The sequence below is a fragment of the Cajanus cajan genome, chromosome 8 (assembly GCF_000230855.2).
Source record: "Cajanus cajan strain Asha chromosome 8, NIPB_CcT2T_4, whole genome shotgun sequence".
Taxonomy (NCBI): domain Eukaryota; kingdom Viridiplantae; phylum Streptophyta; class Magnoliopsida; order Fabales; family Fabaceae; genus Cajanus; species Cajanus cajan.
Window position 1 is genome coordinate 9,602,838 of NC_138524.1, and position 144,179 is coordinate 9,747,016.

General features: G+C 30.8%; 11 protein-coding genes across 27 annotated transcripts; 4 read left to right on the plus strand and 7 right to left on the minus strand.

The window, feature by feature from the left end:
* Window positions 1-14,571: 14,571 nt before the first annotated feature.
* IPT2 (tRNAisopentenyltransferase 2) lies at window positions 14,572-18,825 on the minus strand. Of its 3 annotated transcripts, none has more exons than XM_020358505.3 (10): window positions 18,540-18,824; window positions 18,377-18,456; window positions 18,187-18,255; window positions 17,965-18,037; window positions 17,695-17,876; window positions 17,132-17,206; window positions 16,425-16,835; window positions 15,869-15,941; window positions 15,606-15,769; window positions 14,572-14,874 (listed from the first exon to the last, which is right to left on the minus strand). In XM_020358505.3, the coding sequence occupies exons 1-10, from the start codon at window positions 18,748-18,750 to the stop codon at window positions 14,719-14,721; spliced, it is 1,494 nt and encodes a 497-aa protein (XP_020214094.1). In that variant the 5' UTR covers window positions 18,751-18,824; the 3' UTR covers window positions 14,572-14,718. The 3 variants fall into 3 exon arrangements, 2 of the variants coding, with proteins under 2 accessions (XP_020214094.1, XP_020214093.1); XM_020358504.3 differs by having other exon boundaries at window positions 15,869-15,944; window positions 18,540-18,823; XR_002239774.3 differs by having other exon boundaries at window positions 14,665-14,874; window positions 15,869-15,944; window positions 16,414-16,835; window positions 18,540-18,825.
* A 1,888-nt stretch (window positions 18,826-20,713) lies between these two features.
* On the minus strand, window positions 20,714-24,163 carry LOC109798987 (RAB6-interacting golgin (DUF662)). Its single transcript, XM_020359449.3, has 4 exons — window positions 23,266-24,163; window positions 22,780-22,890; window positions 21,052-21,132; window positions 20,714-20,952 (listed from the first exon to the last, which is right to left on the minus strand). Exons 1-4 carry the CDS (start codon window positions 23,533-23,535, stop codon window positions 20,878-20,880), a joined length of 537 nt encoding a protein of 178 aa, XP_020215038.1. The 5' UTR covers window positions 23,536-24,163; the 3' UTR covers window positions 20,714-20,877.
* A 2,205-nt stretch (window positions 24,164-26,368) lies between these two features.
* On the minus strand, window positions 26,369-28,409 carry LOC109798802 (uncharacterized). Of its 2 annotated transcripts, none has more exons than XM_020359200.3 (3): window positions 28,252-28,409; window positions 26,768-26,927; window positions 26,369-26,633 (listed from the first exon to the last, which is right to left on the minus strand). In XM_020359200.3, exons 2-3 carry the CDS (start codon window positions 26,924-26,926, stop codon window positions 26,586-26,588), a joined length of 207 nt encoding a protein of 68 aa, XP_020214789.1. In that variant the 5' UTR covers window position 26,927; window positions 28,252-28,409; the 3' UTR covers window positions 26,369-26,585. The 2 variants fall into 2 exon arrangements, with proteins under 2 accessions (XP_020214789.1, XP_082917882.1); XM_083061756.1 differs by lacking the exon at window positions 28,252-28,409 and adding an exon at window positions 27,272-27,293.
* A 5,031-nt stretch (window positions 28,410-33,440) lies between these two features.
* HDA9 (histone deacetylase 9) lies at window positions 33,441-41,069 on the plus strand. Its single transcript, XM_020359211.3, has 14 exons — window positions 33,441-33,681; window positions 34,895-35,007; window positions 35,126-35,243; window positions 35,995-36,069; window positions 36,154-36,373; window positions 37,363-37,426; window positions 37,660-37,752; window positions 37,887-37,995; window positions 38,186-38,235; window positions 38,315-38,405; window positions 39,367-39,437; window positions 39,624-39,722; window positions 40,296-40,362; window positions 40,757-41,069. The coding sequence occupies exons 1-14, from the start codon at window positions 33,645-33,647 to the stop codon at window positions 40,837-40,839; spliced, it is 1,290 nt and encodes a 429-aa protein (XP_020214800.1). The 5' UTR covers window positions 33,441-33,644; the 3' UTR covers window positions 40,840-41,069.
* Window positions 41,070-42,731: 1,662 nt separating this feature from the next.
* LOC109798831 (uncharacterized) lies at window positions 42,732-45,455 on the minus strand. Its single transcript, XM_020359231.3, has 5 exons — window positions 45,041-45,455; window positions 44,178-44,313; window positions 44,001-44,068; window positions 43,824-43,910; window positions 42,732-42,991 (listed from the first exon to the last, which is right to left on the minus strand). Exons 1-5 carry the CDS (start codon window positions 45,380-45,382, stop codon window positions 42,911-42,913), a joined length of 714 nt encoding a protein of 237 aa, XP_020214820.1. The 5' UTR covers window positions 45,383-45,455; the 3' UTR covers window positions 42,732-42,910.
* A 3,910-nt stretch (window positions 45,456-49,365) lies between these two features.
* On the plus strand, window positions 49,366-52,226 carry LOC109798741 (serine/threonine-protein kinase D6PK). The gene is made up of 2 exons (XM_020359120.3): window positions 49,366-50,037; window positions 51,397-52,226. The coding sequence occupies exons 1-2, from the start codon at window positions 49,505-49,507 to the stop codon at window positions 52,199-52,201; spliced, it is 1,338 nt and encodes a 445-aa protein (XP_020214709.1). The 5' UTR covers window positions 49,366-49,504; the 3' UTR covers window positions 52,202-52,226.
* Window positions 52,227-56,723: 4,497 nt separating this feature from the next.
* Window positions 56,724-79,222, plus strand: LOC109798448 (DNA polymerase epsilon catalytic subunit A). 5 transcript variants are annotated; one of them, XM_083061259.1, is made up of 51 exons: window positions 56,724-57,031; window positions 57,217-57,282; window positions 57,383-57,442; window positions 57,626-57,721; window positions 58,073-58,233; window positions 58,399-58,490; window positions 58,607-58,824; window positions 59,311-59,397; window positions 59,529-59,663; window positions 60,026-60,148; window positions 62,048-62,131; window positions 62,854-63,018; window positions 63,123-63,299; window positions 63,494-63,613; window positions 63,845-63,949; window positions 64,909-65,027; window positions 65,141-65,318; window positions 65,388-65,482; window positions 65,689-65,794; window positions 65,909-65,988; window positions 66,094-66,270; window positions 66,693-66,777; window positions 66,917-66,997; window positions 67,157-67,300; window positions 67,822-67,917; window positions 68,526-68,726; window positions 68,855-68,909; window positions 69,003-69,145; window positions 69,231-69,564; window positions 69,634-69,703; window positions 70,180-70,315; window positions 70,403-70,600; window positions 70,704-70,778; window positions 71,409-71,599; window positions 71,764-71,944; window positions 72,113-72,177; window positions 73,218-73,356; window positions 73,440-73,541; window positions 73,800-73,883; window positions 74,107-74,181; window positions 74,703-74,762; window positions 74,853-75,115; window positions 75,261-75,309; window positions 75,553-75,713; window positions 75,989-76,055; window positions 76,141-76,212; window positions 76,797-76,907; window positions 77,079-77,249; window positions 77,337-77,549; window positions 77,942-78,048; window positions 78,592-79,222. In XM_083061259.1, exons 1-51 carry the CDS (start codon window positions 56,873-56,875, stop codon window positions 78,950-78,952), a joined length of 6,693 nt encoding a protein of 2,230 aa, XP_082917385.1. In that variant the 5' UTR covers window positions 56,724-56,872; the 3' UTR covers window positions 78,953-79,222. The 5 variants fall into 5 exon arrangements, with proteins under 5 accessions (XP_082917385.1, XP_082917383.1, XP_082917384.1 ...); XM_083061257.1 differs by having other exon boundaries at window positions 56,725-57,031; window positions 69,231-69,703; XM_083061258.1 differs by having other exon boundaries at window positions 56,725-57,031; window positions 58,402-58,490; window positions 69,231-69,703.
* A 966-nt stretch (window positions 79,223-80,188) lies between these two features.
* Window positions 80,189-83,080, plus strand: LOC109798883 (Pentatricopeptide repeat (PPR) superfamily protein). Its single transcript, XM_020359311.3, has one exon. It carries the CDS (start codon window positions 80,592-80,594, stop codon window positions 82,923-82,925), a length of 2,334 nt encoding a protein of 777 aa, XP_020214900.1. The 5' UTR covers window positions 80,189-80,591; the 3' UTR covers window positions 82,926-83,080.
* Window positions 83,081-84,359: 1,279 nt separating this feature from the next.
* On the minus strand, window positions 84,360-88,234 carry MFP1 (MAR binding filament-like protein 1). Of its 5 annotated transcripts, none has more exons than XM_020359165.3 (4): window positions 87,847-88,234; window positions 86,835-86,878; window positions 86,585-86,725; window positions 84,360-86,329 (listed from the first exon to the last, which is right to left on the minus strand). In XM_020359165.3, the coding sequence occupies exons 1-4, from the start codon at window positions 88,058-88,060 to the stop codon at window positions 84,494-84,496; spliced, it is 2,235 nt and encodes a 744-aa protein (XP_020214754.1). In that variant the 5' UTR covers window positions 88,061-88,234; the 3' UTR covers window positions 84,360-84,493. The 5 variants fall into 5 exon arrangements, with proteins under 5 accessions (XP_020214754.1, XP_020214753.1, XP_029127193.1 ...); XM_020359164.3 differs by having other exon boundaries at window positions 86,835-86,881; XM_029271360.2 differs by having other exon boundaries at window positions 86,585-86,738; window positions 87,847-87,988.
* A 2,354-nt stretch (window positions 88,235-90,588) lies between these two features.
* LOC109798638 (histidine-containing phosphotransfer protein 2) lies at window positions 90,589-103,745 on the minus strand. Of its 6 annotated transcripts, XR_003804164.2 has the most exons (9): window positions 103,393-103,745; window positions 103,182-103,315; window positions 102,990-103,058; window positions 102,257-102,328; window positions 101,459-101,531; window positions 100,359-100,479; window positions 99,170-99,278; window positions 94,828-94,955; window positions 94,732-94,743 (listed from the first exon to the last, which is right to left on the minus strand). XR_003804164.2 is itself a non-coding variant. In XM_020358975.3 (8 exons), exons 1-8 carry the CDS (start codon window positions 103,450-103,452, stop codon window positions 91,553-91,555), a joined length of 777 nt encoding a protein of 258 aa, XP_020214564.1. In that variant the 5' UTR covers window positions 103,453-103,741; the 3' UTR covers window positions 90,589-91,552. The 6 variants fall into 6 exon arrangements, 3 of the variants coding, with proteins under 3 accessions (XP_020214564.1, XP_020214567.1, XP_082917387.1); XM_020358975.3 differs by lacking the exons at window positions 99,170-99,278; window positions 100,359-100,479 and adding an exon at window positions 90,589-91,724 and having other exon boundaries at window positions 94,675-94,743; window positions 103,393-103,741; XM_020358978.3 differs by lacking the exons at window positions 99,170-99,278; window positions 100,359-100,479 and adding an exon at window positions 92,564-94,484 and having other exon boundaries at window positions 94,675-94,743.
* Window positions 103,746-127,320: 23,575 nt separating this feature from the next.
* Window positions 127,321-129,013, minus strand: LOC109799306 (cytochrome P450 94C1). Its single transcript, XM_020359854.3, has one exon. It carries the CDS (start codon window positions 128,946-128,948, stop codon window positions 127,437-127,439), a length of 1,512 nt encoding a protein of 503 aa, XP_020215443.1. The 5' UTR covers window positions 128,949-129,013; the 3' UTR covers window positions 127,321-127,436.
* Between the last annotated feature and the right edge of the window lie 15,166 nt (window positions 129,014-144,179).

The following is a 144,179-nucleotide window of genomic DNA, read 5'->3' on the forward strand; positions in this document are numbered from 1 at the left end:
TTAATTTTAGAAAAATATTTAATTAAAAACATAAATTTCTATCATTTAGCAATTAACATAATTTATTATATATATATTTTATGAACTTATTTTATTGGTTATTCATTAGAAAATATAGCATAATGGTATATATATTCACTGCAGTTGCGTATTTATATATTATTTTTACACTTTATTTGAGAAAATTTTATTAATTAATTTTGTTAATAATTAACTTCTATGAAAAAAAATAATCTAGTTGTGGTTGGTATATCTTTAATAAAATTTTCTTTATCAAATACATTTTTTCCATTGGAAAAACTCAAAACATAACACTATTTAAAAGATCTAAAATTAATTTTATTTCGATCAATGTAATTGCTCCCCCCACACATACATTTTTCTTTTCTTTAGTAATTAACCCATTAAAAGAAATAACTAATTTACATTAAAAGTATTTTTATTCAACATAATCTATTTCATGTATTACAATTGGAATTTTGAATAATTTAGATAAGAGACATTAATCGTATTCACTTATAGAAATCAATGTTGATGGATGTTCTACCTCAACACATAACTTTTCTTGTACCTACAGACTTTATGTGATGTGTAGCTTTCAGCCCACGTTGCATATGTCTGCCCATTTAGTGTATGTTTGGGTTTCAACGCAAACGTGAATTTTCACGTTTAGTTGAAGCAAAAAAATTTTGCTTCCACGTAAAATTCATCTTCAACGTGGAGAGAGTGTAAAATCAAGTTTCAAAAATTCAATCCAAACATGCACTTAGACAATCAAGTATGAACAATAAATGAAAACAAAAAGATAAAGCAAGAAACGCAACTCTAATGGGAGTTGCTTGTCCCATGAAGCAACTTAAATCCTGATTTTTTATTATTAGAGGACTCTGACGTGACAACATGAGTTGCTTGAAGAAGAGAGAGAGTTGTTTCCTCAAGTAACCGTTCCTTACCAGATTTTAAACAAATCTTATTGAACATATTTAAAAACGTTATGAAGATAATAATGATGAAAATTAATTTCGTATAATGTTTATGTATTTACTATTGTTTTATTTTATTTTTAATATCTACTTATTGTGTATTTTTTCTCGTAATTTATTTTCTTTCATTGTAGTGCAATTATCCTTTTTAATAAAAATTTAAATTTGGTTCATAAATGGTTAGAAAAAAAAATTCTAAAAGTTGAATTTCTTAAAGTTTCTTACCATTGAAATAAATTTGTGTTTAAGTTGTTTAATGCTGACATAATACACTAAAGACTATTTTTTTCATTTTTTAATGCATGAAACAACGGGCTAATTAACTTTTATTTTCCTACAATTATTATATACGATTATTTTATTTAATGCACCTGATATGCTTATATTAAGGCGACAGAAAATAATTATTGTAATAACTTTTTTGTGATTAATAAAAATATTTTATTTTAAAAAAGAAAATATTTTTTTAAAAAAATTTCACTTATGTATTGTATCATTAAAAAAATTTAAAAAAAATCATCATTTTACGAATTCCATTAAATAAAAAAAGATTAATATATCTTTTGTTCCTTAAAAAAAATTAACGTCCAAATTAATAGATGTAAAATCCTCTTTTTATCATTAGTCTAAGCCCTTGATTTGTCATTAAAAAAATAAATAGATGCACTCATTTTTATTTTCATTTCTCAGTGAATCTATTTATTCTTTTTCTAAAAATATAATTCAGTGTTGGGTTTTTTTTCATTATTTTTATGACATGATTTTTTGCACGACAAATCATTTAACTTTCAGCAACATTTCGGTTATAGGTCGGGAAACCATCAATTTCTCAAATTTTCATCGGGACTAAATTGACATTATAACATTTTAAAGTTAAACGGTTGTATAAAAAAAATTAAAATTAAACGGTGTTTATCCATCATTCGTATCTCTCAAAATAAAATAGAGAATATTGACAAAAAAAAATTAACGATACTGCCTAAAGTTAGATAATTGCATAGAAAAATAGTAGTATTAAAATATTAAATAAAATATATTTTAAAATATTATAAATTTTAATAAAATTAAAAATATACATATAAGATATTTGTAGTAAAAATAATATTATTTCTTTACTATTAGAATTTTTCTTATTACATACAACTTTTCATGCAAATTTTACATAAAAATTCATAGGAAACGTTGTTCTTATAAATTTTTCTGCGAAATTTTATCTCTAGGTAATACTTTCGTGGATAATATGTTCTTGTGAATTTTAAAATTCGCAAGAAAGTTTCCTATTAAGAAAAAAATTTGCAGAAAAGTTTCTTGTGAAATTTCCTGCGAATTTTTTTTACAAGAAATTCTAAAGAAAAATTCCTTACGAAAACAAAATCAAAGAAATTACTATTCGAAAGTAATTTTTTTGTACAATTTCTATTAATAATTCTTCAACTTTCAAATGCTTACAATAAAAGCATCTGAAACATTAAGAAATTTGTTTTCACGCCTCTAACATGTGATAGATAACTTTTTAGACTCTTAAATTGTAAATTACATGTCTAGCACTTAACTATACAAAATGAATTTATAAGGTGAGTGTTACCCCAACTTATATATTCTTTAATTATTTTATTTCTAATCGATGTGAAACTTGAGGAAAATCTTTTAATTTTTAAACTTATAAATTTATGTATATAATTTTTTTTATTTTTCCTGTGAATTAAAATTGGGAGAAAAATCTGCAAGAAAATTTCTATGATCATTAAAATTGTAGCAAAATTTGCAAAAAAAAATATAGATTATTTTTCATAAAAAATTTATAAGAAATATTTGTAAATTATTTTTCACAAATAAATTTGCAAAAAAAATTTGTAAAATTATTATTATAAGAAAATTCACAAAAAAAAATTGTGAATATTTTTTTTAGAAAAATCCGTAAAAAAAATGACATTTTTCTAGTAGTACTTACATAATAATGAGTGTAAAATGTATTTTGACAATAATAATAAAATATATTTTAATTAATTAAATATCTTTTAGAAAATAATATAAAATCTTTTAAATAGTTAAGTGCGAGTTTTTATTTAATTATTAAGGTTTGTGAAAATATATGTTTATGGTATATTATAAAATCTTTAATAAAATTTTCTTTATCAAATACATTTTTTTCATTGGAAAAACTCAAACATAGTATTACTTAAAAGATCTAAAATTAATTTTATTTCGATTAATATAATCGCTTTTACGCATACATTTCTCTCTTCTTCTTTTTTTAATTTACGTTAAAATATTTTTTGTTTAACATAATCTATTTCATAATTTAAAATAATTTAGATAAGAAACACTAATTGTAATCACTTGTAGAAATGAATGTTGGTGGATAGAAATATACCTTGAAAAAAGGATCATCAACCTCAACATAATTTTTCTTTTCTACCTACAGACTTTTTTTTCTCTTTTTTGTAGCTACAGACTTTATATGATGTGTAGCTTTCACCCCACGTTTCATGTGTGCCAAGTTAGACAATGAAGTATGAACAATGAAAACAAAAAGATAAAGCAAGAAACGTAAATAAATTATTAAGGCTAGTTAACTTTTATTTTCCTACAATTATTATATATACGATTATCTTATTTAATGCACCTGATATGCTTATAATAAGGCGACAGAAAAATAATTATTGTAATAATTTTTTGGTGATTAATAAAAATATTTATTTAAAAAAAACTATTTTTTTTATCTTTTAACATATGTATTCGATTAAAAAAAAACTCATCATTTTACGAATTCCATTAAATAACAAAGGACTAATATATCTTTTGTTTCTTAAAAAAAATTAACGTCCAAATTAATAGATGTAAAATCCTTTTTTTATCATTAGTCTCAGCCCTTGATTTGTCATTCAAAAATAAATAAATAGATGCTCTCATTTTTTTTTTCATTTCTCAGTGAATCTATTTTTTTTTTCTAAAAATATTAATTTTTTTGGTTTTTTTATTATTTTTTTACATGATTTTTTATACGACAAATCATTTAATTTTCAGCAACCTTTCGGATATAGTTTGGGAAACCATCAATTTCTCAAATTTTCATAAGAACTAATTTGACATTATAACATTTTATAGTTAAACCGTGGTAAATAAAAATAATTAAAATTAAACGGTGTTTATCTATCATTCGTATCTCTCAAAATAAAATAGAGAATATTGACAAAAAAAAATTATGATACTACCTAGAGTTAGATAATTACGTAGAAAAATAGTAATATTAAAATATTAAATAAAAAGTATTTTTAAAAATTATAAATTTTAATAAATATAATATAATTGTAAAAAAATATCATTATTTCTTACATTGTAATGAGTATAAAATATGTTTTTACAATAATAATATTAACTAGTTAAATGTGTTTTAGAAAATAATATAAAAGTTTTTAAATAATTAAGTGAATTTTTATTTAATTATTATGGTTTGTGAAAATGTATGTTTATGATACAAGTTATTTGGAAGATTTTTTTTATTATTATACAGTTATATTTTATTTATTTATTAAGAAAAGGGGAGTTTTATTTTAAAAGAGAGGTTATTAAAAAACATTAGTTTTACATTCCTCTTCTCATCAACACTTCTTTTCTCTAAAATTCAATACCTTCAGTGAGTAAAACGCAGATGATGAAGGAGCACATCCTGGAGATGCCGTTTCACATCAAGTGTCTATGAAGCTAAGAAGGAATTGAATAAGCTTTTATGGGTAGAGAGATTAACCCTAATCTTGTTTTTGTCATGTATGTCATATGAGAGAAATTCTCATTTCTATTATAAGTTGTGATATGTCATTCTCATGTGCTTTTAATTATATTAATTGATAAGCAGATATGTGTATTTCTATATAATTGCTTGAAATCATGAATTTATGAGTGCATGTGGATTCCTATAGAAACTCTTGGGATAGGAAAAACTAAATTAGTGAGGAATGATGTATTTTGGGATGTAAATTGATTACTTAATTGTATAGTAATAGGCTTTAATTTGAGATCTTATTGATTGCATTTGGATTGAATGTGTTAAGAAATGGTGTATGAAAATGTTAGAAAGCCTATGAATCATATAATATCAGGTTCTGGATTATCATAGCTCCCTCAAGTGACTTTCAACTCACTCAAGCGAATTTAGACTCGCGTAAGGGATCTTAGGCTTGCTCAAGCTAGTCCGTGACAAAGAGTTTTAGGCACCAACTTGCTTAAACGAATTTTTGTTTGCTTTGAGTAAATTAGCTATCGCTTAAGCAAATGATTGGCTCATTTAAGCGAATAGATGCACGAATTTTGTTTTGTGGTCTTCATGAAAGATGTAGTCCTATATGTTAGCTTACAAAATCCGTTGGAATCACCTAAAAGTAAGGTATGAAATTCAAGTTATGATCAAATTAGTGAGCAGATGTCAAATTATCAAATTTAGGATGAAATACTGTGATTTTGTACTTTTTAAAAATAGTAGAAGACAAAATCAACTATTAAGGTCAACATAAGAGTTATATATAATTGTATAAGATTTCTAACAAAATTAAGATCAACTTGATATTATAAGTATAACTTCATATATCGTGTTTAGACTCCACAATGTTGTAAGAGCTTAAGATATATAAGAAGAGACAATTTGATAATTGTAATGGTGAGTTACTTTACCTTTTAAGTGTTTAATCTTAGAATAATTAAATTTATAATAAAATTTAAGAGACTAAAATTGTACGTTTGCAAAATTATAAGAACCAAAAATAAATTTAATAAAAAAAGCACTTCAATTTTTTGTCCCATAAAAATTTGTAATTCTCCTATTTAATCCATTATTATATTTTTCTAATTGAGTTCTTCAGAAAAATATTTTTTTTTGTTATGAAATGATCTTTTTTGTTCCAATTTTTCTGGTTTAATTCCTGTAAAAAATCCACAGCATGGGAATGGAATATTAGTATATTAATGCTTTTATAAATCTAAAGACAATGTTTGGTTCCCATTATAGTGTTGGTTATGAATTGGTCAACGAACATGAAGGCAGTGGATAAAGTCCAATTCACATTCACACTTTCCTTTTCAACAATTAATGGTACGATGATGTTTCGTTTTCGAAGCCATAAAGTGTTACCCGATTCAGCATAGCTTTCACTTTAACCATTATTAATTAACATATTCTAATTAACAGTTTTCTTTCTCTTTATATTTTGTGGATTTAATAGTAACTTTTACATTCCTTTTTTCATTGAAAATGAATAAATAAATCATGTGTTACTTTTCACCAACTTTTGATTTTGTTTTTAAATAATGATTTAAATTAACTTATTTAACTTCTATATATTAAATATAAATGATTATTTTATATGAGAATATTTTTAAGATTTTTTTAATTTTTTATATGTTAATTTTTTATTTATCAAAATTATTTATAAATTAAATTTTAATATTTTTAAGTAAATAAAAAAATATCATGTTATAATATAAAATATTTATTATATATTTAAAAATATTTATTTATACAATTTTTAAATATAATTAATATATTTACACATAGTATTTATTGTATAATTCATTATAAATTTTAGTTATATATAATAAACATTTAGTTTGTATATTACACATGTTAAAATGCTAGTTTAAACATAATAGGCAAGAAGAGTTTTAATTTATAAAATATTAAAATACATTTTTAGTGAAAAATTTATATATAATTTTTTATAAATAGATATATAACGATCTGACACGTCATTACACTTAGTATAGTTCAACTACTACGCAACCAAAAAAATAAAGCACACACAACTAACCTAGGGTTCTCATCCGACAATTATTTATATAATCATGTAATTTGTCCATGTTTAGGGCAAAGACATAATACTAAAATCATAAATACCCTTACAAGATTATATGCATACCCATTAGACATATACAATCTACATCAAATACATAGATGAATACAAAATAAACTTTACTCGTCGATCAAGCATCTACACACAAATATGTTACATCAGAGTAACAGTAACATAAAAGAGTCATCTCCAACATGGTTCGCTACCAATCATCCAAGCAATTTGCTAATTATGTCTTGCTTTCATACCAAGTATAATTATTGCAATTCCAATCACAATAAAAACAAGCAATAATAAGCTTGTGAAAATAATTAGCATGCAACTCACAAGCAAACTGTAACAGCCCAAGCAACCCGCATGAGGATATTGTCCGCTTTGGCCCACGGCCGCACGGTTTTGCTCTTGGCGATGACACGCATGCCACCCCAAAAGGCCTCCTCACAAGGAAGGTATCCACACCCATATATATGGCATGCTTCGTTCGCCTTCCTAACCGATGTGGGACTATATCCACCCCCCCTCAAGGGAGTCCAGCGCCCTCGCTGGCACACCGATCCGGGCCCCGGCTCTGATACCAATGTAACAGCCCAAGCAACCCGCATGAGGATATTGTCCGCTTTGATATAGTCCCACATCGGTTAGGAAGGCGAACGAAGCATGCCATATATATGGGTGTGGATACCTTCCTTGTGAGGAGGCCTTTTGGGGTGGCATGCGTGTCATCGCCAAGAGCAAAACCGTGCGGCCGTGGGCCAAAGCGGACAATATCCTCATGCGGGGGTTGCTTGGGCTGTTACATTGGTATCAGAGCCGGGGCCCGGATCGGTGTGCCAGCGAGGGCGCTGGACTCCCTTGAGGGGGGGTGGATATAGTCCCACATCGGTTAGGAAGGCGAACGAAGCATGCCATATATATGGGTGTGGATACCTTCCTTGTGAGGAGGCCTTTTGGGGTGGCATGCGTGTCATCGCCAAGAGCAAAACCGTGCGGCCGTGGGCCAAAGCGGACAATATCCTCATGCGGGTTGCTTGGGCTGTTACACAAACAACTTACAACAATACAACATAGACAACTTAATTAATACTCATTGCAACTTATCATAACAATTTTCATCTTATCAACAATACAACACACACCTTGCAACATAAGACAATCTTAACAGCTTTATCTCAACATGTTCAACACATCAACAATATACAACTAATATATCGTTACACATGTCAGTTACGGAGATCTCCTACGACAAAGGTAAAAAATTTAAATGGATAGACTCTATTGAACCACATCATTTGACCTATCATAATTAGGTCAAGTATAGACAATTCCAAGCGTCTGAAAGAACCTGTTTAACAATTTAATTTGATTTTTAAGATGTTCACACTTAAATTAGGAAGTTTAGTGCTATTATCAGGGCAGAACAACTTGGATATGAGTCTACCATGACATTAGTTTGCAACACTAAGCTTCCTAAGGGATTAGTCTGCTAACTACCCTCTAAATACTATACTCTTCCAATACTCAGTTACGGACTAAGTCTCCGACCTTGTACTTTATCTAGTTGGTCTCTTTATACACGTATGTCTCGACATTACCTACATACGAATTTCGCATAAAATCTATAGAAGACAACTTAAAACAACTATCTATTTAGAAGTCAGCTTACTTACTGAAGGGTTCTCAACTAGGCTCGTAAAACACCAGACTTATATCTACACAATAAAATATTTTAATTTCTAAAACATTTTTGACTCATCACTAGTTTTTATATATTTTAGCAAGGACATGTATCTATACCACATGCCTAACAACTTAATCAACTTTAGCATCATCCAACTTCACAACTTAATCATCTATCAACTTATAAATTAACAGCAAAATCATCATTACAAAGCATATCAACTTAAAGCATAATAAGTTATCATCATACCATCTTTATCATACAACTTAATCACCATCTTTTAATCGTAAAACAACTTAGAACATCACTTTAAAACCATGCAACTCGTGTCCAGCATGGTTGAGATAAAAAGTCTCCCACTCTCAACTTAAATCAAGTCTACAAATTTTTAATAAATTTAAAAATTATTTAATACTTTATTTCATTAATTCAAATTAATTATAAAATAATTTTATGCTTATTTGTTAATTTGAATTAACAAAACAAAGTATCAAATAATTTTCAATTTTTAAAAAATTTACAGACTTGATCCATGTATTAAAAATTTTAAATTCAACGATTAGTAGTTGAAATTTGATGTAAAATAAGTTATTGAATAAAATAAGTTTAAGTAGACTTACTTATAAAATAAATAAATAAATAAATAAATAATATATATATATATATATATATATATATATATATTATAAAAGTCAAGATCTTTATTATATTAAAATGCCATAATACTATAGTGGATAATATTATTTTTGTATACATACAAACCAAAGTCTGTTTATTGATTTGACAAACCACTGCAAGGAAAAGTAGCACCAAGTTTATATACATTGTGGATTACAATTAACTATCGTTTAAATAACATTGACCTAAGAGTAGGTTGTCATTTACTTATTTCTTTATTAAAACAAGTAAAGTAAGAATTTTTTGAGATACTTCAATTGCATTATAAATTTATATACAAAAATTTATTATTTTAAAATTAATTTATCTACCAAATTCTAAATATTGTAAATCCTTAATTAATAAAAATAATTTTTTATATGACAAATTCAAAAATAAAATCATATGATTAGTTACATTACTTAATAAGTCATGGTCAACATTGAGTTTTAATTATTAAAAAAAAAATCAAAAATATATAATATTTCATAATGTAGATTCAAATTAAGGTATAATATATTTTTTATAAATATACATTCACTTAAATTAATGTAATAAAATATTTTTTAAATTTTTTAAAAATTTGTAGATTCGATCTATTGATTAAGAACTATTAATTTAATAGTTAAAAATTGTTAAAATTAAATATTGATTATAAGTTATTCAGTGAAGTAACTTAATAATGAGTTACTCTTAGAGTAAGTGCATCCATTCTCAATATTATACGTTAATTTGAATCTATATAATAAGAAATCATATACTCACTACAAGAAATGTTATATAAAATAACATACAAAAAATGTCACTATAAGTATAATATATATAAGTATATATCTATTTTACATATAATTACACATAATTTTAGTGTTGATTTTGAATGAGATTTAATAACATATTTTGTTTGTCACTATAGTCTATATTTACTTTTTAACAATATAACAACATATATTGTATTTATTATATGAGTTAAAATAGCTTTTAGTAACACATATTGTATCATTATAAGATGTGTGTCACTATATGAAGATTTTCTTATAATAATTTTTCAAATTCTTTAAAAAGTTGTATAATTAATTTATTCATCAAGAACTATTAAGTGAATCATTGGAATTGATCATAAATTATTGAACGGAGTAACTCAATAATGAGTTACTCTTACAATAAGTGAATCTCTTCCCAATATTATATGTTAATTTGAATCTATATAATGAAGTATTATATACTTTTCAAATTCTTTAAAAAATTGTAGACTTAATTTATTTATTAAAAATTATTAATTTAACAATTAGAAATTATTAAAATTTAATGTTGATCATGAATTATTGAGTGGAGGAGTAACTCAACAATGAGTTAATCAAATTACATAAGTGTAATTTTTACAACTATTACATTATGTAATAAGTTTATTTAAAAAATGAATTTTGTGAATTTAACCGTTGAATTAAAATTTTATATTATCTTGAATATGTATGTCAAATTTTTTTAAAATTAAATAACAATAAAAAAGAAATCATGTTACTCATATTTTAGTATAATTTAAAATGAATATATTAAATCACGTTGTTTATATCTTAGTTTAGTTGAATCAAGACTTTTTATTTTCTAAATCCACAAGTATGACAAATGGAATTTGTTAGTTATATCATAAAAATAAATAAATAAATTTGTTGACACTAAAATAAGTATTACAAACATAGATGTCCAATACATATGATATATAACTCAGTCCTTGTTTGATGCAAAAATATTATGTTTAAAACAAAACATTAAAATAAATTGACTAAGATTTGAACATATATAAAATAATTCTCTTTGATGATATTTATGTTTTCTTACACAAATTCAAATTCATTTGTGGTTCACACTTGACATACAAGTTAACTTCATTGTGATAAAATTCTTTATTCAACATAATTCAAAAGCATTAATTCATTCTTCTTTATTAGATATTGACGAAATAATGATATTAAAAAAACTTGAATAATGAACATGAATAATACTTATAAATCATAAATATACTTATTATTTTTAAAAGATTAGACTTGATTGTTTTTAAGTTTTTATGAATATTTTAGGGGAATAAAATAAAATTTAGAATAGTTAAAGAACAATAATAAATTACAATTTTTTTAAAAATTTATGGATTTCTAGTTTAAGTTCACATAAAATATCATTATTGGATATCAATATCATTATTTTGAAAAGATTATGATGATAGTTTATTAACTAATGATTTGTTGTAGATACAACCTATTAGCTAATGTAGAAATAATATGTTATTATATTATAGTTGCAATTATTAGTTTACAATTATGGTTTAAGGAACACATTATGCACCATAAGAATTACTTATTGAAGCATTTCAAGAATTGTGTTTAAAACATATTTAAATTTACATTCAAGTATATAAATGATAATCATATACTTAGAAAATGAAAATGTCTCGTGCGAATACATGAATATCTTACTAATTATATATTAAAAGTGAATTTCGTCCGTTCAACCTTTTAATTATAATTTTATATCTTATTAAATATTTATGGCAAATTTTATTAAAATTAAACAATAATAAATAATCAAATTATTCATAGCTTAATATATTTAATATATATATATATATATATATATATATATTAATTTTGATCTATATAAATGAAATATAAAATAAATTTATATTAATATAAATTTTGTATATATAATTTAAGTATAAAAAACTCTCGATCTAATATTGAATTTTAAGAAAACATAATTCAAATGAAAGATATAAAACAATAGAATAGTTAGCAAAAAAAAAAAAACTTAATTATGTGCAATTTAATCTTTCCCATTTTAGTTATATAAAATTAAAATCTTTCTTATGTATTATAGAAGCTAAGATACTTATTTAGTTTATGTACGGAAAATTAAGGGACAGTGGAGCCCCACAATTAGATTCATGAGGTGATTTTTCCAAAGACATCAGTGTTCAAGACCATATGTGAAATGATCGAAGGCAAGTCGATGTGGATCATCTATTTCCTTTCATTAATGCATGATTTCCTTTCTTTTCTTTGACTAAATTAAGAGGTAAAGAAGTTGGAATATGTGGTTAAATTTGAGACACGGATTTCATAATACAGTGATGTATAGTTACACCAAGCACAATATAGCACAAATTAATTAGAGGATTTTGAATCAGTGTATCTCATAACTCTTAATTTGAGCACTTTGAGTTCATGATGCACAATTTATTTGTCTTCCTCGTGATGCACTAGACCCATGCGACCCACAAATTAAGTAACAAACTTTGTGTTACAGAAAATAAATATCTAAGTTTTAATGGCATGAACAAGTAGGAGATACTTTGTACATGCATAGGTTGTGAGTGAATGAGTCATGTCTTCTTGTCTTATTGACTTTCCATAATAATTTGCTCGACAATTTCTTGCAAAGCTAGCTAGATGTTTGTCGTGTTACGATCTTCCCAAGTATGTTGCGGTTCAAAATTTGCTTCATCATCCTTTACCACACAAGGGCAAAGTAGGGGCCATCGCCCATCGGTAATGAGAAAACGTTTAATGTATTCATGCTGTGTGTGGATAAGGGAGGAAATTTTCATTATAAAAAACGTGTTAATTAATGGGCCATTTATTTGTCTTCAAAAAGATTAAAAATATCTTACACTATTTTATCATGGTAAAAACTAAAGACACGACACATTAAAGAATTTACCCTCGCATACATATTATTGTTTGACACTCTATCAAGAGTAATCATTGCGGGAGACACATGAATACACAAGAGGTAACAATATTTATTTTAAGGTATATAGTTTATTTTATTAGTTGACTGACACTCTCTTCTTTTATTTTATAATTTAGTTTTTACATATCACTATTTTTCATAATATTAATTTATTTACATGTTAAAATCTATTCTCTTTTACTATTTAAACTTTTTTCCACGGTTAAAAAAGGACACAAGATCATTAATGCATATTTCAACACGAGATCATTAATACATGTTTCAACACGAGATCATTCTGCATTTCTACTAGTGATTTAAAACTCGGATCAAACCGGTCAGGCGGATCGATTGGATCGGGAATCGGTAATTCAGCCGGTCCGAATCTTAAATTGGATAGGTTATGCAGTCGACCAGTTTTTAACTGGATTGAACCGGTCAATTTTCTGGTTCAACTGGTGAATCAGTGGGTCAAACCGGTTCAACCATTTTTTTTTCTTATTTTTTTAAAAAAAAATTTAAGGGACCATAAATCACAAAAATAATAATGAAAATTGAATCTCTTAATGGAAGAGCATCTTATTAAATATAATAATGACTACTTGTTCTAATGTATTTATTTGTAAAATATACAACTTAAATAACTCTTATAGTATATTATTAATTTTAAATTATATATTTAATAATATAATATCTATGTAGATATTACATATATTATTTTGTGATATCAATTGCAAGCATATTATATATGTACATATTATTTATATTTTTAATTTGTATTAATATACAGTTTAACATGTAATTTTTTATGTATTTTTTTTACAAAATAAAAATAAAAATAATTTTAAATAAGATAGAAAAATTGAAATTTAAAATAAAATATAAATTTATTAAAATTTATAAGTATAAAATATATTTAATATAAATATTTTTTTAATATAAATAAATAAAAATCAAGTTATGCAATTCAACTAGTGACCCATCGGTTTAACCTTTGACCCACTTGACCCAGTACCTTAACCGGTTCGATGTCCGATTTTTAAAACTTTGATTTCTAATCTTATTTCATTTTATTGTGACATTATACAAATATAAAAGGGATATCATTTACTAGTGAACTAAATAAAGACACAAGTAATTAATTATTCTCATCTACAAATCTTATTAATAATATTAATCACTTGCAATTAAATTCAAGAAACTTAAATAACTCTAAATATATAAATTAAGAAAATAACTTTGTACTCTTAACAGTATATTCCTCCGTCAAATATCACAATCATCAAAAGAATAATTGTGTAACATTTAAGAAACTACATTTTTATTTACATAAATAAATCTTAAAAAACATAACCTAAAAAAATTACTTAAATTGAAGCACCCAAAAAAATAGTAATGAAGAGACAACTTAATAATGACTGAAAGAAAAAAAAGTCATACATTAAAAATTTATTATTTTTTACCTAAACAACTTTTTAGTTTTATTTATAATTTAAGTTAAATAGAATTAATATTAGGAGAGACCTTTGTTTTTTCAGAAATTATAGTAGTAGTTTGTGTCATTTAAGCACACTTTAGGAGGGATCAATACAATGTTCCCTAATTATTATAAAAATCAACAAAAATAACTTGTAATTACATGGTAGTGTAAAAAAAATTGTAAACATTTTCCTTATCTTCTAATAAATTTGATTTTAAATGCACTAAATCTGGTTTAATGATGTAATAATCTAATCCGTGGAAAAAGATGATAATATCAACAACAACAAAAATCCGCAAATAATTTAAAATCTTGGTTTTAATTTCCACACACATATATTTCATTTCACAAGTCTCAGTGTTCACACTCGGAATACTCCATCTTCTCTTTCACGAAACCAGTAGTATTACGTGCCTTGCTCTTGAGACTAGAAATACGTTTTCGGTGCCCACGACCTCGTTTGTGTTGTTCCCATTCATGTAATCCTCTAAGCACCCGATCTCCGCATGCCTGTAGACAAGAAAATTCATAAGAGAACATGTCTGAAGATGCAGAAGAACCTGTGTGCCATCGCAATTTAAAAGAAAATGATGATCTTCTTTTATAAATCATTTTACTTCTATAAGACATTAATTTTATTTTTCATCTTTTATCTCTATTAAAGATTGTTGTTGGATAATAAGAAGAGAATTTGTTAAATGAATGTTCTCTCTTACCTCTTAAACTCTCTAATTATTATTTGTCAATTTTATTGATATCAATGCATAAACTTTATTATGAAGTAATATCTTCACATCTTATCAAAATTTAATAATAAATAAGAAGGATAAAATTAGTACATTGTAACTTCGTTTTATAAACACAATAAATTAACTAACATAATTATTTCTATTGGTTGGTCCGTATAATTCGGTTAAAGTGTCTTGTAATAAAAACAGGAGAAAATATATATAATATGCAACATTGTTAAGCTGAGTATTTAATACAGTAGAAAATTTGGCATCAAAATATAAATTTTCGGTTAAACTTAATTTGCACTTAATTTTTCTCTAGTAAGTATACGTAGTTGGTGGCACATAATTGCACCAAGACTACAAAAGCAATGTTTCGCAACTTGCAACGCAGAACTGGCCATATGGATCACCTTATTCATCTTTTTCTCAAATAAGGAGGAGTATCGTTGAAGAAAGCAAACAATGCAGATCTATGTCCCATGACACGTGGATTCTAAAACAGCATACCTTGCATGTGTATTGAGTCCAGAGGTCCCTTTGGGTTATTTTCATCCCAGTATCATTTGATGTCCCAAAGGTGGATGGCGAGCTTCCGTTGTCACTCAGGAAAGATTTAACTATCTTCACAGCAGATTCAACCACTTGGCCAGTCCAAACATCTTCTGACTTGCCTAAAACATAAAATAACCAAATGAATGTAATTCAGGATATTTAATAATGATGAACGTAGAAGTTAGAAAATATGCAGGAACAAGATTAAAACAGCTTACTTGATATTGATTCCGTGGAATCAACATAATGTATGTTCCAACCAAACAATGTTTGCAGTCTACTGACCATCCTCTTCTGTCATGAACAAAGCTTCAGTATCAATCTCAGACTTAAGTTTCTGCACTAACTCTAGCCAATTCAACGTAGAAGGGCTTAACAAATGACACGAATGAATATTGACCAATTATATTATTTTTCCCTTCTACTTAACATGGTCCTTAGAGATAATATGTTATATAGCTCACAAGAGACGGCGAAGCACTGAAAAAAACTAACAATAACTCTACGAAGAGTATTGTAGCTAAAACAAAGAAATACTGATATTGTACAGAGTTATGCCCGGTGAATTAAATGCTCTAGAAAAAGAACAAAAGGCATTTCAAGCTTTTATGTCAATATTCAGATGAAGACTGCAGTGGTACCGGTAATTTTCTATTACATGTGAGATTAATCAGAAAAATGACATTTTGAGTTTCCATGCACACCCAGCCAAAGAAATTTTCATTCAAGAATGCTTGTTTAAGGAAGTGACAAAGCAAATTACATTATTTTTACCTGACGGCGAACAAGTCTCCGGGTATTAAGCTTTACTTTTTCAATTGCTTCTTCCAAAAGAATTGTGGATTCAGTATTAGAGGAAGATCTCACCACCTCCATCAAATTACCATTACACAATTTCTCACCCTTTTCTAAGACTGATCCTTCAATCAATTCCCTCTCTTTTTCACAGATGTCTTTGACAGCACAAATTCTAAGAAGAAGCTGAAATTCACGGACACCAATGGCCTGCCGCAAACCTCTACTATAATCTGCATTCAAATTATAAATGTCGTAGACCTCATTGAGTAATCCATCGTCCATCATGCAATCTACTCTCTGCTCTACATATTTGTCCAGTACAGGTAGACAAGCATCCACACATATAAAACAACAATCATATCTTAAGTTATCAACTTGACCCCACTTCTGCCCTGCCACAAGCAAGATCAATATTATTTAAAAGGGGAAACAAGAATCAACAGTCATATTGCAATAAAACATGAGCAACTGAACATCCATCTTCCATTATTAACCCACTTGATGTCCACCAATAGAACAAAATGCTTATAGTAAGGAAGGGTGATTAGTGAATCATGGAAGCAATCAGTTAACAAGACCATAACTTGTGAAAAACATTATTTATAAGAGCATATACGGACAAAGGGAAAAGAAATCATATTGAACTTCTGGTCAATCAATGATTGCCAAAGAAGAAAACAAACCTCTGCTGCCTTTCCTTGAAAAATTTTGCTAGGAAGAACACCAGTGCGAGTGTACAAACTAATATATTGATTTATCTGCAACCCAAAATAACACATGTAGACATGTCATCCCCAGTTAGACATTTCATATAAATTTTAATGTTCAGAAATGAATTGAAAGGGCATATTGCTTCTAGTAGATGTACAGCACGCCAGACCTTTAAAGCCATAAAACTTGCAACAATAAGCATATTTATATATGTTTTATACTGATATATGAATTAATTTAAATAAACTGATAATGTGAATGTTTTCTATAGTTATCCAATATCATAAATTGTCATGTATATAAGATTTTTGACTTTCTAACAATTACTTTAAGGTCAAAATCTAGGGTGATATTTAATTGGATGACAACATCACTTTCTCAAACAATGCATGACATTGAAACTCTTTGCAAACAGAAAGAAAAAAAAAAAAAAAAAAAACTCATGGAATTGTTGCATATGTAACTCTATCACCACAAATAAAAGGACCCTTTGAATATGTATCTAGAAGAATAAATAATCAAATCACACCCCAACCTTTCTGTGGTTATTTGGATGGATTCTATTTGCTGCAACCGGATCAATATCTTTAAGCAGGCCATAACTATTGTTTGAACCATCAATTTCACCAATGAAATTGTTATCATCTTCAAGCAGGTCATAACTATTGTTTGAACCATCAATTTCACCAATGAAATTGTTATCAGACTGCGTGACGCCTAAAAAATTACAAATGCAACAAATACCAAGTAAGTACACATTAATTCAAAAGAACCAAAAAAAAAAGAAAAAAAAAGAGCAACATACTAGGTGGATCACCCAAACAGCTTTCATCCATATCTTCTGCAGAATCATCTAGAAGAAACTGACTCACAAGAGCCTGAAGAGAATAAATTGCAAAAGTGCAAAACAAATAATAAATCAAATGTAGAACTCAGCCATATAGGTACACTACTGACCATTATAAGAAATTAAAATAAAATGAAGAACATAATGAGACACACAAAACGCATGATTCAAAATCCCAACCTGGATATAGTAATTTGTGCCCCCAACTATAACAGGCAAGTGGTTACGAGCCAATATATCATCAATGATCTGAAAATTAAGAAAACAAACAGTAATAAACTAAAACACCAAAAATTAAAATAAATAAATAAATGTTAATTCTCTTCATTCTTCAATCAGAACTAACTTCACAACCAGCGTTGAGACTTACGGGAATCGCGGAATCGCGAAACGCCTTAGCTGTGAATTCCACATTGGGGCTTACAGTGCCCAAGAGATGATGCGGCACTCCTGCAACAAATTCGAAACGATTTCAGAAAGCGAACGAGATAGGGGATGGGGAATAATCGGGTGCGGGGAGAATACGGTGGTACCGTTTTGGTGAGAGAGAGGGAGTTTGTTGGTGAGAACATCGAGGCCACGGTAGACCTGCATGGAATCGGCGTTGATGACTTCGAGAGGGAAGTGAGAGGCCAAATCAACGGCAAGCTTCGACTTCCCGGAAGCGGTGGGGCCCGTTATGACCACTACCTTTGGTCGTTCTCCATTGCTAGGGTTTGAAGTTACTGTTCTCTCTGTCGCCATTGTAACCTTTCTTTCACTCTACGTTTCTCTTCCTAATAGCAGCTTTGTGTATTAAGGTTTCAATGAAAATATTGAACTTTTTTTTTCTAGGGTTTCAATATATTTTGTCATTCTGAGTTAATAAAATATCTATAGTGAAAAGTTCAAAATTTATCTGTTTATGTATCGATATTTATTTAAGATATTAATATTTTCTTAACATATAACTGTGTGGTTTAGTGGTAGGGGTTGATTTTTTTTAAAACTAGATTGGATAAGGCTAGATCGTAAAATAAATAGATTTTTTTTTTAATTTATATTCAGTTCATTATAGATTACGTAGATTTGAAAAAATAAACTTTTAAAAATAAAAATACATAAATTTAGAAGAAAAAATATTATTTTTAAACTAAAATCTATCATATTAAAATTTACTAAGATTTGAAATAATCTTAAAGTATTAAGCCTAAAAATATTATCAATATTTATATAATAATTTTAAACTCTCATTAATAAAAGCATGAAAATGTTTTTGAAATAATTCAAATAATAAATATACATCAATTAAACATAATTTTAATATTTTAATAATTTTAAAATTTAAATACACAACCAAATATTAAAGTTTTCATATCTTAAAAATTAATTAGTGAAATATGCAAACTAATCTGCCTTTTCATGAATTAAGTTTATCAGATCTGTTAGAATTTACGGATCAAACTTAAAAGTTAAATATGAATATAAAAATTAAAAGAAATTGATTTATTATTCGTGAGATTCATAAACTTAACATATTGGTTCACAAATTCAAGTTCATCTGCCTATTCTTATAATTATGGTCGGAAAATGAGGAAAGAAATCAAGATACAAAGTGTTAAAAAGAAGAAAACAAAAATCAAGAGAAAAAATAATACAAATCCTATTAATACATTAAAAGTTTCTTTTACTTAAATTTTCTATATAAAATTTTTTATTAATCTAAAAATATTAGACACTTCATTCACATATATCAAAATTGACATAATATATACTTTTAAAAATATAATAAAATATAAATAATTTAATTATCTTATTATTGTTGTTGTTATTATTTAATTTTAACAAAATTTAAAATAATATTATTGATAATATGAAGTTATGATTTAATAAATGAATTATCAAAATTTACCTTTAATTAATACAATATTTTTTTACACCAAACCTTCAATAAAATTTTATTAACCGTATAGCTGGTAAAAATTATACTGATTCATCATCAAGATTTTCTTTTCTATGCTTTCTAGCTCTCTCTTTTGACTTGCGTTCTAGTGATTGAATTTGATTGAGATGGGAGTCTTGTTGATGATGAGGAATAATCAGAGTAGTGCGAAGAGGTTTACTCGCAATGGCACATGATGATTTGTGTAGTGACGCATGAATCATGATGGTTGCAGCTTGGTGTGGATGGAGGCAATTTGATGAAACAATGTTGTAGTTGAGGGATGACACAGATGATTTCAATGGTAAAATCAGGAATGACATTGATACTTTCATTTCAATGGTTTCAGCGAGTATAGGGACTTCGTTGGTTCAAATTAATAATGGGTGATGTGATGAGGGAAAAATTGCAATTCTGATCGAAAGATGACAAAGGGGTGGTGATGGTTTCGATTTTGCAACGAAGTTGATGGTGGAAAAAAAAATGAGTCAAACATGCATTATGAACAAAAAGATACAGACCAGAAACACACACAGTTCCTTTCTACATAAAATTAATGTACAAATCATTTTTACTGTGTTAGAAATCTGGAAGCGTAGGTGTACATTTGGTATGTGCTGGTGCAAAATATTGAGCAATAGAAAAACTCTTTCAACGTTACTAAAATAGTAAACTTCTGCATTCGTGACATCAATTTGGTAAGTTGAAGTGAAAGCGTGGATTAGTTTAACTAGATCTTTCCGAGTATTCAAGTTGCATTTAATGATAGAATCAGCACATCTCAAATAAAATGACAAAAACTTATGTCATGTTCAGAATTTAGGTGTCTAATGCACATTTCCTATTTAGGTCCCCAAAATACAAAGAAATCACAAATTATGCCACATACAACCACATGATTCTAGTTACATCACACTGAATCCAAAAGTAAGGTTACTTGTATTAGCATTTCAGTGAAGGGTATCTACGTTTTTGCTTAACTCCTCCAGCTTCTTCATCCTCAACCTCTCACTTTCAGTCACCAGCTACCCCAAAGTTCACAAAATATCAAGGGAAAAAGACAAGTTAGAAAACAAAATTAGAAAGTTTTACAAACACTCCAATCATCAAAGACTTTTTCTTACCTCCATTAATTTAGTAACAAGTTGAGCTTTTTCCTTGTTTTTCTCATTGAAAGCTTCAAGGGCTTCCTTGTATTCTCTCTCCTGTGATCCCCCAAAAAAAGAGAAAAAATTAAAGATACTAATCCAACTAAAAAATAATTAAAATATGTTAGTTTATTGTTTTCACTTTTCAAAAACTGTTTTCTGTTTTTTAAAATTTATTGGTCTCCTTAGCCCATTTGAAAGCATAATTCTCATACTAATTGATTTGAGTGTTCATCCGTAAAAAAAAAAAAAAAAAAAGAGAAAATATCTATTTATTGGTTTTTAAAAGAGTTATTTTGGAAACAAATTTTAAAACTTAATAGATTTCGTATGAGAAATTGGATGGTAAATAATGTGTAATTGTTGTAAAGTTTTTAAAACAAGATGAGAAATTTCTGCTTTTTTTTCTGGGCATAATGATGCAAAAGATGTAGGGCCCGATAGTCCACCTGTTCCACCATCATAGTATGATATTGTCCGCTTTGGGCCCAAGCCCGCACGGTTTTGTTTTTGGGCTCCTTCCCAAAAGGCCTCATACTATGTGGAATGGTGGACACTTATAAACTAGCCAATGTTCCTTCATTTTACCGATGTGGGACTTGGGATGAATCCCAACAAACCTCCCCTCAGACCAAGGACCACATGTCTCGTGATCTCCTCCCCTCAAGCGATAATCCGTCACCATCTTGTACCGCCGTTAACTCTACGGGACACGCCGCCTGAACACCACAATATCAGGAAGACTTTCGACACAAGGCACCAAGTTCGAATCTCCATCGCGAGGCACAACACTGAGGGTCTTCCCGCATCAAACCCAGACGAACCGCCGTTAACTCTACGGGACACGCCGCCTGAACACCACAATATCAGGAAGACTTTCGACACAAGGCACCAAGTTCGAATCTCCATCGCGAGGCACAACACTGAGGGTCTGGGTCTTCCCGCATCAAACCCAGACGAACCGCCGTTAACTCTACGGGACACGCCGCCTGAACACCACAATATCAGGAAGACTTTCGACACAAGGCACCAAGTTCGAATCTCCATCGCGAGGCACAACGGGACACGCCGCCTGAACACCACAATATCAGGAAGACTTTCGACACAAGGCACCAAGTTCGAATCTCCATCGCGAGGCACAACACTGAGGGTCTTCCCGCATCAAACCCAGACGAACCGTTGGCTCTGATACCACTTGTAAGGCCCGATAGTCCACCTGTTCCACCATCATAGTATGATATTGTCCGCTTTGGGCCCAAGCCCGCACGGTTTTGTTTTTGGGCTCCTTCCCAAAAGGCCTCATACTATGTGGAATGGTGGACACTTATAAACTAGCCAATGTTCCTTCATTTTACCGATGTGGGACTTGGGATGAATCCCAACAAAAGAAGCCTTGCATGAGGAGTTTGAAATCTCCCATTGAACCAAATGGATCATATTCTACGTGGACATTTAAACACAATTATTAAGAATGATCACCTTAACCACTAAATAATCATGTCCACTTGATGAGACAACATGGGGCCAAGAAAGCATGTATGGTTAATTGATTAAATTCTATGCGGTGCTCAAGTGCTTGTATCAAAAGCTGTGTAAGTAAAACATATGGGGATCACTTTGCCACCTTGAGCAAATCCTATGGCCTAAGTAAAGGTTTTAGTAATGTCAAAAGCAAACAACTGGTAAACAGTTGGAAAACCTCACCTTTCTCTGGCAGGTTTGGCCCAGTGGCTTTAACTCTTTGTTAACACTGTCTATCTTCTTTCGAACTATTGAAACTTCCTTCCTCAACGGATCTGTGAGACCCTCAAGTTCCTAGAACATGATATAAAGTTTTTCAAGAAATCAATTACTATTCAACACTGGTGACATGTGGGTAAGAAAAAGGAAAAATAACCAATAGACTACACATGACACAACAATTGCCTTTGAGTTTCTGATTATCCTCACTTCTTGCTCAAAAAGCTTGAGAGAAAATTAAAAGGAAACATAATTTTCTAATCAGACTAACCTGCTTGATTTACAAATTGAAATAGATTCTATACTTTTTTTCTCCATACCTTAAGTATATATTGATTAATATGTAAAACATATACATGAACCAAGGACTAAAAAGAACAATGAAAGCTTAGGCTAAACCAAAAGCAACATCAAAGGGAAAGAATCAGTATTGTGACTTGTGAGACTTACTTCTCTAATCTCAGCCAAGCGTTTTGTTTCCTCCTCAACTCGACCAAGATAAGCATGGACCTTATCCCTCACCTCCATTTTTCTCCTCTCAATTTCTTCTTCCTTTGCTCTGAACATTGCCAAAGCTGATCTTGACATCTCCTCTTCCTTGTCATCCCTCATTGGACTCTGGTTGCAGTTGATCATCCCTGAGTTCCTCACTCGCTGCACATTTGGTTGTTGTTGTTGTTGCTGCTGCTGCTGCTCATAGGACTGTTTTGGTGTTGCCATTATTGCACCACAAACTACAACACCCTTTTCCTCTCCCAAGCCAGTTTTCTCTCTTCTTTTTCTCTTTTCTTGGAATGATGGCTCTCTTTCTCCTGAGGTGCTTATAAACAGGACTTGCTTTTAGGGAGTGTGAGACTAAGTAGTTTATTTTTGTTAACAAACTATAGAATAAGCCCAAATGACAGATATGCTTGTTAAAAGCTATGAAGTTAACAGTGGAATTATCTTCTCTAAACAAATACTTTCTTGGTGTTTTTCTTTTTCCTGCCGCCTTTACTCACAAGCCAACTTGATTATATGGCACCATCAAAGTTCTACTAGTATTGGATTTGGAAGGTGTTATACGTCGAGAGTATAAATGTTAAATCTTTGACTACACTTCTCCGTTTTATTATTCCATGAAAACTTAGTGAAGAATCTTGATGAGAGTGCTTTGGTTAGGTAGCAATTTTCTTAAGTTGGTATATTGGCAAATTCAGCTAACTACTGCTCCTCACTATGGCATCAATAGTTTATGTATGGACCAGAAATTTTAGAAAGACACATGATGTAAATATAAATATACCAGCCACTCCACCGTAACGCCTAGAATCATGTTCTCCTTTTACCATTTATATGACAATCCCTTAACTAATTACTTAAAATAAAATTGACAGGTAAGTTTTTTTTTTAAGTTTCTAAGGGGTGTTGGTTATTATAAGGTGCTTTCTTTAAGATAGAAAGGTGCTTGGAGCAGAAGTTTTGGTAGGGGAGTGAACAGAAAGGGCTCACCAACTGCTACAAAAAAGCATGAACTTGGGAGTCTTAGGAAGCAAGACAGAGTAGGAGAATTGGCTGTAGCCAGTTGCCTTAATAAAAAAATTATTACCCATATGGCTGACCAGCCCAAAAATGCATTTTGGAGCAGAAAGTGAGATACCCTCACAGCTTGGCGCAATAAGAAAGCTTATGTTCCAAATAATTGATCTCTCACATTACTGGGCCAAGCACTATTGAATTCCACTAATGAGTCTAGGTGTGAAAACACAGCATTATTATAGAATCTTAATCCATTTTTAAGGTAATGTTTTCCTATACGTGACGGCCCTTTTAATCGAGTTAATATAAGGAATGTATCCGAGATTTTTAAAATTTCTTTAACAAACACATAAGAAAAATGATTTTAAGTAGGGACATGTACAACACGAGTAAATACATGAAAGAGTTGATGGTGAATACTTTCCAGGCTGACATACGATTCTTCATTATTATTCGTCATAGGTTTTTTTGGTACATCGTCATTGATTAATTTGTAGATTATCCAATTAGGATCTTTCTTTAAGTTAATCATACACTTATATGGTTCTTAAACCCTTTGAGAGAACCCTACTTTCTGATGTATACTCAGAAGTCAGAAAAGTTTAAAAGCCAATCCAGCTCTGTCAAGTGTGGTGTGTAAATTCAAATATCTGCAAAAATTATGCTGAACTTACTGAGGCATTTGAATGTTATATACCCCACAGTTCACCCACCCAAAAAATTATAGTTTCCAGCTTAGTGGTTGTTGTCCTCTTGGTTGTGGGTGTTGACTGACCGTGAACTGCAAAGTATCTGAGTTTTGATCAACAACATTGAATATCTGTGCTCTATAACTGCTGCGACTAAGAGAGCAGCACCTACTGGTTGACGTACGTAATGTGTCGGACTTTGAATTGCCCAGGCCCACCAGGTCAACGTATCATTTTTCCACTGTAACTGTATTTATGTAGTAATAGTTTTGCTTTTGCCTAATTATAATATGAATTCGTGTGCTGCTTGTGCAGTGCACATTTAGTATATGATGATCAAACAAAACTGCGAAGACAAACTTGCACCCCTAAATTTTTAACTGGGGTAAATTTATGCTTATTTTTTCCGACTGAAGTTCGTGCTTTTATAATTTATCTCCCTCTGAAGCAAACTGATTTCTCCTTTAACAACAAAATTGCTTATTGTCAATTACCAAAGAATTTTCTTTTCCGTTAATGTTTTGTGCTTCTTAGTTCTAACCGAGAATATGTAGTTCTTCCCTGAGAATACTCCAGACAGAACACAACACAATCTTCCAAATCTCAAGTTTCCCATTTTCTTGCATTGTAGGCCAAACACCACACAAAACCAAGAGAAAATTTGGGTCGATTAAAGGACGCAATAAGCCCATATTTTCAAAGAGCTACTTTCAGAAGATAGGTTTTCTAGCTACAATATTTGACTAGAAAAAGTTACAGAATAGCTCAGCTAACTAAATTTTGGAGAATGTGTTTATGTAATTTTTTACTCAAAAGTTTCGTTATAATTTGACGAATTGTGAGTTACACGATTCTAATGATTTTGTTTAGTTCAGTTAGAAATCTCCAAATCATGGACTCATGGTACGGGCAAACCCTACAAGAAAGAATCTTTTATCCAAAAACCATGGTTTGGGGTGGCCTCTCCAATTGAAAACCAAACATGCTTCAAGACTAAACACAAATGCTACGAGATCCAAACCGCACTTTGATCCAACTTCTTTACCCGTTTCACATGTTCCTGTCACCCACCAATAGCTTAAGGCTCTCACCTTTTAAACCCCAAACATGGAAGGACATGCCAGCTTATGTTTGGTTACCTATACGGAAATGGAACCAAAACAAGCGAGCACTACCGGTCAGGCAATTCCACTTGATTATCTACCATGCAAAAAAGCAAACTGAAACGTTTAACAAAGCTTAGAAAACCATTGAGCTTGTCTAGCGCATGCAAAGCAAGGAGAAGTATAACCTAAAAGGAATAGTCAACACACAGCAAGTACTAAACCCGAATCGGAAACCAGCAATTTGAGCTAATTCACTCGATTGATTATATAAAACATACAAAAAAAATAATACACTTTCATTCAAGTTATAAACCCCCAATGATGGTCAAAGTCTGCAACTACGCAATTTTATTAGGAGAAAAAACATAAATGCTAAAAAAACCACTTGTCCATATTAAGAAGGTTCTGCTTGGCTTATGTGGCAAAACACCCACATCCTCAATCCGAAATTCCCATGTCATTCTTTCTTTCCGATTCCATGTGACATATTATAGATCCCTCGTCCCTGTTAAAAAAACACACAAAACAGTGTCCATAAAATATGATTAGAAGCAAATGGAAAGTTGGAGATACACTGATAATTTTAATCTGATGAAGTCAACAGAGACAAGTGAAAATTGATATTACAATTGAACTTACAATCAGATAAAGTGATGATGCAGCCAAAGCCAGTGGTATGGCCACGGACGTAACCTTATCAAGGGGTCCCTTCAAGTAGGTATGCTTGGGGATATTCTGGAAATATTTTTGCTTCTCAATAAGCTTCTCACGTGGTCTGAATGGTGCTTCTTCTGACATCCTGCACACCATGGCCAATGATTATCTCATAATGTTTTTTCCTCAACAATATAAAAGAAGGAAAAAGAAAGCAAACATGGCATGAAATGAATTGAAACAGAACTTGTATCATGCCCACCCCTCCCCCCCCCCCCCTATTTCTTCGTCACAAACACAACAAATTGGAGAAGTGGTTGATGTCGTGAACTAGTGCCAACTCAAATGACTCAATCATGATTTGTATCAGACAAATGAGTGAACAAAAATATGTATAATACAATATTGTACAGTTTAATATTAATCCAGTACAAACAATTTCCAATTTCACAACATAATATCTAACATGACATATTAGAAAAGCTTTACATGTCCAATTAAGCAGGCTTTCACACTCCAGTAAGTACCAAACTAGCTCTTGCTATATTCTCCTCAATCATCACCACTCCAAAGTCTCCAGCCTAAATGCAAATGGGGTTGTATCCTATAAACTCTAGCTAGTGCAAGTGTTAATGATTGTGCACCAAGCACAACGCCTCACATTTGCATATAATGGAAGAATTGGGGTGAGCGAGAGTGCAAAAACCCTAGATGGGACCAGCAGTAATCACATGGGGGGCAAAGTACAAATATGAGGTGATGGAACTGCAAATGGAGGAGGGAGTTAGTTATTTATTATTATTATTAACGATTCTATTGGAAAAAACTTAAATTTCACATTGACTAGAGATAGTGGCTGATAAGAAGAGCTTATTAAGCTTAGGCGCCACTCACCTTGCAATGTTTTATGTGAATGAGTTAAGCCCTCCAAAAATTAAGAGATTTATCAATTATCTAGGCAAAGACTATGTTATGTGCCAAAAGAACATGAACGGAATTAACATAACCAAGTCCTTGCCACTACCTAGGAACAGAGATATGCCTAACCAACCCTAATGTCATTTTACACTCGTTGAATATAACTTCACATTTCATAATTCAACAGAAAAATAAACAAATACACCCCTACCCCAACCCCCCCCCCCCCCCCCAAAAAAAAAAAAAACACACACACACACACATAAAAGAAAACAAAAAATGAAAATTAAATTGAAGCATCAATTTGACTTGCAATGAAAATAGGTAAAACACCAAACCATTCAGATTTAAGCGAAAAGACACAATCGAATACAACACAAAGCTGGCCTATAATAAAACGATCATCACCAATAAAGTACACAATTTGAAAACGCTTCAGACACGGGAATTCGGCAAAAAAATTATTAAAAATATCATTTTTATTACAGAAAACAAATAAATAAATAAAAACGAAACAACGAGATCTGGGAAAAGTGAGTGTGTGAGCTTACTTGGATAAAGGCGATGGGTCAGGTAATGGATTGTGAGATTTGAGGCTTAGAAGAAATGACGAACGAGCTCTCTAGCAATCTAGGGTCTTGAGATTGGGGAAGATGAACCGTTTTTTATAGAGGCTCCGTTTATCTTTCTGTTGACCCGATCCGAACCGGATAACTCGTCGCAACTTCCACGTATTTTCATATTTATTTCTCACAAATCATAATTAATACTACACTTTATATTACAAAAAAAATAATAATTAATGGTAATAAACTTGTATTATTTTTTTACTAATGTTCTAAAATTTTACCTTATTATAATTGAAAATTAAAAAGAAAAAAAACACTGATCTAATATTTGAATTTATTTTGGCATTGAAAAAAACAAAAAAAAAATATTATATTATTAAAAAATTATAAGTGTTTAAATATTATATTAAAAGTAAATCAATAAATTGAAAAGTAAGAATAATATTAAAATTAATAAAAATCAGTATTTATAATATATTAAAAGTTTAAAAATATAAAAGCAAACAATATGTAATTTATTTATTTATATAACATGATAATACGTTACTTAATTAAATTATATACCTAAATAATTTAATCATTTTCATTTAAAATAATTTTTTGTTAATTTAGATATTTTAATATTTTCCATTAAACAAACTATAATTATTGATAGAGATTAAAAATGAACACTGTAAAAATCTCAGGGATTTAAAATTAACAAAACTTTTACTTTGACTAAAAGGAAACAAAATGATATTTACAAAAACTTAAAACATATTTAAACTTGAGGTTTATATTCATATCCAACTAACTAGAATTAATGGTAGAGGAAAAAAAAAAGGAGAAAATGTCAAGAATACAAAACTTTTGCTTAAACTTTTTTTTTTTTTTTACAGGAACTTTGCTTGAACTAAAACAAGACAAAATATATCTGCATAAACTTAAAGTTTATATTCGTATCCAAATAGCAACATTTTTCTTGAGCAAATTAATTATAATAATTAAATGATTTATAATATTATTTAATTTTAGACCTTCTTGAGCAAGTGAAGGGGTTTATTTCATGTTGCTGGAATCCTATATATGAAGTTTGAGAAATTTAGGATTGTAACTTTGTAAAGTTGAGTGTTAAGGTGATAAAACGAGTTTGGGGTGATGTATTCAACCCACCAATTCATTTTGGCCTTCTCCATTTAGGTAAATAATAAAACTAAAAATAGTGTAAAATTGAGTTTCTATTTCATTTTAATTTTATTGTTAGGGTAAAATAAGAAATTAAAAAAAAATAGTGTAAAATAGGTGCCTAAATTATTTTTAAGAATAAAATTTACATTACATAATTACAATTGGAAAATTATATTTTTTTTCAACTCTCTAAACCAGACGTTATCAATGTTATCTATTATTCTTTTTTAATTATATTATTTGGTCAAAGTATTTGTTGATATCTAATTTCTCAAAAAGAAAAAAAAAACTAATTAACTAATTTTAGTAAGGCTTTTTCTCCAATCACGATTAAAATCTTTTTTAAATGTCTAAAATCTTATTACACTGAAACCCAGAACTGATTAGTATCTATTATTTAAATGTGCATTTCAAACATTATTCTCGTAAAAAAATTCTAATCATCTGAAACTCATTTTCTTTTATTTTTATTTTTATATTTAACTTTCTTAATTATTTACACCTTGCAACGAATAGTTTTATATTTATAACTCTAAATAAATTATTTTAATTTAATATTTATTTTAAAAATCAGTGACTTAAAATAAATTTATATAACAACCTAACTATTTATTAAAAAATTTATTATAAATTTAAAAATATAATTTATATATTTAAATTTATTTTATATTATAATTTTTTTAATTAATTATATAAAACTAGTGAGATCAAGACACTTAGTACCTTTGTATTTTAATAAAAGTGTTTAAGAATTAATAATATTTGTTAGATCAATTGTTGTTATGGTTGATCCTTAAATTTAAGGTCTTGAGTTCGAGTTTTATAAATATGTATACCAAATTAGGTTATCGTCTTTATATATACTAGAGGGGTCGAGGCACTTCGTGCCTCTAATAATTATACACAAAAAAATATTAGAAATTGTAGAAGATATAAGAATTTTTTTTTTTACTTCAAGGATATAAAGGTCCACTAAAAAATAGATACCAAAAGGATAGTTACTAAAATGTATCCCCTTTATAATAAGTATAAATTAGTGGAATTAAAACACTTTATGCATCGTGTCTATAAATTATTAATATTTATTAAATCAACTAATGTTGGGCTTGTAACTTCGACTTGGTCCCTACACTGCACGACACAACTATTAGCATCAAAAAAATATTTAACTTAAGACTATAATATGTATTATATTGCGTGTTTATTAAGGAAATCAACTAAATAAATAGGTGCAATATAAATACAATAATCCAATAAATGTAAAGTATACATTCTAAGTTGTCAGTCAAACAATTGTAATTGCTTATACAAATCTACCACCACTGAGTAGTCAACAAAATATCTTCCAACTCCTATGCCACTAGGTAGTCCCCACAACATCTCTCTAGCCTTATCCTTGTCCTGTTTTCATACCACGTACGATCATCGTACATGAAAACACACAAAGATAAGCTAGAGGAAAAAAAATAACACACACACATATATATATATACACACATAAGGCATCACGATATACAACACAAATTAACACAACAACTTCAAAGTTAACACAACAACACATTTCAACATAGCACATGGACAACACAATCAACTCAACACATCATATGTTCAACACAACAACTATATCCATCGTCACGCATTTCAACTAAGACATCCCCTACAACATAGGATGAACAATTTAAGTAGTTTGACCCTATCGAACTAACAACACAGGGTGATTTTTTTTTTGTTTGTTAGATCAACAACAACTTCATTATAAATCCACAACACAACAACTCGATTACTTAGATGTTGTCACTTAAACAATGAAGTATAATACTATTGTCAAGGTAGAACAGTTGGATATGGGTCTACCATGACATTAGCTAACTTAACCAAGTCTCATATGGGATTAACCCATCAACTACCCTCTAAATACAAAAACTTTTCGTACTCAATTAGAACTAAGTTTTTGATTTTATACTTTACTCGATTGGTCACTTCTAATCAGTATAACTCAACCTACCTCTTATATTGTGGTCGCTTAATACATGTGTGTCTCGACATTGCCCATACACAACACTAACAAAGTCCTAAAGGAAAAACAACACAACATCCACTTCAACTCACCAATAAAGGTTTTCAAAAAATTGGACTATCAGAGTACCACAACACAATATCCATACAATGAGATATGTAACTTTTGAAAACCTTTTATCTAGTTCTACGTAGTCAAAACAACTCAACAACACAACAATTCTTCATATATTCAACATACTAACAAAATTAACACACAATTTTACATCTCACAACTCAATCATCACAATTCATATTCAACTTTGTAATCAACTAACATCTCCACAACACATTGTGTATTTAACTAAACTACACAACCAATATACAACATGGTCAACACATATGGTCATCATATTGTCATATAACAACTTAAATAAGCAAGAAATCAACACTTCATCAACCATATCATCATGTTTTTCTTCACACAACTAATGCCTGACGCTCCTCACCTTATGCTCGGTGCCATCCAGGCAATGAGCTCTCAGCCTCATCCATGTCCAACCTACGCAATCCACACCTAGTGTGGCTAAGCTAGAGGCCTTTGAGATCTTACGTAAGGCATTGTAAAACACCATGTACAGCCCCATCTCAAGTAGAGAGTCTTTTCTTAAGTATTGCCCAACGTCATTGCCTCGATGCTTGACAAAACTAAGAGCTTTTGCTTAACCACGTTGGGCACCTCTCAACTTTTGGTTCGGTGTCACCAAGTTAGAGAGCTCCTAAGGCTTCCATACCCAACACCTTTCAACCACACTCGACGTCGTTCCAATATGAGACGAGTCTCTCTCCTTTCACTTGATGCCACCAATTTTTCTTTTAGCTTGATCGAGATAAAGAACTTCAAGTTAGAACAACGCCTAGTGAGTTGAAGGCATGCTCGACGCAACATCAAATTTTTACACATGTAAAACCTAATTTTGAACCACAACTTGAAATCCAACAAGTTTTCAACACATGCAATACAAATCAACAAACATATACATTACAATCAACAAAAAGGATGCACTTAATTTCAACATGCAAACATATTTTGCAAAGAATCCATGAGTTTGTCCAACAACCCAAACACCCCATTTTCAACTTGTTTTTCTTTTTGAATTCATCAACACAACCACACATAATGTGATTCCTTACTACACATGACTTATAAATGGTTTTACCACCCTCAGCTCATCCAAAAACACATGTATTTATAGCTTCCTTTACCTTAGGGTAGCTCGTGTCAAAGGTAGAAGAGAAAAAGATAAAGACTTCACAACTCTACTATGAATCAACCACATGAATCTGGCTACTCCTGTCTTGAATCCGACAACAACACAACTTAAATGAGACTCAAAGGAAGAAAAGGAAAAGATTTGTGAGGAAAAGGAGCTCACAAACCAAAGACATTTTCTCTAAAATCCTCTATTTAGAAAGTTGAGGAAAACGAGATTATGAGACTTTATTCAAAACAGAAATCATATATATTTTTTCCTTCATGGTCAAACTAAGTCTCTACCCTGAAGAATTCCCTCCTCTCAACACTACTGAAGTTCTAAAAGATTTCTTACATCCAAAATCCTTCAACACTGATAACTCAACTTCACAACATAAAACGATTAAGATTAATATGACATTATCACAATTTATGATGTTTAATTTTTAAATTTTAAGATCTTGAATTTGAATCTTAATTTTAACTAATTTTAATATTATTTTTATTATTTAAATTTTTTTAAAATTAATAAAAAACTGTATCACTTTATAATAGGTAAATGTATAAATTTATAACTATTAATAAAAAAAATATTTTTAAATAATTACTTTGATCTTTATTTTTTAAAACTTTTTTGTTCATTCAATTATACAATAATTTCTTATGAATAAGGAATAAAATAAAAAAATATATATTAAAAAAATATAATCTAATATATATTTGTTAGAGATACGAAATGTCTAAACCCTCTACCAATATACTCCGTTAAAATACTAAAAAGAAAAAACGACACCGCTGACGCAACCACACAGTAGTGACAGAGATGCAGAAAAGATGAGAAGCGAAGCGCGAAATGGCACAGCAGGAAAAGCTCTCGCGATTGATACTCTGATACTGCCATGCTAGCTACGCATATTCTCCTTCTTCGCTCATTACTCTTCAACGCTCTCTGCAAAACATGCGCTCCAAGGACAGAATCGCTTACTTCTACGACGGTGCGTTTTCCTTTCCCCCCCCTTTTCTTCACTCTTTAAATCGCGTTCCTCCGATTCCCCTTATGCGGAATTCAACTCATGAAGTTCCCCAACGCTCTTCGTATCGACTCGGTCCTCTAATTCCTAGCTCACTTCGCTCCTCAATATTGAAACCCTAGCTAGCCCTGCCTCTGTGCTCCTTGCGAGAAAATGAACTTGCGTTTAGACTTGTTTTAGGTTTCAGATTCTGCTACCTGCTTAGGTCAATTCGTGTTCTGCAAACGCATAGATTTTTTTTTTTTTTTTTTTTATTGTTGCGCTTTCTAGAATTATGTTATATGGCTGTCACTGCGAAGTATCGTGTTACATTCTTGTTATTAATATTCACGCTGTTGGGTAAAAAATCAGCATCTGTACTAGCACTCGAGTTCTGTGAGGAGCTTTTCAATCTTATTCTCGGTAAACAATAGTTTTTCTTTTTCTTAAGAAAGAAGTTTGAACCTAACTCAATCTTACAAAATTGTTTTTTTTTTTTAAATAAAGGTTGCCCCACTTATATACACTTTATTAGTCTTATTATTAGTCGATGTGGACTGTACTGGATATCTGTAGGTGATCCGATAATGATCGATACCGGTAGCCTTATAAGTCCAACAACAAGAATAGCTAGGATTTAAGCTCTCATATCATCTTAAGAAAATGGTTTGGAGCCTATCTTAATCCTACAAAATTGGCTTTTAAAGTGAGGGTTGTCTCCAATGTATATACACTTTGTTAGCTTTTTTACTGGTCGATATGGGATCTCCAACATCTTTTGTGTCCTAGGTTTTACCTTGTGATCCACAACTTCAATGGAGGCTGCAATACCTAGGTTTTTGTGATTAATGCAACTGCATTGCCACCTCAGCCACGTTTTATCGCGATGTTTGGATTGCATATAACGGCAACTGGATTGCATATAACGACAACTGCTGTTTAAAAAGCCGGCTCTTATGGAGGAGTTCCCTTAAGATATTTGTTAGGAATAAAAAATTGAAATTATTTAATGAAAAGTACAATGTTTAATGCATTTAGAACCTAACAAGATTTATTCTTCAATTTCCATTTAATGTTTTTTATTTTTTAATCTTTAACAGCATTGGATAAAGTTGCTGTAATTTTTTTTTGTATCTGCTAGGGTTTGTTTCTTTGCATGTTTACTGTCTACTCAAGAACTTCAATCTTCATATTTCAGGTGATGTCGGTAGTGTTTACTTTGGGGCGAAGCATCCGATGAAGCCTCACCGGCTTTGCATGACACATCATCTTGTTCTCTCATATGATCTTCATAAGAAGATGGAGATCTATGTTAGTTACATATGTTGGCTGTTTTGTTTTAATTTATATTTTTTTTTTGTTGCCAATTATTGATTATTGGTGGAGTGATTGCATTGTTACAATTGTTTCTCTTTTATGTATGATCCAGCGTCCACACAAGGCTTACCCTGTTGAGCTTGCTCAGTTTCATTCAGCTGATTATGTTGAGTTTTTGCACAGGATTACACCTGACACTCAGCACTTGTTCTCAAATGAACTGGCAAAATGTATGTCTTTCACCATCTTAATTTCATTTAGAAAGGATTTTAAGTTTTTTGTTATGAGGCCCAAATACTTAACATATAACGGGTATGATGTGGTTCAAGGACAAGGGAAATTCTCAAAAGTTCAAAATATGATGCAACCTAGATACATTAACATGAATTTAAAAGAAAACATATTTTACATAAATGCACAATATTTTTCATTGATACATAACCATATCAGTGGATGATGATAACAAGTTATGAAAAGAATAATTGTAATTATAGCAAAAAACCATAGTTACCTATCAGTGGATACGTGATTGAGCTTCCCAAGGCTTCTAAAGTTTTTTGACATAATTTGTCTTAGATGTAATTGTCATTAGGGTTCCACATTAAAACATTGGGAGTTCCACAGAAGATAGCAAATGTTTTAACCCCAAAATTGATGTTACTTTTAATCAGAATGTGAGCTTTTCAGATTGACATTATTCAATCCCAATGTTTATGGCAAATAAGCTTAAGAGAAGAGCGGAAGAGGGGGGGGAGAGTTCTGTGGAAGATAGTAAATGTTTTACCTACAATTGTTGTTACTTTTCATCAAAATATAAGGTTGCCTCCCTGGTCCCTTCTATAAATTATTGATATTGACTTCTGAAATTCACATTATCCAACCCCAATGTTTTTATAATAACTTTTCTTCTATATCATCAATTTATTCTGTAGCTACTAGCTAATAACTAGTTTCTCCTATTTTGTCAATCATTTGTGTCAGATAATCTTGGAGAAGACTGCCCTGTATTTGACAACTTATTTGAATTTTGTCAGATTTATGCTGGTGGAACTATAGGTATAATATTTTCATAATGTTGATTCTCTGGATTTTGGTTATGCCTAATTTGGCATATGTATGCTGATTGACATGTGCCTGCAGATGCTGCACGTCGATTAAACAATCAACTGTGTGATATTGCTATAAACTGGGCTGGTGGACTACATCATGCCAAGAAATGCGAGGCATCTGGATTTTGTTACATCAATGACTTAGTTTTAGGAATCTTGGAGCTTCTTAAATATCATGCCCGTGTTTTGTATATTGATATAGATGTGCACCATGGTGATGGCGTAGAAGAAGCCTTCTACTTCACTGACAGGTCAGTCAGTTTCTTATATGATGTTAGATTTTGTGAAGGTGAAGCTATTGATATTTGAGAATATTGGATGATTTTGCCATGCTGTTTGCAATGTTATCAAATAACCGTTACGGCGCTGCCATAAAGGTATAATGTGGCGGTTTTGAATCCCTCCACAATTTGCTACCCGTTATTTCCTGTTATATAGTGGCGTCCGTCATATCCGCTATGGCCATGGCTTCATGGCGGAAGTCCTCCTCATCCTTTTTTCCCCCCCTCTTGTGAAGCTCCTAAATTGCGAACAAACAACTATTGTGAGCCTTTTTAGGCCACTAGCCTCGCCAGCAACCTGAACCCTAACGGCTTGAACTCCAGAAAGTTTTCTGGCCAACAAATCCGGTGACCCATAAGAGTTCTTTTGTTTTCTGTTTGTTTTTTCATTTCTTTCTTTTTCTTTGTTTTTTTCCATCTATTTTTCATTTCTTCAGATGTTCATCATCTCTTTCTCTCTCTCTCTCTCTTATTTTGTGTGATTGTTCTTGTTCTTCATTTGTTCAATGTTTTTGTTCTTGATTTTTCAAAATTTTGGAATTTAGTTATCTATATTTTGGTATTTCATTATCATGTTCATGTATGCTGTTTTCTATATTAAACCTATAATGTTGTTCCCAATTTTGTTTCACTTATAACACAATGGTAAGCAGTAAGCACCCAACACTAAAGTCATGCATCCTAAAAGTCTGTTTTTTTTATTTTTGGTTTTGTTTTATGTATATATATATATATGTATATATATATATGTGTATATATATATATATGTATATATATATATATGTATATATATATATATATATATATATTATTTTTGTCTGCCATAAGCCGCCACGCCATCCGCCATATGTTTATGGCAGATTTTTGGTTTACCGCCATAGACCGTTATCCATTATTGATAACCTTGGCTGTTTGTGATTTTTCTCTATTTTTTTAAATGATAAACTTTGTCATGGCAGGGTGATGACTGTCAGTTTTCACAAGTATGGAGATATGTTCTTCCCGGGTACCGGTGATGCTAAGGTAATTTTCTTTATTCTGTTTATATTTTTAGTATGTTAACTAGCCTTGAATTAGTTGTACCAATCAGCCTATTTATTAAAACCTTAATATGGAAATAATATAAATATATAATAGATAGGGATTTCATTGTTCCCCTTGTAATTTGCTAAATGGAATGCACTTTTCTGTCTGGAATGTTTATGAAATGCTCGAAATAGATTGGAATGATTTGAACTGATTTTACCATATTAAAGGAAATAGGAGAAAGAGAAGGGAAGTTTTATGCCATAAATGTCCCATTGAAGGATGGAATAGATGACCTTAGCTTCAGTCGACTTTTCAAGACTGTAAGTTCAATTATTTTCTTTTCCTTTTTTGCCAAACTTCGAGCTTAATTCAAAAGCTCCTCATTTTAATATTCATTGCATTATTTCTGCTTGATGCTATTTTGTCTAAACATTTCGAAATTATTATGATATAGATTATTTCCAAAGTAGTTGAAACATATCAACCTGGTGTGATAGTTCTCCAGTGTGGAGCAGATTCGCTTGCTGGAGATCGCTTGGGTTGCTTCAATCTCTCTATTGATGGTGCTTTTCTCCTAGTAAATTTTCTATTCTGACAAAAATATCATTATTCTATGATAGGGATAAGGCTCTGTTGTTCTTGTTGTTTATGCTATTAGTGTCTGTCTCAGTTCTTCTCAAATGTTTGTCTCCATTTAATTAGTGGATAGTTTAGTTTGATTAGAAAATTTATTCTTTGATGTTTCTTTCATAGGTCATGCTGAATGTGTTAGCTTCGTAAAGAGATTCAATTTGCCATTGCTGGTGAGTTTATACCAGTTATGTTTGCCTTCCATTCAATTGTGCTATGGGTGTGATTTACATGAATGGACTTCTGCCACAGGTCACTGGTGGTGGGGGATACACAAAAGAAAATGTTGCTCGATGTTGGACTGTTGAAACTGGAGTTCTCCTAGATACAGAGCTTCCAAATGGTATATTAAGTGTGTTTGGTTTTCCGTTGGAAACTGACAAAACCACGTTTAATGGAAAAGACAAAATGTTACTTCTTGATTTGATGCTTTGGAATGTGTGTTTTTTCCATTCAACGAAACTCAATGATAAAACAAAACATGCCCCTCCTTTCAAGTCTTGAATTGCGACACGTTTTACCTACATTTAATTTTCTTTTGTTAATTTGATTTAATATTTTATCAGGCAAGTTTCTAAGTAATACAGAAACACTGTCATGTCATGTCAATTGTGAAGTGATAGTGATTTGAACTAGGTTTTTTTATTATACAAATAGGGATAAACGCCAACTAAATAGGTCAGAGTTCATACCCAAAACAAGAAAAACAAAGAATAGTGTTGAACTTTGAAGCACTGTAAACCTCCCTGTCCAAAGTCCCCAAAACTCGCTCAATGATTGAATGTCCTCTCCCCTACATTTCCCTCCCTTTTTAACTCTATTACTTCAAATGGTTTCCCCTTCCTTTCCTCCCTCTTTGCCACATTGGCAAGGTTGTTACGTTTTACAACTGAACCTTATTCTTCCCCTTTCTCATAATTCGCACGTGGTCTTGCAAGGATTTCTTAAGTTGCACTCCACACTCGGGAATGATGGAAAAAGCTGTAAATACCAAAATTTTCCTCGGGGAGCATCGGATTAGGAGATGTTACAATACATTAATGTAGTAATTATTATAATCCTTTCTTGCGATATTTGCCCAGACAATAATTTTCCCCCAAATGCTTTCTATCTAGTTTGAAGCTTGTGCTTTGAGGAATTGAGGTTTATGTCCCTATAGAAAATGTAGTCTGCCTTAACACTGCAAGCTCTTAAATAATTTCATAAATGTTTTGTCCAATGAATTGATTCAGCATTCCAGATTTAAATTCTTTTTCTTATTGTTTGCAAAGTGTAAACATTGCTTACCTTTTTCTGTCTTGCAGAGATTCCGGAAAATGATTATATTAAATATTTTGCACCAGAGTTTTCTTTGAAGATTCCAAATGGGCAGATAGTATGTATTCTCTCTGCTATTGAATTTAATTTAATTGGTGATTTGGAAATATTTTGTCATTAAATATTTCCAATTTCATTGGATATGATTAAATACATATTGTTATAATGTTGATGCAGTGTGTAGTGTCTTTACTCAATATGTACCATTGGTTGTACTCATTTTTTTCCCCTTTAAATTGATCAGGAAAATTTAAATAGTAAATCCTATCTTAGCACCATTAAAATGCAAGTCTTGGAAAATCTTCGTTGCATCCAACATGCTCCAAGTGTACAAATGCAGGAGGTGAGTTCATTCTTGAAATAGAAGCACCACGTCTAGTAGTCAGGCTCAACTATTTTATCATAAAATTGTTCTTGTGAATGTTTTGTTTCGACTTTAGAGGCACTATGTTACAAGCTCTTCAACTTTTATTTGTAAGCCTTTTACCAATATGGTCACTAATCAATTATTTGCATTGGAAGGTGGATTTTTAAGCAATTGAGGTGAAAAATATTCCTTTTAGTACTTTTAAATTAAGATGAGAGTCGTTAGAAGATTAGGGAGCGAGAAGGGTTCAAAAGTTGGGTGGAATTTCAGGCTATAAGTGCTTAAGCCGAAGGACAACAGCCATGGAAATTGGGCGTTTGGGCTCTCTTTATTTAAATCTATTATTTAGGTTATTAATGTTAGTAAAATTGGGTTGGAATGTCACAATCGAGATTAATCCTTGATGTCTCTAGCTGCTCTCCATTTTTGTTGAATTGTTTTGGACTTGGTTTCAAACCCCTTTGGTGATGTCATGATCATACCACTTCTAACAATTCGTCAACTGGTAATATATTCCAAAAGCTGTGACTAATGTTTTGTGGTTCACAGGTCCCTCCTGACTTCTACATTCCAGAGTTCGATGAAGATGAGCAGAACCCTGATGAACGCATTGATCGTACGGATTTGATCTCTATATTTTAGTCTGTGATTTTGAAATCTCTAATTTTAATTGCTCACATTTAGTATTCATATTTCTCCAATTGATTTATATAAATTAACAGAAGTCCTTTTTTATTTTATTTTTTACATATACATATACATACATTCACACACACACACACACACACACACATATATATATATATATATATATATTAATTAGTGGATAAAAGTTTAGGGTAATGAACTTAATTGAAAGACTAAATTTGAGTAATTAAAATTAGTAGAATGAAAATTGCATAGACTTTAAAACTAAAAGTGCAATTAAGTGGAAATAAATCCCTTTTTCCTTATTCTCTCTAACTTGGTGCTAGAGCTTAGTTTATTGAATTTGATATTTGTCTTTTCAGAACACACTCAAGACAAACACATCCAACGCGATGATGAATACTATGAAGGAGACAATGACAATGATCAGATGGATGTTTCATGAAGTTAGCCTGAGCCGTTGGAGTGACCATTTTAAGAGAAGGAAAATGGAATTAGAGAAACCCGTAGATGTATCAAGAAAGTGGCAGCGCTAGCCCAAGAAACTTGTATATTTGTTAGGCTTTATATTTTCTCAATTCTTAATATATTTTCTCAAAACTACATTATTAATGATTTGTCTTCCGTATTACCGAATCTCATTTTTTGTGTGGAATGAAAATACAGGGTGTGAAATACTGTGACTAGAGCTGCATAACATTTTTTTGTTCTTTCAAATAAGGTGCCATTTCCTAAAATATACCGTCACTAGAGTTGCACTAGTTTGATATTACAGAAGCAATTGTATCTTGTACAAGGAAGGGCGCTAAACCTGGTTAAATGAACCCAACATTGTACGGAACACAATTGCAGCAAATGAAGAGGTTAAATAAGAACATAAATGATGTAATCAATTGGATTTGGATCCTCTCCTACCTCTTTATCTCTTTCTATTTTTATTCCTTAAGCTTCTCTCTCGTTTACTCTCATCTCCTATATGTGTTTTTCTTGCTGGAGATGGAGGGCAGAAGAGGATCGGCTAATCAAAACCATCATCTCCAGCATAATCCAAAAAGCAAACTGGAAATTGGACCAAAATGGTGTAACTTTTGAAGAAAATTTCTGAAATTTCGCTAAACAAAATGATCCATAGCAAGTGCTCGTTGTGACTTGTGAGCTCCCAACCAACACGAGCCGATGAGATCATTTCTGAAATTAATATCAGCAGTGCTATTCATTACAAAAAGAAATAACATGAAAACACGAATTTAAACGTGGACCAATGCTCTTTTTAAATAAATACTTTTTAATTTGAAAATATATAAATAGTTTTTGACAAAAAAATAACCCGTTTGTGCAATTTGATGATAACCGTTTCAACTTTCATAATACTAAACGCTAGTGTTTTCCAATTAATAATAATATATATTAAGTTTTGTGGAGTTGCACTTCCGAAAATGTTATTTGTGTAAAATAAAGAATTTTAGTCTTCCAAAAATGAATAATCTAGTCAATTTTAGTCCATTATTAGACGACCAAGCATGTTATTCTAGCCTATAAGATGACCAAACTAGTGTAGTCCATTTTAATCTGCCAAAACTGGATCAGGGTGATCTGACCCGTTCAGTGCATATAGCCTGAAAATTGCAACTCGCCCGGCTGACAAACTGACCTACCAAAATAATTATATAAATATAAGTAAAAATCAAACAAAAAAATATATAACTAAAAACATGACCAAAACGAACAATTTTATATTCCTACTACTTATTATCTTTTTCACATATTCACCTAATGATTTTTGACTGCATTACTTTATCTAACTATTTTTTCTTCAATACTAATGATAGCAAAAAATTACTCGGGAAATATATCTACCTTCGTTAATCATCTCCAAACATAAATTTCGAGTCCTAAACATTTTACTTTTACAAGAAAAGGAAATAGAAACTCAAAATGTTACACTAAATTTATTTTATTATATTTTTTACCTAAATAGGGAGGATTAGGACCAAAATGAATTGGTGGGTTGGATTAAGGAGTTACACTTATAAATTTTTCAAACGATCGTATTCCTTGTATCTTGTCATTCGGATGCTACAAACAAAATATATATTGGTTTCAACCAACATACAATAACCTCCACCATTAAAATTTCCTACAGAATTTGGCTCAACTGAAAAATAAATAGATAAAGACGAAACTAATTTAACGAAAAAGAGAGATGAGATGCGTTTTGTTGGCATAATATTTGGCGACGTTTTTATATACATTTTTCAAATTTTATGGCGGTTATTGCTTACCTATCCTATAATATGCCCAATCTCAGTATTGAAGGTGATAAACAGAAGAGCACAAAAAAAAAAAAGAATCAAACTTATGATTCAACTGCTAGATAATAAGTTTGGCAACAAGTTTCCAATATATAGAAATCGTGGATCCAGGATAGTGAACCACAGAAACAAGAAGGAACTTTGACATCTATAAAAACCAATGATTTTACAATTTCACCCCAGGATTGGAATTCTATCTTCAAATTAGGATTCTTGTACGTGTTTGTTTTCTGCCAAAATGGTTTCCAGCAATGATCCGCAAGCATCTTCAAGCAAATCCAACACCTGCCAGTGCCAACATAATGATGATAAACAAGGCATCAAGCCAGAGTAAAAAATTCTTTTTTACAACACAATAATAGCTGGATTTCCTGCATCATTAACAAATTGAGACCAGTCTCATTGAATTCTGATTTCTGGCCAAATTACTAATATGTTAATTTCTTGAATGAGTATAATTTTTGAACTCACTGAGATATCTTGGTTGTTGGTGCCAAAAGATGCAAATACAAAATTGTTTCAATTTAAGATCCCAGAAGCAGAAATTCTTTAAAGGTCTTATTTGAGAGGAAGCTGGAGTTACAACAGGGTAAATCATGACATAAGCTAAAGTGTAATTCAAAGGCCCAACCTAGAAGATTTGATTTCAGTCAGAAGATCTTGTATTGCTTAAATGACATAATTTTCCATTAGAGATGTAATGTATACCCACGTGTGTGTCTTCACCTAACAACTTGAGCTTTTGGAATAGTTGGTTCATGACATGTTATTACAATCTTTATGACCAAGTAGTCAAGTTCATTCTTTGCCACCCAATCTCTAACGAAAAATGTGACTTCCAATGCAAAGTAAGTGAATCTAGACATTCTCCACACTTCATGCTTAATGGCCTATTGCACAAGGGGGTGTATTGGACATATAGTATAAAACCGTTTTGGGATGGTAATTCAATTCCACCTAGACATGTTCATATAAATAATGCTTGATAATTCAATTTAATTGAACCAAATAGTATCATCGTTCAAAACTATAGTAGCACTAGGAAGTAACATTCCACTTCAACCTACAAAATGAACCAAGTGCCAACTGCCAACCCATAACCTAACATGAAGCATACCTTCTCAAACCCTTGCGGACCACCATAATAAGGATCCGGGACTTCACTTTCCTCATGCTTTTTACAATACGAGCACATCAACTTAACCTGCATCATCATCATCAACACCGAACACAGTTACACCAAAAAGTAGACAAAACAAATAAGCCCCTGAGAGGAGCAAAATCTTGCACCAACCTTTTTATGTGCATCACCCGGTAAAGAATGTTTATCTTTCCATCCATTGAAGGCCTCCAATATGTCCTCTAAAGCAAATAACAAAAAAGTCCAGCAAATCAAACACACAAACATCTCATCCAGATTCAAAACAAAACATCACATAACACAAAAACATTTCATCATCTCAGAATCTACCTCTGTTCTGCTTGTCCATGGCAAGAATGAGATCAAAGTCAACAAAATCAGAGGGCCTGATTGGCCTCGAAATAGACGTCATCTGAATCCCACGCCTCTTTGAAGCTGCCCTCATTCTCGGGTCCGCTTGATTCCCCTTCAAAAGTCACCAACATCCCAAAAATAAAAATTACAACTTTTTTAAACAATATAAAAATCCCATAGGACAAAACTTAATGCAGTTCTTTAGTTTCTCTCAACTTTGTTCTCCAATCAGAATTGAAGTTTTGTCTTGATAACCTATATTGATTTCTAATTCAAGCTTTTATTAAACAGACTATTGAGTAAAAGCTCCAACTTTGATAAAAACAACAACACAAACCATGTAAGAAAATACATCCTAGTTCTTGTCTTAAACAATATACACGCCATTCGTATTGTGATTCATGCACAAATTGTAATTGCCATATCTCGTTTAAGGGTTTTGCTTCCCGCACCCATCTTTTTTTATGTTGTACTCATCATATATGTTCCGGAACACCCATTTCAGAACACATGACAGGTGCAGGAAGTAATTCTCCAGTCTAAAATGTAAGTTTCTGACTAATTCAACCTTACACCTTACAAGATAAGGATTTTCTTCACTTATATATACTATTTTAGCCATCTTACTTGTCTATGTGAAATCCCCAACACAATATCCTATAATTTCAAGTGATCACAAAGTCCACAAGTTTTTTTTTTTTTTCTTTTGGTTACTAGAAACTACAAAATCTATACACATTCCTCCTAAACTCAAAAACCCATCACAATTTTCCTCTAAAAAAAGAACCTTTCGGATGAAACGACACGAGGGTGTTTGTGTATAGATTAGATAACCCCACCTCGTGGTAATTGATGGTGCCAGCAGAGTCGATTCTGAAGCTTGAATTGAGGCCCCTTTTGGCGACCAAGTCAGTGAAGACTCCTTCGGCGGCGGGGCTTCTGCAGATGTTGCCGAGGCACACGAAGAGAACGGAAAACGGCTTCGTAGTGGCGTCCGTAACGGAGGCTGAGGCCATGGAGGCGCGAATTGGAGCACAGAAACGGGTTTCGAAGGAAATGGCAAAAGGGTTTCTCTTTCTGAGAGTTAAGTTTGGAGTCTGCGACGAAGGAGGAAGAAGGAAGGGAAAGTTTGGGGACAAGAGTTGGTAAGAGTGGCAAAATCGTAAATTCATTACCTTCATTTTGGTTATTCCTTCGAGGGAAGGGACAGTGTCCTCAACTTTTTCTTTTTTTGGTTTCAGACCAAACCAATTCAGCTTTTTTCTTTTAATTTTTAAATGGGTTACACAATTTTTTTTACATTTTTATGTATTATAAAAAATATATTATAAGTTTAATTTTTAATTTTGAAACACTGATGTGAAATTAAAAAACGTTTTAATTTTTGACCTAACATTACAGTGATACGTGAAATGAGGAACAGGAACACCATCGTTTTCAATTTTGTTATTAACTGTATTCTCACAGTCCCACATTAGTATCAGAGATTTGTGCAGAAAACAAAGATAATATTCAAAGTTTGAGGCCCAGTCGTTACTGTCTCACCATTTATTCCGTACATTATTTCTTTCTCTACCAAGTCAGAAGTAGGACTCTCTCTCGTCCTTCTATGTCCATGAAACCCAAGATTCAAACTAAATAATATTTTTATATAAAATATTTATCATCTTTATCAATAATTAATAATGTTTATAGGACTTTGTTAATAAAGAAATTGTTTTTTTAATATGATTTGTTTAATTTATTTATAAACTGATTATTTCTTTAGTATTTTTTTGATTATTTTTGTTTATCAATTTAGTATTCGATGAATATTTTAATATTAGATACTAATCTGCATTGGATGTGAAATTGAAACGTAATATTATACAAAATACTTTCACAAAAATAATGAGATATATGGTATTTTTACTCTTTTTTTAATGATATTTGAATCAATTATCACACACCATTAATATTGAACTCGTAAATTTGAGCTAAAATTATTTAAATTATTGAGTTTAATCTTAAGCTTGAAATTTTTATTTAATTAAATAAATAAGCTTGATTGAACATTTTAACTTGTAGGTATCTTTATTTTTTTGCACTATCTTTTTCAAGTTATAAGTTAGAATTAAGTATCTTTTTCATTTTTATAAATTTTTATTCTTAGTAATTTTGATTGACTTGTTTGTTTTGGATTAGTTTTAGTTTGATTTTCTTGATTATATCTTATAAATTATTAAAAAAGTTGAATTCTATTTTTTTTCTTGAAATTGTTTATGGGTTGTAATACTCATTGTATATCATTTTAATATATTTTATTTTATCTAAAAAAATTGTTTATTTTTAGTTCTTTTTTAACGTGAACTTTTGGTCCTCTTTTTAAAAAATGTGTCCAAATTATGTTGACATCGCTGTATTAATCCAATATTTAACATTTACTAGTTCTTTAAAAATAAAGGTTCACATGAACTTATAGTATATGATAACGTAATTGTGTCTTTGTTAAATTAGATTAATAAATGATAGATATATTTTTGACTCATTTCAAAGAAAATCATAGATCAAACGATTTAAAGATGAGAGATTAAAAAAAAATAGGACTTTTATAAATATATGAAGATAAAAAAGATGTTTAAGTCTATAAATTATTGTTTTAAAATTTATTCTGTTCAAATAATAATGTGTTTGGTGGGATTCGTAATGAAAATTTAAAAATAATGAAAAATGTGTCAAAGTTTGAAAGTAATAAAGAAAGACTTTACACTGACAAGTGACAACTAATGATATCTTTTAAAATTATTTATTTTATTATTATTTCATTAAATAAGTAACTGACATGACTATTAAAAAATATGATTAATTATTCGTATAAAATTTTTTTACACTGACGGTATATAAGTGATTAATTCATAAAGAATTACTTTACTTTGAACGAGAAAAATAAATGGATTCAAAACTCGTTATACGGCTATTCAAAACAAGCTAAAATGAGTATGCATTTATGTCCTATTGTCTTTGGCCGTAATTTCCCTAAAACAAAAATGATGTAAATGAGAAATTCAACGTGTGATGCAGAGTTTATTTTGGTAAATTAGATAATTTGATATTTAAATAATTATATAATTAAAAATTAACAGCAATAATAAATATATAGAATATAATAATATTAAAGATACCTCCAAAAATTATATAAAAAATAAATATACACTAATTTATTGTTATAAATTGTTGAAAATTTCTTTGTAAATAATATTAAAACACATATTTGAATTTTTATTTTTATTATCAATAACTAAAATTTTTAATTTACTCATTAATGAAATTCTTGAGATTGTTACGTATAGTTAACCATGAAAAAAAATTGGTTTTGGAAGATATACCATATTGTATTTTAAAGATTGACCTTAAAAAAATAATTTTCATTAAAATTTGAATGAAATGCTAGTATCTAAAGGAGTTAATGATAATTTAGTTTTCTTCAACAACATGCAAAACTAATTTTAATTTTTTTATTTAGTAAAAAAAATTAAAAAATAATATTCTTTTTACATAAAATATATATATTTTTTCAATTTTTTCCTTTATTAACATTAAATAATACCATTTTAATTTTATCAATGTTAATCAAATGAATGTAATATAAGGAAAAAATGTGATGTGTATTGTTTTTCGTGTATATGATAGTTTCTTAAATGGAATAAGTGATCGAATAACTATAAATAAAAATGTAAAAGGACTCCTCATAATAAATAAGAGGTAATGTTTATTTTGGTGTAATTATATTACATAAAATCTAAGTATTGTGATTACTCAATGATTAATGAGAATAAAAAAAACGAGAATATAATTTATTATAATTTAATGATAATTAAAATATTAAAATTTGAAATTATATGAAAAGTAATATTTATAATTTAGGGCAAAACTTATAATTAATTAAATATTTTTTAAATATGATTAAAATTTTAAAGTATATATTTATTTTAATCCATTTTTTCGTTGAAATTAATTTAATGATATAAAAAGGAAAATAATTACTGTAAAAAAATAAAAATAACTAGTAAACTGTTAATGAGAATGTAATTTATTATAATAATAATTTAGGATAAATTAAATAATTTTATTATATTTTTTTATAATATACATTATCTAAATTCATAAATGAAAACACTTTAACTCTTTTATTAACGTTAATTAATACTATTTTAATTTTGTCAATATTAATCAAATGCAATAAATTTTTTTCAATTTTGTCAAAATCAAATAATTATTAGTAAATATTAACATATTTTTATCCAATTTTCCTTTTATTTTGATATATATATATATATGTATATATGTATGTGTGTGTGCTTTTGTATATTTTTTGTTTTTAATTATTTTTAATAGTAATTTATTTTAGAATAATATTTATATACAAAAATACTTAGGAGGGAGTTATTGAAGATTTGAAGGGATTGGTGTAATTTTTATAATGTATAATGATTAATTTTTGCAAATATCTAATAATGATTTTTAATTATTATTAAAATATTTTTATCTAATTTTTCCTTTTTATAATATATATTTGTTTGTCTTTAATTATTTTTAATAGCAATTTACTTTATATATGGCAGAATTATATATAGGAAAGAATTATTGGAGAGAAGAAATATTTAAGAAATCTATGAAAAAGAATAAGTTGTTTCCTTTATATGGCAAGTTTATAGATTTGGTTTAATTATATTTTAGCCTTTTAAATTCAGAATATATATTTTATTTCCAAAATTAAAAATTTGTGTTTTTACTTTATAAAACATTAAAAATTTATTATTTTAATATTTCAAATTTAAATTTTTTTTTAATGGCTGTAATTCAAAAAGAACAGTTTTAATCTTGAGACTCACTAATAGTAAAAAAAAAAAAAACATATTGAGACAACTATATGTTATCAAATATAAATTAATTAAAAATAATATTTTACTAATAAGAATAATATTAAGAAAATAATGTGCAATAGAGTAATAGATATGCTTTATTTGACATATTTACTAGTAATATTATTTTTGTGTGTAGTTTTTAAAGACAAATATGATCTTATGTTAGATTTTATTTTATTATGATTAATTTATATTTAAGGATAAAATAGAATATGTATATATATGAAAAGATAGAAAAGAAGGAATATAAGAAGATTGGTTGAAGGAAGGGCAACAGAAGAGAAGGGGAGAGTCCATAGGCATAAAAGAGAGAGAAAGTAAGGCACGTTGACGTGTGTTTAAAAAACACAGATTCATTCACTCGCAGTCAGTGACTCACTCTCTCAATAACTAACAACCATGGACACCGAGGATCTAACCGACGACCTCCACAGCCTCAGCTTCGCCTCCACCGCCGACATCAAGCGCAGCACAAGCTTCAGCTCCTCGGCCACCACCGTCACCCCCTCCACCTCCTCCCACTTCCTCCCCTCCGCCAACCCCCACGCGCCCTCCTCCGACCCCTGCAGAGCCTTCGCCAACCGGATCCGCCCCCTCTCCCTCTCCCACCTCCGCTTCACGCGCCGCCTCGGCTCCGGCGACATGAGCGCCGTCTACCTCGCCCTCCCCAGGGACGAGGAAGCGCCCTCCGCCGCCCTCTTCGCCGCCAAGGTCATGGAGAAGGAGGACCTCGCCCGAAGGAACAAGGAAGGCAGAGCCACCACCGAGAGGGAAATTCTCCAAATGCTCGACCACCCCTTCTTGCCCACGCTCTACGCTTCAATCAACGCGCCCAAGTGCCTCTGCTTCCTCACGCCCTTTTGCCCCGGCGGTGACCTTCACGTCCTCCGCCAGCGCTTCCCCAACAAACGCTTCCTCGAGCCCGCCGTCAGGTACACCCACGCCGTTAAATTCTTTTTTTTTATCCGTCCCAGTTAAATCTAATCACACTATGCAATAATTTCTCTCTCGTGGCGGGAAAATTGCTAAAATTTATATGAGATCTTGTAATCCAACTGCATTCTCCTGTCACTCTTTCCAATGTACACAATCTACCGGGGACTTATGTCATAATGACCACGTTTTTTCCCTAAATAATTGCGGAATGGGGGCACGTGATCATCTCTCTATGCATTACACGTAACATTATTTTCCCTTTTATGTGAGTAGTTGCGTGTGCCATAATAAACTTTGGGGCTTATCAGTTATGACTCTTTAATGGGGTAGATCAGTTTTTTACGAGTGGGATTTCTTTAATCTGTATTTTACTCGTTTGTGGGGACTACCCAGAGTTTTCAACCTGCAAAATGTTTATAGCTTTTCTTACGGGAAAACCTACCCCAAGTCAAGAATATTCTTTCTCTCTCCATATAAAATATTTGAAACTTGATTCCATAAATTTTGCGGAATTTCTGGATTTTTTTTATAAAAAAATTATAAACTAAATGGGAGACAAATCTTGCTGTGGTCCCGGTTTTGGGATTTAAATCCCCTCTCCCACGGGGATATGTGATTTTTCTAAATTAAATTTGTTTCTAGAGTATAATTAAATGAATAGATTCATTTATCTTTCTCTAATGCAATGCGCAATTTGCTTTTTGCTTGTTCCTCTGCTTTATGATCAGATAAAGAAAATGGATGGTCATAGCTTGTCTGTTTGGTGAGCCCTGAAAAGATTCTATGCATGTCAACTAGTTTCTTTCATTTTCTCCCCTCTCCTTTTTCCCTTTTTTTAAATTTTTTTTACGTGATAAAAAACAACATAGAACGATGGAAACAAAAGCTGAATCCTCCAGAGCCATGCTCAAACTACCCCTGATTTAATTTTTTCCTTTAGGTCGGTGAGACACGAAAATAGTTCATATCTTTGCATGAAGAGTCCCTTTACTAGGTGCTTTTGTTTTCTTGTCACTGTTTGTACGTCTCACTCTCTCACATGAAAACATGACTTTTTTAAACTAACTTTTGACATGCATATGCCTGTGTCGTTGACATCTCGTATTTTCTTCTTCCTTCCCTTAGAGATTATCGACGCTGTCTCTTAGATGTCTCGCAACAGATGGCAACTTCAAAAGCAAAAGACAGTTGTTGTCTTGCAAACCAACAAAACTTCTGATTCGTCGTTTCAACTAACACTCTTAGCGCCACTAAAATAATCATATAGATAAGACTTTTTTTTATTAAAAAAGAAAATAATTAAAATTTGTTGTTAATTTTAACATCATTCATTCTTGATGTTGTGGTGGTGATAGATTCTACGCATCAGAAGTGTTGTTAGCACTGGAATACCTGCACATGTTGGGGATAATCTACCGCGACCTGAAGCCGGAAAACGTGTTAATCAGATCCGACGGGCACATCATGCTGACGGACTTCGACCTGTCTTTAAAATGCGACGATTCGACATCAAGGGCCCAGATCATCTCGGAGGAAGCCCCGTCACCGAGCGTGGCACGTGGGAACGAGTGGCACGTGGAGGCAAACCGCGGGAGTTCGTCGTCGTGCATAATCCCAAGCTGCATAGTCCCGACGGCGTCGTGCTTCCAGCCAAAACGCAAGCGCAAGAAGAAGCAAAGGCTGCGTAGTGGGCCTGCCTTCGTGGCGGAGCCGATGAACGTGCGGTCGATGTCGTTCGTGGGGACCCACGAGTACCTGGCGCCGGAGATCGTGTCCGGGGAGGGCCACGGCAGCGGCGTGGACTGGTGGACGCTGGGGATATTCATGTTCGAACTGTTCTACGGCGTGACACCCTTCAAGGGCATGGACCACGAGCTGACCCTGGCCAACGTGGTGGCTCGAGCCCTGGAGTTTCCGAAGGAACCCGCCGCTTCGGCCTCCATGAAGGACCTCATATCGCAGTTGCTCGTTAAGGACCCCTCCAAGAGACTCGGCTCCCTCATGGGGGCTTCTGCCATCAAACAACACTCCTTTTTTAATGGCGTCAATTGGGCGTTGCTCAGGTGTGCAACTCCACCCTTTGTTCCACCCCCTCTTTCCAAAGATCTCTATCATCATGACCATCAAACTTGTCAAGACATTTTCATCGATTATTATTGATTAATGGGACTTTTTTATTCACACACTCAACCCACATATCACATATATATAATCCTACTATCATCAATTCTTTCTTCTAAAATTTTAATGTACGTCTTGTATAAATGCTCGTTCCAATTCCAACGTCAAAATATTAATTAATAATTCATTGTCTATCACTCCCCTTATTATAAACATTTTATTTTCTAATTAAGATTTATTAAAAAAATTAACCCTTCAAGATATTGTCATATTGGTTTCTAAAATTAAGAAATTAAGAAATTGTAAACTGAAAAGTAGTCACTTATATTTTTTTTTTGACAAAAATTAGTCATCGGTGAAATTAAGTAATGAAGTTTAAACATTATTTGATATTTTAAAAATCAAATTTATAATTACTTAATTTCATTTCATGGTTTAATATGAATGTTTTCAAAATTTGGAGATCAAAGTGAATATTTATTTATTTTATTAAAAACTGCGAATTTAAAAAAAAAATCATTAAATATTAAATAACATGCGGAAAAACACACCATTTTATAATTTTGGGTAAATTTTGTATTCAAAAAAGTGTAGTCTTACTTACACTCATCCCTTTTGTTACATTTGAAAAACGAATACAAAATGTAGTCAACCGCGATAATAAGTGTCGAGTGTTGAAAAGTAATTTGGGAAGTGGTTAATATTCTATAGTAACTGCACGTGATATAAGAAGGTAAAAATAAAAAAAGGTTAAATTATCACATTGATTCCTAAAAGTGTAATGCGTTATAATTAATATATGAAAGATGATAAATTAAAAAAATCTTAAAAGTTATTTTTATTATTTAAATTGACGTGTGCAAATAACTTTTGGTTAACTTGACATGTTAAGTATCATACTAATATGGATTATTTATTTAATATAAAATGATTTATCACATCATAATGATCAATTTGAAGTATTTTTTAACATTATTTTTTAAAAACAATTGTTAGGGAATGAATTGATATATTAGAAAAAATGATCAATACATTTGAGATAAATTTTATGGGGTTTCCTCTCGGAAAGTGCGTGGACCATTTTGAACAAGGTAAATAAATTGCTTCATTATCATATATTATTATTATTATTAAATAATTGGAATAAATGTCTAGGTGATGCACTAGTCAAGAATATAATAAAATTATTTAAGGTCGAATCAAATTTAGTCAGCAGACTTCTAAATTGTTGAACTTGAATCTTGATAGTGAACCACAAACTAATCCAATTTTGTTCATTCAATGATACCCTCCAACTCAAGGATGGGTCAAGCATAACTGATGTTGTGATAAAATCCTTTAACCAGTTAGCCAGCAGTGGTTTGATTAGGCAATAAGGTTTAGGTTTCGTGATGGGATGTGTAAAAGGCCTCAATTCTTGTCATGTGATACAATAAACAAGCAAGACAATGTCTTAATTGTAAGCTTGTATGTTAGTGATCTTCTTTTTCGTGAAAAATATGCTTTAATGTTTGCATGGTTAAAAACTCCATGAAGTATGAGTTTGATATCACTATTATTGATTAAATGAATATTTTCTTGGTTTTGAGTCAAGCAAGAATAAGGTGAATTTTTTATTAGTTAGAAGAAATGTGTCTATGAGGTAATATTTTAGAATGAATCAATGTAATTTTGTTCAAACTCCAATTATGCCTAGTTTCAAGCCTTTAATGGATGAAGAAGGAATCAAGGTTGACAAGACTTATTTTAAACAAATTGTGGGAAGTCTCACAGCAATACGTAGAGCTTTCAAAACGGGCCAGTCCGGCCCGTTTGACCCGGCCCACCTCAACCCACTTTTTAAGTGGGTCAACCCGGCCCGGCCCACCAAATATATTATGCAAATTTTTCTAACCCGGCCCGGCCCACCACGGGTTGGTGGGCTAAACGGACCGCCCACCAATCGACCTAATTTAAAATAAATTTCAATATAAAATAATATTTAATCTAAAATAGAAATTATTAAACTAAGTATCATGAATACAACATTAAAATTAAATTAATAAGTGTGCAACTTTAAAAAATTAAAACAAAAAATAAAAAATATTTCATGAGAGTGATTATTAAACAATATTAAACTTTATTAGAGGTTTGAATAGATAAATTTCATATTGTTTAACATTAATTTTATCTTTATCTATAAAAAAATGATATCTTATTAAAATAATGCATATATAATAATAAATAGTTAAGTGAGTTGTTAGTGGGTTTAGGAGATGGGTTGGTAAGTGGGTCAGGTGGGCCGCTCGGCCCACCACGGGTTCAACCTCGGGTGAGCCGGGTCAAAAGTGGGTTGGGTCACATTTTTTTACCCATCATAATTTTTTTTTTCATTTTTTTGGCCCGGCCCGGCCCGCTTTCAAGGTGGGCCGGGTTGACCCATGGGCTGGAGCCCACTTTGACAGCTCTAGCCATACGTGATGTTTGTCGTAAGTATCTTAAGTGGGTATATGGAGAATCATGGCAACTTTCGCTTACAATTAGCAAAAAGGGTGTTGAGGTATTTGAAAGGAATATATGAGTATGGAATTCATTATAAGAAATTGATAAGTGACGAACTCGTTACCTACACTTAAGTGATTATGTTGGAGATTTTGATGATAAAAAAAAAATCATAGGACATGTTTTTATTCTAAGTTAAGGAGTTGTATTATGACCATCTAAAAAACAACCGTGATAAGTTTGTTCACTATTAAGGCATAATTTGTTATTGTAACATCATGTGCGTATCAGATTATTTAGTTGAAAATAGTATTGAAAACACATAATCAAACTCAAGATGAGACAATTACCATCCATTGTGATAGTAGTTTTATGATTAAACTTAAAAAAAATAAACAATGCATAGTCACAATAAGCATATTTATGTTAATTTTCATTTTCTATGAGAATTCACTCAGGACGGTACAATAAAATTGGTTCATTGTCATTCTTTGGAACAATTAACCAATGACAAAACTAGTTAAGTTCAATGATTTATTGAAGTTACAAAACTTGTTAGGTGTTTGTGTTCATACAAGCTAAATGCTTTAAACATCTAGTTTTAAGGAAGGAGATGTTAGGATTTTAGTCAAATCTGTGAAGATTTAGTTTGTATAAGTTGATATTTTTAAACACATAATTATATTTTAGATAAATAATTTGTATCATGATATAAAATTATTTTTAATTATTAATAATTAATTTTAAATTTATTTAAATTTAATCCATACATATTATAAAAGATATATACTATGAGTAATTGTTTTTGTCATTTTTTTAAATTTATCATCATATTTCTTATTTGTTTAAAAAAAATGAAATAATCGTTATATTATATAAGTAACTACCCATAATCATCCATTAATTTTATCTTTCTTCTCTTTTCAATTTATTTGTTTATAGTTTTTAAAATTTAACAACCTCTTTTCTCTACTAGTTCATAACTAATTTTGATAAATAAAAAATTAAATTACATAAAAAATTAGAATAATTTATAAAAAATGATGAAAAATAATCTTAAAAAACACTATCGTGAAAGATAAATATTTGTATTTAATATATAGAAGTTAATTTATAATAAATTACACTTACAAATAAATATTATATTTAATTTTTTTTAATAAATACATGTTTTCAAATATATAAATTTTAAGTTAGATCTATAATAAATAACTTATTTCATGGTAAAAAATTATTTTTACTTATTGATTATTTATTTTAAAATTATTAAATTATATAAGAAGTTAAAAGAATTTATAAGATATATCTTGTCAAATTTATTTTAAAAAACATTAAAATTTAATTAATAAATAAAAATTAAATTAAATTAAAAATTAAAAGAATTATAAAAATATTTTCGTTTAAAAAAATCCTTATAAATACTGTTCTACAAGATAAAAATTTATCTTTAACATATAAAAGTTAATAAATATAAAATTGAATTAAATAAGAAATTATCCCATAAAGAAAACAGTGCTTAGAAATGCTTCAAAAATAAACTTCTCATTTAATATATTGAGGTCGGTAATTTTAATATAATGATTTGACATTTATAGATGAGATCATATTTTGAATTCAGTTATGAGAATCAATGGATCGTTTTTCAAACCGAATCTATACATATATGAATGAGTTTGCGTTAGTTTTTCTTTCATGATTCTTTATCGTTGACACCGTCGTCTTTCCTTGAATTCTTTCATCAACCGTAAAGGCAAAACCTTTTCCAACTCTAACAGTATCTGCCATTAAGTTTCTTCTATAAGAATACTGACCATTATACTGTATTCTTTTTTGAACCCTCGCAGAAAGTCTCATATTCATGGAGTGACTCTGTTAAAACCTGGGTTCATAATTCAAGAAGACAAAAGAAAAAGCAATTCAAAGATTTATCAGTTTCAAATTTTCCACGTGTTATCTTTTGATTGGTTGAATCTAAATCTGACGTGTTAGGTTTGTGTGTACGGAATTTTTTTTAAAATTTGATATCTTAAGTTTGGACCGGGTTCGGTTCTTGGTCCAGCCAAATTTTATTTACTCGGCCGGGAAATAAGCGCGGGAAAAAGCACATTCCAGTGTCTTCATTCCGCCCCCAATCTTCTACTACTCATAGAGGTTCAGAGTGTTTTCCCAAACGCTCATAACTTTCATTCAAAAGCGTCAACGCGAAAACCTTCGATCTCGTTGGCGACGATGAGCGGCGAAGGTCGGAGACGTGACCGGAGAGACACCAGGGCGTCGAAGAAGCGGAAGCTGAACCGCACCCCCGAGGAAGAGCTAGAGGCGAAATTAGGGTTCGATCTTTTCACTGAGGGCGAGAAGCGACTCGGATGGTTACTCACCTTTGCAACCGTAAGCACATTCATATTATGATTCGCGAATGGAGGTCGCTCTCTCGCGATTGCTATTGTAATTAGCAAGCATTGGTTGAGTGTAATTGAGCTGTTATTATATGACTGTGTTTAATGAATGATTGAATTGCACTTCTCTCAGTATGATTCTGATGTACTTATACATGCTTCTCCCTACTTTTGCAGTCATCTGTTGATGATGAAGACAGTTACAAAACCTACAGTTGCATTGATCTTTACTTCGTTGCACAGGTATTGTTTGGTGAAAAGCTTAATTTTGTTAGAAATCTCCTTTGCATTACAAGAGTGACCTAGTTTAGGGAATGGTTCATTGATTGGAGCTTGCTTGCAGGATGGCTCTTCGTTCAAGTCAAAATTCAGATTTCGACCTTATTTCTATGTAGCTACAAAGGTAAGCGAGAACATTCTTTTGTGTGTATGCAGGGGTATGTCGGGATATTTGGGTTTAAGCGTGCGTATGACTGGAATAATATATGTTCATTGCCATTGTGGATATATTTTGATTCAGTGTTTACTTTGTAGTAACCCCCATGATGATACTGTTAATTATGATCATATAAATTTAATTTTATAGGACAAAATGGAGATGGATGTTGAGGCATATCTGAGAAGACGTTTTGAAGGTCAGATTGCAGATATCGAAATTATAGAGAAAGAAGACCTGAACCTTGTAAGCAATTTATGTATCTCTTATCTGCTTCACTTTTTTGATACATGACAAGAAGCTTTTAAAGTTCAACATTCCGCACTAGGCATCTATTTTGTTGGGTTTTATTTGGTAATTCCTTCCAATAGTCTCTTTAAGGTTAACTCAATATGGTTGGTCTTGATATAGTCTACATTAGTTTCTTGCTATTTGTAGATTTGACAAGGACTTTCTGAAAATTAAATCTGGATTGCCATATTTTCTTACAATCAATTTGCTTCAATTCCATTAGGCTGTGCTTGCTTTTTTTTTTTTTTTTTTTTTTTTTCTTCTCCTCTTAAATGGACTCTGATTTGCTTTCATGATTCTCAACAGAAAAACCATTTATCTGGGTTAAGAAAATCTTATTTAAAGCTTTCATTTGATACTGTGCAACAATTGATGGATGTGAAGAGAGACCTGATGCCTTCTATCGAAAGAAATAAGGCAAAGTCTGATGCTGCAGAAGCCTTTTTGTCCATGTCAACAGAAAGAAGGTAGATCAATTTTCAATGGACAGATGATTTTTTTTTAGATTGAAGTATCACATTCACATTTTACTTCCTTAAATGATGCAAAGCCAATTTTTTTAGTCTTAGTTAATTTTAGTTAAATAAACTTTTTTTCTTACCTGATCTGATTATAGCTTGCTTGTTGCTTAGCAGAGAACATAAACATCAAGATTTTCTTGAGTGCATAATTGATCTTCGTGAATATGATGTTCCGTATCATGTTCGCTTTGCCATTGACAATGGTACCTCTTGATATTTATCATTTTTTTTAATATTTATATTTATCCAGCTATCCTATTTCCAAATGCTATGCTATTCTCTATACTTATCATGACACTTAAAATCACATGTGACCTAGATATACGGTGTGGGCAGTGGTATGATGTTGGAGTGTCCCTTAATGGGGTTACACTTGAGAAGAGGACAGATCTTCTGCAGCGTGCTGAAGTTCGTATTTGTGCATTTGACATTGAGACCACAAAACTTCCATTAAAATTTCCTGATGCTGAATATGATTTAATTATGATGATTTCATACATGGTAGATGGTCAAGGGTATTTAATCATAAATAGAGAGGTAAGTGTCACATATTAATGTTTGTGCAATTTCTCTCTCTCGATCTGACTCTGTTATTTATACAAATGAAATCAGCAAACACATTTCATCAAAAGCCTGTTCTCATTGGTATTCTCATGTTCAATATCTTTCCAATTTCTCTTTCTTTTCAAAAAGGGTTCATTTTATTTAGACTGTTTATCTGCATGTGGTTTTGTAATTCCCAAACAACCCCTTTTTTGGGTGCAACATGAGGTGGATTAATTTGCATTGAAGTATTGAATACGATGTTTGGAATTGATTCTGAATTTTAGATATACAACTGAGATTACAGAATCCTTTTCAATGCCAAATTATGCATAAAGTGTAATATAATAAATTATTTAACTCTTATGCATCAAATGTGGTTGTTAATTGGTCCTGAAATTGTACCTTGAACAAATGTAATATAATTAGTCATTGTCATTGGCCGATGACCTTTAATTATTGTGTTGCTTTGTTTTGTAGTGTGTCGGGGATGATATAGAGGATATAGAATACACTCCAAAACCGGAGTTTGAAGGGTATTTTAAGGTGACAAATGTTCAAAATGAGGTAATGATATATGTGAAATCCTTAAGTAATGGGTATATTGTATATATTATTTCCTTGTTGATAATCTGTTACACTTAGTTCTTTTTAAAGATGATTCTAATTTGTTCCGGTTCTTTATTTTATTTTTCCAGACTGAGCTTCTTAGATTATGGTTTTCTCATATGCAAGATCTAAAACCTGGTATCTACGTGACATATAATGGTGACTTCTTTGATTGGCCATTCCTGGAACAAAGGGCAACCCATCTTGGGTTCAAAATGAGTGATGTATGCTGTTAACCTTTTTGTTTTTGGCAGTTGACTTCTATTAAATGATGAACATGTAGAATGTACTTGCTAGCATGTCTGCATAATTCTCCATATCTTTGTGTTCATGTATATAATTTTCTTTATTAATAGTTTATGAACTTGTAGAATGACAACTGTACCCATAATATTTGAGCTTGAATTTGACTATGTTATGAAATAGTTGTTTTAAGTCTTTTTTGGACAAATCACGTATGTTTATTTCTTGGTTTCATTTTTATCCTTATTCTGAAGCAGGGAAACCTATTAGTTTATTCCTTTCTAATTTATTGATGTGCTATTCTTTTTCCTTCTGTTTTCATCCTTGTTATTTAATCTTCCAGGAATTGGGGTTTAAATGTGATAAAAATCAAGGGGAATGTCGTGCAAGGTATGCTTGCCATTTGGATTGTTTTGCTTGGGTTAAGCGTGATAGTTATCTCCCTCAGGGGAGCCAAGGCCTGAAGGTACAAAGTTCAAATTCAAGTTCTCAGCTATTTTGCATAATTTATTACTTATGAATGTTATTCTCTTATTTCTCTCTTACCAGCTCTTTATGACATGGTTTTTCTTTCACAATATATATTTTTAAATTATTCAATTTTTTTTTCTTCTTTTATTTATATTCATGTGGGACTTGCTTACAGCTTATGTTGCTCTTACCTTGCTCTTAGATGTATTCAAATAAGTTTTTTTTTGCTCCTACTGTTTCAATGGCATTTTTTCAAGTTCACACACACACACACACACACATATATATATATAACATTTTCTATATTGGTGATCTTCATTTTTTTTCTTTGGGCGATCAATGAATTTCATTAAAATAGTGCACAAAACCTGTGTATAGTAAATGAATAGATAAGTTCCAAACTGTCCATTTTTTGTTTTATAAATAAAGTAACAATTAACAGATTGAATTTAGAAGTAAATCTGACACCATAGTTCCAAAATCTCATATGGGGAACTATCTGAGCATTGATAAGAATCATAAGACACTGTTTAAGATTTTACTAGGTTTGTTGTGTACGATATATTTAATTCCTTTCCTCAAGCTATAATAATTATAAACAATGCTAATGCCATTGTAGTGTTCATGTGAGATCTTATTTCTTAAGCCAAATTACTCTTCGGACTGTCCCAAATGAAACTAATTGCATTACCATCTGAAAATGAAATTTAATGCAGCAAATGCTTAAAGATGAGCATAAACAAAGAAGAGTGTTTTCTCTCTTGCCAACAAAAAGCACATTCTAACTACTATTGCTTAGATGAATTAGATCTTTCTCTTAATAAAGGAAAGGAGTCTTAACAAAATATAGGAGGAACCTGCAATGCCCTAATAATTTTCTTTTAGAATTCAGAACTGCTATCATTGAGACTAGAAATATTTTACAAGAAAACTAAACTAGCTTATTTTATTTCCAGCCCTAGGCATCTGCTAAGTGCTATGGAAAACAAGAACTCAACATGGAAAAAGAAAAATAATATGCTGGTTTTAACTTCTAGTGAAAGACTTTAATTTCAGTGTATATTCAGTTTGAGTGTAGATGAGCTATAAAAGTTAAATGTATATGCTATTTTATGCTATCAAAAGCCTCTTATCATTGGTATCAAAGCCAATCCTTCATTCATTGTTGGGGCACTTCCATTGCGATGCTCGAGGCCGGTACACTTGGGTGTAAGGGAGAATGTTGGAAAGCCACCTTAATTGTGGTCACCCCCAACCTATCTTAGTTGTGCCCTTTTTTTGGTCTGCCTTAATTGTTGCCTCTAGGGTGGTGTTTTGTTCCACATCAATTAGAGATGCTGTAAATAAAGCTTACAAAGCTTGGTCAATCCTCATCATAGAAGCTGGTTTGGTGAGATTAAGTCCTAAGCCCAAATTCTAAGAGTTTTCATGGATCCAGCCCCCTTTCGGAACAGGAAATGAAGTGATATCGTATTCTTATCAGAACATGATTTTTTCCTTATATCATTAAGAGGAACATCCATTGATTTCTGTTTTCAGTGACACTAAATTATCAGGATGGAAATATACCATTATTTCCAACCATATGAGAAATGTAACAGTTTGGTTCTGGCATCCTGTGGCTGCTGGAGGTTGTTCTGTGTGCATAAACATAAAATAATATTTGCTTAACAAGTTATCCACTTAACTATTATTCAGTTATTTATTATATTGTGACAGTATTTTTCAAAATTTAATATTTGTTACATTTGCAAACAAACTTATATTTTTACATAAATTGAATGGTCTCTTTGTATGTTATAATAAATAAAGTGGGAATAAGTTCTAGGCTCATAAATTTTTGATTAACCAAGTTTGTCCTTCCTCCATTTGACATTTCTTTGTTTTTATTTAGGCTGTTACAAAAGCAAAGTTGGGTTATGATCCAATGGAGGTGAATCCTGAAGACATGGTTCGCTTTGCAATGGAAAAGCCTCAGGTATGAGTAATTTGCAGTGATGCCTGTATTTTTTTATTAATTTGGTTTGATATGGTGTAATTCTAATGAAGCATTGTAAGTAGTGGATTTGTTTTTTTGAATATTAATAAATATTATGTATGAATTGTGGTACTCTATATTTGAATGCCTTTTTTCTCTTGTTTGCTTGACTGCTATGATTGTGAACAAACTAAGTGTTGACTTGATTGCCACTGCTATTCACTAGTCATTGAAAGGGACAATAGTGAAATCATGGTCTTATTTTCCTAGTAAATTGTGATACAATTGGTTTTAATTGTCATTCTATATTTTCTGTAAAACATGTTTCCTAATATCTTAGGTCTTGAGTTTTGGCAAATATGGAGATCAACAGTGGGACTATATGCATATCCTTGTATACCAACTCACCATGTTCATGGAAGTGGTGCACCTTAATGATTGTTTCCTCTTTTAGATTAATAAAATTCATTTTAATGCAAAATAAAAGACAAACTAAGGAATCATTTTAAAGTACGATGCCTTTGTTTATCAAGAATTGAGGAACTGTATAGTCTTAAGTTGTTTTATTTTGGAAGGGAGCATTATTTTTTTTTATCCCTGGTTTTGTCTCATGGTTAGGGTATCTCCTACTTTTACATTGGAGTTTTCAATCTGAAAAGTTATGCTTCTTGTTGGTCATAAGACATCTTAATCATTTTATTTTTTGTGAATTGTTATTGCAGATGATGGCTTCCTATTCTGTTTCTGATGCAGTGGCAACTTATTACTTATATACAACTTATGTTCATCCCTTTATTTTCTCGCTTGCAACCATTATACCCATGTCACCAGATGAGGTTTTGCGCAAAGGTAGTGGAACCCTATGTGAAATGTTGCTTATGGTGCAGGTAGGCTCTAATGCATGTATTCCTTCATGTTAAATTCTCTGCTTAAAACTTCTCATTTCAAGGCCTCTAGTTTCACTTGTAATTTTTTTTTTCATCTTTTGCAGGCGTACAAGGCTAATGTTATCTGCCCTAACAAACATCAATCTGATGCAGAGAAGTTTTATAATAATCGTCTTCTTGAGAGTGAGACATACATTGGTGGTCATGTGGAATGTCTTGAAAGTGGTGTATTTAGATCTGATATTCCATCTAGTTTTAAACTCGAGCCATCTGCCTATCAGGTTTGTTGTTTCTATCTTAAATTACTTTACAGGTGACTAGCACTCCTTTTTATTGTAAAAATCGTGTATGCTGGGGGGCTGGAGAGTGGAGCAGACACGATAACTAATTCTACTAGTTTATATTTTAGTAACTCAATTCAGACATTGTCTTTCTGTAAATATGTTTGACTAACCATGGTGTCACATGGTTACAGCAACTGATCAACAACCTTGATCGAGATCTACAGTATGCTATAAGAGTGGAGGGTAAGAATAAGATTGATTTGGAATCTGTGTCTAATTATGATGAAGTAAAGAATGCAATCATGGAAAAGGTACAGATTCTGAATTTTGTTTGGTCAAATTTTCATGTATAACTTGTATATAATAATCATGTCTAAATCTTTAGTTTAAGTTTGGTTTTTTGTTTTCAAGATCAGTATCTTCCATTCAATATTCGTATGTCATCATAGAGATTATGATTTGTACAATTGTTTAATGTGGTCTAGAACTCTGAAAATTATAATATGCTTGTAATCAATAACATGACCTACTTATGCATGCAGCTTGTAAAGTTAAGAGATGCGCCAATACGTGAAGAATGCCCTCTCATTTATCATCTGGATGTAGCTGCTATGTATCCAAACATAATTTTAACAAACCGACTTCAGGTATGATTTCTATTTTATATTTTTGCTTTTTAGCAGGATATGCAGTTTGATAGAAACAGTCACTCTCCAACTGAGTGGGAGATTGTATTTTGATTGAAAACTGACAAAAACTACACAAATGGAAGAGCAAAATGCTCCCAGCCAAGGAAGAAAATCCTTTGCCCCCAAGCTGTGAGCTGAATTGAAAAATAATAGAGGCTCTGCACCACATAAAACTATCCACATTTGTCAGTTTCACATCTCACTCTAGCTTTTCCTTCCCATGTTACTCTCTTCCCACACCCATTATCCACCCCTTCTAATTGCAATAGCCAATAGGGCCCTGGATTTAGACTGTCCTTGGCTGCATGGGTCTAACACTGGTATAGGAGGTTTATTCATTGAAAATTGAGTCTTTATCGCTGTAAACCAAAGAATTTAAATATTTAAACAGAAAATATGCAGACAAAATGAGATAATTTGTTTATCTGTTTGATTGTTTGAAGTCTTCTGTTCCTGCATTAGACTGTGTTATATGGCTAATTTTGATATGAATGTTTTTAAATATCAATAGTGTTCTCCAATTTTCATTTGATGGTTTTTCAAAGTAATGTGAATAAGACTAGTAAAAGACAAGGATAACTGCAATGTGCAGTTTGAGGCATATTTGAGGAGCATATGGCATTTATGTAGTTTCTGGCATATATGGAAATACTCAACTGCTGGCATGGAGTTATTCTGGTCCTACATACTTGTTGATAGAAGCAATGAATCTCATCACATAATCACAGTGATTTCTTAGCTTTTAATTGCAAAATTTTAATCTGGATAAGCATTTGAAGTAAAATATTTGGAGATAATTTAAGGATATGCTTGTTTTCTGCCTGTTCTGTCTCACTAGTAGTTGTCATCCTGAATTTTGAATTTCTGATAAATATGAATCTCCCATTCCCTAAGGGAAGTTTCTTTCCTAATTGCAGCCACCATCAATTGTTACGGATGAAGTTTGCACTGCATGTGATTTTAATCGTCCAGGAAAGACTTGCTTACGCAAGCTTGAGTGGGTTTGGCGTGGAGAAACATTCATGGCAAAGAAAAGGTGTACTTTTATTTTTGTTTACTGTTTCCTGCTCTGTAGATTTTTTTACCATATTTCTTGAAAATTAATAAATGATTGATGATTGACTAGAAATTTTATTTGAAATCTTCCAGTGACTATTATTCATTAAAGACACAGATTGAATCAGAGATGGTTGATGATTCTGAGAACAACAACAACAAAGCCATGTCCCACTATTACGAGAAGAGGGCATCAAAATCTTTTCTTGACCTTCCCAAGTCAGAGCAACAAGCAAGACTGAAAGAGCGTTTAAAGAAATACTGCCAGAAGGTTGACTGTTTTATTGAACATACATGTTTAAATAATGTATGATATACTAAATCTTGATGGATTCCACAGGCATATAAACGGGTACTTGACAAACCAGTTACTGAACTCCGTGAAGCAGGAATCTGCATGCGTGAAAATCCATTTTATGTTGACACAGTTCGCAGGTGAGTGAAGATCATTGAAGATTAATTTTGAATAATAAAGTTAACCTTTGCATATCTAGTTTGAAGCAGAGAGTAATTAATATATCCTTATATGTGAACGTGAGGACGGTGAGGTTAACCTTTAGAGAATGTCTTTAAGTTTCCACTGCACATTTTTTTGTTGCTTGTTTTGTACTGAGCCCTGATTTTGTACTATCTGGTTCAAGTTTCCGGGATAGAAGATATGAATATAAAGGTCTCAATAAGGTTTGGAAGGGAGAACTGTCGAAGGCAAAGGCTAGTGGAAATTCTATGAAGATCCAGGAAGCACAAGTATGAATTATCTTCTTAACTTATTGGTTCTTCCACAATATATTCAGTTTACTACTTTACTATGAACAGTACTTTATTGTGACGGGAATTAATTTTAATTATTTTGTGCATCAGGATATGGTTGTGCTTTATGATTCATTGCAACTTGCTCACAAGTGTATACTTAATTCCTTTTATGGATATGTCATGCGCAAGTGAGTATATTGACCTCCTTTTCTTTTAGTTCTTGATTGGAATTCATGTAGTTACATTTGCTATTTTTTCTTCTTAAGCATCCTGTGTTGATGTTTATCTTACAGGGGTGCAAGATGGTACTCCATGGAAATGGCTGGAGTAGTGACATATACTGGTGCAAAAATCATTCAGAATGCTCGCTTGCTAGTAGAGAAAATAGGAAAACCACTTGAACTAGACACAGATGGTATCTGGTGTGCACTTCCTGGATCTTTTCCGGAAAATTTCACTTTTAAAACAAAGTATGCTCTATTCATATGTGATTAGGCTACATGTCTTGAAATTTTAATTTAATATTTTTATTTTTAATTTAGCGGCTTGAACACCGGCTATCCTAAGATGATCATTGTTTAATTTTTTATTTTTATTTTTATTTTTATTTTTATATTTGAATAACATTTTTTGGAAATTGTTGACATCCAAAATTAAGAGACCTTGATCTGGGTGCCTAATTGTTAATTAGGGTGATTGAATATTCTTGTATCATTCCTCCTGCATTTACTGTAGTTTGAGGTGTTGGCTGTAGGCAATATATTATGGTGCATCCTACCTACTTTTTACTGTTTTTTTCTTCCCCATACAGTTATTTTCTCTGTCTATTTTTCAACAATTGTGAATGCCGTTGCTAGAAATCTTAAAATGATTCATATTTAATGGATTTCAGAGACTCAAAGAAGTTGACAATCTCATACCCTTGTGTTATGCTTAATGTTGACGTGGCAATAAATAATACAAATGATCAGTACCAGGTCAGCTTGTGATTTTATTTGTAAATGCCTTATATTCACAGTTTAATGCAGATTCTGCTTTGGTGTTTTGCAGTTAGTGCAGTTGCTTTGCTGTTACTTATGGTTGCTTCATTCTTTTGTTTTTTAAATTTTCTGACAGACACTCACAGATCCAATCAGGAAAACTTATGCAACTCACAGCGAATGCTCTATTGAATTTGAGGTGGATGGACCATACAAGGTAAAATATAGCAATGATTTATGATTTAAATATTTTACTGAGTTTTACTATATTTAAATATTTCAGCTAATCAGTGTGCGTAAGTTGTTATAACCTCTCTGGTACCATGTTCAATTCCTAAGGGAAAAAGATGACTTGCATGGCTTTGCTTTGGTGTAGGCAATGATCCTTCCTGCTTCCAAGGAAGAAGGAATTTTAATTAAGAAGCGATATGCGGTTTTTAATGATGATGGAACCCTTGCAGAGCTTAAAGGTTTTGAGATTAAGCGCAGAGGTGAACTGAAGCTAATCAAAGTCTTCCAGGTATATTGATAAAGAATAGAGATCATTAGCTTCAGGTGCAAAGCCATACAATATGGTTTGATAATAATCAGGATGAGTATTTTACTTTCATATCGATGCCTCTGATGTGATGGAATGATAAAGCTGTCTTTGTTTTTAATACAAGGCTGATAAGTTAGGAAGTTATATGTTAACATCTGTGGAGCCAAAACTAGATAAAGTGGATTAAGTTATATTATTAACTATACTAGAACTTTTTTTTAGGACAGAAATTGGTAATTAAAAAATTATAATACTTTGCAGAAAATAGTAGTCCCAAATTTGGTGGGTTTATTCTCTGGATTGGCTTATGTGGTAGCTTTGAGGAATTCTCTTTATATGTTTTCTATTTATACCTTGTCATAACATTTTAAAAAAATCTGAAACACAGCCTTGAACTATTGTTCAATGTCGAGGTTCTTTTGAATGGTTGTTCTGTTCTGAACTATTTATACCTTCTCATAGTTTTTTTTTTTAAAAGTGAAATACATATCTTGTAACAGGCTGAACTTTTTGACAAGTTTCTCCATGGTTCAACCTTAGAGGAATGCTATTCAGCTGTCGCTTCAGTGGCAAACCGCTGGCTTGATCTTCTTGATGTATGCCAAACATATGCAGTTTAATTTCTACTTCCTAGTATAATTAAATGATATTAGTAGCTTTGATATATGTTTGCTCCAATTAGTTTATTGAAGATACTGATGGTCATTAGGCATGTCAACGCCGCCCCGCGCCCTCGATACCCGTTGGGAGTAAAATTTGGGTACCTATCCCCGTCCCTGACGGGATTTGGGTTTTCCTGCCTTGCCCCCGCCCCCTCTCCTACCTTTTTTTTTTCCTTTTTTTTTTCTTTCTTTTTTCCTTTTAAATAAATATGAACAAATTTTAAAAAAATAAAAGTAAAGTAAAATAATACAAATTTTTACATATAAATATTTCTAATTTTGGTTTATATATATATAAAAATAATTTTTTAATTATATTATTAAGCGGGACAGGTATTAACATTCCCGTCCCCGCCCCCGATTTTATCAACCGGGGAAAACCCGAACTCGATAAACACGGGTTTTCCCGTCCAATTCGGGGTGGGTTCGGACGAGTACCCACATGGACGGGTTAGATTGCCATGCCTAATGGTCATGACCCGATAGAAATTTGTTTCCTTATTATATCAACTTATCAAGTATCATCTCTTCCTGTCATTCAGAACCAGGGAAAGGATATTGCAGACAGTGAGTTGCTTGATTACATATCAGAATCAAGTACCATGAGCAAGTCTTTAGCTGATTATGGTGAGCAGAAGTCTTGTGCTGTTACCACTGCTAAACGGCTAGCTGACTTTCTTGGTAATACAATGGTCAAAGATAAAGGTCTTCGATGTCAGTACATAGTAGCAAGTGAACCCAAGGTGTGATCCGTTTATAATATGGAAAATTCATGAATCAAAAATATTTTTTTTCCTTTTTTATTTACCCACAATAATTACCTTCTTTATTGCCCATTTACTTTTATCTGAAAAAGTCATTGTTTTTGCAGGGAGCACCAGTAAGTGAGCGTGCTGTTCCTGTGGCAATATTTGGAACTGATGCTGGTAACATTTTATTTTTGGGCTTCTTTAAGTCAAAAATAACAAATTTATTGTTGTTTACATTCTAAATAAGGAGGCATATGCTTATGTTTGCAGAGGTAATGAAGTTCTATGTCCGAAAATGGTGCAAGGTCTCATCAGATGTTGGCATTCGGTCCATAGTTGACTGGTCCTATTACAAGCAGCGGCTTAGTTCTGCAATTCAAAAAATTGTCACCATTCCTGCTGCAATGCAAAAGGTTTATTGAAAATTTATTTCTGTATGTGAAATAATCCATTATTGTTTGCTCTTATTTTTTTTCTGAAAGAGTTTAATGCTTGCAGGTTGCAAATCCCGTCCCTAGGGTGGTTCATCCTGATTGGCTGCATAAGAAGGTCCGTGAGAAGGAGGACAAGTTTCGCCAACGGAAATTAGTTGATGTCTTTAAGTCAATGAACCGGAATGAGCACTCAGAAAAGCATAATGACTCAAATGGTGTCCATCTTGTGATGGATGATGAGATTGTTAATGAGTTGGAGGACTTTGGAAACAAGGCCAGGAGTTCTACATGCAGACCTAGACCAATTATACGACATTATGAAGCTAATAATGAACGGCATTTGAGGAAGCTCAACGATCAAGAAGATTTGGAGCAACAGCATCATAATGATAATAGCAGTAAGGATGAGCTACTTTCACCATTACACCAAAATGAAATATTATGTGAAAATGTTGACAGAAATGTAGATTATCAAGGATGGCTTCAAATAAAGAAGCGAATGTGGAGAAATATTCTGGAACGGACAAGGAAGCGAAGGTAAAGTGCTCATTGCTACCGGAAAATTAAAGTTCATGCATTGATATTAGAAATTTATTTGGGGGCGGTTCTCATTCTAAGAGCAAGTCCCAAAAGACAATCTTGGGACGTTTGAAAGTAAGGGCCAAAACAATGTATTAAATCTATGCTTGCTGGATCTTCTATTGAAATAAATTCCTTGGTGCATTATGTCTTTAATTTTATTACCAGCCGCCAAGAATATGATAATTTCATTTGAAGTGGGTTGTTAGGATCCAGTGGCCAGGTATGGGACTTGTGTCCCACATTGGAAGTATAGGATTCTAGGTGTGGAACATGAGTCCTACATTGGAAGTATAAGATTCTAGGTGTGGAACTTGAGTCCTACATTGTGTGACTGGCTTTATGAGTAGCTTGCCTGCCATTCTTTACCCCCATAAATTGAACATTTTTTGCTGAATGAAAATCTGACTAACGAAGAGCTTTTTGTTTCTCAGATTGGAGAGTTCAAAGAAATCTGGCCGTTTAAATGGTGTTCTTGAACAAATGAATGGTAAGGGGAGTCAGGACAGAAGTCATGTCAGTTCATATCTTAAAAGGCTTGAGGTAGACTTAAAAAAGTGCCACTGGCAGGTAATGTTAAATTTTGCTAGTAGTTATCTTTACAATGTGACTGGTATGAATTTTTGAATTTCTTTTTCTATTCTTGTGGTGGTTCAGATAATACAACTAGTTCCCAGTTCATTGATAGGCCAATTTTTTGCTTGGGTTGTTGTTGATGGGAGTATGCATAAGATTCCCATTTCTGTTCCTAGAGTCTTTTACCTAAATTCAAGATCACCAATTACTGAAGAATTTGTGGGTAAACGTGTCAACAAGACTCTTCCTCATGGAAGGCATAGTTATAACCTGTATGAGGTACCGTGGTGTTACTGTTTTTTTTTTTTTTAAAAATAATTTTTCTGATTTTCTAATTTTTTTTTTCATTTAAAGTATCATTGTTGCTTTGTAAATTTTGCAGGTATCAATTAATGAAATTCAATACGGGGAAGCAAACAAAAAACTTGCAGCTCTTCTGGCAGATCCTGATGTTGAGGTCAGCATACTTATTAATTATTAAATATTAATCATCTAAGTGTGTGTGTGTATAAATATATATATTATATTAAATTTCAATAATACCATTATATTTGTTGTATGTGAGGGTTATTGAAAATTAATATATACAAAGAGTTATTAAATGAAATAATTTAATCAAGAGTTACTTTTGAAATAACTTGATTCCACTTAGTAATTTGATGTACAAGAAACTCATATACTTGCACTAATTGATAGTTTGGTGTCAACAAATAAGAGGTTGTTTATATCTTTTTTTTCAGGGTTAAAGGTAAAATTTCCTGTGTTTTATTTGTATGCCATCTATTTGTAATTGTAAGGGTATGACCGGCCTTAGTAAAAATATAGTTCTACTTGATTATTTCTTCTTTTGAGCAAGGCAGTGGATTGCAATATGTTATAACAATTTTTGAGAAATGTTTGTGTTGTATATGGGAGTTCTTTCAAATCTAAATCATTTTTTACAACCATGTATGTTTCTTGGTTTGTTGTTATTAAGGTACAGTCAAAAGCTTAAATTATGCTATCAATTTTATGTTCGTTGTGCCAAATATACATGATCAATGTAATTATATTGAGTTTAACTTGGGGGATTTGATTTTTATGTTAGGGAATATATGAAACCAAGGTGCCACTGGAGTTTAATGCTATAGTCCAGCTCGGTTGTGTATGTAAGGTGGACAAAACTGCTAATAGACGTAGTCTTCAAGAACCATGGAATTTGAGTGAATTGCACATGAAGACCACAACTGAATGTCCTTATCTCGACCAATCTATACCCTACTTTTACTTTTACCATAGGTAAGTGGTGGCTCAATCCCTGTGGAGATTGTTATCCTAAATCATTTTTGAGTTAAAAACGTATTTGAATTTGCTTTAAAAATAAGCTTCATGCCTTTTCCATTATTTGTGCAATATCTTTGAAAGCGTTAGCTTTATATTTAACACTCCTTTATTAACATCAGCATCTCTGAGGGACGAGCTATATATGTTGCATATTTTCCTTCATCAAAAGCAATAACTGTCGTGGTAGTTAATCCCTATCAAAACAAAGATTTATCACCAACTTTTCTTGAAAGACAATTTCACGATGCTTGCCAAGCTTCGTCTATTGAGCCGCCTTTGAGGAATGACATTAATTTTAAGGTAAATCTTCAATGTTTTTTCTGATCATAATTTTGTTTACATGTAGTATGTATATCTTAAATTCTAATCTGTGTTATTCTTTTAATTATTTTATCTTTTAACATTTCTCGATGTAAGTGCTTATGAACAATCTATTTTCATGCGAATATAATTATGTCTTATATTCAGGTGGAATATGTTGCACATGTCAAGGATGCTGAAACAGTGATGCAAAGAGTGATAAATGGTCACAGGTTATTTTTTCTATCTTGGTTTACTATGATACTTTCTGAACTTTTGGAAAAAGAAAACAACTCATTAATTCTATAAATTTCTCTCTCCATCTTAATTTTTATTCTAATACCCCATTAATTTCAACATACTATAACATTGATACAATACACTATTGTTAGGGAACCAGAAAAAGTTATAGGCAAGTGTTGAGTAATTAACGTGATGTAATTAGAAATTAAAGATAGACTTGGAAAAAATATTTAATGCTTCATAGATTTTATAAAGTGACTTGTATAAAGGAACAACAAACGTTTCTAGAATGCAACTTATAAAAAGAAATAGAGGGATGATACAGTTTCTTGTAGTACAAATTTTGTTATTATTCTGACAGATTTGTTACCGGTAATGTAGCAAGATTGAAACAAGGTTTTGAATCTTGAGTAAAGTAAATAAGCTTGTTATACTTAAGTTTATTTATATTTTATAAATAAGATTCTGTTCTGTCTGGACCTGATTTTAACCAATAAATTCCATATTTTGATGGTTCCATGTATTGGGGGAGTTCATCGTATGGGTTGGTTGTATTCATGTTATTGTTACATTAATTAATGTTCAAAAGGAGATTATAGGGGACTAGTGAGGTCGAGACACTTCGTAGCTCTTTATAATAGTTATATATGTAGTTACATTTTTTTATATATGCTTTATTAGTGAGATTAAGGCATTCCGTGTCTCTATATATTTTATTTAAATAAAAAATGAAGAATAAAAGAGGAAAAAGATGAAATAAAATAATGAAGTTTTGAGGGGTAAATTAGTCTTAATAAAAATGGAGATCAAAAAGTGGTTAAAAGTTTCGGTATCTCCTTTATAATATGTATAGATAAAAATGTAAAGTTTGACAATGTTTAATCTCCAAAATCTTTTATAAAATTATGTTTTTGCAATTCTATTATTTTCTGAAATTCTATAATCTTTGAAAGCTCTAAAATATCAAGATTCATTTTTCTATTTACATCTTTTTGGACTGAGTTATTTTTCTCTTCTCTGATACACTTAGTCGTGGGAGGGAAAATCATGCGCCTATGGTTGCTGTCATTGAATGTCCAGATGTTCAACTAGTAAAATTGGGCGTTCGTATTCTGGATGATTTTCCATGCCTGAGTATTCCTTATAATGCACGTGATAATCAGTATCAGGTAAACAATTAGTGCTTCTCAAGCATGAATGCATTTATATTTATTTTTATGTTTTTAATATATTTAGTTTTGTCTTTTTTCAGATTCTTGGATGGCAACAAGTTGCGGCCAAAACTGGAATGCAACGTTGTGCTGCATCAATTCAATGGCTAAATAAGAGGATTGCTATCTCAAAATATGCCCATGTAAATACTTCAATATTTAGCAACATATCCCTGACAAAATTACAAAAAGTAGAAAATGAATTTAGGTGGAAATGAAATTTCAAGTTTGGTAAAACTTCATAAAAAAAAAGGGGTTAATTAAGACAATAAGTAATTTGTAGCACTCTTTAGACATTAACAGTCTGAGTGATAAATTGTTCTTAGAGTGGATATACATTGAGGAGTTCTATTTTGTAATTCTCCCAACTTTTTGTTTTCATATGTATATATCTTTTGCAGGTACCGTTGGGGAACTTTGAACTTGACTGGCTTGTATTTACTGCAGATATCTTCTTTTCAAGGGCATTGCATGATAACCAACAGGTTCTGCCTTTGATTACAAGTTATTCAAATGTTATCAACCAAACTAACTTATTGCCCTGTCTTTGATTTTGATGTTTTACACTCCTGTGTCCTCACTTGAATCAGATGATTTTATTTTTGATGTGTTCTAGTGTGGGAGTATGTTTTTCTTAAATGACATTGCTGAACATTTGATAATTGATTACAACCCATTTCTATCCTAAGGAGATATGTATTTGTACAGGTACTTTGGATATCTGATGATGGCCTTCCAGATCTAGGTGGCATTAATGGTGAACAGTATTGTTTTGTTGACGAGGTATGCCATACAGATATTTGGTTCTTTATTGATTCAATTTTTTTAGACATTTAATGTTTTCCTCCTTTCAATTTTGCAAAAGTTAAATGTTCTATGTTATTAATTAATAATATTATAATTATTTGGGAATAAAAAAATATTTCTGTATATCTCTGCAAGCTACTGTTGCTGTACGAATACACTCAGCCACTTGATTTTTTATTTTTATTTTTTTTAAATAGTAATTAGTAACCACTTTTTTTTTTTATTAATGTGACCACCATGTTCTTATTTTGCTAAAAGATGTTATCTGTTAGTGGATATCTTCCAGTTTTTATTAAAAGTTTAATAATGAACTAATTCACCACTCTATGGCATAATGATCAAATTTTAAACTGCTGATTAAAAAAGGATCGTGGATAAATACTATACATGTTCAAACTGTACCATACCATAATTTCCCCTGTTTTAGTTATTATTTGATGATTTAACATGCTCATATTTGATCCCTTCAAATTGACTGCGGTGCTATTTGGAAATAGGTTGACCAACCTGTGATTACGTATTCCGGAGCTTATAGAAATGTTACTGTGGAGCTAAAGGTTCGATAATCTACAGTTACTTTCACCAAATTGAGCAAGCTTTTAAAAATTACTGGAGATTTTATTTTGTTTTTATTTATTTATTTGTAGATACACAACCTGGCTGTAAATGCTCTTCTCAAATGCAACCTAATTAATGAGATGGAAGGAGGCGCACTATTAGGATTTGGTCATGAATACGATTCTGGAGAATTTTCTATGAGTGATCAGAATGGTTTTGACAACTCTACCTCATGTGCACAAGCCTTTCGTGTCCTTAAACAGTTGATTCAACGGTGCCTTGCAGATGCAGTTACATCAGGAAATGTTTATGCAGATGCAATATTGCAAAATATATATAGATGGCTTTGCAGGTTTTTACTAACTTTATTTGTTTGCCATTGTTCAACTACCACACTTTCAATGAGCTTATGGCCCAAACTACCTATAGTATATTAAGAGCCACCCTATTCTTTTTGGTTAATCTAATTAATTACTGTATTCCTTTCCATGTGGCAGCCCTAAATCAAAACTTCATGATCCAGCTCTCCACCAGCTACTCCACAAGGTAAACAATTTACATTGCAAGAAGGTCTATACTGCATTTAATGAAATTCTTTTCTTATATTTACTAAATTGAATTACTCCCGGAGATGGTATACCACTTTCCTATCTGTTTAGTGGGTTTTCCATGATTTTGGATTTAAGTTTGTTGGCTCTGTTTAGTCCATTTTATTGTGATTTAAATATTTGAATTAAAATCTCTTAATTGAATATCACTCATGTCTTTTGATTGCATTGATATTTATAGGTCATGCAAAAGGTCTTTGCATTGTTGTTGGCAGAGTTCCGCAAGTTAGGTGCTACAATTGTGTTTGCAAACTTCTCAAAGATTATCATAGACACCGGGAAATGTGATCTGCCTAGAGCCAGGGCTTATTCTGACAGTTTGTTAAGAACTATACAATCTAGGTTAGTCCTGCAAAAGCCATAAAAGTATTTTTTATTATATAAAAATGAAAATTCTTTCTATCATTGGGATATTTCAACCGAAGATAACAAAAGTTGGAAGCTTTTGTCCAGCTTCATTTAAGAACAAACAATTTACAATTATCAACTGAATATCATAAGTTGTGTGAAAGAATCAGTCACGTGAGTCTTTTTTTTTTCTTGTTTTGTCAAATTCAACTTAATTGACATTAAACTGATGCTTCTTGCTCTGTGACCCTCTATTGCTTATTTTGTAGAGATCTATTTGAATGGGTTGAGCTTGAACCACTGCAGTTCTGGTGCTCGTTGCTATTCTTGGATCAGGTTTGGTCATCATGATTTTTGTTGTTAGTTGCCCTCACTGTTTTTAGTTGTTGGTTGCTAGCTAATATTTAGGTTGTTTTTTCAGATTGTCTCTGAAGCAATTGTGAATGGCCTGGGGGCTTGTTTGTCACTAAAAAATAATAATAAATTAGTACAGGTCTGGCTGGCATATTTGATAATGATAATTCTGAATGGTTGGTTAGAAAAATAAAAATATAATTGAACTATGGAAGTTTACAAATGTGAAGAAAATAAATATTTTTTCTTATAATTATTGAGAAAGTTGTTGATATAATATAGACTGTGGAGTTGTTGAGACTATATGTGAAATATCTCTTTTAAAGGCAAGATTTTAATTCTGATGCCAAAATGGGTAATACGGTGTCTTGACTAATTTTTCATCAAGGAAAAAAGGAAATATTCTTGATTAATGAAAACTATTATAAGATTTTATAATGGTGATAGATGTCGTAAATATTTTAAATCTCTTCCAGTACTTATTTCTAGTTTAGGATATCTTGTTTTGATATCAAATGCCTAATGATGGTGGCCAAGTGATGAATGATCAAATTACTTGTGAACATTCTTTTGTAACATACAACTCTGGAAATTTAATGTATTTTTAACGTTCATTGAAGTAGTTATAGTTTTGCAGTCCTGCAATCATTTCACCTGTCCGATATTACTCCAAATCATCATGTAATCATATATTGCTTAGTCATTGTGATTTTCTGCTTGTAGTATAACTATGGTGGAATACCAGCAAAATCTGATGAAGGCATGGATGATGAGTCTCGAGTAGGCATTATATCTAACTGGAATATTGCCGAATACTTGCCAAAAGAAGTCCAAGTAAGTTCACTAACAAGAATTTTAGCTCGAGTATGGAGGTGCTGAAAACAAGGGATTTTTACTATGTAAAGATTAATTTATTAGATTTTAAATTTGAAAGATCTGTCATTTAATACAGGAACTGATGTGTATTCTTCATGTCTAACTTTTTCATAAAATGGCTATCTACAGGACCGTTTTGTTTACATCGTTTCTCAATTCATGTATATTCCCTGGAATTATGCACAAAAACTAGCAGCAATCAGGACCTCATTGCAGAATGAAGACTCCTGTACCCCATCAATTAACATTGGGGCTGCAGAGGCTTTTGAATCAGAAATAACAGAATATATCAAAGGGCAGGTATAATAATGACAACAAAAGGAATTAAATATTAATTTCTTGTAAATATTAGTTGATTCTTATTTTGTTTTGCATTCTATTCCACAGATTAGCTCTTACTTTACACCCAAACTGCTAGAAATTGTTCACGATATTGGTCTTCACATGAAGGGGATGAGCAGATCAGAGAACAACCAGAGTATATCATCTGGCCTTCCTCAATTTATGGCTGATGTCCATAGAGGGGATGCTGCCTTGGAATTTGTCAAGCTTGTCTGTGTTGTACTGTTCATGGACCAAAGTGTGCAACATGAAGTTTTGGTAATAAATGTTTGAGCAATGCTAGCAGCACTCTTTTAACACACTGTTATTGGTTGTTTTCTATAAGGTCAATTTAATTGTCACATAATAGGTAACAATTTTAAAGCAAGTATCTTATAATAAGAATGGACTAGTAATAAAGAATGTGTTGCACAGCGCGTTGATATCATTTTTCTACTTGTTTTCTCAAGTTTATTGACATTACTAAAGCAGTAGTATTGTACTATTGCTAATATTATATACTTGTGGCACTTCTGTAGGATGGTCTCACGTAGGAATACTTATAATACGAGACTGAGATATTTCCTTATTAAATGCATCAGCTCTAATATCAGATTTATATATTTCTTTCCTTGCTTGAATGGCAGTCTGATTGTGTCCATCATTTGCAGGTTATGAAAAAGGTTTTGCTCAAATATATTGATGTCAGGGAGTTTGCTCCAGAAGCTGAGTTTCACAAACCTTGTCATTATTTCATCTTACCCGATGTCGTATGCAGGTAAAAAAAAAAAAGATTTTGATTGGCAAGTAATTTTAGGAGTTAAGTCTTCGTTCTTGGAGGGCAAATGATTTCTTGCTCAAGTTTAACTATGCCTCAAGTGTTCACAGTTGTTAATTGGTTACCAACTACTAAATTTCGTTTAATAAAAGAAATTGCCTGTTTCTTATAATGTCAGTGACTATTAATTTTTTTATGGGCCCACGTTTGTGGTTTATGTAAATTTCTTTGCTCAAGATAATCCATTTGAAATTAGAAATAAAAAGGGTCTTTTTGGCATTGTGTCGTTTCTTCCAACACAATGCAATTGATTGTTGCACCTTAACCACATCTCTCAAGGCATTTGTTTGCAAGATTTGATTTCCTATACATAGTATTTGTGTGCACTGGAATTTGCTAGCATCTGCATTAATATTGATTAATACAGATGAAATTTCCGTTGTCTCTAAATGTTGGATCCAACAATGTTAATCATGGTCCAAAAATAGAAAAGAGCATAAACTCTTATATTTACATGTGTTAATTTTTCATTTTCGGGTACAGCTATTGTAATGACTGCAGAGACTTGGATTTGTGCCGTGACACTGCTTTATTAACTGAGGAATGGCGTTGTGCGGTGCCACAGTGTGGCCAGCCTTATGACCGCGACGTGATGGAAAATACTCTTCTTCAGGTTGCGAGACAAAGAGAAAGGTTATACCAAGTCCAAGATCTGCTTTGTAATAAATGCAATCAGGTGAAAGCTGCACATTTGTCCGAGCAATGTGCATGTGCAGGCTCATTTAGGTGTAAGGAAGATGCAAAAGAATTTCGGGAAAAGATGCAAATTTTGTTCAACATAGCTTTTTGTCAGAAATTCCAACTTCTCGAAGAATTTGTCTCTTGGAGTTTAGAAAGAAGATAGTGAGCGCCTAGGATCAGGAGTAAATCGTATCAATTTATACAGCCAGCAGAGCAGGTATGAAGAAATGCGTCCAAACCTGCTTGTGGCCAACATCTGTCAGATTTTTTAACCCTGTGCCGTGAGCAATTCTTTTAGAGTAATTATTAATTGATATTTGTACAGTGTATATATCTAATTAACACTATTCATTTCTCTCTCTTCTATCACCTATTATGTTATTTACATTTCACTTTCTCAATGTCTATGAAATGTTTATCGTGATCAGTGAAATATTTATCCTGTTGTCTTGCAATTCAAGTCACTAAAACCATAAGCTTCTAAAATGACTTCTCTAGATTTCAAGAATGAAAATTCACTCCTTAAAAAGGGATTCCTGATATTTAATTCATTTTAACATGTTATATGAAAATTTATTAAAATGAATTTATTGAACAATGTTTAAATAATAACCGAAAAGATTATTCTGATATTTAATTTATTTTAATATGTTACATGAAAATTTATTAAAATGAATTTATTGAACAATGTTTAAATAATAACTGAAAAGATTATTGAAATGAATTCTAAACAGACAATCAAGCAACTTGGTGGGTAGGACTAAAGTTTTTGCATTTAGTTGAGAATTTAATATTAAGTCTTATCTACCTTATGATAAAATGTTTTCAAACATGCCTCACTTAATCAAAATTGGTTTTACAAAATTAAAGTTCTTTTAGATCAGGTTAATAAATACTTGCAAACCAAAATTGATTTTACATGTAATAATTGCTGCAACTCACAAGAACAAAAGCTCAAATCTCAGCTTGTTTTAGTTGGAAAGACTTTTATTTCAATTTTGTAGCCTACTACACATCGTGCTTATTTTGAACATGAATAATTAAAATCCTCGCTACTTTTTTATACAGTAATTATTAATACATTGTATATTTTCAAGACATTAAAACTATTTTTTTTTCATTTAATAAGTTATTTACCACGTAGTTAGAAGATTTGTAGAAGGATATAACATTACTCTTAAATTGTTTTCAGAAAATAATCACTTTTTTAAAAAAAAAAATCGACAGATAACTTCCTCTGTCCTTTTATTTTTGTTTTGTTACAAGGAGCTAAAAAAAAAGAAAAAGAAGAAGCAAAATCAAGATTTAAAACTCTTAATTTATTACTTTATTTTCTATCATGTGATTTTTTAGCATCTGATTGTTTATTTTTAGTCGATACTATTACGTATTTAATCACAATTTCACAATTGTATTTTTTAAGCTAAAATTTGCGCATCAAACTAAATTTTCCGTAACTTGAATTGGTAGAATCAAATGATATTGATAAAATAATCTGTCATCTACTAACACATTCAATGCAACTGAGATGTTTAACTATCCATGGTTGGTCTTCATGCAAAATTTCAGGTTTACAAGTACCTAACGTGAAATGCATCCAAGCCCCTATTATGGACTTTGTTTACAATCAGAGAAATGTTAAAAAAACACTGACCCACGGCGACGCCTTCCAAATATATGGCGACCCTCTCATGGCGCATTCCGCGGAAAGCTTCAACGCCATGTCAAACGCAACGACGAGATCGGATACCGGCAACATCGGAAGGAGATAACCCAGGTCGAGACCGGAGGAGAATTCACAAATGTTGTCGAAGGAGAATCTTCTCAAAATGTCTTGTAAGCCACCCATACAACTATTCTTCAAACATGCCTCCAAACTCTTCCATGCATCCAAACATGAACACAACCTGTTCGACCATATTCCCCACCCAAATGCTGCCTCACTTAACCGCTCCATGCTCAACCATTTGCACACCCGTCTTCCCTTTCAAGCTCTTTCCGCATTCAAGAACCACTTCCAATTGCATTCTCTTCAAAACGTTGATGAGGTTTCCGTTGCCTTGTCCCTCAAGGCATGTCAAGGTGAGTTCAAACTCGGCTGTCAGATCCACGGATTCGCGGTGTCCACTGGGTTTATTTTGTCTGTAATGGTGTCGAATTCGCTCATGAAAATGTACTGCAAGTCTGGGAATTTTGGGAAGGCCTTGCTTGTGTTTGAGAATGTGAGTTATCCTGACATAGTGTCTTGGAATACTGTGCTTTCGGGGTTTGAGGAGAGTGTGGATGCCTTGAATTTTGCACGTTCTATGCATTTACGTGGGATACTTTTTGATCCGGTGACATACACCACTGCTCTTGCATTTTGTTCGGGTGTTCATGGGTTTTCATTTGGGTGGCAATTGCATTCTCTTGTGATTAAATGTGGATTTGGTTGTGAAGTTTTTATAGGGAATGCGCTTGTAACAATGTACTCGAGGTGGGGGATGTTAGAGGAGGCTAGGAGAGTGTTTGATGAAATGCCTCGAAGAGATTTGGTTTCGTGGAATGCGATGATTTCGGGGTATGCTCAAGAGGGGGAATGTTATGGGCTGGAAGCGGTTTTATTGTTTGTCAACATGATAAGACAAGGTATGTTGCTTGACCATGTTTCGCTTACAGGTGCAGTTTCAGCTTGTGGTTATACAAAAAACTTAGAGCTAGGGAGGCAGATACATGGTTTGGCCCAAAAAGTGGGATATGGAACACATGTTTCGGTTTGCAATGTTTTGATGTCAACTTATTCAAAATGTGAGGTGCCTAAAGATGCAAAAGTTGTTTTTCAGCTCATTAGTAATCGGAATGTTGTATCTTGGACAACAATGATTTCTATTGACGAAGAAGATGCAATGTCTCTCTTTAATGCAATGAGAATGGATGGTGTCTATCCAAATGATGTTACATTTATAGGATTAATACATGCTATAACAATCAGGAATTTAGAGACAGAAGGTCTATTGATTCATGGGTTATGTATAAAAAGCTGGTTTTTATCAGAACAAAGTGTCTTCAATAGCCTTATTACCATGTATGCCAAGTTTGGGTGTGTTCAAGAATCATTGAAGATTTTTGAGGAGCTCAACTATCGAGAAACAATATCATGGAATGCATTAATTTCAGGGTATGCTCAAAATGGATTGTATAACGAAGCTTTCCTTACATTTTTGTCTGCAGTAAAGGAGATGAAGCCCAATCAATACACATTTGGTAGTGTCTTAAATGCTATTGCTGCTGCTGAGGATATATCATTGAAACATGGGCAACGTTGCCATTCTCACTTGCTCAAACTTGGTTTAAGCACTGACCCAATTGTTTCAGGGGCCCTTCTTGACATGTATGGCAAGCGTGGAGACATAATTGAGTCTCAAAGGGTGTTCAACGAAACACATGAAAGAACCCAGTTTGCTTGGACAGCAATAATATCCGCCTATGCCCGCCATGGAGACTACGAGTCAGTGATGAGTTTGTATACAGAAATGGAGAGGGAAGGAAACAGTCCTGACTCCATCACTTTTCTTTCTGTTTTGGCTGCATGTTGTAGAAAGGGCATGGTTGATGCTGGCCATCAAGTCTTTGACTCTATGGTGAAAAAACATTCAATTGAGCCAACCGCTGAGCATTATTCTATTATGGTGGACATGTTGGGCCGTGCCAGACGACTAGATGAGGCTGAAGAGTTGATGCACCAGATTCCCGGAGGACCTGGATTGTCGGTGTTGCAAAGTTTTCTTGGGTCTTGTAGATTACATGGGAATATGGAGATGGCTGAGAAGGTTGTTGGTAGTTTGATAGAAATGGATCCTGCAAGTTCAGGTCCATATGTATTGATGGCAAACTTATATGCTGAGAAAGGGAAGTGGGAGAAAGTTGCTGAAGTGCGAAGAGGGATGAGAGGGAGGGGAGTAAAGAAGGAAGTGGGATTTAGTTGGGTGGATGTTGCTAATGTTGATTCCTTGTATTTGCATGGTTTCTCCTCTGGGGATAAGTCACACCCAGAGTCTGAGAATATTTGTAGAATGGCAGATTTTCTGGGATTGCAAATGAGATTTTTTAAAGAGAGCAAAGAAAGGGATGGAGAGAGGTATCAATACCATGAGTAACCAATCAAAAACTTTCGTTAAAACAGGAGCCTTGAGGGTCTTGTTTGATTTTTCTCATTTTAAGATGGTTCCTTTTAAGGATATTTTTATCGAGGAAACAAAGCGTGAAAATGATTTTGATGATTTTTCAATGAATTCAGGAATTTTTAATGCAATCTTTATTTAATCGTTTCTATATTTAAATAAAAGTTTTTTGGAAATATAATATAAAATTCATAGAAGATACTACCCTTTGTTCCGTTAGAAAACAAAAGCCACACTGATGTTCAATTATCCTGGTAGCTAAATTGTGATTTGTCCTCCTACGTGTCTTCCTGCAAAATTTCAGGTTTGTTGCAGTTGGTTAACAAGCACCTAATGTGAAATGCATGCAAGCCCGTAATATGGAACTTGGTTTACAATCAGAGAAATGTTAAAAAAACAGTGACACACTCTTTCAAATATACTCTTTTTAATTAGTTAAAGTTATTTAAAAATGACATTTTGTGGGTCCTACATTTATTTAATGGTTATTTTTCATGATTTTATAGTTTTTAATAAATTTTAACTAATTAAAAAAAGTGTCTCAGAGGTTTGTTCACAGGACTCTTATAATATGTAGTGCTGTTGTACAAATTTTCCTTCACCTTCAGGCTTAGGCGTACAGCTAGACTACTTATTTCACATGTTTTTTAGCCGTAAATGCAGGTTAAGCACATTTCTAATTACTTCATTAGTATCCAAGCCAATAAACATAGAAAAGATACATTACAGGATTTTAATATAGGTTACTGAGAAGAATTGCCAAAATAGATGTAACACAATATTGTTAATTTGTCTGCTTTCCATTTTTTTTTTGGAAAATAAAAATATAACTGCTTTAAGTTTACATTACCTTTATGGTTACGAGAACAAGCAATGGTTCATTACGTATTTGGAATAACAAGATTTCAACTCTGCCACATGTTGCTATCAATGATCTTTTTAACATTAACTGAATAGATAAAAGACCTCTGACTCTGAGAAATGAGACATAAGAATGGTGTTTTTTAACATATTAATTTTAACATTTCTATATTATTAGTTAAAATTATTAAAAAATCACAAGATTTTAAGTGGAGTTCATTTAATAAAAAGACCACTAAGTTTGTAATATCAAGTAGCATGTTACTGACATTTTTCGGCAAATAAAAGAGATTAGAGGTGGCAGTGTTAACCAAATCACCAATGGTACACAATTTCATCAAAAAGGGCAGTGGAAAGTTTGTTGATTTGCTTGATAAGTTGATAGACAAGGAAAAGTAACTGTAGTGTATATACACCAGTGTTTAATGTTGCACAGACTTTGGTTAATATTCTCACCGTTTAGGTTTAATATGAAAACTATCAGAAATCAACTCTCCTAAAAGCTAAGCTTAACAATTCCTACAGTGTCATTTCATTTGTACAACACTATTGCAACATGGAAAATTTTGCATGCCAAATTGAAAATAGTTCAACACCAACTGGCTTCCAAATATTTTATTACAGAATATCATTATCCTCCTAATCGGAAATTTTTAATAGAAATCTCTCTACTTTCTGTGTTATTATTGCGGATTAGCCTTTTTTCTTCTGACAGTCCTCCGTGCATTTACAGTGACCTTGTTTTCACCTTCATCTTTCTGCACTTGCTCATTGTTAGCACCAACTTTTGAAGAATTGGCCTTGTTTACACCTTCATCTTTCTGCACTTGCTTATTGTTATCAGCAACGTTTGAAGAATTGACCTTGTTTAGACCTTCATCTTTCTGCACTTGCTCATTGTTAACCACAACTTTTGAAGAACTGATTCGACTCTTCAAGCGCAATATTTCACCCTTGGCAGAAGCCAATTCCTCCTCCAATCTCTTCCCTTTATTTTCTAAATTCTCTCTTTCTTTGCCAAGTTTCATGATGAGGTTATGAGCATCTTCAATGTTGTCCTGGGCCTTTTTGTTTGCATTTCTTTGGTCTATTAGGGACTTAGAAAGCACCTCTTTCTCTTTTTCAAGGCTAGAAATAAGAGAATTAGCTCTCCCTAGTTCATCAGCAAGGATCAGCGCGTTTCCATTCATTTCGTCTAGTGATTTGGTAGCCTCCTCCAGGTCCATCTCAAGAGATTTTCTGGAGTCCTTGTCTACTGAGACTTGCTTCTCCAAAGCTTGTAAATCTTTGTTCAAAGAAGCAACTAACTGTTTTTCTTTCTTCAAATCCTCTGCTGTGGTTTCAGCCTTTTTGTAAACGTCAATTAATTCTTTTTGTAGGCTATCACACTTTTCAAGAGCAGCTGTCAGTTCTTGGGACTTACTTTGGAACTCTGCTTGTGCTTTCTTCAATTGTTCCTTTGCAGTTGTAAGATCATTTGCTAGCATTTCTGCCTCATGTTTTGCATCATCAAGGCTTCTCTGTAGAGATACTTTAACTTCAGTGAACTCAGATGAAAGCTTAGAGACCTCAAGTTCAAGCTCTTTGCGCAGTTTGTTTGACTCATTTAGAAGGTTTTCCAATTCAGTAGACCCATCTCTTGATTTTTCAAGATTCTCTTGAGTGACTAGGAGTTCATACTTCAAGTGATTCACTTTGCCAGATTCATTCTCTAGAGCTTCCTTCAAATCATCTCTTTCTTGAGATAAATTAGCAATGGTGATCTGGTTTTTGCTTGCTTCACTTAGGGCAAGTTCAAACTGATCCTTTAGCTGATGAAACTCCTCTTCTTTTTCTCTTAAAACCTTAGAGTCCAAAGCAGCCTTCTTTTCAGCAGTGACCTTCAGGTCATTGTATTCCTTCTCCATGGCATCATATTTACTCCTAAAATCATTGTTCTCAAGAGTTAAGGAACTCACTCTTGAATTTAGTTCTATAACCTGGGAATCTTTTGTTTTTAGTTCCTCTTGGCTTTTCAGTATTTCCTCTTTCAACCCTTGAATCTGCAACCGAACATTGGATAAGTCATCCTTGGTTTGCATATAGGTAGAATTCAAACTCTTCAATTCCAACTCCTTTTTTGCGAGGGATGAATTGAGATTCTGAACTAAATCTTCTTTGTCCTTGAGGATCACACTCAACTGACTGATTCTTTCCTCTAAAATTCCAATGGAATCTATCTTTTCTTTCAAATTGTTTTCAAGATCCTTCTTATCTGTATCAGTCTTTGAAAGCTCAGTTTCAAGTCTGTCAATTTGAAGTTTCAGGTCCTCAATCAAATTTCTCTCGTTTTTAAGCTCCTGTTCCAAGCGGTTGATAGTACTTTTTGCAGAATTTAGTTCATTTATCAATGCCTGTTGCTCTTCCTTTGCCTTTTCAAGTAGCTTGGCTTGTTCCTCCTGCTTGTTCAGTAACTTAAACTCATAGTTCTTCTTCAAGGAAACAATCAATTCTTCTTTTTCCTTCAGTTTAATGCTCATCTGTACACATTGACCAGTAAAATACACTGCTTAAAGTTTAATAAACAAATACTCAAAAAATGATTTTTAGAAGAATTTTTTTAATCAAAATTAAATGGAAAGCAACTAATCACTTTCGCTCCTTTAGTAGCAGAAGAAGGAGAAGAATACTGCATCATTTCCCTTTTTATTGTACGACTTTGTTTGGAAGTGACACATACATTTCTCAAAGGTCAACACACTTTTCAAGAATCATAAAAGGGAAAATTAGCTTACTGTTTCGATCGTTGCAATAGCAGAGGCCTTTTCTTTCTGAGCAAGTGTATAGAGAGCACCCAACACACCAGAAGAAAATATTCCAATTCCATTCAGGAGAGGCAGAGGGGAATTTGATGGTTTGTCCACTTCAGGTGCTGTCTGTCCATAGAAGCTACAAAGTTTAAAACACACTAAACATCCAAAGCACAAATATTATAAGCAAAATTTACCATTCAACATTGGTATCTAATCTTAACAGAAGACAAACCTCGGCTTCCTGATCATCCTCTCGTGTCTTCACCTCAGTTACTTCTGCTGCAAGGAGAATGAATAATTACACAAGTTACTACAGAAAATAAGACTGTTATGCTTTACTAAACATTTAAAAAGGGTAATAAATTATCATCCACTTCCCAAACTTAAGACAAGGACATGGAAAATAAAATGCAGCACACCTGAGGCCCGTAAAATTCAATTTTCCCTGGGGGTGTAGAGGGCACACCCCACGAGACATGAATAATAAAAATATAAGCAAATAAAGCAAGGGACAAATGATGCATGCATATACATCATTTGGTATATGTATGGAGCTCCTTTTGACAAATGAATGGATGTAAAATAATCAGCCATCCCTTTTAAATTAACAAATCAGTCTGGTGATGCAGAACATGTCACAAGCAAAAAGTAGCAAATCAGTAAGAACTTACCTAAGGAAGTTTCTAAGTATCCATTTATTTTTCATCCTAGAGTAAAAGAATGGAAAATTCTATATCTTATAATATCCTACATACAAAAAAAAAAAGAAAAAAAAAAGCAAAATGCATATTCAATTATTCACAACTTGAAACCTAAAACCATTCTGTTGCGCATGTACGGAAACAAGTTCTGAAACTTTTTTCTGAAAATTAAGCGCCGAATAAAAAGAGAACATGTATTACATACTCATCTCATTTCATTCTCTTCTATATAGTCCTGCACATTAGACATAATTTTCTTACCAATTGCATCACTGTTTTATTAAAACTTAAAAATGATGACCAAAACAGAAAGCGTGTAAATCTAGGAAGTGATTCAAACACTTGAAATCCACATTTAACACTAAGCATTATCTTGAATGCTAGTGACCCCTGACGCATGCGTTATCCTAAATAACTATTATCCACGTTTAACACATGTAAGCATCATGTTCATTTAAATCCTCTATTAATAAAAAAGATTAGAGCAAATCTGTGTGAAGCATGAAAATGAGAAAAAAATAAAAAAAAAAAAAGAAAAGTTACTTGAGGGTGGAGGTTCAAGAGCTGGAGCCCTCTTTAAGCGGCGAAATGGAAGAAGGGCGATGGTGGTTAAAAGAAAGGTTCTTTTGTTGCAGATTGGGTCGTGGTGGCCCAAACAGGACGTTGTGGGAGCTCGGAACTTGGCCTTGGGTGTGGGCCCATTAGAAGAAGATGGGAATTTGTAGAGGGAGCAGAAGGAACTCGCCACGAACCCCATCTCGCTTAGTTCTCTGCTCACTCAGTCACTCGCAGTGTGCCACATACAATATGACTCGCCACTCTGCTGTGTTTCAGCATGTGATCCGATGCTGATAGAAAATCTGGCGCTTTTGTTCAGGATAATATATGGTTGGGAATGAAGAATGGTGGAAAATTAGAGGGGAAAATAAAATTTTCTTTTGTTTCTTTTTTCTCTCATTTGTTATCTGGATGGAAAAATATGAATCTTTTTCTTCTTATTTAGCTGGCAAATATGATACAATTATGTTGATTTTTTCTTCTTCTTAATATAGTATGGTTATTGTTCTAATAATTTTCCCTTTTTCATTTATATTATTTGAAGAGAGACTTTTTTTTTAAGTCTTTTAAATTTGGATTAAGTTTGTTTTTATCCGTTACATTTAAATTATTTTTTTTTACACCACATTTAAATTAATTTTTAGTCTATTAATTTTGAAAAAAATATTCTCTCAAAATCTATATCTATAACATTAATAAAAGCGATACTTTATTTTGGTATCCACAATTTTTTTAAGCTTTTTATCTTTTAACTAATTTGATTAACTATCTCATTTCTCAAATTTAATTGCACATTTTTTTACTTTTTTCATTTTTATTTTATTTCTTTATTATTTATAGCGAGATATGAAGTGTCTTATTTTCATTGATCATATATAATTTATATTTATAATAATAATAAAGGTGATAAGTCCTTGTTGTGTACACATTTCTTGAACCATTTTACTCTTTTATAACTTCTTCTAATCCATTCACATAAATTTTATTTTCTAAACTTTTCTCATTTTATAAGTAATCACCTTATAATTTTTTTTTTGGCTTAATAAGGGGGCTTAAAAGCCCAACAATAAACTAGAATTCACAAGGAAAAAAAAATAGTAGAACTATCAGCAAGTAATAAAAAATGTACCCAACTTGACAAGGAATTAAACAATGCACTCCCTCAGAGAGAATTAATCCTAACTTAGCAAAATTATTAGCTACTTGTTTTGCTTCTCAGAGGACATGTACACAATCTAATTCAAAAAAATCTCTTGAAATCCCGACAATCTAGTAGAGAAGAGAGTAACATGGATGTATTCAGGAACACCCATCATTCAAGAATTGAACAACAATAGAAGAATTAGATTCTATTATAATGTGAGAATGTAAGAATTAATCCTTGATAATATATAGTCCATGAAAAATAGCTTAAAGTTCAGCTTGTACAATAGAGCAACTCCTAATCATTTCAAAAATTATTAGTATGAAAGTTTCATTACTGTCTCTCAATACACCACCACTAGAAGTCAGAGAGTTATTAGAAATTGCTTCATCACAGTTAAGTTTCAATATATGAGGATGAGGTGGGACCTATCTAATTACTGACTTGTGTAAATTATTCTGAGATGAAATATTTGGATGTCTATACAATGCTTTTGTTAAAACTTATATGCTACTTGAGTACTTAAAACCCTAAATCCTAAACCTTTGACCTCATAAGCTACTTGAGTAGGATTCACATCCGTCTAACAAAATAACCATCCACTATTATATAATTTTTATTATTTATCATTTTTAAAAATAATTCACAGAAACACAAAATACCTTTATTATAATAGTCATATATAAAAGGAATAACTCTTTTGGTAGCCGTTTTGATTTTCATTTTTCATTTGGACCCTTTTGCTTCATTTTACTTTAAAATCAAAATCATTTATCTTTTTAAGTAACTGAATTTTACTAGTTATTATATTTTAAATTTATGATAAATAATTTATATTCTCTTCGTTTTTTTTTCATAGTCATTTTATCAGTATTTTTTTTTATTGTCATTTTTCTAAAACCAATGACTTATTAATTTTCTTTTTCATTTTTACCCTTGATAATTAATGTATGTCTACTGAATAATGTATTTATTCATTTTCCAATGTACCTATTTCTTCTCCAACTACCTAAAGGGTATAATAGGAAAATAGGTAATAAATACTTTAAAAAACTAAAATATCAATCATTTTCTTAATTCTTGTGTATAACCTTAAATGACAATGAAAAAAAAACGAAGGAAGTGTTATAATACAAGATTATTTTATTTATTCATAATTTATTTTAGAATATTAAAACGTAACTTATAACTAATTATGATAAATAAAAATCTAATTAAATAAAAAGCTTTTAAAAAAAGCCTTAAAATATCTCGTAAAAAAATAAAACTCTTAAAAAAAATATTATGATAATGTTTAATATATATGAATTAATAACATGACCATTTAAGAAAAAGACTATATCTCTTATTTCATTTTTTGAATAATAATCCTCAAAATCTTATTCCATTAACCAATAGATAACGTCCTATTTTAATCTCTTAAAAATAAAAATAAAACTGTCTTTATGGTCAAATTTAAAAATGTCATATTTATTCCTTATTTGTATAAATAAAACAGGAGAAGGTCTTTTTTTTAAGAACAAAAACCACATTTAAAGCATATTTTCAGTTAAAGTTTCATAAATTAAAGGCCAAAGGGAAAGAATATATATATTAAAAAAACTAAAAACAAACATCACCCAATTTACAAGGACTAACTGCATTGTTTTTTAATCAGTAGAACTAAAGGCATTTAACTCTATTAATAATGAGAAATCATGAGTGAATACTGCAGATGATAGTGTTAAGAGATGTTATATTCGAGAAATAAGATAACGCTTGATATTGGTGTGGGTCCATCTAGATAACCCTTTACATCTTATCCAGGCGGGTTTTGGATCCTTGCCGCCCGTGTGCTAGTAGCTTTTGAATTCTGTAGGTTTCTACAATACAACTGGCAGAAGGCTTCTCATCATATTTATCGTGATTCGTGAGCCTCATGCTTAACATGGTTTCTATTCACTTCAGGCTATCCTTTTTTCTTATGTCTTTTTTTGGGCAAACAGTAGTGATTCAATGCTTGGATTGCTGCCTCGAGTAAAAGAAGAAGAAATTGCTTTTCACCTTTTCTTTGTAGCTGATAGACAGATACCATTGTTGGACAACACTTTAAATCCCATTAACAAATAAATTCAAGATATTCAGATAGATGACATATTATTCTTGTGGCTATCATAGGATTACAGGAATTACGTGTATTTGTCTCGTTTATGAAAGACCGAATTAGATCCATGAGCGACTTGATTATCACAAATAAGTTTTACGTCCTTGATGCCTCCATATCGAAACTGCTAGAGAAGTTGCCTAGGCCGTGTAATTTCACATAACTTCGGTATCGAGTCTAGCAATTGTAGTTTGCTTCTCGCTTCTCCATGCATTCTTGATATATGATGATGCGCATGACAAAGGCTATTCCAAGGAACATCAAGGAATTAACTTACCACATTGTCTGCAAAAGTGATGCTGCGTCTGCTAGCAGTGAGGTAATTGAGCCTACCAATAAGTTTGAAATATCTTCCCGAGTATTCTAGTGCCTCCCCCTATTCTGAAGGAACTTGACGTTGAGAGTCATAAAAGTCTCATTGGGATGGCAATCAAGCATACCAATCTCACTGAGAATATCCAAAGTTTATTTCCTTTGAGAAATGGCAATGCCAAAGGTGAATTTACCAACCTCAATGCCCAACAAATATTTATGTGGTTCCAGTTCGTTCGTCTGAAATTGACCGTGTAGCTGAGCCTTAAGTTGTTTGATACCATCATAGTCATCACTCATGATGATAATGCCATCAACATAAATCACCAAATAAATGCATGGGCCAAATGGAGAGTGAAGGGAAAAAACAAAGTAATCAGCCTCAAGGGGGAGTTAAATCAACCAAATTAGGTCTCATATCACAAGAAAATGAAGTTGCTGAATGAAAAAAAACATCATTTAGTTAAAACAACTCGTACCCTTCTCCTTCACTACAATGTTCCTCTCTATTTCTAGTGTGATGCACTTCTTACAGTATGTTATCTCATCAACCACATGCTTTCATCTGTCCTCAACAATCAAATTCTTTACTCTATTTTATACCCTCATCAAGACCTCTAAGTGTCTTTGGTAGCACCATTTTGTCCATGATCATACTCCAAGTAAAGATAAGCTTCAATACCATATAGGAATACTGGAATTGTGTGTTGATTCACACACAAACTGATTTATTTATAATCAAGAGCTAACAATAATTAGGGAAAGAAATAAATCCCTACAAAATTTCTATACAATTATGCTTGTTTCCTAATTTAGAGTAAATTCAATCATATCTTTATCAGTTACAAACCATAGTAATCACAATTTTATCATATAGAAAACTTATAAATGACTTGTCATTTTATTCCTGATTATTAAAAAAATTCAGACCCCTCCCTTCAAAACATATTTCTAAGGGTCAGAAAATGTACACCCAATAAGGCAGCATGGGATGAAGAATTCGAATAAGGAGCTTCAATGCATCCAAGCTTTATTATTAAAATTTTACAGAATTAGTATAAACGCCCTCTATGCATAAAATGACAAATAATGGAAGGCCTATATTGTTCTCCAACTTTATCATGTTAAACAATTGAAAAGATGTCTACAAGGATATTCAGAAAGACAAAAGTTATGGGTATTTCTCACAACATCAACATTCTCATACCCTCAAGAACAATAATACATTTATCAAGTACTTTCTTCTTCTAGAGAAGGGTGGTTTGTAATTCTGTGCAGTCATACCTGAAAATTTTCAAGTAAGGGTGTCCGTATGTGTTCTGCCTCTGCTTTCAGGCATAGCATGTGTGCGTGATGCATGCATGTGTGTGTGTGAAAGAGAGATGTTTTCACATGGAAGGATACAAAATGATTCTTAGGTTAAACTACCCTACAAAACAATCCCTTTTAATGATATTCACTAAAAAAAGAAAAGATTGATATTAAATGTAATAAATTGAAAATTATAGACAGTAATTAATGTAAAAAAAAATCCGGCATTAAAAGCTCGCACCCTCTAACAAAATAAATTCATGTGTAGTAATTACAGTTAAATAGTGCAAAATGAGAAACGCCCATGCAAGTCATGAATGGATTTTGTTTAAGCAGAAAAGTTTGTACAAAAGTACTTGCACTCCCATTAGACGGAGGAATACAGCTAGGTAATTGTTTCAAACGAACACGTCTATTCCATGCTAAATGCCATCTCTAGAACATAACAAACTACTTGTATAGAAGCAATCACATATATAAACAGTCTAACGAAAGATTCAAAAGACGAGTACTCATATGACATGCTTCCTAACTGCTGTTACATAATAATTATATAAAAAAAAATATTTTTATTTGTTTGTTTTTCGGTTTTTAGTAAAACATAATATTTTAGGTTTATATTACCTTCATGCTTATGCAAGCACGCAACAGTTCATCAATTACTTAAAATAATAAAGCATAAAAGATATTTAGTTTTTCCATTATATTCACTACATTGATCTTATTACTAGTCGATATGAAATCTCTAACACTTCTTCCTTGTGTCAAAGACTAAACATATGCAGGTGATCTCATAACTTTCCAATAACAGGCTGCCCAATTGGCCTAACAACAATTGTTACAATAAAGATAGACTCTATATTATTTTAGAATGTGAGTTTAGATTTGATTTAACCCCACAAAATCGGCTTATAAAGTAAAAATCCCCTTCATATACACTACTTTGGTCTTGCCATCAATTGATATGAGATCTCCAACGGTCTAAAGCCTGAATAACAGAACTATATACTGCAAGCAATGATCTTTTAAGTTTTAACATATTATACTAAAGCATTGTATGTAAAAGATATGCAATAAATGCAAACAAACACAACAGGGGTTAGAGGTGGCAGGCAAAATCAACCAATGGAATACAATACAGAAAAAAAGGGAAGAGCCACGGAGGGAAGTATGTTGATTTGCTTGATAGACAAGGAACACTAGCTAGCTGTATATACTCCAAACAGTGTTCATCATTTCAAACTCAGCCTCCTCACGTTTTAAGGGTTATTTATGAAACTTATTAGAAAACAAATTTCAGTAAAACCTTAAGCTGCCTAGAAGTGGTTTTAACTTTAAAATGTATAACGCACACCCTTTAAGCAAGAGCCTTCTTGAGTTTGAAATTTGAAGCAAAGAAAATGCATGCATGCTCAAATTATTTATTATGAAAAATGATGATAGTAAAGATCAAAGTCCTAAACATTTGTTTATAAAGGTTTTGCTTTAAATCATTAGTTCTAAATCTCTAACAAAAACAAACTTTCATTGCTCAATAGCTCATGTTTTTAGGTTGAGTTACTTTGATGGAAACATTTCCATATTTAAAAGAAAAAAAAAAGTTATATTGAATATGGACAGATGCAATCATGCAGTGTATGAAGTAAAAAACAGATATAGGTATTCTGCTTTCTTGTTACATTTTCTTCCCCTCTTGGCCAGTTTCCTTCTTGCCTTCATATTAAAAAAGAAAACTTCAATTATTTGTATATCATTTAGAATGCACCAGTTCCTGTTCTAGACTAAATGTCTATCTCCAATCAAGAAAAGTGATAACAAAGCATATATAGATGTGCACAATCTATGAATAAGGGTTCTGGTTTACCAGCCAGCATAATTTTAATAAGTGGACAAAGTAAGCTACCTTGCACTCTTTTCCACCATTTCACAAGCTAGAGAACCCAGCTTACAGATGTCAACTTTTGGAATATCACTGTAGATATAAAAGTACTAGTCAGAAAAACTACAATGATTATCAGCTTGTTAAAAGAAAACCATGAAATGAGAAATATATTACACATGATGAGAAAGCTCTTGAAGGATCGTGTCTACATCTGCAAAATGTTTTTCAATCAGCTGCACAGCACAATCTAATCCCCCAGTACTTTTCAAAAAGTATATCCGACCAAGTTCATTCACTACCCCCTGCAAGTAAAGGCAAGAAAACACAGCTTAACATGTGAACAGTTTTTCGCAACATTGATGCAGAAGATCATTAGGATGTAAATTTCTGTATTAGATGTTGATGCAAGTTCTCCAAATAAAAAAAGTATATTGAAAATTTTCAGAAGAAGTGTTCAAACATTATTTGAATTATAAGATAGTGAGACAAGCTTGAGTCTCTCCATATACAGAAGAGCTAGTAATAACATTACCATAAAAACGATGAAACCTCAGAGAAATCCTTTTTCTAATCAATTTAGCATAGATCAGATTTAAATCATTTAATAAGGATTTATTTACTTCACCAAACAATGAATACGTGTATTCTTGCAGAAGTCTCGTCAGAATTTTCATTCATTTTTTATTAAAAAATGTTAAAAATGAAGAAATGCATCCACCCTATAGAAGAAAAACTAGACGGGCTTTCATCAGAAGTAATTATTTTGCAAGAGTGGTGCCAACTTTTCATTGCAGATTTTAAAAAACCAAGTGAGTAGAAGACAAATAAATGTTGTCTGGTAGCGGAGCTTAATAAGTACCACACAGAACCTGACAGATAATCATGTCTTTTAGCATTAATCCTAATAAAAATAGCCACTAGAAGTTACAAATCAACACTCATGCCATTTTCAATGACAAATTGCAGCACATTTCCCTTTCCTCTTTTTTCTAACCACATCCATTGGAAAGTGTGTAAAAACTAAAAAGTGTCTGGATTCTTTGTATATAGACTAACCATAATAATCTGTGATTCCTGTAATAACTATGTCAACTATAAACGGTGGAGCTTCCACTGTGTAATTCAAACACATGGATATCACCAAAGGCCTCCTCTCTTTTTTCTGATTCAATTTGGTATTTAGAGCCTGAAAGAGGGGTAATCCTCAACCATGTTTCCCCCAATGAACCCACTTCATATTGGTGACTGAGTCTTCGTAACTAAATTGGAAAGTCAATGAAAAAGGCAAGGCCAATATTGCCCATCCAGGTCTGCTTCTTATTGTTAAGGAGGTTTCTCTTGTACCCTTTTGTTCTTGCCAATAACCCTTAGCAATTAGTAGATGTACTTGGCTACATGTCTCACTTATTTGAAATACTAAGGCTTATTTGTATACAAGCTAAGTGTTTTTGAGAGTTTCTTTACTGAAAAATACTCTTTATTTTTAATAGAAAAACTCTCAAAAGCACTTCTAAGCTTGTATCCAAATATGCAATAAATACAGTTGATGTATAGTAAAATGGAGGTACACACTTACACGTATATGTTGTATATACATTTTTTTTGTTTTGAAAAGGGAAAAAGAATCTGATAAATCTCTATTTACGTATATACAACATATACTTACAAATGCATTACTCTAACTGCCTTTATACATCAAGTGTAATATACAGCAAATATTTTTTGTTGTATTTCAAGTAAATGGGATATATGACTAAATATTAGCTACTGATAGCTAGGCATACCAGTAATGCCAGCTTTGTGAATCTGTACTTCAATGAAAATTATCAAGACCATTTCAATGCCATTATGTTTAAGACTTGGTGCCACTTATCCCATAAATTCTAACAACAAAATTTGCTCGAAGAACATGGACACAAATTCTGACAATCAATCTGCATGGAAAGGTTTAACTCATAGTTGGAAGACAGTTTTTTAGATGTGGTGAAAAACACTAGTCATATATTTACATTAATATATTTGCATTATTCACCATTCTTGCATGTACCGGTGAAATCATTTTCATTATTAGATTATATTAAATATGAAACTTTTCTTTTCAAAATCATTTTCCTGATTAGCCTATATTAAATTTGAGACTTTCCTTTTCAAAATCATATTCCTAACTAACTAGCTTATATTAAATTTAGATTTTCTTTGTCAAAATCATATTCCATATTAGCTTATATTAAATTTGAGACTTTCCTTTTCTAGGAATTTTGCATTTTTTAAAAAGTTGACAAATATGAATTTAATTCTGTCTCCTTTGAATTAGTCATTTAGCCTTTCCTTCTTTTTTTTAAAAAAATAAATGCTACTCAAAAAGGTAAAGCATAAATAGCTATGACCTCCCCCTCACCCAAAAGAAGAAGAAAAAACACATAGTTAATGAAATAAAATCATTTAGATCTGCAAGGTCAGCTTTAAATCAGAACAAAATGACAAAAGTTGCAAGCGCCGATTTGCCTATTAATGACTCTTAATACCGTGACAAGGAACAACCTTTCTAAAAAGTTAAATTAGAAGCATATAAATGGTTCTATATATCTAGCACCTCATGAGTTGTAACTTGATAATTAGTTACCTATAAGGAACATGTCTGCTGCCCCAGGAAAGATTCATCCATTCTTTAGAATTTCCAAAGTAAAATCCTATGGCGTGCTAATAAGGTATTTGTCTCACTCCCAGTCTTCGGTATTGTTTATTACACACAAATTACACAATGATCACACTTGAAGCCCACATCTTACAAGGCTTGTTGGTATGTGTCATGGAGTTCAGCTACTATTACTATAGATTTGACTCACCTTATCCCCCCACACTGTAAATAATCCGCTCAAAACTAGTTCAGGCTAACTCGAGTGTTGAAATAGCTTTGCAAGTTCCATAATTCCCATAAAGCACGGACACAACATAGACACTCTAAATCAACTGATATCTAAAATATAAGACATTGAGAAATTGCGCATGCATGCACACACAAACATACGCATAATCACACACAGAGAGAGAGAGTAATGAAATAAAAATAGGAATAACAAATAAAGATTTATATTAATAATCAAGATTTGCATATTCTTGTATATTCACCGTTTTCTTATGATAAGGAGTCTCAAAAAAAAATATATTTAGAATCATTATTTTAGACAAAAGAACTTGGTGTCTTCACAAAAAATCTTAGAAAAAAGAAACTGATATATCTTATAAGAAAAGTATAGTCACTTTTTTAAGCCAGTTTTCTAAGTTTTTGTTATGGTAACAAGTCTCACCAGGGTGAGACAAATTATTTTTTAATATCTTTTATTATATTTTAAGCTAACTTTCCCAAAAATTAAAAATTGAATATTTTTTAATAATATTAGCGTGTGTTCATTCATATAGAGATATTATCCCATGTGTCTTAGTTGTATAAAGGTGTTGACTTAAATGTCCAAGACAACAATTTTTTTAATTGAACACTAAATGAGAAGTGTCTAACATGAGTTAGACGACTGTTGGTGCTAGAAACATAGGTGTTAGAAAAGTATCTAACACTGCAACACTTCATACATGCTTCATAGTTCAACTCAACACCTGGAGTGGAGGCCATTACTATCATAGATCTTGGAATTATTACCAATTATGAAACAACACTACCATGTTTTTCCTCCCAGCCCCCAAAAAATCAAATATCAAATATTACATACAAGGGTAATCTGCATAACCCAATGGTTTTGATGAGATAGTCAAACATGTTTAGAACTTACAGTTCTCGGTGAATTCAAATTACAAGACAAAAGCATTATTATAAAAACCAGTTTTTATAACAGAATTTCTGTCTAGCATTAACAAAAGGGAAAATAATAAGAAACAAAAGAAGTCAAAAAACTACTACAGGTTGATGGCATCCTACCCTTCCTAGAGTTTGTAAAAATAATTACACAGCTTATTTTCCTAAATGGATTTTTCTTTCATTGTAAAATAAAAGAGATAAAAGCAAATTATTGACATCTTTGACTAAAACTCTACAAGAAACCCTACTTCAACAACATCTAGCTAATCAATCTATTGTTGGGCAAAAGCCAGAATTTAGCATTGTATCCCACCCCTGGTCCCCATCCCTGCAATTTAAACTAATAAGGACTTCCGATTGCCCACCTTTGATTTAAAATATTTTGCAACTAAAAGTAGTTTTAGAGAAACCAAGGAATTCTCTACATTACGAAATGTCAATAATAACTTATTACTAATTAAGAAAATTATAGAAGAGAAAAACTTTCGAAGGCCAAATATCACCTTCAAAAGGAAATTTGAAATTGTTCATACTTGTATATATTTTGTAGGTCACTTGATTTACCCCTATAAATAATAAAACCACATAATATGAAGTTGAATTGGGTATACATAAACAAGTTCATAGCTACACTGAAAACTGATTATCGCATGATCCTGAACCTAAACCTGTGGCCAAGGCATATAAAATAGCAACTTAAATTACCAAGGCATGTCATCAGAAATTACAACCAGATATGCTTCAGCTGTAGATATCATTAGGGATCCATTCGTTTTCACTGATTATTCTCAAGATTGATAATATTCCTCTCCATCTGTTTAAGAGTTGCAGAATAGAAAAAATAATAAGAACATTAGAAGATTTTAAGTCCCTACTAATATCCGGACATACAATGACTTCAAGTAACAGAACATCTGAGAAAACAGCATAGACAAATATTAACAGCAAGATGGCTCCTATTGAAATTTGCACATATATTAGAAAGATAATATTACATTATTAGAGTATGTTTCGTGATTAATCTGCATTCTTCACTTCACAGCAAATATTAACAGCATATCTGAGATAATATTAACAGCAAGATGGCTCCTATTGAAATTTGCACATATATTAGAAAGATAATATTACATTTTTAGAGTATGTTTCATGATTAATCTGCATTCTTCACTTCACACAGAAAATGCAAGGAATATATTCATACATAGTAAGCCAAAAATCATAATAGATGTGAATCTTGTGTATACCCCTTAAAGTTTATGATTTCTCAAACTATAAGAATTGAATAGGGACACAAAATAAAAAATCTTTTTTTTGTTGCTTTGTCTTCTTTCCTTTTTTTTTTCAATTGAAGAGAAGTTACTACAAAGTGGTAAAGATTAACAAGGAGAATAAGATATCCTCCTAGCATAAAGCCATGAAAAAATCACAATGAACATTGCAAAAAATAGCAAAACAAAAGAGGTCTCAGTCCCACTTCATGTATTAAATAAAGGCTATGAAAACAATTATGTCCCAGAGCAACTCTAACAACAAATTTTCTCGCTTATCCAGTAATTTCATTCCAAACAAGAGAACCAAGAAAAGCACACAGTCACCACAAATTGCCCTCTCCCTGACCAAAAAAGTAAAAAACTCTAAACTAAAAAAAAAAAGTTAAGTGATCTAACATATGCAGCAACTGTTGATCAATATACCAACCATTTGAAAGTGTTTCTAAATTTGGTTTGCCTTTTTTTAATCTTCTCAATTGAATCCTCGTATGTTTTAATTTTCTTCGATTTGAACATAAATGCTTTAAATTTGGTATTGTAGAAAAAAGACCAAATTTAAGCAAATAGAAAAATCAAGGATTAGTTCAGAAAATTAGAAGTATAGGCAGAAAATTGAAAAATACCATATCTTTCGAAGAAAAGAACACTGTTTTCCAGAGTTTTTATGTTTGAGTCATTTGACCTTCCATTTTCATGTAAAGACCAATCTAGATTCATATATATGAAACATTGCACCAACTGCAACTAACAAAACCCACCAGAAAATCAAAATGAGTGTATCAGTAATTGTATAACCAAAATATTTAGTCATTAATATAGAGGAAGAGAATAAAGGAACTGAAAACAAATTAAATTTCTTTTGGGACCACTTTTCTGTAATTATTATTTTTAAATAAAAATGAAACAATGAACATGCAATTTACATTGAAGGTCTTCATTGAACTTATAATCAATTGATGATTATTTTAGAAACAAAAAAGAATGAATCTATTTGAAACCACTTGTTGTTTGGGCAACAAAATAAAAAACTTCACCAAAAATAAATCATTTCCAATACCAACCAAGAAATTCCAGTTCACAATTTTCTTTTGTCTTCTTATGTAAGAAAGGGACAGCCTTAAATGGAAAATAACATGGCAACAGTAGGCAAAAAATTCAATGCATGTTTATTACAGAATTAACCAAATCATACTTGAAGCACCACAATCACAGTTATGAAACTGATTCACTAAAGCTTTATTAAAAAGAATAAATTAAAATTATTACCCCCCAAGAAAAAACTTAGCACATTAGTAACAAGATGAAAGATCAAATGCAATCTTAACATCTGTAACTGACAATTACTGACACTCTTTTTTCACCTTGCTGAGTGTGTAAATCAAGGTAGGTTGTTCAGTACACAGGTATCAAGATGCATCCGTATTGCATTTAATCAGTAAAAAAATAGAAGACAAAGGATAGTGTAATATAATATCGGTGCGGACACAAAATAATAGTTAAAAATTCTTTCAACAATTTGTATTTAATAAAGACAAAAAAAAAAAGAGGCACAATCATCAACACCAAACACGGAAAGTCAAATGGGTTTAGTTCATCAATTGAATCATAATAAAATTAACTATATATAAAAATGCTAGGTACAACCACTGTTATTGACATGAAAAAAAAAAGAAACTGCATTCAATCTATCTTTGAAGCCAAATCTAAAGTGATATTGACGTACCTTTACAAGGGTTTCAAATTTGAGCCTCAAATGAGAAAATCTGTTCTTGGTCCAATATAAAGCCAGGTAGCAACTGAAACATCTCAAGGAAGGGGTTTATCTTTACATTAAAAAAAGGTAGAATTGAACAAAATCTAGGGTGTCTAGCAATAAGGGAAAGAACAAAATAATTGATTGCTATGATCCTTTAATTTATTACTTTTATATACATTAACAATTGTCCAATGATACAATATCCCACTCTCTAAGTACCTGTGTGTAACAATTTGCTATTCTGCTATCATAATTTCAGTAGTGTTGCATCATGGGTTTAGTAAGTAGTATTAAGACTATATTTTCCAAAAATATAACACAATTCTTCAAATAGTATATAGAATATGATCCATATAGAACACACTTCATAAAATATGCTTAGGGAAACAGATGCCAATGTACTCTTTCTTTGATAAACAAGATCCCGATACTTCCACTTTGCATAATCAAATGACTTATTTCATAACAGGGATTTTTTAACTGTTGCAAATTTGTGTAATAAGTAATCATTCAAAATGGAATGATATTTTGGAGGTACTGACGAGGCAAAGTGGATAAAATGATAATGGATAAGGGCAAGAGCACATAGATAATAGATGCTACCTATATGCACATAACTCGTTGATTTGGAACATAGTTTGGTGAAAATATAACACGCATCCTAAAAAGCCAGACTGATTGTCATTCATCCACAATAACCTGTAAGTTTCTCTAATGTCACATGTAAATATAAACTACAGATTCATGATGGAGGAGTTTCCTTACCCATCCTTATCTTTCTTCTCAGAAGCATGAACAAGTTCAACACATGCACGTCTTACACTCTCTGCACCAATACTGCAATGGGCAAGGAAAAACAGAGAAATTTATTACTCAAAAATATCTAAACAAAAACAATAATCTTGTGCCACAAGGTGAAATAAGCTACGTGGATCACACAAAGCCATTAGGACCAGTTAAAAATTAAAACCAAAAATAATTAAATTAAAAATTCAGGTTTATACACATAGCTCAGTATCATTGATGTGATATAAAAAAAACACATCAACAATAAAACTTAACAATTTCTTTTTAAATCCAGCAAGGTCCAGAAATGACCAACAACAGCCATGAACCTATCACAAAAATCCAATTCCACACATTTTATTTGCCACTTGGGAATTAAGCGTACAAATGGAACAGAAGACACCCGTGTGAGAAATGACACATTTAACATCTATTTTAAATTGTGGACACAAGAAATTTAATCACCGAAGGTATAAAACACCAAATGAAAATCAAACATCTACATTGACATACATTTCTGTATCAGAAGGAAAAGTTATCCATACATGCAACATTGCAACTACACAACGGAAACTCCTCTTTGAACAGTAAACAACCAAAACAAAACACAAACAGCATCAATCAAAAAATTATCACCAAAACATTTGATAAGGATGGTAAATTTATCAAACACACAAAAATTCAGTAAATATCAGTTAAGTGCTATCATTACTTGCAGGTTTTCGCATAGAAATCCCGAGCAAGCTCACCAACTCGCGTAAAATTAACACGCTCCTGCTCACTGCACACGAGGAAAATGAAGCAGAAAGCAGAAATCGATAAACGAAGCGAATACATTAAGAAACCTAAATTGATAAGAAATTAGGAAAAGCTAAAAAAAAAAGAGTTACGCGGTTAGAGTTACATTTGGCTAGTGAGAGAAGAAAACGTGCTCCTGCAATAAAAGCAGTAGGAGGTGACAGCTCTGAGGACGGAATCGCGGCGATGAGGTTGCAGCCTCATTGATTGCAGGTTGAGGAAATCCTCGTTCACCATTCCCTGCGAAAATTGAAAACGCGATTAGTGAGAAGTGAGAAGCTAGTGGTGCGAATGTGCGAGAATGAAGGCGTAGCTACCTCATCGTACATGGAGCGGATCAAGCTGTGAAGCTGGATTTTCAGAGTGGTTATGGCCATTTAGGGAGAGAATTGAATTGAAAGCGAGAGTGAGAAGTGAAAATGAATAAATGATAGAATGAATGAATGAAAGAGCGAATAAAACAGGGTTTGGAGTTGCATGTTTTCGGGGTTCTTTCTGACGCCTCGGCGGTTACGTCACATTGGTCGGTTCAACGTTACATGCACTCAAACTTGGTCATCATCATTTCATCAATATACTCATTACTCCAGGTGCGTTTCTCTCCTTCTGGCATGTTTAGTCAAACAAAGAAACAGAAGAGAGAGAAAATGCTTCTTACAAATTCATTTATTTTCTTTCTTCCTTTCATTTTTTTCTACAATAAATGGTCAAATTAGTCTGAAAATTTTATCCCGTTCTTAATTTAGCTTCTAACTTTAATCATATTCAAAAAAAATTCCTAAAATTGTAATATGTATATGTTGTTTATTTAAATCATTTTATTAAAAAATTAAATGAAAGTATTTAATATATATATATATATATAGAATATCAAAGACATTAAAAAAATGAAATTTTTGGAAAATGAAAATAATAGATCTTTTCCACAAAAGAAAAATTATAAATAATTTATCTAGGAGAATTAATTATGAAAATAAAATGTAAATATAGAGAAATTAAAAACTATTTTTATTTATAGATTTTAGAAAATAAATGATAATCCCACCAAAGTTAGAGTTTTACATTGAAATGTTAAAATGTATATCATCGATGTACAATAAATATAAAATATATATTATTAAAATAAAATTTTAACACCAACAATATTCAAAATATTGTTTTCTTAATAATCTTCATGCTACCTTTGCACAATGAATATTGAGTTTGTTTTATATTTTTTGAAAACATTAAATGTATTTGTTTTTTTTTATTTTTTTATAAAATACTATTTTCAAAATTTATATAACATCAGTTTTTTTTATAATAAATCTTTTAAAATATAAATAATATATTTTATTAAGATTTATAATAAATAATGAAATATTATTAAAACTTATAAAATAAAAACTGAAACTTAATAAAGTTTTGTAATTTCTATGTTAAATTGTCCTTTTAGTTTTTCTATAATATAAAAATTATATTTTTAATTCAAATTTATTCTCTCAATTTTATAAAATATGCATTTTTGACCTCTCATCAAATATTCATCTACTAACCTTTAAAATTACGACTTTATTAATTGTATTTTTTTCTCATTTTTATCATATTTTCATCTTATTTTATTATTTTTATGTGATAAGAATGAGAGTTAATAATAAAAATTGGCATAAATGTTATTAACTTTAATGGATATGTCATATACTTAATATTAGATTTTTTTTTGGTGTTGAGATTATGACTAATTTTAACAATTAAATAAAGATTCAACAAAAAGATCAAAGTTGCAGATTTTATAAAATTAAAATTATAAAATTATAAAAAGAGAACAAAATTTGATATTATAAAAAACCAAAAACACAATTTAACATAATTTTTAATAAATTTTAGTTAATTGTTGAGGGTGTATTAGAATAAATTAGTATTATTATTTCTCATCTTATATTTTCAGTGGTCAACAATAAAAATTTATCGTTAGCATATTTTTAAGAAAATTATTATAAAAGTCTAAGTCAACAAACTCATTATGCATGATATAGTTTATAATTAGATGATAATATAAAATTATTTCTCATATGATATTGTATTTCTCTTTCATTCACACGTGCACACATACATATATCGATGTTAAATTTTGTAATAAATATTTTTTATTTAAGTTTAATGAAATTACAAAAAATGTATTTTTTGACATAATTGTATTTTTAATTATTTAAGTGTTTTACTTGCGTAATTTTATTCTTAAGTATTACAATTGTGTTGATTTTGGCTCCCCCAATTTTTATTGAGTAATTTTAATCTTTTAAGTAATATAGTTATATGTTTTGTCTTTTAAATACCGTAATTATACAAATTTTGACCTATTTAAAGTATCTCAAAAGTTGTATAATTACAATATTTGAACGACTAAAATCATGTAATTATGATAATTGAGAGATTAAAATTGTTCAATTAAAAATTTGACAACCAAAATTATATATAATTGCGACACTTGAGAAACTTGAAAAACTAAAATTGCACAACATGATACTTAAAATACTAAAAAAATATATTGAACCCTATATTCTTTTTATCGATAAGAATTATGGTGAGAACAACGTACTTTGAATTTAGAACCTGTTTTATCCTAGCTCTCTTACAATTAATATACTAAGAGAGAAATTGACTACCCATAAACATAAATACTACATTTATTTATAAAGTCTAATTAATTAATTAAGAATGAGTTATTATTATTATTATACAAATATATTTATATATCAATTTGTTGATATGGAAGCATATTTAACGAGAACATGTCTTATTATGAGAAGTGAGACTGTGAGAAGAGTAAATTATAATCATTAAATTATAGATAAAAATAATTAATTATTAAAATTAAGACTCAATTATAGACATTTTATTATAATATTATTAATATTATCCCTTTAAAAACTATCAACATCATTGTCACCCATCGTTCAACTGCCACTAACATTGCCATTACCACCACTACTACCATCATCATCATTATTGTTGTTGTCGTTGACAACAATGATAATGACAATAATGACAATGAAGGGGGCAATAATGTCTCCATTATTATCACCTTTATTAGTGTCACATATTTGGTCCATTTTTTAAATCTTGGATAGGGGTGCAAGCATATATAGATAAACCATGAAACTGAAACAAACTCGAAATGATCTAAATTAACCCAAATGAAGAAGAAGTTAATGTTATCACTTGCTTAAGATAGTAATTAATTTCTGTCACTTATGTTCAGTAACAAATATTGTGTTTTTAAATTGATAATATTGTAACAAGACAACATATTTATGTTAAATTTTATTTTGTATTAATATTGATTAGTTAAGTTGATAACAATGTAGTAAATCAATAAAATTATTTTAGAATTTAGTTTGTATCATTATTTATTTTATTGGTTGATAACATTACATTTGTAACTATATCAAATAATTTATATTTATTATGAAATATTTAAATTTTATAAAGAATAAATAAATTCAATTATGTTGACCTGATTGATCAAACTCAATTAAATCCGTTTATGATCGAGTTGGCTTGGGTTTTATTTAAAAAAATACACAATTTTGACTCGATCTAATCTGCTAAATTTTGATTAAATCAGATAACAGATTTATCCAAATCCAATTCAACCTAACTCATCTACTTCCCTTCCTAATTGTGAATCTTTTGATTTGGTCCATTTTTAAATCTAAACCCAATATAAAAATGCTGGAAGAAGGAAAATAGAGAAAAACAACTCAAACTTTTTGTATAATTATTTAGAGACAATTAAAAAAAAAAAAAAAAACCTGTTATCGTCAACCAAACACGACCAAGGCTAAAAGATTAGCTCCATTCATTGATGTTGGATTCTTTTGGTAGCGGGTACCGAGTCCTCTTCAGCCTCATCACCAGATACCTATTGGGCTTGGCCCAAGGCTTTAACCTTTTCACGTAAGACTGAGTGGAGTCCAGCACTTGTTTTAACTTTCTCTATTAGTGTGAGCCCACCCTAGCGTCTATTTGTTTTTTCTTCTCTTTTCTGTTTCGACTACACTTGGTTGGTTAAGCCCATAACTTTTTATATCATTAATAATAAAAATAACAACAACTGACAGAAAAAAAAAAAAAAGGAATACAACATAAATATAAAAATTATTTTAAATCAAGTTTTATTATTTAACAAAAAATAAAATCAATGGAGTAAGGATTAATTAGACACAACCTTTTTCTTTCTCTTCAAATTTTTAGGATACAAGTTGTGAAAATTCTATGGGTATAGAGAGTTGTTTCAACTTCTTACCATAATTAAAAAATAATAAGAATGACATTTTATATGCATTTTAATTATTTTATTGGTTTTTAATTCATTATTCTAGTGATTGAATTATACTAACGTAACTTTTATCTATTTATTATATCAGTCGACAAGTTTTAATTAAATAATTGTTTTTTTCAAAATATTATTAGATTGAATTATAGATCATATATAATTTTTTTATATTAATATATAACTATTTAGTAATTCATTTATATAAAATAAAATTGGTGTGATATATATATATTTTAAATTATACTAAAATATGAATAATCTGATTACATTTCTATTATTATTTAATTTTAACAAAATTTAATATAAAAATAAAAAATTATAATTCAACATTAGATTAACAAAATTCACTGTTATATAAAGTCATTAATAATGTAATAATTAATAAATAAATAAAAAGAAAATGGGTATATTTAACTTGATTCCTCGTGCACAGACAGAGAGAATGAGAAATAGTGACAATTAATATTAAAGTAATATAACTGCTATAAAAGAGTGAGTAAAAAGTAAAAACATTTGATTATTGTATAGCACCCTACAGCAAACTCTCCAATGCTTTTTTCATTGATTCTCTCTATGAATAAACTAAAATAAATAAATATTCACTAAATGGGATTGAGGACCAAATTCAAGGTGGTGTCGTATCAAACGTGAAAGCAACATTTGTGTGCAGTCTCACGCTTAATACCAAACAAAATTCATCATGTTTCTGCTATGTATATATATAGACGAAGATTTCATTTATTTCAGGAATAAATTTATTTAATTTTATTTCATTTAATAATTCATATTTTATATCAAATTTTAATAATTTAATCGTTAAATTTTTAATATATAGATTAAATTTATAAATTTTTTAAAAAATTAAAAATTATTTGATATTTTATTTCATTAATTCAAATTAATATATAAATCAAAAATACATTTCATTCTAAGCACGAAAAATTAAATTAACACATGCTAAAAACTCATTTTATTATGTCTTAAGGAGTTTGATTTTACATAACCTCGATCATATCCCAGGACTCACGATTTTACTATTTAATTATTTATGTCATTTTGTTATCACCTGTTAGTTAGACCGTAATGTTTGAGGACTCATTAACAGTAGAAACTCAACAAAAACGTGTTTTTTTTTTTAATTATTTTTTTACTGACACCCAATAACTTGATCAAATCAATGTGTAGTATATATGCATTTGTACAATCTTTATGCATGATTCAAACTTCATAGTATAGTTTTTGCATACGCGAGGAACGCATTTACGATGTGATAAATTCATTCATAAGGTTCTCCTTTTGCGTTATAATTATTGATATCTACTTCATCACGCTTGACATGATGATGAACACATTAAAGAATGTACTAGCTCTACGAATATCGATAAAGTTTCATTTCAAGCATGAAATAAAGATTAAACATGCATGCAGAAATGCCACACAGAAATTATTTTTAAAAAGGACATGCAGCGCGCGGATTTTAATTTTATTAATTAATATCTCTATCTAACATTAATAAAAGTTGTGGTGCTTTCGGCTAAGAATTAATGCTTATTATGTTTATCATTTGATCAAAAGCCACGTTTCTGTAGATTTTTTTATAGATAAATGCAACATAGAAGAGAAAAACCAAACCAACAGAGGGAACCTTGTAACTATTGTATAAGCACAAACGCACTACAGCCACGTAAATGCTGACACACAAGTTATAATATACTAGTATTCTGCAGTGTTTGTTTGTGTATGTTTATTATTCGGTTATTGTCCCAACAAAGTTAGCCTTAGCCACGTCCCATTAGATTCTAGGAAATTGAAATGTTGACATATAATAGCATCATTAATGATATATTTATGTTAGAGTTGTATAGACATGTTTGTAACTAAATCTAACACAAATAATCACTTCTTTTTTTCCCACATCCTACGTAAATGTTGAGTAACTTCTTCCTTAATTAATGTGATTTTTTTCTAGGACACGTGCATTTAAACATGTCATTAACTCATTTTTAATAAATTTTAAAATATTATGAGATTTAAAATATTTAACAAATTTGTTCTCTAAATATGCAATATATGCTTAAAATTTTAAAATAAGTTATATAATTGTCTTAACTTTCAAGAACATTTCATAATTATTTATATCAAAACCAGTATGAGAATTGATTTAGAAGTTCAAGAACATACGAGTAATCTTTGAGAAAGTGTTATTACACCAAGTTATTAATATTTATAAATACACAAGTTCAAGAATTAAAGGTGGATCAATGGATATAGATAATATGTAATACACTCTCCTCTAGTCGTCAAGTTCCTATCTACCAACATTTGAAATTCGTCTATAAATCTATGATAGATAAATTAAAAAAAAAAAGTGTAAAGTTTGTTACAAGCTTTTATAATACAAATCACAAATTAAAGCGAATCTATTGCAAATAAAAGCTTGCACATATATGTTGTGAATTTCTTCAATTAGATTCTTATGCAACAAACACAAAAAGACGAGAATAATGTTCATAGGATAGATAATCAACCGTTGTCATGATGAAACCTATATTAAAAAATAATGTGATAATTCACACAATTAAAAAATCAGTTTCAAATTTACGAATTGATATGAGATGCTAGGTAACCTCACTTTCTCCTTTTGACACACCGCACATGGATTACGTCCCCATGATAATTAAATTCTTTCTATATACACATATTATTTTTATCTGAGAGAACGAAAATTTAAGGTTGCCTTGGCTCCATCTTCTATCACTACCTACAGAAAAAAAAAAAAAAAAAAAAAATATATATATATATATATATATATATATATATATATATATATATATATATATATATATATATATATATATACTTCCACTTTGACATTATTGAATGAGGTTGGGTTGACTTTCCAATAGAGGGAGAACATGGTTTGAATTTTTATATAACTCTTAATTAGGTAGTTAGGCCTTCGATGCTAAATTTATATACCATTTCTTTATTTTGTCAATTATGTACCAACATGACATAATAAAAGTAAAGTTACATTGAATTAATGGGGTTTATTTAAATACGGGCAGCCATAGTTTAAAAATTAAAAACGACGACATAAGTTTTAAAATTCGAGAAAGGAAAGAAAAGATTTCGCAAAACAGTGACACGAGGACGCGTGTGCCGATCATACACTACTTGTCTAGAATGGACAGACATTAGGTTATATTTTAGGGACACATTTTTTAATTTCTGTCATTGTGCTTCAAAGGTCCATTCTCTAGATTATAGGTCACGGGAACATCCAAACATGCTTGTTTGCAGCTAACTTGTTGCTACAGCATACTAATACATTGAATCTAAACTTTTTTATCAATAAATAATAGTTATCCATTGGACAAAATTAAGATTAGTTTCTTTTAAGAGGATTTTTTTAATTAAAATCGAAGTTTGTGTAATAAAAATTGGGTTAGTGTGATACACTGATAATATAAATAAGTTTTAGATTAATTCTTTCAGTATATCTTCCATTGTTTAATTCTCAATATATACTTTGAAGATATAATAACAATGCCGTTTTATACTACTGTATTATCTAATTATAAAATACCTAACAGTATTTTATTATTCTTTGATTAATTAAAAAATATAAAAATATTTAATATATCAAAATAAAATTCAAATTTATAGAACACATTCTCCCCTAATGAACCCTGATTATTTTTGTTGTTTTCAGTACAAGATAAATTATATGCACAAATTCCCCTACGATCTAGATGGCAATGAATTATAGCCTATAGGGGTGTGTGTTGGATAGACCTTTGCATCAGTCGGTGGGTATATTTTTATAAATACATTGAATTTTTAAAATACATAGAAAATGTATAACATGGTACCAACCATGAACAGATTGAGACGAAAAATTACTACATATAATCATGTGATTGGAAATATTTCTTCCATGATTGACGTTAAAACAATTTATATTTTGGAATCATTAGGTAATGAACCTCATCATTATTGCCACACCAATCTTTGCAAATAAGAAAAATTAGATATGTTATTCAAGTAAAAGTAATTGGTTGATTCATGTGAAATTTTGTTTGGATTATCTATATAATTTTTTTTCAAGTTTAAATATTATAAATAAAAATATAATTAAAAATAATCAGCTGAATTTTTTAATAAAATTAATAGATACGTTACATTTATAATGATAAAAAAAATGAAATAATTTAGCATAAATAAATAAAATTAAATCAACCGCTTTATAACTAATAGGAAAAGTTGAATCCCTTAAAAAAAAACAAAGAAGGAAAAGTTGAATTTATATAGGCAACCAGATTAAGTAAAGCAATATGAATAATTTTCTTTTAATAAACATTGTTTACATTCTAAGTTATAAATTAAAAATCAATCTGTATATATAAGAATATATTTTTATTTATCAAATATTATTTTAATACTAATAAAAATCAATTTTAAAAGTATCAAGTTAACTTAAAAAATTTAATATATATATATATATATATATATATATATATATATATATATTCAAACTAAAGATTCATATAAAGTGATAAGTAACTGTTCCGGTATTGGAGACCGCCGTCGAAGAACCCTTAGCGATACCGAGCTAAAGAACTTGACAGCAGTCTTGACCTAGAACATTCAATAAAAGTCATCTGCCGCCTTAGACCTAATCATTGCTATATATAACGGTGTAGCGTTATAGACATGAATCGCACTTATGATCCCATAAATCACGCCCCATTATGGACTCGTAACTCCCGATATTTATTACCGTTCCCACGGATCGTGGGATCTTATTGATTGTCCGAGTGAGCCAGTTAATCTCCCCATATTTGGGTCCCTCTTGTGTGATCGGCATTTTACCGACCTGCCTCTGGTCGGCCAATCTGGTCGGCTAATGGGAGACCACCACGGTACATAGCCCTCCATGCTCGAGCACTAAGGTGCGAAGAGCATGTTAGATCGGTATTTTACTGACGTGCCTAGGTCGGCCAATCTGGTCGGCCAATGGGAGACCACCACGGTACATAGCCCTCCATGCTCGAGAACTAAGGTGCGAAGAGCATGTTAGATCGGTATTTTACTGACGTGCCTTGGATCGGCCAATATGGTCGACCAATGGGAGACCACCACGGTACATAGCCCTCCATGCTCGAGCACTAAGGTGCGAAGAGCATGTTAGATCGGTATTTTACTGACGTGCCTAGGTCGGCCAATATGGTCGGCCAATGGGAGACCACCACGGTACATTTCCCTCCATGCTCGAGCACTAAGGTGCGAAGAGCATGTTAGATCGGTATTTTACTGACGTGCCTTGGATCGGCTAATATGGTCGGCCAATGGGAGACCACCACGGTACATAGTAACGTATTTCACATATATATACACATTTTGTCAAAAGTACACAAATTACGGTCAAAACAATCATTTACAAAATTAAATTCAAAAAAGTTGTTAAAAAGTGAGATGGATTTTGAATAAATATTGTAAAAGTTAAAATAAATATATTATATCTAATATTTGTCCATTTCTTTTAATATTATTATAATAATTTGATAACTTTCTATAAAAAAATATAAATTTAATTATTTACGAGTTATTATGTAAATAATCTATAGATATATATGAAATAATACGCGTGCGTGTGCGTGTGCGTAAAAATTATTCAATTGAATTTATGAATATAAGTCTCTTAGTGGGATTATAATTGAAAACTATACATATATACAGTAATTCAGACGATAAATGTAAATTTAAGTTGTCAGTCAAACAACTACTATAAATCAACTACATTTGAGTAATCTAAGCAACACTACCATTCTCAAGCATGACTCTCAAAATATGTTTATCCTCTGATTTTTTTTTGTCCTACTTGTATAATAAGTATGATCATCATAGTTTAGCTACAAAAAAATGCAAGGATAGGCTTAAAGCAACAAAATAACACATAATATACAATTCATCAACATATCCAACTTTATACATAGACCACACAATTTTTTTACTAGCATACCACATTATTATATCAATAGTACATCTTTTCCAACACAATATGTGATCAACACAACTACTTAACAATACAACAACTTAAATAACATTGTAACATAGTAGTACAACAACTTTCAACACGCATCAACTTTACCACATATCAACACAACAACATCATGCATCGTCATATATTTTAACTAAGAGATCTCTTACAACGTGGTGAACAGTCTAAGTGGCTTGACTCTATCAAACCAACTTAATAACATAATCTTTTTAGACTTGCTAGATCAACAACAAATTTGGATATCAAATCCATAACATAGTATGATTTCTCGAATTTCACCATTTTGACTAGGAAAATCATATCTTCCTATCAAATATATAATAACTTGGGTGTGAGTCTATCATGACCATAACATCCATAACTAAACATATATGGAATTAGCCTATTGATTATCCTCCATATACTACACCTTTCTAGTGCTTAGTTAGGAATTTTAGTCTCTAATCTTGTACTTTACTTGGTTAGTCACTTCATACGCGTATAACTTGACCTTGCCCCCATACAATTCTATATTGGTCACTTCTAAATCAGTATGGCTCGACTTGACCCTCATATTATATCAACTAATGACCTAGAGGAAACTCAACACTCCATTTCAAGAGATAACTAAACTCAATAAAGGGTTTTCAACATTTGGGCTATCAAATCACCACAACATCATAACCTTACAATAGGATATTCATCTTTTTTAAAAATAATATCTCTCCTATAATCCTAAGTTAATCAACATAGCTCAACTACATGCATCAAACATTTACTACACAACTACTTTCAATACTACACTTCTTACCATCATACCACTTTACTATTAATCAAATTTCAGTCGTAATCAACTTGCAACATAAGCAAAGTAAACATCATTATACATCATTTCAGATCAATGCATAATGAACTTGAATCATACAATAATATTTATCGTGTAAGTAATTCAATATACTCAACACATGCCCAACACTTTGTCGAATAAGCAACAAGTTATCATTCAACAACTCACACCCAATGTCATTCTCCTAGCGCCTGATTTCATTGAGACAAAGAGTCTCTAGCTTGCCCACGCCTGACAATAATCCACTTGTTTCCAGTGTAGAATTGTCAAAATGAGTCACAACTCGTAAGCCAACCTGGCCCACCATGGGTTTGAGTCGAGTTGGGCTAAATTTTTTTTTACAAGTTATAATATTGCTAGAAATTTAACCCAGCCCACTAAGAACCTAACTTATCCGAGTTGAACTTGTGGTGAGTCAGACTGGCTCACGAGCCCACTTACAAAAAACATATATAAGAACCTACAACTCATTTCTGCAAAAAAAAAATTATAAAATCATAGCCCACTTATTCATTCAGCCCAACGTCACACAAGGAGGGTTATTTACTAGTGATGGACTTATTTTTACAAGAGAAAAAGAAAAGAAATTAGAAAGAAAAAAAAATTGTGTGGTTGGACATTAGAAGAAAAAAATATTTGTTTAAAAAAAATAGATTTGGCTAGACATATATTTTTTTTAAAAATATATATGGCTAGGAATTAGAAGAAAAAAATAGATTTTTTAAAATTAAGTAAGCCAATCTATTTAATCCACCAACCTATGATGGGTCGAACTGAAGTCATTTTTTGTTAACTCACTAAAAGGTGAGTCGGGTTGGGTTAACCAACTGATTGGTCAACTCGTGGTGGATTGGGTGGGGTGACTCGTTTTGACAGCTCTAGCCTAGTGTGGATGAGGCAAAGAGCCCCTGTGTAAATCACACTTGTCGTGGCTAGAGCTGTCGCCATTCAACCTGTGCCTAGAGTTGTCTAGATAGAGAGTTATTGCCTTGATCACATTTGGTACCACTCAACTAGGGTCTGACGTCACCAAGTTAAAGAGCACTCGAGACAACCACATTTGGTGCCCATCAACCCACGCTTGACATGACCAAGTAAGAGAATACTTCCCTTTAACTCACGCTTGACACTACTAATTATGTGTCCGACGTCAGCAAAGCAAAAAGCCTTTAACGTGCATCATGTCCGATGTTATGAAGCTATGCTTGACGTAATGGTGATTTTTGCACTTGGTAAATTCAAAATTTTGGCTCTCATCACTTGAAACTCAATCCAAAACAACATGCAACACCATAAATTTCAACACAACATAATCAACTCAAATACCTCATAAATTTCAACACAATATAATAAACTCGTATACCTCATAAATTTCAACATGCAACTAACCAATAACTCAAATCATCATTTTCTTCTCAACTTTTTCAAAAACCAATAAAATCCCAAAACACAAGCATTTCATCTTCAAATTCAACATAGTCATGATAATGCATAATTCAAGCAAGGATTCAACAAAACAATTAAACGAAGAAGATCCAAGAGTTTTCCTCACCTCTAAATCACCTAGTGTTAGAAAAGATGACTTTATCCAAAAAGGAGGTGAATTGAATATATAAAAAATCATTTTTAGGATCTATATTCAAGAATTGATATAGGATATGATGTTGAAATTGACTTCTATATTCAAGAACAGGTTGTGTGTAAATCTTATATGATATGCAAAGTTTCATATATAATAGATTCAACACATTCAATCAATATAAGCGAGAAACCCTAAACCCTAAACCCTAAACCCTAAACCCTAAGTCAATATAAGCGAGAAATACAAATAAGAAGTGTAGAGATAGAGAAAAACCAAACACGAAATTTATATTGGTTCAGTCATTTCCACTGTGACCTACATCGAGTCTACAATAAACTCGATTGAGATTTTCCACTATATCCCTACACTCATAATGCACAAAGCAAATAGGCATGCCAAAACATAAAAACAAATCAATACAATTTGCACTCTCTTAACTATGAGAAACACTCTTTGTAATAATCAAAATAAACTAATTCTTCATCATAAGTTTGGTTAACACCTAAACAGAGGTAGAAGAGGAAGAACAAAATATCTCGAGCCAACTCCATACGTTACCACCAACTATCTGATCCTCACCTTCCAAAGTTTCAAATCTCAACTTAGCCACTTAATTGACCCAGAGGAAGGATCCTAGTGCTCTTTGTGAACTTGGAAGAAAAAGGAAATATTGTTAGCTCTACAGCTCCTCTATCTAAACTTATCATAAGCTTGATCAACTTTAACTTCGACTAAAAATATTTTTAACCAACTATATTCATAAAAATTCATAAATTCTTAAAATTTCACAACAATTAAACAATTAATCACAAAATTAATTAAAGTAATAAAATCAACAATTAACAATAAAATTTCAGTGTTACAATCATGATGATAAAAAAAAATTAAATACAATTATTTATGAAAACAAAATTCTTAGCACCAATTGTCTTCTCTTGAATTTATAAAAGGTAAATAAAATTGATGAAAATTTGTTTCAAATTTAAATTATAAATATAAAATAAAAGTTGTTAGATCAATTGGTTAGACAGTTGTATTTTTAACTAAAGTTTGAAACTTCTAATTTAAGTGTGAAGTCAGAATTAGAAATATTATTTTACACTTGTAAGAACCAACATAATAAAAAAGAGTTATCCCTCTTTAATAAAATAAATAAATAAGTAAATAAATGTAGCTAAAAATTAAAAATTAACAGAAAACATACATAATTCTCACAAGGTTCAAAAAGTTGCGCCGTCCATCCATGGACAATATATCTCTCTTTTCTTTAATACAAACCATGGACAATATATACATAAAAATCCAAACATTTTAAATTATATTATTTTGTTATAAAGGTGCATTAAATATTTAAAAAGAAAAAACAAAATGACGTCAAACATGACATCATGAACCACATCAACATCACGCATAACAGCATGTATATCTCCCGTTGTATAATTTAATTTACTCTTTCTGTCATTAACCGATTACACGTAGGATTGCATTGACAGAGGAGCTTGAAATGACATTCTCTTAATTTTTGTCTGTAAAATATGAGAAATAGTATTTTACTATTTTGGATATGAATTAAGAAACTATCATATAAAAATAAATAAATAAATAAATCAGATCCAATATAAAACATATGATTATATTGAGAAAGTTATTTGAATAATTTATAAATTAGTTTAATTAATTAATAACCTCGTTTGGCTTAAAAAAATTATATACTATAAAATTTATTTTAATAATTTTAATTTATTTTTAATATTTATTTCAACTAATTTTTAACTTACAAAGAGAGAGAGAAGAGAGAGAGAGTATGATCATTACAGTCCAAACTTATCCCTGTTCTGCTCCCATACATAGTATAATCATTGCAGTCCAAACCACATGGAAACAACAAAGGGTAAGCTAGTCAAAAGAATCAGCATATGTATATATAAATACAGAAACTATCAACAGTTACAGTTATCAGCATATCATTAAGTACAGCATGAATCAGCATACAACACATCACAACATACATCTCACATCATTCAGCCAAAAGCAACATTAAACAAACAATGCGTCGTCACGCATATCAGCTCGGAGATCTCCTACAACAGCTCAACTTTACGGCCTACAACAGCTCAACCTTACAACCTACAACAGTTCAGCCTTATGGCCTACAACAGTTTATATCAGCATGCAGCACAACACAACATACAGCAATAACAACTCAACTCAGCAAACATCAACATATATCAGCATATATCAACATCTCTCAGCATAAACATCTTACAGCACAGCAAAACCATCACTCAGCTCAACAATATTCACTAATTTCAGCTTAAATCAGCATATAAAAGAAACACACATCCGCGCCCGACACACTCATGGTTGCCCCCGGCGTGGCCCAACCAAAGAACTCCAAGGCTCAAACGCGTCCGGCGCAATTCCAATTGCGCCCGGTGTGCTAGGAGGCAGAGACTCCAAAGAGCCTCACATGCCCGGCGTGCCAAACCTGCGCTCGGCGCAGGGAAGGCAGAGACCTCCCCAAGGTCTCACGCCCAGCACAATGCCAATTGCGCCTGGCGCCACCCCTGGCAGAGACTCCCAAGGAGTCTCCACGCCCGGCGAGACATAGTCACGCCCGGCGCCGCACCAGTAACCCAAAACATTGAGTCCCTGTCTGATATCACGCCCAGCGCGGTTCTTCCACGCCCGGCGTGAGCCACCCAAGGGCCTCCATTCCCAAGCTCACCCGCCGCAACCAGCCTTGCACCTGGTGTGCTCGACCAATGGAGCCCTCTGACAAACACATGCCCGGCGCCAATAACTACGCTCGGCGTAGTATCACACAGTAGCCCCCAAACTTCAAAGATTTTCCCCAAAACCTGCAAATAACAACAGCCCAAGCACATGCAAACTAGCCAAAATGCCACATTTTCATCAATCAACACAAAAACCACAGCTTTACCCACATGCAACCATCAAAACATGAAAAACCCAAAATTTTCACCCGAAACCCCGGAAAACCCATTTTCATCAAAACAGCTCATGATCTTCAAAAATCAAACAATCCGTGAGTTTCTAACTCCCTCATCAAGCAACCAGCACAAATCCTAGCTTTCTTTACCTCGGTGAAGAGAAATTCCGAGTTCCGAGACAGCGGGAAGAAGAAAAAGAAGGAAATGAAATGGCTCCGGTTTGTCAGCTAGTTCCGTCTACTCTTGATCAGCACCTTCAACCCAAAGAGATCACCACGAGGAATTTGAGAGTAAGGAAAAAGGAAGAAAGCAAAGTGAGGGGGAATGAAAGAAGTGAGAGTAAGAGCTGCAAGGTTCTCACAGAGAGAGAGAGAGTTATATAGAAAATATAGGTATATTAAAAAAACTTTTAATAAACAATCATTCAACTACTTAACAAAATAATTTAGTTAGTGATGTTGGATTGAGGATTTTAAACACTAAAGAACACTTCAGTGATGGAGAGTAGGGTATATTAAAAAGCATTTTGTCAATGGATATAATAAGTAAATTATATAAATGAACTACATCATAACTTACAACATTTTTTTTTAAGCAAACATCATAACTTAGAACATTAAGACATTATATATGTGAATTATTCTTAATTATATACTATTCAACATCAACATGTTCAACTCTAATAAATACGAAATTCACTTCATACTTAAACTTTAATATTTTCTCTCAAGTGTGAATTTCTTTCACATGGTCATACTCCTCTTCAAGTATAATCTTTTTCATTTACGAGTAGAATTGTTTGAATCAGTCATCAGTCACATTGTATGAGAATTTCTTGCTAGCATTTTAGTGCTTCCGGTTCTATTTTAATAGTAAGATTTTAAATAAAATTTTGTTTCTATTTATTTATTATTTTCAAAGTTTAATTTAATATTACTTTTTTTTGTTAATTATATTTTTATGTATTAATAATTAATATATATTTATTATGAAGTAAATTTTTAAGAAGACAATAATTGTGGAGAGAAAGAAAACATACTACATGGTACATTTGCAAAAGTTAAACGTGGATGGCTATTAACACGTGGAAGGGTGATGATCAGTAGCATAAACAGGAATTCAGATGTGGGTCGAGTGAGTATTAAAGAGTAGAAATCCATGGAAGAAAAAAGAAAGCAACCTGGAACAATTAGCATTAGCATTGAAACGCAGGCCAAATGCATATTTATAACAGATGAGGAATTAAGTGGCTTCTCTGCAAGGGTATAACTTTTCAGAGGTCTTGCAGCCAGAGAGAGTGCTGTCATAATTAATCATATCCAATTGAAGTCTCCATGGTTGCAGAATGGAAAGGGGAAACATATATATATCATTAATTAACGGTATGGGAAGGGATACGTGTAATAAATTTTAATACGGTACATTGTTTATCGAAAAAAATATAAGTAACACCTTAATTAGTTTTGACCAATATTATCACACATATACATATTTCTCTACATTGATCAGATATTGTCCATTTTGAGTCCAAGTCCTCACGGTTTTGTTTTTGAACATTACCCAAAAGGTCACTCAACCAATGGAGACAACTCTTTTACATGAACCCATCGTTAGGAAGACTTTTGACACAAGGGATCCACCTACTAACTATCATACTCGTCGAGCCAGCCGGTCACCTGATCAGACCATTGACTCTGATACCACTTGTTGAGCACTGAGAGGATTACGACACATATACACATGTTTTCATATTGGTGAGATAATAAGACCTCTCAACCAATAGAAATAAATGTGTGTATATAAACCTATGTCCATCCTCTTGTTCAAACGATATGAAACTTTACTTGCATCCAACAATTAGAGATAATAAGATAATTAAAAAGTAGTATATAAGTGAAGAGCAATCATCATCTTATAAGTTAATTTTGTAGATTTAAATTATAAGATTGTTTAATTTCTTATGCATCATAATTCTCAACCATGGTACAGTTGTTTTTTCTTCATAAAAATATAAGGATAATTTTGTTTAAATATATGCAAGTTTAATGTTTAATTTCTTAATCTGTTTCTTGGTGTAAAAAAAATGTCAAGAGTTAAAAGAACTAAAATTTTGAAATGAAAGAAGTATTAATTATATACAAATAAAAGTTAGTCTAATTAGAAAAACTTGTTGAAGCTTGAGGTGTGCCTTGATCTTTTTGAGCCTCTAAGAATTATTCACTTAAATTTTTAATTTTAGCAAAAAAAAAGTATATTACTATTTATATTATAATTTTTTGATTTTTTTTGTACATTATTTGTTCCACTCCGGTTTATATATGACATTGTCGACATAAAAAATTTGAGTTGGGAGTTATTGCTATTATTGCTCTGTGGCAATTCATTAAAAAGAGGTAGTAGTCAGACTTTGATATCTAAGATAGTAAGCAAGTAAATTAAAGTTTTTATTAGAGCAACTCTAATGGTAGATCATTTATTGATGCACAGAATAAAAAAAAAAAGTAATACACAAAGTTCTACCATCGGAGATAAGCTGTGTTGATTCCACTTTTAAGATTTGACTGTTAAGCAACTCGTTTCTCTTCTGATTTAGTATATTCATGCTATAAAAGGATTATAAAATATTGTGTATTTGAAAAAAATGAATTATAACTTTTTAAATATTTGTAAATTGTGATGGTGTTGAAGATGAATTAATTACAAATAGAATTTTAGTGAATTTTTTTTTTTGTGTTGAAATTTTAGTGAATTTGTTAATTAGAATAAAAAACTGATTGAATTTTTTTTTAAAGGATGACAAATGTGATACAACATTATAAGAAACTGTGAAATATTTTTTTTTTTAGGCAAAATGAAATATATTAAAAGCGAGTACAAGGGGTACTCCAACCCATAAACAGTTAACTTAATAAAGATTAAGATATATAGCAGGTTCTCCTGACCAATAAGAGAACGAATAGTAAAAATCAAGATCTTTAGCTTTCAGCCACTTCCAAGAGCGTAGTTTTATCAATTCGACCAGATCCTTTGGAGATGTGAATTTATTAAGTAGAAGAAAAACTTTGATGAATTTGTTAGTTAAAAATGCTCTTAGGAAGACTCTATTTATGATTAGTATTTTTTTATTATTAAAATTATAATAATAATACTATATTTAAATTTAAGATCATAGTATATAATTTTAATTAGAGATACTTTAGTGGTTTGAAAACAACTTTTTGAGATTAGTCATGAAGTTAACAATCCAATTCAAAATATATATATATATATATATATATATATATATATATATATATATATATAAATAATATTGTCTCTATTCGTAGTTATTATACTCTTTTAATTAAATTATATCATTTAAGAAATTTAGTTAATTTAATTAATGTTATTAAATTTGTCAATAATTTAAATTACTTTTCTAAAATTATTCTTAATATCTCTTTAATTATTTTATCTTTTCCACTTAATCATTTTTTACCTAATTAATTGATGTTTAAAAAAGAGAAATATTCACATGTCTATTTATTTTCTCTAATCTTAATAAGATAAATTTTTATTCAATTAATTTTAAATATTTATTATCTTTTATCCTAAATAATTATTAATTAAATAAAAATATTCTAAAAAAAATATAGTCAATACAACTAACAATTAGAAGATAATCTTTTATATATATATATATATATATATATATATATATATATATATATATATATATATATATATATATAAAGGTATATATTACTACTTCCAAATTTTTTTAATAATGCTTTAAAAAAATATTTTTTTAATAAAAAAGTTATTGTGTAAAATATATTGTAACTTGTTTCTTATAAAAAGGCAAAAGGTAATATTAACTTTAAAGATAGTAGTCAACATTTCTCTAGTGCAAAATACATTTTTTTTTGTGACCAAATTTTTGTGTTAGTTATTCTTGGAGACATTTATGTACCTTGTACTTAAGGTTGAGAGGGGAGACAAGGTATTTGGAAATTAAATATTCCTAGAAAGAGAGTTGCTTACAATATTTATGCATCTCATGCTTAATATTGGAGGAACAAGTGTCCTATCTATAAAATATTTCGAGGAGCCTCAATTAAATGACAAATTAAACAGAGGGTTGGTTATAGTCTTCACATACCTCATGCTTAAGGCTGAGAAGCAAGTGTACCATCTCAAAAATATTTTAAAAAAACCTTGATTCAACAGCAAAATACGAAGAAAGTCACATATAACCTTTACGTACTTTGTGCTAAGAGGCAAGTGTATTGTCTCAAAAATATTCCAAGAGGCTTTAACTAATCAATATATCTCTAACATCTTCCTAATCTCATGTTGCCTACCCATTGTACAATTAATGCTTAACAATTTGAATCTACAAGTTACTGGATATTTACCAAGTTGAAGGATTTAATACGAGGATCAACATGATTAATGTATATATTAATGTAATAACATGATGTCAATCATTCTAAGATTTTAGGGTTGAAATTACGAAAATCATAAGACTTATAAATGCAAGATAAACGAGTGTAAGATTCTAATCCAAGGCAAAGATAAAGCTAGATTACACTTTTGAAATATTCAACATTTTAGACTGCAATTAGGGTTCTCTAAATGTAGTCCTTAGTGCCAATTCTATAACATGAGACTAGATGTGTCAAATAGTTCAAGCCGATTTGACTTAACTTGACTTTCATAGGTCAAATGTTATTTAAGGTTAAGCTGACTTGACCTATATTTTTTTGGGCTATCGTTTTTTAGCATAACTTGACCTTATGTCAGGTTATCAAGTCAAATTGACCTAATTAAAAAAATATTTTTTAAAAAAATCAAATCATTTTTCTATAATAGAAAAAAAAGTATAACATGATCAATTGATATTAATTTTTTTTCATGAAATACCTATTAGCTTTACATGTATACAATTTTCCCCAACTATTATATTTGGATATATTTACCCCATCAACTAGATCAATATTTTCATAATAATTTCATGCCTCAAACGTAATAGGCTTAATTTTCTTAATTTTTTCAACATCTTGGTCTTTGTCATTAATATCCTAACTTTTACTTTTATCGTAACTCAACTCCAAGGGCATAGTTACCAGCATAACTACATTTTCGTATTCTTTAACCGATACAAAGATAATGAGTCATGAAGTTAAATTATCAAGGGAACAACAAGAATGATGAAACTATTATAGCACGATTAACCTTAACTTTAAGCTTATAACCATAATTATATAAACGAATACAAAAGAGTAAAAAATTATTATTATTATTTTATTATTTTACAGTATATTACAAATTTATATATAGATTGACACTAATTCAAATTATTTCACTTATTAATTTTAGAATCAATTCGTAAGCTTGCGTATCATGTAACGTCTAAAATATAAATATTAACTGTAATTTTATACGTTTATATATTTGCATATAACTTATATATATATATATATATATATATATATATATATATATATATATATTGTTTTAGATTGAGAATACAAATAAGTAATAAAAGAAAATCTTCAAACTCACATACACATAATTAACTTATAAAGGTCTTACAATATTTGCAAAAATATATACATAATTATAAACTACTCATATCTTACATTATTATTTTTAATATTCACATACATATTATTCTACTATTATTGAGAGCACACGCCTTACATATTACAATTTTTTCTTCCTTTTTTCACTACTACTACGATAGTATGGTGGTGAAAATAAGTTCACGATAAGATTTATATGATTTGCTGGTGGTAAAAAGAAAGTCACTATAATAGGTCCATCTATGATAGTGGGATTTTCTTGGTCGGGAAAGAAGACGAACGAAGACAGTTTGATGCCTAGGAACGTGACAGAGTTGGAGATAGCATCTATACCCCAATTACCTTCGGGGAAAACGACAGTGATAACTACTATAAAAGGACCTGGTATGGCCGGTAGATCCATCTATTTTATAATATATTAAATTTTTCACAAAAAAAAATAAGGAGTGAGAACACTTATTAAATAAATATACTTAATTAAATAAAGAACATAAAAATTAAATAATAAAATTTGAATCATTTTAATAGTGACTAGTCAGGATAAATGAGCATTATCGTAATATCAAACAAATATTAACAGAATATTTTATCATGAATGGTTACTCATTTAAATCCCCAAGGTCAAACCTCCAACTATAAATAATTCAAACTTTATCTTCTATGGCCATAGAATAATATTTATTTTTATAAATGCGTAAAGAAATAACAACAAAACGAGTCCAAAATATCACAACTATATTATAGATGATTATAAAATATATTTATAATAAATATATTTACGTAAAAAGAATATATTAGAAGTACCAATGATAGAAATAAATATGACAATCATTATAAAATAGTTAAACAATAGAAAATATGAACACCTTAATAATCATTATGGATAAAAATAATCATAGATTAAGCAAATAAATGAGGTTAGGGACACCTCACTAGATAAATATATAAAGAAAATAACATAAATAAATAAACATAGTAGTAGATAAAATTTTAAAGAAACAAAGTTCTTCTCCCCCTTACCTTGGAATGTAGACTTATCAAGAAGTAGTTAAGTAAAAAAAAATTTCTTACTTCGCTCTCTATCTCTCTTTCTCTCTTCTCTTCTTTGTCTCTTCACTTACTTCTTTCTTTTGTTTCTATTTCCCTAAGTTTCTGTGTCTCAAAATTACCACAACTGATGCCTATTTATAGCATTCACGGTAATGATTACTTGGTTACAATGAAATGGTAAATTAATTCTAACTAGCTAAGTTTCACTTCCATTACACATTCCGGTTACGTATAGATAGCACTGTAATTAATTTGTCAATTTATCAATTTTTAAGGTTCAGTTTAATCTTATTTACAACTTCATCAAATTAACCTATTAAATCATACTCAAATTAACATCTTGAAATCGATTAAATGAAAGTTATGTAGTAAGTAATTATTTTCTCACGATAATTATTTTACCTCATTAATAGAGCAACATCTCTGTACAAATACTTATTTAATGGGCTCATTTCTCTCTGTTAGTATAGTACACTATCATTTATGTCCACAAAACATTATTCAATGTTGTAGCATTTTATCACACACGTCTCTTATTTTCTTCGTACTTTTAAACAAACTTTGAACAAAAATTATAAGAATATACCTAATGGTTCCACCTTACAAGTGCCGTAAACGAGGATCGTAGTGTAAGGAAAACGTGTATATACTGTACATCTTTTCAACCATCTCCTTTATAGCTTAATTAATTTAACATTCATACACAAAGAATAGAGAAACAATAACAAGTATCTTTGACTAAAAAAAAAAGAAATTTCCTCCGAAAACACAGGAATTTTTTTTACGTTATTTAATTTATTAAATGATACATAGAAATCAACATATCGGAATATGTTTGGGAGGATGTATCATTTTTAAAATAAAATAATAATAAAAAAACCAATACAGTTTAACGTACTATAGTCATTTTAAATTTGAATGAGTATTATTCATCATAATAATACTATCAGGCTATACCAATTTTTTTCTTCTTTTAATATTCCTTCTTCGACTTAAGGCTTTAGATAATTAAATTTTTCTTGGGACACTTATAAGAGAAAGAATTAAAAAAAATCCTTCATAAATTAAAATTAAATTATGTATAAACTAATTTGTAGAATTTTTTAATTATTTTTTTGAGATTTTATTTTTAACTTATACATAAAATATTTTTAATTTTAGTTCATGGAAATACTTATTTTATTTTATTTTTATTATTTTTCTATTCTAGGTACTTGAACTGCTTATATGAAGTCGTTATGGATAAAATATTTTTTACTTAGTTTAAGAAATTCAGATTTTTTCCATAGAGATTTAATTTTCTATAAATCAAAAAACTATAGTTAACAATTTGTGAATAAATTTATTTTATTTTAATTCTGACTTTATAAGTGATAAGTATATATTTTATGCATAACTTTATATAATAATAATAATAATAATTAATCACCTATATACTGGCAGTATAAATTTTTTTTACATTAATAATTAATCAGATCTGTTAATAATATTATATTATTTATTTATTTAATTAAAATAAAATAAAATAAAATATTATTAATAAATCTAATTAATTATTTATATAAAATAATTTTACACTGATATGTGATTAACTCTAATAATAATATACATAAAAATATTCTTCTTAAATTTTAAGTATTATCCGATTGTACCCTAATTCATCACCCACCCCAAGACCAATTAATTAACCAGAGTAGAACTTTCTTCCAGTTAGCATTGATTGACTGCAACTCTTGTTCAGTTATTTATTCGCCTCCTTCTTCCTCCTTCTTTTGTTGTGTGTCATTAACTCCGATCACAAATTCCAAGAACAGAAAAAGTCACACTCACAGGGATGGGCAAGAAAATCCAAAAATACCAACTTCCTCAACTGGATAAATAATATATAGTAAATGCAAATTATCCATTAGTGAAAAAAAAAGGGTTTAATTTAAAAGCGACATTATTTACATGAAACCAGTTTCTCCCCTACTACAAAGTAATTCTCTATTCTATTGGATTCAACATTTTCTCTCACAAACCCGAACCGCCAACCCGCCTCTCAAGGTTGCAGTCAAACCGGGCGCGAATCGGGGCTCCTGAGCCGGCTCCGCAACCCGGATATCAAACCGTCTGACCAACGCAGCCGCAACGGACTTCATCTCCATCAAAGCCAAGTCCTTCCCCAAACACACCCTTACCCCAGCCTGAAAAACCGGGTACTTAAACGGACACGCTGGCACGAACACCCCATCGCGCAACCACCTCTCGGGCCTGAAATCCAAACAATCGGGCCCCCAAATCCGCTCCATCCGGCCCATAGCGTAGGGGTGATACGTAACTCTACTCCCCTTCCGTACGAAAGTGCCATCTGGCAACACGTCATCCTCGCTAGCGTACTTGGAATCGAACTGAATCGGCGGGAACAGCCTCATGCTCTCGTGAATCGCCGCGCTGAGGTAATGCATTTCGCGTAACTGCTCAAAGCTCGGAAACTCCTGGGCCGGGCCCACCACCCGGCCCATCTCCTCCCGGATCAAAGCCTCAACATCCGGGCTTCCCGACAGCAAACTAAAAAAGCCCGTCAACCCGGAGGCAATCGTGTCGCGACCGGCCAAAAGAAAACTCACGACAATGTCTCGCAAATAAACGTCGTCGTCTATGGAGCCCATGAAGCGCGAGAGAAGGTCATTTCGTGCGTTGAAGTTGGACCCCATTTCCCTCCGCTGTCGTATCATCTCCTTAGCCACGTCGTTCACCACGCCGATGGCTCGCCTCAGCCTCTTCTCCGACCCCACGTTGAGGAACCGCTTCGCCTTCCAAACAAACGGCGACGCCGTCATGGCGCGCTCCGCGGAAAGCTTCGACGCCAAGTCGAACGCCACTGCGAGGTCGGACACCGGCAACGCCGGAAGGAGACAGCCCGGGTCGAGACCGAAGGAGAATTTGCAAATGTTGTCGAAAGAGAATCTTCTGAGGATGTCTTGCAAGTCAAAAACCGCGTTTGCAGTGGTTTTTGACTCCATGAAAGGGACGAGGCGCGTCTGGATCTCTTGGTTCACGAGCTCCATCGCGTAGGAGCGAATCGCGACGCTTCCGAGTTCCAAGCTCGCCATTTTGCGCTGAAACTTCCATGACTCGCCGTCCACGTTGAAGATTCCTTTGCCCAAAAGATCGCCGAGGATGGCGGAGAAGGGTTTCCCTTTGGGGTAGTTTTGGAAATTTGTCTTGAGAATGTGCTCGACGTTGTCTGGGTTTGATGTTATGGTGTTCCCCAACACGTGCACGTGGATGGTTCCCGTGGGGGAGTTTCGCAGAAGGTGCGTGTACCAGTCGCAGAGGTTGGGGAACTTGGCGCACCAGCTGAAAGTTAAGTAGCTCTTGCAGGTGTGGCAGTTACACCAGGGCTTCATCCGCGAGATGAAGAGGAGGAACGAGAAGAGGGAGAAAATGAGGGTGAAGGAGAAGAAGAAGACACCGCAGGTTAAAGACATTGATTCAAGAGAAACAAACCCTTTCAAATCAAAACTCATCTCTATGTGTTTCTCTCTCTCTCTCTTTGTGTGTTTTTTTAATAAGAGAAGTGTGAAGACGAGGGTTGGAATGTGTGATATATATAATGGGTTTGGTCCACCGTGGGAGTACTATTATTAGTTAATTAAAGTAAAGTAGCGATAGAATACAATGGGCACGAATAATCGGAATTTTGAGTGCAGTGGTTTTTGGTTTGTATTATTTAAATTTTTATGAGGCCGTATGGTATGGAAAATTATAAAATAGAGGAAATAAAAGAAAATGGTGGAAAGTTGAGGGTTGACATATGGACACGTAAAAGGCATAGTCGTCAACTCGTCGAGAGGGCAGAAGCGAAGCGGCATGAGTTACGCGTGCGCAAAATAATCAGACATCACCGCTGGGACATACGTCGTTATTGGGGCTGGGGCCTTTATTTCTCCCACGTGACCATAAACTATTACAACCTTTCAGATTATGATTAGCTTCTCTATTCATTTTCGCATAATGTTACATAATTAATTATTCATTTATCATTTTCTTATAAATAATTTAATTTTTTTATTATATCAACAAAATTCCCATTTTTAGTTATAAAGAAGGCTTTGTTAATAAAATTAAATTCTAATTTTCTGATTACTAGCTACGCCTAGAAAATAAAATATACATCTAAAATATACATCGATAACACATGCATAAAATTTAAATTTTTTTTACTAATTTAAGATTTAATAATTTATTTGTGATTGAATAGTGATCATATCAATATTAATAAAATAAAATATCATAATTGATAGTATAGTTATGTTTATTTTAAAAAATAAATTAAAAAAAATAATAATTACTAATTAATAGTGTAACAACTTTTTTACTTTATGTATATTCATTAAATACATACGCTTTTTCAGAATAATTAATGCTTTGCAAATTTAAACTCTAATTAATGGTTTTTTTTTTTCGATTAATCATACACTGTATTTTAATATTTTCATCATTATTTATTAGGGATGTTGACTTCAAAATATTATATGAAGTATTATAATTCATATTAAATGAAGATATTATAATTCATATAAATTCAATTTGATGATTTCTACAAAAAAAAATTTACACCAATATGATCTATTCTGTACACTTTGAAAATATAATATATACAAGTAATATGTACACAAAATAATGAGTCATGTATATACATATATAATACATGGTAGGATTTAACCATTGGTTGAGGAATATTCTTATTGCAAACAACAAATATTATTAACTTCTCATAAACTAAGAAAATTTAATATATATATATATATATAATATAAAAAAAAATAGAATATGTAATTATACTATTTTTTATGAGATATATAATTATATTATAACATTAAATTATCATTTAATTACAAACTATCATATAAAAAATGTTATTTTTATAATAATTATTTTAATAAATTAATTATTATGTATAATTGATATAGAAACTTATACTCTATTAATTAATTGTAGGACAATACTTAGTTATTAGTGTTATTCTTTTATTATAAATTTATAATTGAAGTTTTATAATTTAGAGTGCAATCATGTTCTTCGAGAGAGGCAAAACAAGTAGCAGATAGGTAATTTGCTACAGAAAGGTGTTATATTCCTTCTGATATTAAAATTTTTCATTCCCTATTTGGGTTCATTTTCTTTTGTTTACGGACAAGTTCGTTGTACTTTTCTCTCGTGATTTTAAATAATATATTTGGGCTTTAATGGTCCCATTTCACTAAAAGAAAATAATATAAATCTTATAAATGTATATTTATGTATATTATGAATGTAAAATTATAATTATGATTGAAAAGTGATATATACCACCTTTTTAAAAATAAAAAAAAAATTAATCTGCCTGAATTTTTTTTAATATTTTGTCCTTAATTGAAAATTCTTGTTGGTATGAATTTTAAAACAATTATTGTGAAAGATTTGCCAGAACTGGAATAATGATAAATAAAAGACGATATGTAATCAGATGATATTGTAAAAGAATTATATTATTAATTAATTTCTCCTATTTTAAAAAAACAAATAATTTTTTTAATTAATTAATAGTACATTAACTTTTATACAGCATATAATTTATATTCATTAAATTTATACGTTATATTTATTCCAGATAATCAATGGCTTATAAAGTTAAACTCTAATTAATGATTTTTTTTTTTTAATTACACCCTAATTCAAGTATTTCATTATAAGTGATGCAGATAGGAATGACAAAAATACCATGCACTTGTGGGTATCTGTGAGTAAAATTCGTTACGGATAATAAATAGATAGGTTAATTGGGTACTTACGGATAATGGAGACGGATAAATTTTTACCCGTTTATAAACGGGTCAGGGGCGGGTATGATGATATCCACACCCGCGGATACCCGTTTAATAATATTTCTTAAATATCATAATTATTCTTGTACCACTTAACCCTAAAACTACACTCTCTCATCTTATTTTCCTACAAAAGTGAGGTTGATGAAGTTACCAATATGTGTTAAGCATGTTATAGAATTATGTTAGATGTAATTTGATTAATTTTCTAGCTTTGATTAGACCAATAATATTTATGTATTTTAAGTTGTTTACTTTCGTTTGGAATTATGAGATTGAATTATTGTAGCTTTGTGATGAAACTTTAACTTACTTGTGAAATTAATGTATTTTAAGTTATTGATTATCTTGCATTTTTATTATTATTTCAACAAAATTAACGTTAAATACAAGTTCAAAATTAACATTGAATTTTTATTTTTAATATTTCAATGACACTAAATATAAACTTAAAATTATTTTAATTTTAAAAAATTTATAAATACCCATGGATATCCGTGAGTATTCAAGAAATTCATAAATAGTCACGCAGATATGGGATGGGTATGGAACCAATTTTCATTCAGCGAGGCGGGGGCAGGTTTACTATTACTCGCCTCCACGGGGCTCCATTGTGATTCCTAGATGCAGATATCAACATCAAAATATTTAATAAATATATTTCAATTTAAATAGTATAATAATATTTTATTTTAATTAATTAAATAAATAAATCTTTATTTTATGTGCATTTACTTTCAACCATTAATAATTATAAAAGAAAAATATAAAAAGATAAAAATATACGAAGAAAGATTAAAAAAAAAAAAATAGAAGGTTGGGGAGTATTAAGTATTCTATTAATTTTCACATAATGTGTATTGAAGTATTGTTAATTTATATTACTATTTGTTTTCAGCATAGTCGAAAGATATCTAAACAATTTTAACATGTTTAAAAGGGTTTGATTTCTGGCGATGCCTACAAAGAAGTGTCTTTATTAGGAAAGGCAAATTCCAATTTGGTGATCTATACATGTCTGGAAAAAAATATAGCCTCTCACTATATTCTTGATGTAATTAAAAAAGTGTTAAATTTATATTAACTTTTCATAATATAAAAATTGAATATTATATTGAATGGAAAAATAAGTTTGTTAATTTTGATAGTAATTATTTTAAAATTTTAATAATTAGGTGATTTTAATGTAGAAACTTATACACAATTAGATAATTATAAATTGACTTAAATATATTTTTAATCTTCATAAAATAAGTGAGTTTTGATTTTGATCCCTAAAATAATCAACATTAAAATTTATTAATTTTATAAAAATTAAAATCATATTTAAGTCTCATAAATTATTTTTAATATAACTTTAAGACAAATATTATTAAAGTTAAAAAAAAACTTACAGAACAAAGCAATTTGTTGAAATAAAAAATAATAAAATAATACAAGGTGTTTATAATTAAATGATAATGTATAATTGTTTTGTATTATCAATGTACAAGCTAATTTTTCTTATTTTAAAAGATAAATTAAAAATAATTTTAATTAATTAATTAATAGTGTCACTACTAAAAAAATATCATTTTCTTGCAAATTTTCCTGAAAAAAATATTTGCAGAAATTTTTTGCGAATTTTCTTGCAAAAAGATATTCGCAGAAATTTTTTACGAATTTTCCTGCAAAAAAATATTCGCAGAAATTTTTTGCGAATTTATTTGCGAAAAATAATTTACAGATATTTCTTACAACTTTTGCTACAATTTTAATAATCATAGAAATTTTTTTCCATGGTAAAAATTTGCAGAAAATATTGTAAGAATTTTATTTTGTTTCTTGCAGATTTTCTTGCAAAAATAAATTCGCAAGTAATGTTTACTAAATAGTAGAAAAATTTTGCAAGTAACTTTTCCTGTGAATTTTCCTGCAAATTTTAATTTCATAGGAAAAATAAAAATATATATTTAAATTTATAAGTTTAATATTTTTAAAAAAACTTCAAGTCCCACATCGATTGAAAATAAAGCAATTAAAGAGTATATAAGTTGGGGCAACACTTACCCTACAAGTTGATATATATGGTTGAATGTTAGACTTATAATTTACAATCTTAAAATTTAAAAGATTATGTATCACATGTTGGAGACATTGAAACAAATGCTTCGGATGAATTCATTGTGAGCATTTGAAAGTTGAAAAATTATTGATAGAATTTATAGTAATTTCTTTAATTTTTTTTGTAAAAAATATTGCTGCAAAATTTCTTGCAAAAAAATTCGCAGGAAACTTTCCTGCAAATTTTTTTTTTTGCAGGAAACTTTCCTGCAAATTTTTTTCGCAAGAAATTTCGCAGGAAAATTTTCTGCGAATTTTAAAATTCGTAAAAAAATATTATCTACAAAGGTATTACATGTAGATAAAATTTTGCAAGAACAATGTTTCCTGCGAATTTTTATGAAATTCACAGAAAAAGTCGCATGTAATAAGATAAATTCTAGTAGTAGTGTGTAATGACTTTATATTATCGTATATTTTTAACTCAATAAATTAGTATAACGATTAAACAATTTACAACCATACATTATGAAAACGACTTATTTAATAAAATTTTATAAATTCTCGTTGCATGTAAAATTTGTTTGAGCTAATGACAGTCAAAATATTGTAATTAAGATAGGTTTCCTGACCAATAGAGTGGAGCTGGTAAAAAAAATGTATATTTATTATATTCTTTTTTGTAGTTATTGATGTTTCATAAGTATTTATTTATTCCAGGATAATTAATGAATGCATTATAAATTTAAACTCTAATTAATGATTTTTTTTCAATTACACCCTAATTTAATATTCCATTCTAAGTGATGAGACATCAAGATCAATATAATATATTAAATAAAGATATACAAATTAAAATAGCATAATAATTTCTTAATTTTTTTTATTTTAATATCTCAAAAACAATATTTTATTTTAATTAGATAATAGTAATTTTTTATTTTTTGTATATTAAATTTAAACGTTAATAATTATAAAATAAAAAGAAAAAAGATTAAGAAAAAAAAATGACGAAGACAGATACATGACATGTTGTACTAATTTTTGTCACGTGACGGATTGTTAATTTCTTGTTGTGTGGGCCAAAACTTTTTTATTATTTCGGCTCTGTGTTTTGGACTCTTTACAGTCCGAGCCAGCCGTCAGTTGGAAAAACTGGTGCCAGTTTGCGTCAACTCTACGTACAACCTTTTTTTCCACGACGACATAGGCTTAGATTTTGTTTAGTTAATGAAATAAAAATTTAAATAAAAAAAAAGTAAAATTATCTAAAATAATAATTTTTATTTGTCGTAAGTATAAATAGTAAAATTGTAATTTTTTCACATTTATCTCTTTATTTTTGTTTTTTTTTCAAAATGGAAATAATTTATTTTATTAGAGACCACATATTTATTCTTAGTTTCTCTCTAGTTTTCTTGTAGAGCAAACAAAAGAAAACAAAAAAATCGATAAACAAGTTTTCTATCTTACCCTTTCCTTAATGGTATCTTTCATTCAAACAAAACAATAGCTTGAGGTCTATATACTTATCATCTCGTGTCGGCATTTTGGGCCTAGTGTGTGTGTGACTGCTGAGCTGAACTCACACGACTACAAAAGGATTCAATTAAGTATCGCTTTCATATGTACACTCTTCATTCAGAGCTGGTGAATAGTTCTGCACGTTTTGTTTTTTGGTTTATTTTAACAAAAAATAAAATGAATAAAATGGCTTATGTGATGGCTCAGTCGGCAAGAGTAAGTCCTCAAGTTGAATACAATCATGGGACAACTAAATCCTAACGCCAACTGGGCAACTCGTACAATTTACAATACGATGTTTTGGAGTGCTCCACTAGTGGGAATCAAATGGATTCTAGCATGGTGAGTGGAATCGTTGTAATTCTTTTCGTAAAAATAAATGGATTTAAGCATTAATTATATATATATATTTTAAATCAGAATATAATGTACTTAAAAATTACTAGTTACTATTTTTACACTATAAGATTGTTGTCTATGTATTAGGAGTTATATCTATTTTTTTTCTCAAAAACCCTGTTTTCTTTTTCTTTGAAACTTTGTAACTAGTGATGATTCAAAGTAATTTGGAGTAAAGAATCCTGTGGTGTAGGTGCAAAGCTCAGGGCTCATTTCCTTCTCCATTTCTTCTTCTACCTCAGAGTAGCTCGAAGTTCTTCCACGGTTACATTTTGTTTCGATATAAGCGAGGCTAAAATCCAGAATTTTAGTTGAAACGTTGGGTTGTTGAATGAATTAAAAACTTAATGTTGATAGAATTTCTGAAACTTATAGCTTTGGAGATGGATTTGAAATGGGTTGCATGTTAAAATTGAGGTTTTGATGTTCTTGATGAAATGTTAAAATTTTGATGGTTTCTTTAAGTTGTGGTTGATGCATGTTACTTTTCCTTTGATTTTTTTAGTTGTATGTCGTGAAAATTGGAAGGTTTGAGGTTGCATGAATGTGTTATTGCATAAGTTGAGAGAAATTAGAGATTTGGGATATTTTTCATTGATGTTGAAAAATATGAGTTCTTGGACCAAGCATGAGTTTCTCGTTGAGTGTGAGAATTGGGAAGTGCCTCTAGAAGGTTGAGGCTTAACATGAGATTCTGTGTTGAGTGTGAGGGAGGTTGAGGCTGAGCATGAGTTTCACGCTAAGCATGAGATTCACGTTGAGAATGAAAGTTGAAATGTGCCTTTGGAATGTTGAGGCTTAACGTGAGATTTTGCATTGAGCATGTGGACCTAGTCAAGTACGTTTATTTTCTAATTAAGTTGGTTGTTTGCTTGGTGAATGAGTAGTATGTTGAAAGCTAATTGTTTGAGTTGTTTTATGGTTAAATGATGATGAATAAGTTGTAGGGATGTTGTTGTATGGTAAGGAACTTTATATGTTGAATGATGATAAGTTGTATATCGGTGATTATGTTGTGAGTTGCTAGTTGAAAGTTGAGTCGAGTAGTACGTTGCGTAGTTGTGTTGCTGTGTTGGGATTTTATACGAATAATGTTTATGTGTTGTTAAGATGTATGATGACTAATAAGTAGAATATGAGTAGTAATGATTGAGTTGTGATATGTAGAGTTGTGTGTTGATTTCGTTGTTGTGTTGATTATGTAAAAAATTGTTGTGTTGTTAAGTTGTGATGATCACTTAGGATTAGAGGAGAGATTTTTGAAAGTTGCATATCCAATTGTGTGGATATTATGTTGTGATACTCTGAGAGCTCAATTTGTTAAAAACCCCTTTTTGAGAAGTTAACCCTTGAAGTGGATAATTGTGATGGATATCGTCAAAGATCTTGTTGGTATCATTTATGGGCAAGATCGAAGCACACGTGTATAAAGTGACTCGTTGAGTAAAGTACGAAGTCAGAAATATAGTTCCTAGTCAAGTATCATAAGGCATAGTACTTGGAAGGTAGTCGATGAGCTAATTTTATAAGTAACTTAGTTAAGCTAACTAATTTCGTGGTAGGCCCAACACTACAAGAATTTCGCGGATTAGCGAGGGAATTTAGCGAGGGATATAAATCCAAGCTATTTCCTCGCTAATTAGCGAGGGATTAGAGAGGAATACAGTTCCTCTCTAATCCCTCGCTAATTAGCGAGGAAATAGCTTGGATTTATATCCCTCGCTAAATTCCCTCGCTAGTCCCTCGCCATTCTGTTTAGCGAGGGATTTGCGAGGGATTTGCGAGGGATCTTTCCCTCTCTAATTCACAATTTTCTTGTAGTGCAAAACCCAGTTGTTCTATCCTAACCATGGTACTAAGCTTCCTTATTTAAATGACTTCATTAGAAAACCGAGTTACTATGTTTTGGATTTATATCTAATTTACTGTTGATCTACCAAATCCAAAAAGATCACCATGTGTTGTCGATTTGGTAGGATCAAGCCATTTAAACTGCTTACCCTATGTTGTATGAGAACTCCTAGTTGAAATACGTGATGATACATATAATTATTGTGTTGAAAATACTGTGTTGCTATGATGATTAACTTGTGTTGATAATGTTGTGATGTTAAGTCGATATTATGTGGTGGTAAATTGAGTTGTTGTGTTGATGTGTTGTATACTGTGATGTCTTGTGTTAGCAATGTTGGAGGTGAGATGATGATGTGATGATGTACTAAAAATGTTGATGTTCCTATGTTGTATATATATGTTACTTTTTTTTACTCTATATTACCCTCGTGTGTGTCCATGTGGTTTTGGACTATGATGATCTTACGTGATACGAGAGTAGGGTAGGGATAGGACTGAAGTGTTGTAGTGGAGACCATTCAGTGACATTGGAGTTGGATTTTTTTATGACTACTTATTGGTGGTAGATTTGTATAGATAGTTGTATATTTACATTTACAATATCACTATATGTATATTGCACATATTTGTGTAGTGTTGTTTCATCCTTATATGTATGCGATATAGTACATATTATAATATATTTAAGTATATGATCTTAAGTTAGTTACTTTTTGCTGCTAATAACTGTGTCGTTTAGTGTAGAGATCATGATTGGTTGTTACGTGAATAGAATTGAATTTACTCGAATGAAAGTTTAGAATTTTATTTATTTATTTTAAAATTTTTATTATATATTTATTTTTATTTAATTATTTTAACTAATTTTTAATTATCTACTTACTTTTAATTATTTATTTCTTTTATTTCAAAATATTATTTATTTAGTTATATAAATTTTTATTTAAATGATTAAAATAATAAAAAAATATTTTTATTTATTAACTTTATTATTTATTTATTTATTTCTCTCTCTCTCTCTCTTATATATATATATATATATATATATATATATATATATATATATATATATATTACTTCTCATTATTTCTTTTTTATCTTACTAAACATACATAATATTATTTTTCACCTATTTTTCTTCAACCAAACAATCAAATTTTCACTTTATTTCTTATTTTTCACTCATTTACTTCTTTCTTTTAAATGCAACTTTGCTAAAGCTTTATGGTCTTGGCTTCAAAACATGATACATGTTATCATTGATTTGTCATCTGTCATCCCGCTTTTTAGTTTCTTACAAAGAAGTTGGAGTAGCCAAATGATGGATATTTTGACCTCTACAATGGTGCATGTCATTTGGATCATTTTGCTAAGGAGAAATTGTTTGCACTTCAATAATAGAGCTCTTTTATTTCAACACTCAATTTTAGTGGTTGTCTTTGGCGTTTCTTTAACAGGTAAATTGTCCAGTAATTATGGTTCTCGCTTCATGGAAGAATTTAATATCTTGAAATGTCTCATGGTTCCTATTCATTCGTCAAAGCCCATTTTTATCAAGCAAGTGAATTGGTACCCTCCGACTTTCAGCTTTATAAAGTGTAACACAAATGGTGGTGTTCAACTCCCCAAGTCATGTTGCTTGTAGTGGTATTTTTAGAGATAGTAGCAAAGCTTTTTTAATTAGATGGATTTGTATCCTACATTGGTACTAAGATTGTTTTGCATGTTGAACTTATTGTTGTTATGTGTGCTATTGAACATGCACATGATATTGGGTGACACAAGCTTTGATTAGAGTACGATTCTAAGCCTATTTGGACGTTTTTGGAAACATCCAAATTATTCCTTGGAATGTTCGTTACAAATAGAAACATTGTCTCTCACTTTGTTGGCATATGCATTTTTTCATTCTCATATTTATATGGAAGGAAGTCAATATACTGATAAATTAGCTGATTTTGATTTAAATTATAAGATTCTTTATAAGTGGTAGTCTATACTACTTTATTTTATTTATGAGGTTTTTTTTTTGTAATCGTTGTGATTTACCTTCCTTTTATTTTTGTTAATTTTTTCATGTGTTTTTGTATAATTATCCCGTGTCATTGTTACTATTTTTCTTATTTTTATATATTTTTTATGTTTTAAAATGATTATTAAATTTTAGAATACTAATCTTATTGGAATGCCTTAATTTTTTAATGATGCTTAACATATTTAAACTTTTATTGAAAAAATATATACTTTTATTATTTTTTACTTCTCACTTTTTTCTCTATCAAACACGCGTTAGAGATACTTCACTTCATCAATGGATATTTTGTTATGAGAGTTAATTCCTAGATGAAGAAGGATCCGTTTACTCTAAGAATAAGTATGCATAAATTTACTCCGTTCAATAATTTATGTTTTACATTAAATTTCAAATGATCCAACTGTTGAATTTAAAATTCTTAATGCATAGATTAAATTTGCAAACTTTTAAAAAAATTAAAATTATTTGATACTTCATTTTATTAATTTAAATTAACAAATAATTATAAAATTATTTTATATATTGATTTAAATTAATAAAATAAAATATTAAATAATTTTTAAATTTTTTAAAATTTATAAATTTAACTTATATATTAAAAATTTTTAATTTAATAAATTTGATATAAAATATAAATTATTGAATAAAATAAATCTAAATAAAATTACTCGATGATGGATTTCCTAGATATATTTTAACATTTTGGAAAACGGTACTCTCTACTTGTTAAATTGATTTCAATATTAAACTTGTAGGTGGGATTTGATTGGACGTTCCGGATGATATATGTCTGAAAACTCAGATACATATCATATCGGTTCCTTCAAATCGTTATCCAAAGCACTTTTGCTATTAAAAATCTTACTTTTTTACTTTACGTTAATCTTATTCTTGATGACAGTGTGTTGGTTTAAAATTATCAAAACTAATTTTACTTACATATATTTCAACGTAATAATAACCTCTGATTTAATAATAATAAGAAGAAAAAACAACGCAGTATATTATAGCAATAACGTAAACAAAACAACAATATGCTTGTTGTCGGTGAAAATTGATTCTGAATGAAAAAATTAACGATGACTCTAACTAATAAATTATATTTTAATCAGTGGAACTTAGAATCGAGACTAACTGTGAATTCATTTTTGGTTGAACTAGCTAACACTTTCTTTTCAAGTTGTAGGAGAATAATTAAGGTTGCAATTATTTAAAATATTTGAAATATAAATAGCGTTGTTTTTTTTTTCTTCAACCTAAATCATCAATGACATCTAAGGTCTTGATTTTTAAATTTTTTAAAAAATTTCATCGTAGTTTTGCCGTACTTAAGTTGATCAAAAGATAATAATTTAGTTAAAATAATGTACTAAAATATTATCTTTCACCATTTAGACAAAATAATTTAAAAGATTATTTAGACAAAATAATTATAAGATTATTTTTTGATATCTTAAAAAAATGATGAGATTATCAATGTTTTAAAAATAAAATAAAAGACGTGACACATAATCTTGTATGTGTACTCATGTGAAAGGCGTAACAATTCATTGCGTCTTTAGTTGACGATAGGATTAGGTATCGACAAGTCCAAAATCTCATATCGAATGAACTCACGTTATTTAATTTTGATCCTAATCTCTTTGAATGCAATTTTGGTTCAAGCAGGTCAAGTAAGTATTGGGTTACAAGTTTTAACGAGCATATATACTCGGTTTGGGCTAGTGTAATATTCTTCTACTTCAAATTATAATAAGTAATTTTTCACAATATATAAAAGCGATTCAATAAAAAATAAATTAAACATTGTTATTTTAGTAAAAATGTTCACAATACTTTCATAAGTTAAAACTTTTAAATTAAAATATGATTAAACTTTCCAAAATAATCAAGGTAAAGCATGATTGTCTAATTACATAAAATTCCGGTAAGATAAAAAGTCATAAAATTTATGAACTTTATCAACCTAACAAACATAACTTCTCTAGTCTCAATGTCATACTATCAGAGCATGATCAGAAAATAACCAAGGAAGCATTAAGTTTTCTCTCCATCAAACCCCTCCTCTTGTACTTGATTTAAGATTGTAAATGGCGACCAACTTAAATGCACACAAACATAAGAAGTGAAAATATACCACATCCATGTACAACACATGAGTCATAAGGATAACACTAACAAGACATATAACATGATTAAGCTTTATACATGCATTTATATACATATCCAACATTCAAGGTAACACTTGTCTCAATAACATCGACCACTCTACCTTCATTTATCATCAAAAACAATCATTCATGTAATCCAATCAATTATACTTGTGTAAATAAATGTGTCTAATTCTACATGCATGTGGTACCTTCATTCATCATCAACAACAATCATTCATGTAATCCAATCAATTATGAGTCATGGAACAAGACTACCTCATCTATGGTGATCTATCTTCAACTAGGGGATGTCTATCAAAACCATGTCAAAATGTTACAATTGATCATGGTTATTTCCCATTTTCATTAGAGGTTCCTCACCATAACACCCCCAAGGCCTAGTTATATGACATTTGAAACCTATCTACATAAACTCACTATCTTACAATAAAACATGTATATATGGACTCTATTAACAATACTACAACGTTATATATATAATAACTACTAAATGACACATGTCAGACCGCAATACTAGACTTATTCACAACACACAAAACCCGCTTGGATCTCATCAATGTTATTCATAGCCTAGACTTACATGCTTAACATCATCATATCTCATCAACTCAACCATACCTCATCATTATTCATTTAATACATCATAATGTCACTATACATCATCATCATAACATCACATCATAACATTATGCATTATCATTACTCATACTATTCACTCATCACATATAATAGCGCTAAAATATCATTCTCAAGGCAAACATCCACATTTCATATCATATATGGGCACAAAGTCTAAAAAACAAAGTCTTATAAACATAATTTCACCCCTTTGTCATAACTCACTCATCACTCATCCAAAATCATCTCCTTTCACACTTTCTTTATTAGTATAAGTATTTCAAACCATTCTTAAGATTAGGCACTTAAAGAATAAAGCAACTCACCATTACAACTCACAAATTATCTATTCTTATCTCAAGCATTTTGTGATATCGTGTGGTCTAAACTTGATATCTAGAGCTATACCAATGGTATCAAGATCAGTGACGGATCCAGAAATTTTAGATAGTGGGAGCAATACTTATTCATATATTTATAGTATTAAAAATTTTACATATAAATTTTAAAAGCATAAATATATATCATAATTATTTTTTACAAGATTTTATATCTACGATTATAATTAAAGATGAAAATAAATTATGCCAGACTAGATTTCATAATAATTTAATAGGTTTGAACTTAACTTTCTTTAAAATTATATATCCTAAGTATGACTTATTTATCTATCATAGATATTTTTTTAAGTGTTTAGTTATAGCTACAATCCTAAAGACCTACTTTATAATAATTTAACACTATTAAAAATATAAAAATAAATATGTTAAATCTTATAAAAATCAAGTTTAATTTATTTACGATATAAACATGTTTTTAATACCTAATATATATTTTTAGATGATAATTTATTTTAAAATATATTTTATAATAACAATTCTAAATGGAACATATATTTTCTAATCTTTCTTATTTTATTTTTTTTAATTAACATATACAAGTTTACTATTTTAATTTTTTTAATCAACGTATACAATAAATAAAAAATACAAAAAGGAAACATACATACTGTAAATTTTATTTTTATCAAAGATTGATTCATTATTAAGGAGTATTTTTTTATCACATAAGAGAATTAATCTCTTTCAAAAATTTGACAAACATCAAACAAATAAATATCTTCTTTGAATTTATATTTTATATATATGATGATTTAAACACACACACACACATATATATATATAATAATATAATTTTTATTTTTTAAAATATATTATTTTTTGAATAAAAAATATGTATGTGTCAAATAGTAGTGGGGGCAAGTGCCCCCACTCTTGACAATGTGGATCCGTCCCTGATCAAGATATCTTAATTTTATTAAGAAATTAAGATAATTATCTAAAACTTCTATGTTGATCTCAAGGGTTAGTTTACCATCTATTTAAAAAAAAAATTACAAAACTGTATAATTTTAGCCTAATTTTGAAAACTTGACCTTCACTCACTAATTTGATTATAACTTGAGTTTTAGACCCCCCCCCCCTCTTTGGGTAATTTAAAAATCATTGGAAAATTAACATCTAAGGCTACAACTTTTACGAAAATCATGAAACTAAATTCGGTCATCTAAGGGTCCTTTACAAGACTCTCAAGTTGCAAATATTACTCTTCATGCACAAAACTTGAGGCTTTCTCAAAATCTGTTATTTAATAACTTTTAATTCGATGAAGTTTTCTCAAATTTCACCTTTAGATTAAAATTTCATTTCACTTAGATCATACATACAAAATTTTATATTAATCCAAAATTATTAAATACATCATTCATTATATATATATATATATATATATATATATATATATATATCAAAATTGACGTAATAGATACTTTGAAAAAATACAAAAAATATGAATAGTTTGATCACATTTTTTTTATTGTTCAATTTTAATAAAATTTGGCATATGTGCTTAAGGTAATATAGAGTTTCAATCTAACGGTAAATTTTGCGCAAACATCTTCAAATTAAAAGTTATTATCAAATTTAAAATGAGACTTAATCTCTTTATATATATATATATATTAATCAACTATAAAAATATATATCTTTCCAAACTGTCCAAACAGACAATTTAAGATTTAATACAATGATTATACATTAATTGTGTAACCATTGTATTCAATCTCAAATGGGAAACTAAGGTTCACTCACATTCGATCAATTAATATTCTTAACAACTATAAATTATGTTAAATAAATCCAAGCCATGTTATGGGTTTATTTAACTATGTACATTATGGTATAC

What these genes read in the sequence shown, in the direction of transcription:
- IPT2 (XM_020358504.3), bottom strand. Translation starts at nt 18,750, where the DNA reads ATGGCGACAGAGAGAACAGTAACTTCAAACCCTAGCAATGGAGAACGA. An exon ending in CTGTTTGGGTGATCCACCTA is followed by an intron (nt 17,877 to 17,964) that starts GTATGTTGCTCT and finishes GTAATTTTTTAG; the next exon opens with GCGTCACGCAGTCTGATAAC. An exon ending in GGACTCAATACACATGCAAG is followed by an intron (nt 14,875 to 15,605) that starts GTATGCTGTTTT and finishes TCTTGTCTACAG; the next exon opens with GCATGCGGAGATCGGGTGCT.
- LOC109798987 (XM_020359449.3), bottom strand. Translation starts at nt 23,535, where the DNA reads ATGGCAACACCAAAACAGTCCTATGAGCAGCAGCAGCAGCAACAACAA. An exon ending in GCCAAACCTGCCAGAGAAAG is followed by an intron (nt 21,133 to 22,779) that starts GTGAGGTTTTCC and finishes GGGGGATCACAG; the next exon opens with GAGAGAGAATACAAGGAAGC. An exon ending in TTGTTACTAAATTAATGGAG is followed by an intron (nt 20,953 to 21,051) that starts GTAAGAAAAAGT and finishes ACTTTGGGGTAG; the next exon opens with CTGGTGACTGAAAGTGAGAG.
- LOC109798802 (XM_083061756.1), bottom strand. An exon ending in CATCATCACTTTATCTGATT is followed by an intron (nt 26,634 to 26,767) that starts GTAAGTTCAATT and finishes TTTTTTTAACAG; the next exon opens with GGACGAGGGATCTATAATAT.
- HDA9 (XM_020359211.3), top strand. Translation starts at nt 33,645, where the DNA reads ATGCGCTCCAAGGACAGAATCGCTTACTTCTACGACG. An exon ending in ATAAGAAGATGGAGATCTAT is followed by an intron (nt 35,008 to 35,125) that starts GTTAGTTACATA and finishes TGTATGATCCAG; the next exon opens with CGTCCACACAAGGCTTACCC. An exon ending in TTATGCTGGTGGAACTATAG is followed by an intron (nt 36,070 to 36,153) that starts GTATAATATTTT and finishes ATGTGCCTGCAG; the next exon opens with ATGCTGCACGTCGATTAAAC.
- LOC109798831 (XM_020359231.3), bottom strand. Translation starts at nt 45,382, where the DNA reads ATGAAGGTAATGAATTTACGATTTTGCCACTCTTACCAACTCTTGTCC. An exon ending in GCACCATCAATTACCACGAG is followed by an intron (nt 44,314 to 45,040) that starts GTGGGGTTATCT and finishes TGACTTTTGAAG; the next exon opens with GGGAATCAAGCGGACCCGAG. An exon ending in CGGGTGATGCACATAAAAAG is followed by an intron (nt 43,911 to 44,000) that starts GTTGGTGCAAGA and finishes ATGATGATGCAG; the next exon opens with GTTAAGTTGATGTGCTCGTA.
- LOC109798741 (XM_020359120.3), top strand. Translation starts at nt 49,505, where the DNA reads ATGGACACCGAGGATCTAACCGACGACCTCCACAGCCTCAGCTTCGCC. An exon ending in TTCCTCGAGCCCGCCGTCAG is followed by an intron (nt 50,038 to 51,396) that starts GTACACCCACGC and finishes TGGTGGTGATAG; the next exon opens with ATTCTACGCATCAGAAGTGT.
- LOC109798448 (XM_083061257.1), top strand. Translation starts at nt 56,873, where the DNA reads ATGAGCGGCGAAGGTCGGAGACGTGACCGGAGAGACACCAGGGCGTCG. An exon ending in TAAAAAAGTGCCACTGGCAG is followed by an intron (nt 70,316 to 70,402) that starts GTAATGTTAAAT and finishes GTGGTGGTTCAG; the next exon opens with ATAATACAACTAGTTCCCAG. An exon ending in TGGCAGATCCTGATGTTGAG is followed by an intron (nt 70,779 to 71,408) that starts GTCAGCATACTT and finishes TTTTTATGTTAG; the next exon opens with GGAATATATGAAACCAAGGT.
- LOC109798883 (XM_020359311.3), top strand. Translation starts at nt 80,592, where the DNA reads ATGTTGTCGAAGGAGAATCTTCTCAAAATGTCTTGTAAGCCACCCATA.
- MFP1 (XM_020359164.3), bottom strand. Translation starts at nt 88,060, where the DNA reads ATGGGGTTCGTGGCGAGTTCCTTCTGCTCCCTCTACAAATTCCCATCT. An exon ending in AGGATGATCAGGAAGCCGAG is followed by an intron (nt 86,726 to 86,834) that starts GTTTGTCTTCTG and finishes TTCTATGGACAG; the next exon opens with ACAGCACCTGAAGTGGACAA. An exon ending in CTATTGCAACGATCGAAACA is followed by an intron (nt 86,330 to 86,584) that starts GTAAGCTAATTT and finishes CAATGTGTACAG; the next exon opens with ATGAGCATTAAACTGAAGGA.
- LOC109798638 (XM_020358975.3), bottom strand. Translation starts at nt 103,452, where the DNA reads ATGGCCATAACCACTCTGAAAATCCAGCTTCACAGCTTGATCCGCTCC. An exon ending in TCCGCTCCATGTACGATGAG is followed by an intron (nt 103,316 to 103,392) that starts GTAGCTACGCCT and finishes CAATTTTCGCAG; the next exon opens with GGAATGGTGAACGAGGATTT. An exon ending in TCTTCTCTCACTAGCCAAAT is followed by an intron (nt 103,059 to 103,181) that starts GTAACTCTAACC and finishes CCTCGTGTGCAG; the next exon opens with TGAGCAGGAGCGTGTTAATT.
- LOC109799306 (XM_020359854.3), bottom strand. Translation starts at nt 128,948, where the DNA reads ATGAGTTTTGATTTGAAAGGGTTTGTTTCTCTTGAATCAATGTCTTTA.